Raw genomic sequence first — 125,552 nt, 5'->3', positions numbered from 1 at the left:
CGCTTCAATATAAGACTTATGTAGATAAAGCTACCTTTTCTGTCTCCACATTTGTCTTCTCTCTCTCCTCCCTCTTCCTCTCCTTCTCCCTGACCTTCTCCCTCCCTCTCCACTAGTTAGGAAACTACCTAGAGTTGAAACATTTAAACCAGAAGGTCCTTCTTGTTTCACACATAGGTTTATTAACACCCCAAATGAAAATGGCTTTCCCCATCTCCCTTCACACCTCTGGGATAACCCGGAGAATATCCATGGCCAGCAGGGGGACTTTACTGTCCAAAACTGTAGTCCCTGCAGAGAGCTCCCAAGAAACACCAAAATTGTTTAATTGGCTTGCAAGACTTGAGGGAAAACATGAGATGTCCCAGAAAGTTTTGAAAAATCTTAACTGGGGCATACTGAAGTGACTTAACAAAGCACTAGCCTGCAGCCATTTAACCATCATCAGTCAACAATGCCAGGCAGACAAAAATTCATTAACTTCAGGTTTTTAAGACTTGGCGATATAACAAAAGTTCTGAAGGAAATTGGTCTGCATGCTTCAAAGCGGTGGAGGTAAGAATGCTCAAATGTTCCCGAGTATACAACGGGCTAGCCTTGCCCCCGAGGATGGCATTCACCTGCCCCAGCATCACGTGCTTCCAACTCTGTCCTTTTCCACGGGAACAACAAATCTGAAAAGCAGCCAACCTCTGAAACAGGCCCGGCGGGTTCAACACATACTACTCACCACCGGCAGGGGGACCCCAAGAGGGCAGAATGATCACAGTTGGTAAAGTCATCTGATCCTTACAATTCCATGATATGCAGATATTTGCAACAGGCCAAAGCATGTGATTTCCAAAGCACAACTCATATTCAGTGAGTAATTCAAGTTCTGAGTTGTATTTTCCATGGACACATGGGACAGGAAGTCCAGGCCAGCTCTACCGCTGCCAACTATTACACACCCAGTGGTTACGTGCTTACTCTGAGAACAATTATGCCCAGATGTAAAAGAAAGGCAACATCACCATCGCAGATAGGAAAGACAATAAGGTGCCTGACATTGAATAACTTAAATCCAGGAGACATTAAACTTACCAAAATAAGTGTAAATATCCAATAGCTATAAAAAAAAATTAGTAACCGCAACTTTTCTGAGGTGTTTATAAATACTACCCCAAATCAATAAATAATTCTGCAACTTGTACCTTTTAGTCCCCACCCATAACATCGATCAAGTGATCTGTCTCTGTTTCTCTCTCTCTCTCTCTCATTATTCAACAATTTTTCAACTAATGACTTATTTTCAGACATTTAGCCCTTTAATTCATGCCAAAGAAATAAAGCAACTTAAACCAAGGTCAAGAAAATACTCAAATAATTCTCAAAATAATCTGCCTGATGCCTGATATAAAGAATAAACCTCGACCAAACCAGCATTTTTATTTCCAGAATTTAACCCTAAGTTGTAGCTTACCTTGCCTTATTCGCTGCCCGTGGGGAAATTTAATGTTGTGGCTTAAGTATACCACTACGGAAACTGCAGCGGTGGGTTCGTGGCAGCCCCTGAGTACTAAGCTGACCAGGAGCACCTACTGATCCCAAGCACAAAGATACCCAGGACATAGTGAAGAAAGAGAGGCCCTGCTCTTGTCTGGCATGTATTCTCACGGGGAAATCAGCAAGTGAAAACTCAGGTGCGGGTAGGTGACCTTTTCTCAGCTTAAAATCCACATACTTGGGTGTATCACAATATGGCTATGTAGACAAAATCCTGATGTGTACCATTTAGGAATAAGTTTAACTTTGGCCAAAGTATATCATTCCTGACCAGGTATCAGGTTTTTTTCCTGTGGCATGCTTTCCGTATCTACTTCAGACCATGGCTCATGACCTCTAAACTCCTTCCCATATAGTGTGGGGGCTTGAACCATCCCTAGTGATTCTATGACATCCGCCTATATACCACCTAGTCCGTGTTTCCTTGTTGAATAGACTCCAAGAGAACGGTGGATATTTTCTATTTTTTTTTCATCAAAAATATTTCCAATACTGAACACAGCATCTGATCCACTGAGAAAGCTTCAGAATTCTTACCTATCAAACCAGCATTTCACGTCTAAGAATTTATCCTTGTCCTGAAGAAATAACAATATACCAAAATACTTAGCCCTAACAGATAAAAACGTGGGAGCCTGAGATCACAGCAACTTGGCAAGCTGAAGCAGCACCGTGCTCAGCTCAGAGCGAGCTGGCAGCTTAAGCTACCTATGGCCTGTGTGACTAAGGTCCTGGCTCCTGAAGCTCCATCTCTTGGAGCTCGACCTCTGAGAGCAAAAAGATTGCTATGAAGTAATCACCAGTGAGCTGCTTAAGCAAGCACAGTGCCATCCTTAAAGTGATGATATTCAGAGGCGGGCAGATCTCTGATTTCAAGGCCGGGCTGGTCTGTACAACAAGTTCCAGGCCTGCCAAGGCTAGCGTAAGACCATGTCTCAAAAACAAGAAGACCTGGCTGTTCAGCAACTGCACACAGACAATTGTTTAATGTAGAGAAAACCTATACATTTAAGAGACACATTAGCCAACTGCAGTGTGTGTACATTTGTGGACTGACTTGGGAAAACCGTATTTGAAACAAGTGAAAAAAAATCTGATAATTTTCAGCAGTTTAAGGTGCTGAATCATTACACGCGATCCTTTCAAAGATTCACACTAAATGATCTGGAATTTGGTCCCAAGGGCCTTGGCTTGGTGGGTATGGGGTCCAAGGAAAGAAAAATGTTGCCATGAGCCTGTGACTATGAAAATTACTTTGGTACATCTGAAAATTCTCACGTTTTACAACTATTCCCCCCATCTAAGGAAAAGAAGGTCACAGAGCAACAGTCTGCTATTTTCAGTGCATCCAGACCCAAGGCTCTAGAAGGCCTTCCATACCAAGGCAAGGCAAGCTTCCTACCGGGCATTGGTCAAAAAGAACTTAATCTGTAATCCACCCTCCCTAGAACAAGTCACTAAGTACATGTGGCTACTGAGCTCTCACAGTGTGGATTATGCCTAAAACCTGAACTCACCACTGCCTAGTGTTGATTTTGGACTTGTGCAGACTGGGCAAAAAGCTCAGACTGCCACAAGGCATAAAGAGGATCCACAGGTGGCATCAGAACCCAAGTCAACGTCTGGCACTTTGGCACATACTTATAAACCTGGAATGGCCACTAGGGAGGCAGAGGTAGGATCCTTCGGGCTCACTGGTCATCTGGCCGAACTGACAAGTGCCAAGCCATGGAGAGACCTTTCCTCAAATCAACAGTATAAACTGCCTGAGGAGCGATGCGGAAGGAAGCACACGCACATGTTCACCTGCATGTGAGCATACATGCACCCACAAACACATAAGCATGCACACACGTGCACGTGAAATAAACAAGCAACTCTGTAGCTAGTGGGTTTGATTTTAGACGGCACAGGTAAGTGACAGAATTACAGATGACTTTCTTGATACTCGAGTCTTGTTTTCTGGGTGAGGTTTCTGAGTGCTTGTTTGTTTGTTTGCAGCAGGCTCACGTTATCTAAAACTGCCCTGCCTCTAACTCCTGGAACGCTGAGAGTACAAGCACACACCATCATACGTAGCCCTTTTCTGTGACCCAGACTTTCTTTTGGCAGTGATGATGTACTGTGTTTGCAAAACAAAACAAAAAGAATAAGAAAGAAAAGCAGGCTGTTTGCCTCCATTTGAAACACTTGCTGCAGGTTCTCCTTAGAGACTACTCTGAAATGAAATGCAGGGCTTAAGACTGGTCACTCAGGGTATGGGCCGACTTTGTAGCCTCCGCTGTGGGTCTGCTTTTCAGCCCTCCAATCCTTCCATCCCATTCACACAGAAGCGGGGTCTGTTTACTAAAAGGACGGAGTGTGGCTGGGCTGCAAGATTCAAACTCCAAGAGATGTATCAGCTATTATGGGAGAAACAGAAGAAGAGTCCAAAGTCTCTTTAAAAACCAAAGTCTGTGTTCTTTAGTGCATGAAGTAGGGGCTGCAACGTCTCTGAAATCAGGAAGAACATATTTTAAGTATCAATGTGGATTTCTGAACTGAAGTGATCGAATGCAACATTGTTCGAAAGAAGTTGGAGCATTTACAGTAACTGTGCCAGAAGTGAGATATTTTTATTGACTTAATATTGTAAATTTTCAGCATACAAAGTAGTCAATATATTTACAATTCTTACATAATGTACATTTTAGAATAACTATAAAGATAATGTACTTTGCTTCATTTACAATGACAAACTACAGTAAAACTACATTCATGAATTAGATACAAATCCCCTACATACTAATAAAAAGTAATGGAGTGTTGGTTATACATTCTTAAAATCCTTTCTCAGGTAGCATGAAATAGTACAGATGATCAGCCTTGGCGACCGGAATGATCCAGAAACTTCACAGAGCACAAGTAAACATCTATTTTAAAAGGCGCCCATCATTTCTAAAAGCTAACCTTTAGCCTTCGTGTAAAATGGTGCTAAAACCTTGGAACACAGCAAGCTTTCCCTGTAAGAATTAATTAATACCCAAAATGAGGCTGATGAATGAGACAGAACTAGAAAATAATAGTGGGAAGACCAACTCGAAGAAAAATTGTATTCAATTGAATCTTTCTCTGTGCACATGAGGGCCCCCCCCCCCCCCCCCCGCCACAGCAATCACTCGGAGGTGGCAGGACTCTGCCAGGCAGAACCTAGCCCCTTTTATACTTAGGTCTCATTAGAAAACATTACAAAAGTAATGAGTGGTGAGTTTAACTTTCTAAGACTTCCCTTTGTTAATGCTTTCCATTGTAAAAAATGTAGACTTTTCTACAATTGATGCTTTCAAATTCCAATCTGTTCCTCTAAACTTCACAAGGAGGTTCTCCACAGTATTGCAAGTTCCTGTCAGACACAGGGAAAGCTCCTGTTTTACAGTGATACTGGATCCATTCACACACACATGCTTTTGAAGCACATGTCAGACCTTGTCACGGGTCGGCTTAGCCTCCAACTAGCAAAGCAAGTGACCATCTCTGCAAAACAAGAGCAGCTGCCTAGGAATGGAGACATGGACAAGGCTGACAGCGACCATGGTCTCAGAAGTCCTCCAAGTGCTCCCGTGACACCAGGAGAGAAAGGGTGATGTGAAAGCCCAGCTGAGTCATAAAGCGTACAAAGGGAGGTTTACGGCTCCCTTTGCTTCATCAATCACTTTGTGTGTCAGAAGCCCTGGGTCCAAGGAAATGAACTCGGTTCTTATGGGTATAGGACATCATTGTAAAAACCACACAGCCCTGGCTAATGGTCAAATCGCAACCACACAAAGAGTTCATTTAAATGGGCAACCTAGGAATGTCTAATTACTCAAAGTGGGTAGCAGTTTAGTTTTAAACACAGCTTGGCTTATAATCATATCTAATATAAAAATAATTTTATTTTTAAATACTCCTAACATGATCACAAATTAAAATTCTGTAAAGTGTGAGTGTATATTTTTTCCCCAAAAATGCACCTTTGCTGTACTAACGTACAAGTCGCAAGCTGTGTTACTTTGGGGGAAGGAAGTACCAGAGTTCAGTAAACTACGGTGGACACCAGCATCAATCAACTAAGCACACTGCAGGGCTGGAATTGACTTTTGAGGGCTGGAAATCTCAGGAATCTTCAGCATGGGTTGCAATGGAGCCTGGTGAACTCATCAGCTCCATCACCGATGTCTACATCCACACTGAAGTTGTGCCTAGGAACCCTTCAGAGCGCCTCTACTGTTCTGGCAGTAACCCAGTTTTCACATCAATGAGAGCATGAAAAAGAACTAAGAATGATGAAGAATGACACCATTACCAGCATGCCTGTCCTGGAGAGACAGCAGGGCATCAGGAGGAGCAGGCTGGGTGTCTGGCCGGCACCGTGTGCGCTCATCTAATGCTCGGAATGCTCCACACACCACAGAAAGCTGTTAGCGAGCACAGCACGACTCCTCTAAGGGGCAGCCGGCCTCCTTATAACTCTCCATTAAAAGCCTCGCTACACTCCAGCCCTTTCTCTCAGCCAGTTTGTCAGTACATTGAGACAATGAAGTAAGCCACAGCAATACAGTCTTGTGGCCAGCCTTTCCACAGTACTAAATGATGGAGCTGAATCTGAACTCTAAAGATATTCAGAACCATGATAATCTTTAAGGCATTACACTTGAATCTTTAAGGCTTTTTTTTTTCTTTTCAAAAAACACGCTAGTCATTAAAGGGCAGCAGATACTACTGAGGGCCACAGCCAGGAAGGCAGCGGGTCCAGAGGAACTGCCCCAAGCAGCAGAACCAAAGGGAGCCCCACCTGCACCTTCACAAACAAGGCAGGAGCTCCAGGAGCGGCCAAGGGGCGCTGTGGAGGAGAGGCAGCCGGCTTTCTTCCCTATCCTTAGCCTATTTCTCTTCCTTGAACATGTTTTAGGACAATAAATTTCAAAATACATACCAATTAAAATATCACACACCAGTCCTTTTACTTTATCAAAATGCCTACAAGACCAGATGACCTGAAAGCCTGAGGTGAGACAGCAAGGACAAAATCCTTTCACCCTGTGGGAGTTTACATTTCCCCAGAAACAAATCACAACAGATTCTTAGCCTTGGTGTGATGGCTTACTAAGTACTGCATGTTTGCAAGTTGGCCGAACCAGGGGACCTTATCTGGGTGGCAAATTTATTTCAATAGAATCTCTCCTTAGATTTGATTTTATATTTAATTAAAATAAAGCTCTATATACTGTGGGGAAAATGTTAAAGTGTTTACTTAATTAACTATAATTTTACATACATTTCAAAATGTTCCTGTGACACTGAGTATTGATGCTACTTACAAATACCTTGTAAAGGGTTAAGCGCAGTCAACAGTGCTGGCAATGAGCTACAAGGCGGTTACTCCATCCCGTCCTTCGACAAGACACATCGAGCAGAGCTGGGACCGGACAAACTCACATGTGCATAATTTTGGAACTCTAAAGGACTTATTTTACTTAATTCTAAAGCTATATACAAGATACGATTTAAAAGAATGTATACTGTTGTATAGTACACAAGATAAATGTAGAAAAAAATAAAAGGACTTTATTGCTGGTAAGTTTTAGTATAAACAGGAAAAAAATTAGCTTTCTCTTCCATTACATGGAGATTTTTCTTTCACCAAGAGTAACACTAAAAAATATGTATCTTAAAATGGATTAATTCCAAATATAAAAATGCCCTAAAATATTATCTTTGACATCACCGTGTTTGGATGAAAGCCCGATTTTGCAATAGTCAATTTCTGAAATCCGGTTTTGTTGCACTGATGATCTGTCAAGGTTTCAGGAAGTCAACCTGACAACAGAAGCTGAGCTAGGATTCTTTGGGTGATGGAAGAAAGAAAACAGTAAAAGCTTCTCTTCACTATGAGACAAAATAAATCTAAAGAGTGAAGTGTGGTCTACTCACGCGGCAACCGTGTTGCTGGGGCCTGGAGGACAATGACACCTCTGAACAAACACGGTGCGAACCCACTGGTCATGGCAACTGCACTGCACACTGTGGGTGCCACGGCTAAGCTACCAGAAAGCACGCAGACCTACTTCTGAACCACCAACGATTATGAGGACAGCACATCCTCCAAGCAGGTGAGATAACTGGTTCCACCTGACGCAGACACAATGACTGAATGTTCCCAGGGGAACCAGAGTACCACCATGCATGGCAAAGGATGGAGGGGTCTCCAGTGTAGCACCTCAGAACTTAGAGATGCTTAGATCTGGATACAACTTTATATAAAAGCGCAACCCAGTTTAAAAAAAAAAAAAAGGCTTTTCTCTTCTCAAATCAAAGAGGAACTACAGTGGATTTCTCCCTTTCCCAGTTATGAGAGATCGTGTTTTCATTTACAAAAATCCAAAATGAATGGGTACCATTTTTTTCCAAACGATTCAATGCCTACCAAAACTAAGTGGAATTAAAGTAGTAAAAAATGTGTGAGTTTCTGGTTGCACACATTAAGAATTCACCAAATTTCATAGTTTCCCCCTTTTAAAAGGATCAGAACTTCTGTGAATCTTGCTGGAAACGATTGAGTTTCTCTGGATTATTGGATGCCATTTGAGAAAAATCACGGAAGATATCCTGGTAAGTTTCATCACCTGTGTAAAAGGAAAATAAAGAGACTTTTAAATTCTATACAGTTTAGATATTAATAAAACAACATTCACTTCTACTCATACTACTTTAAGATTCATTACACTTCCAGTATCGTTTTTTTTTTTTTCTTTTTTTTGGAGGAAAAAGGCCAGCTAACAATAACACCAGAAAAGTGTGTAGGAAAGGGGAGGCTATACCTGAGAGAAGGGTCTCAGACGCACCGCAGAGGGAAGCTCAGAGTTAGAGAGGAGCGAGACGCAAGCGGTTGAAAGCAAGGTGAAGAAACACAGTCGTTAGCACTCGAAAGAAGGGAGGATACTTGAAATGAAGTAAACAGCACATTTTTATAAGCAAATACTTTCTTGGATAAAAGTTAAAAGAAATGAGTAAAGCCAGATACTGGTGACGGTTCTGATGGCACCCATTACGACGGGCTGCTGACAGGCTGGCTAGACATCAGGTGGGAAAGCTTCGTACACTATCACCAACTAGAAGCACCCGCGCTGAAACAGTTTGTAAAAGGTAGCTCACACACATTTTGAGGTTTAGAACTAATGTATCTCATCTCCTGTTCACTGAACTCAGTAAACAGAAGGCCATAAAGTTGCTATGAAATCAGAGCTCCACAGCGTCTCCTGACTTCTGAGCAAGAATACTATGCAGAACGGAAAAGGAAACAAGAATTTGCTCACACTGTGTGTGCTCAATACTCTTGTGGAGGTGGAGCATATAGACAAAGACAGTATAGCGAGCTGGACGCGGTCCTTTTGCTGAGGAACTATGTACACAAGTGCAGATTAACCCCTTGAAGGAGAAATCTTATTCTGGGACGCTGCACTCATGATAACTTCCTGCTCAGCACTACCTTGGTACAGACTCCTGGCACACTTCTGGTCACTTGAGCATGAGGTACAGTTTGGTGTGATTCTTGTCACCATGCTGTTTTAGTGTTCCCCTATGACACCATGCGTCCTATTTTATGACAATCTTGTTATTAAGTTATTGTTAACAGTAAACTCTGCAAGTCTTTGAAAGCAAGATTGTGGGAGACACAGGCGTCATACTGAAAGCTAGAGAATTAGAAAATGACTGAGGAGCAGATAGAAGTCTAGTAAAAAAGTCTAAAAACATAACAAAGATTTTAATAAAAAGATGTTAGTGCTCTTAACATTTAGTGCTTTTTAACATTTAGTCTCTGTATGAAGCAATTTATTAAAATCCTGGAAATTTAATCATTACATGAAACAATCGCCTGAACCCAATCAATCTACTTTACAAGGGAAGTACAGTGGGAAGAGTCTCGAGGGCTGGCTGGAGGTGGTCATGGCTCACACCATCAGGACTCAGGCACACACACTAAAGGGTACTCCACTGCCCAGTTATACACAGGACAAACTAACCACCCATTTCTGTGCTTGGCCATCCTACTGGACACAAAATAACTGAGAGCAGCGCAACATTAAATAACAATTAACAAACCATACAAAATACTTTAATTTTTTTCTCTTTTTAGATGTTGAATTAAAATATGTAAAATATTTATTGTAAACATTATAAATATTTTAAAATACTATTCAGATAGTCTAGAATTTTACTTTCCAAGAAAGTGTAAAGTGCAGATTATAATACAAAAATACCACATCGATTTTACCAGTCAACACCAGAAATAACATAAAAGGCACACATTACATATTCGGGAAGAAACAGGAGAAGGATCTAGCAGACGCTAACGCCAAGTCGTTCACAGATAGCACCAGATGAGCATTCTCAAGTATTACAACAGTACAATGGCAATATATGGCTTCTACATTCAGTGATGCATATTCTGTATAACGAGCTGTTTTTCTTTATGATTTTCTAGTGTTTGATTTTAAATCACCTAGTATATATTATACAAGTACGTTTTTAGTAAAACCATTGTACCATGCAAAACTAATTCTAAGACCTTTCATTCACTGGAGTAAACACGTCCTTGGAGGAGAGTGTGGTGCTGTAATCATTGGTTTCACAGACTGCAAACATTTAAGAGTTTCATACAATACAAAAGGAAGTTTCTAGTTCCACACACAAAACTCGGTAAATTCAGTTTTTAAAGTTACTAATGCTCTATTAGTATGCTAACTTCCTTAGACCTCAAACTGTGTTGTCAAAAGCAACAACTGTGACTCACTTAAAATATCCAACACAAGGTGAACTTCATTAGCTAAACTTTAAGGGGAATTTTAATCATTTGAAAATTTTCCCGAGGCAAATCTGATTTGTCTGAACTAGAATACATAAACAAGATTCTGGGATACATTATCCTAGACTCTTCCTATTAATACACTGAACAGTTCACTACAAAAATCAGCTAAGCATATTATCTAAGTTACTTAACCACATTTTTTCCTATTCAGAACGTTCGAGTGTTGTATGTGCCTGAACAATTCTGAAGTTTCAATGTATACACTCCTATGTCCCACTGACAAGTGTCAGCTCACTTCTGTTTCCCGTATCCAGAATATTCATCTCAGCAGCAGTTAGCATGACTGAAAGGGTTCAGTGACCTCATTCCTGAGGTGATGTGACACCCACCCTCTGTGACCGCAGCCATCATCCTACTCCACCAGTTGGGAGTATTTTCCTTCTACAAATGATTGGGCAGGTTCCAGAAGCTCCAAGTTCACATGACCAGAAATGGCTCCCTAATACAGTGATGCCCCACTGGTTGAGAACCTGCTGACCCTGACCCTCGGGAAGGCCCAGAACTGGAACTAGGAAGCACCTAACTGATTCCCACCACTGAGACCAATGTGCGCTATCCCTCACCTGGCCAGGCCTCCTAAGAGTTCTAAGGCTGCTGAAAGAGAAGCCACCTTCCTTTCAGAAGCCGTGTGCTCTTACTACTGCCTTCCATGAAAATGGGAGTCCATGGGGCTGTAAATACTAAAGTTGAGATGGAATTTCTTAGAGGTAAGTCCATGAGTGCCAAGCATCGTAACTGGGTCCTTTAAACAGTAGGCCCGGCACTGTCAAAGGACGGACAATTCCTGTGCCTCCGAACTGCACAGAGTTCTGATGTTTCCTTCCCATGGCTCCGAAGCCGCCAGGCAAAGAGCTGTGGTGGAGCCAAGCACACCTGACACACCAGGAAGGACAGAGAAGGGAAAGCACCAGGAGCGCAGGCGCTCGCCACATCACACCAAGTGTTCGCCTTCAAACACTGGGCCCTAAAACTGGGCTTAAAAATCTAATTATTTTCAAGATACTTCTCAAATAGTTTCTTTTAATCTTATTTTTTACCTGGCATCGTTGGCAGAGTTAATACTTTTCAACTTCTAAATTAAAATTTAAAGATGGTTCAAAAATGTTTTAAAGTGAGGCCTGTTTTCAGGTTTTCATTAAATTGAAAGAACAATCTTTTCCTACCGATTCCTGGAAGTTCCTACACTTACACACAACTGCACATGGACAATAGTGAAAGGGACATCTGAGCACTTCAGGGTGACACAGAAGAAATTCAAGCAGAACCAGAAGTGAAGCCAACAGGGAGGTCCTGTCCTGGCAAGTCCCCAACTGCAGAGCGAGGGCGCACTGACTGCTGGCCTCTGCCATCTGACTCGCCAGCTGGGCAGGCATAGTTAAGCAACTTAAGGAAGGTGCAGCTGGCTTAACGGTTACCTTTACAATCTCAGGAAAATACAAACGTAACAACTTACAACCTGCAGTTCACTGCTACCTCACAAATGTCAGCTCATCTCTTTGATCAACTTTTATTCAAAGTGCTTAAACTTACAAAGGCCTCAGAAGTGACCTTGTAATACTATCATTTAAAGATATGTTACAAAATTAGAACTTATTTAAGAGCTAACATTCAACTCTGAAACAAATGGGTGAAATCCAGAGTTAATGCTGAGTCTGACCCGTATTAGCGCACTCACCACATATCGGAGTATCCTGACCTGGTGGTACACTGAGCCATAGGACTAAAGTGAAACACCCTAGATAAGCAGTATCTATCTGATCCAGGCCCCTTCTTGTTCCTTATTATATCAGGCCAAAAATAAATAGTAAATACAGTCTCTGAATAGAAAAACCTGGCCTCACACTGACAGATTCCTATATCGGTACTGACACAGTTAGAGATTACTGTAGTTAAACTAAGTGGCTGAAGATAACAGAAAATACAGAAATTTCAGAATATGCTTCAGCAGCGATAAGAGATGCTATCAGCAGGCCACTTCAAAAATAATAATATAAATATTCATTTTCATAAAACAAATATATTTTTATAAAACAAATAGACTCATTGCAAAGTGAATGTCTTTCTGTGGGTACTTCAATCATGAGTTCCTGACATGGTTAGTACTCTGTGTCTGACTGTAAAGCAAATTAGAAACTCATACACTCAAATCCATGAACTGGAATGCGTGTCACTTCCTGTGCAGATGGCTAGCCAGCATGTGTCCATCAGACGGAAGAGTTGTATTAACTCCTCTCCCTTTCCTTATGCCAGGACCCACAGGTGATAAGCACTGAGGTGACCATAAATTGACATTTTTCTAGTAAGTCTACCTCGCCATCAGGTTTACAAAACACTGCTCTAAATATATCTACTGACCCCAAAAAATAGGACACGATTGCCTGGGGCAAAGCTACCATAAACTTTTGCCTTTGAAACTAATTCTATACCCACTGTGGGCGTTTAACTTACTCATAAGTTTTTACTTTAAATCTTCAACTCATTCTCAGACTGGAATGCAAAACGCATCAATAAACCTTTCTTGGCATTTTCTATACTAACTTTTTATGTACAAAACACATGGTGATTTGTTCTTGTTCCCTGAACACAATGTATAGAAATTCCCTGAATAACAAAAAGAAAAGCATTTTGTTATCTTCACTGGACAGCTAACGAGAATCCTTCGGGAAGCTGCTCTCTGCACATTAGAGCCTGTTGGTCAGCGCACTCCCTGTGGAAGGCTCGTGGAAGACATCTATCTGTACAGCAGCCAGGGGCTCTGCAGCCAGAGCTGACTGAATACAGTACAAGTGTACTGAAATAGAAACAGGAGTCTGTGGGAAGGCCCGGGATTAGCCACCCAGGCATTCGGTAAGTACAGTACAGAAGCTAACAGCTCACAATTTACAAGTACATTTTAAAAGCTCTAGAACACCACACCAGTTAGCTAAGGAACTATGAGTCTTCCAATTGTAAACTGATAAATTCCTGAATGCACTTTTTATACTGCATTTCAGTATGATTGTTAGTAGAATATTGACCTGGCTGTCCATAAAGTCCTTCGGATTCCCGCATTTCCTCATTCATTCTTGCTAAGCGTAACCTGGAAGGGAAGAAGAGAGCTCTTAGAGGCAGTCACACAAGTACTCGTGGACAAATGAGCAGATACACAAGCATTAGTACATGTGGGCAGGCACTGGCTCAACTATTCCTGTACTGGCGTCTTTACTGACAGAGAACTCAGGGTGCTGGACCAGCATCTGCAGAACAAAAACAACTGCATCTCGCCTGCCCTCCTATGACCCTCATGAGGGAATAGTGAGTGACCCGTACTTCAGCCGTGTGCCTACAAGACCTTAGGTTGCCTCCTCTGGGCTTCAGGATTCCTGGCTGCTACAGCAACCTGATGAGCATATTGCTTCTACGGTGGGGAGCACAAGCCTGCACGGTTCACTGGCTTACCCTGAGTGAGAGAGTCTCCGGCACATGGGAAACCTGCTCCTTCTAAATATTGGGAATATATTTTGATATACAAGTACTGTAGTGAATAGCTAAGGATTACTAAAATTTTCCTAAGGTTACCATACTGGTCATACACTCTTTGGAGGTTACTAACCCATTGCTCCACCCGTCCCAAGCCCAGCTCTGTACTCTAAAGAGAGCAGTGGGGGCAATCCTGGCTTCTGTTTCTGCTGCTCTGCAGTGCAGCAGAAGTGGCTGAGAGTCCAGCATTAGAGCAAACACTCCGGTGCAAAGTTGTAGCTTTAACAGTTATTAATTCCTCGAACTGTCGGAGCTGAGCCTCCTTGTCTTGAGAGTGAGGGTGCTAAGAAAACCGCCTGTCAGAGTTACTGTGAGGAACAAAGGAGCCTGTGTGTTTTAGAGGGCGTACACACCCAGTGTACCCAGCAGAGCAGCACAGACAGAACAGGGAGCTGAAAGCTCCCAGAGCTTGGTGTAATGGTGCACGCCTTTAATCTCAAGCACTTGGGAGGCAGAGGCAGGAGGATCTCTGTATTTCAAGGCCAGTATTTCAAGCTTTAGCCAACATACTGAGCTCTAGGACAACCCTGGCATGTACATGAACAAGCAACAGGTAGCACAGGAAGTACGTATGAAGGGGACACTTACAGCGTTACTATGTCAGCATTGGCTGCTTCCACAGCTATACTCAGAGGGTCCTTCCCCTCTTCATCAGTGGCATGTTGATTGGCACCTCGCTTTAGGAATAAACATACCTGCCTGTTTAAAGAAACAGCATTTCTCAGACAGTATGAAGATGAAAAAGATCCTTTTCACCTCCGAACCTAAAACGTTCTACCTAACTTAAACAATGCTGTTAGAAAATTCTTCAAGCGTCCTACAACAGTCAATGAAAGACTTCAATAAAAAATGAGTGAGGTCTTTACAAACCCAAGATAAACTGCTTAGTTCATCTCGTACACTAGCCATACTGGTTAGTTATAAGTATATACTAGCTATTATGGTTAGCTTATAACTGTACACTAGCTATACTGGTTAGTTACATCTGTACACTAGCTAACTGGTTAGATTATAACTACACTAGCTATACTGGCTAGTTATAACTATATACTAGCTCTACTAGTTAGTTGTATCTGTACACTAGCTATACTGGTTAGTTATATCTGTATACTAGCTATACTAGTTAGTTACATGTATACACTAGCTATACTGGTTAGTTTATAACTATGCATTAACTATACTGGCTAGTTGTATCTGTACATTAACTACAGTTGTTAGTTATTATTGTCAACTTGACATAAACTAGAGTCCTGGAATGTGGGAACCTTGGTTGAAACATCACCTCTCTCAGACTGGCCCTGGTTGTTGACTGACATGGAGGAGGCCCGCCCCCTGTGGATGACATTACCATAGGCAGGTAGGCCTGGGCCACAGGAGAAGAAAGCAGCTGAGGGCTTGCTTTAAGAACGCACAATGCTCGTACATCCAGCCCCAGGGGACCTGACACTGTCAGCCTCCTCAGACACTGCACTGGTGCACACACACCCACACACAGACACACAGTAATTAAAAATAAACTAGCTGATTAAGCCGGTAAGCAGCAGTCCTCAGTGGTCTCTGCTTCAGTTCCTACGTCCACATTCCTCCTCAAGTTCCTTCCCTGATTTCCCTCCATAATGAACTGAATGGAAGAATGAGCCAAACGAACCCTTTCCTTGCCCACAGCACTTATGGTCATGCTGTTTATCACCACAGCAAGCGAGAATGCAGATCGTAGTCTCCCTTTTGAATGAGAACCTGTAACTTTCAGATTTCACCATGACATAAGAATGCACTCTTTTTACAAATTCCATATAATAACCTTAACCTGAGAAAAAATAAAAACATATTTTGATGTAGTTCCTAAAGATGAGAGCTTCCTGCCTATCTAAGCGCTACTGCCTACCCTGTGTGTCCTAAGACGGTGGCGTGGTGCAGCGGTCCCCGCCCTTGGACATCTCTTTGGTTCACATTAGCACCATTCTGCAACAGGAACTCACATGTCACCAAAGAGCCCTTGAAGGGAAGAAGATGACAGTGTATAAATACAAACAGGAAAGAGTACATCTGTACGTAAGAAACAGAGAAAGAAGTTAGACTTGTTTCTTCCAATAACTAAGTAATACAAAATTGTTTACAGTTTCAAGTCCAGCAAAACACACTACTCCCCGGCATCATCAGAATTCTCTTCCAACTTCCCCTCCCAGGTCAGAAACAACCACATGATGCTTGGGATTCGCTAGTGAGAGAATTCTTTATTTCTAACCCCTTTAGAACAGTAACATTAATGAAGCTTGGTTTAGAATTTATGCTATTTTCTACTTTGCCAGATCAATGAAAACTTCAATGCATTAATTCATACCCCTCATGCAAACTAAATACATTAATTCACACCCCTGATATAGATTGAATGCATTAATTCATACCCCTAATATAGCCTTAATGTATTGATTCACACCCCTAATACAGCCTGAATGCATTAATTCACACCCCTGATACAGCCTGAATGCATTAACTCACACCCCTAATACAGCCTGAATGCATTAATCCATACCCCTAATACAGCCTGGATGTATTGATTCACACCCCTGATACAGCCTGAATGTATTGATTCACACCCCTGATACAGCCTGAATGCATTGATTCACACCCCTGATACAGCCTGAATGCATTGATTCACACCCCTGATACAGCCTGAATGCATTGATTCACACCCCTGATACAGCCTGAATGCATTGATTCACACCCCTGATACAGCCTGAATGCATTAATCCATACCCCTAATACAGCCTGAATGAGTGGTGTTGCTTGGTTTTCATCTGAATTAGCCCAGTTCACATCTGCACCATGAGCCAAAGCCTCGGCCATTTTGGGAAGGTTTTTTTCATACGAAGCCCTATAAAGCTGAAGTCCTGGATTAAGATGTTTAGAGTCGAGAAACACAGAAGATTCTTGCCTTTCTCCTTCTGGAAAGCAAAGCACAAATACAGTAATAAGAATGTGCTCACACCACAGGATGCTAATAGTGTAAGAAGCATAGAAAGAGCTTGCGAGAAGGAAGGGTTCTGCGGAGTGAACGACAGTGACTGGAAAAGCAAAGTGAAGATGAACTTAGAGATAACTTCGGGACAGTAAGTGACTACTAGGATTCCGTATAGTGTGTGCGTGTGTGTGTGCATGCCTGTGTGCGTGTGTGCCTGTGTGTGCCTGTGCGTGCGTGTGTGTGCCTGTGTGCCTGTGTGTGCCTGTGTGTGCGTGTGTGTACACGTGTGTGTGTGCGCGTGTATGCGTGTGTGTGTGTGTGCGTGTGATGCTCAATTTTGAAAGAGAACTCTTCAGCTCATGATGTCAACATTGTGACATAAGAAATGATGAATGGTTATTCATCTGTACCAATGAGCATATGAGAGATTCATTATTTCTTACAGACTAATCATTATAGTGTTATCTACACTCTGAAGTCACAATTAATTAGACTTGAAACTGGACATGTAGGAGAAATTTTATTACATTTAGCATCCTTGTTTCAGGGTGGGTAGATGTGAGTGTGGAGGTCATCAGACAACCATTGGGACTTGGTTCTCCCCTTCCACCAAGTGGGTCTCTGGCTTGAACTCAGGTCACAAGGACTGGCAGCAGGGACCTTTGCCTGCCGGGCCATCTCACCAGTACATTTTTAAGTATTTGAGAAATTCTTAATGCCTGCTGTGTTCTATTAGGGACTGCTGTGAAATATAATTCCAGACACAGTTCCTCTTATAATTGCAATGCTGCAGGAAATGTTGTGACATTTCTACACATGTAATTCCTTCCCCTGTGTTTCACTCTTATGTTGCCCGGCGCCATTAATATCTCAGAAATTTTCCTTTAGTAGGTCTAAATCTTATAGTAAAAGTTTGGGAAAGGACAATAAAAACACTGGAGAAGTTGATGTAGGAAAATATAATAGCAGAGTTGTTCTTCAAATGAATACAAGAGAAGACAAACCCAGTCCTCTCAACTAAACAAATGCTGCCTTTTGTCATCTGACGGGAGGCAGAGTGGTGGTCAGGGACTGAGATTCTGATGGTCAGGAGAGGCCAGTTACAGAGGTAAGGAGACTGGGTGATGGGAACACCAACACTCCCATGGGCCACAACTCATGCATCAGCCATGTTCTAATATATCAACTACGCTTCCTCCCCTCCCCAACAGGAAGGTGGACAGCACAGAGGAACGACCCCGGATATCGACCTCTGGCCCTCGTGTGAGCACACAGAGGCAAACACACCCGCAGAAGAACTGACATTTGCCACATGCATCTGATGACAAACTCCACCAATCAACACAGGCTTTCATCAGGACTCACCGGGCTCGTATAAGCTATTGGCTGACACGGTGGAAGGTAAAGACTCCCGTCCATCATCAGAGCATTGCTGGATCCCACTGTCATTACTTTTGACTGTGTTTAAAAAAGAAAAAAAAGGCTAGAGATTAAAGTTCCCATCACTTAGAAAAACGTCTCCCACAAGCAGCAAGTTACAAAATGAGCTGGTAAATGGAAACATGGACTTATCGCCACCAGCAACGAACTTACTACAAGCCTAATCCTTTGGTAACTTAGCTAATTGGAACATAAAGAAGTCACAAGGCCTGAAAAGAAACTAACTTTCAGAGTTCTAACACATCTCATTACCCCACAAATGCTGGGAGTAGCGAGGCGCTTAATTTACTGTATGACTGTGGTGATGTCCTGAGACAATGGCAACATTAGAGAAATGGCCACACCGCACAATGACCACTGGCACAGACTGGGAATGCTCCACGACAGTACTTACTACTACGCAGTTTTGAAGAAGTATCAAAGTAGGAGAAGAGTGAATCTAGCTCATCAGGACAGAACAGAGACTCCCGCCTGGCCTCGTCGCTATTTACAGCAGCCACTGGGGACATGCAAGTTAGCAAAGCACAAAGCAGGCCGTAAGAAGGGGAGGCAGGAAAAAACGTTACTGGGGAAGTGTAGGGAGAACATAGGAGGGAAAACAGTAGTTAACCAGATACCCAGGCTTTAGGCGTAATCACCCAAAATCCCATCTCCCCTGGCTACGAAGCAGCCGTACTCTGCAGAGCACAGACTGTACCTAGAAATTCAAACCACGGGACTATCTCAGGTGACAGTCTTAAAGACAAAGAAATCCAGTTTTCCCTTAGAAAGCACAGAAGGAAACAGGCCGCTAGTATTTGTAAAACAAAACAAAAACAAAAACAAAAACCCTACAATGGCCATAACCATGAGATTTAAAAAGTGGTTTCAGCTCAGGGTAATATCACAGGTAAAATACCTGGGGTGTGGACAGACACTCTGGTGTGGCTCAGTCTCTGGTCCTCACAGCTCTTGGAGATGATCCTTTTCTCCTGCTCGGAAGGTGACAGCAATGTAGAGTATTTATCCACGAATTTCCTCTCCACATATTTTGCTCTGATATATGCCTCCTTCTCCTGTCTGGGAAACAGAAGAGAGACAAAATGTTCTATTTAGCCCCTTAGCAGACTTCTACATGTAGGACTAAAAGTCTCATTTCACAGTCAGTCTGCCTTTCTCGTCTTCGGAAGCTGCACAGAGTGTGTGATTAACACTTGCTGAACTAAGTCAAATCATGCAAAACAATTCACAGTAGATGGTAGAAACTTTATCTTTGAGAAATTAATGAACAGACTACTTCTGTGTGGGGGTGTGTGCACGCTCGTGTGTGCACATGTGTGTAAGCTGGCGCGCACACAGGCACATAAGAGCCCAGAGTTCAACACCAGGCACCGTCTTCAATCACTAGCTTTTTTTTTTTTTTTTTTTTTGATATGGCCTTTCATTGAACCTGGAACTGTCTAAGCCATTGAGATTAGCTGGCAGGCAAGCCCAGCAGCTGGGCTCTGCCTCCCCAGCACTGGGGCTACAGGCAAGCTCTGACACACGCCATGCCTTTAACATAAGTGCTAAGTAAGGAACCAAACCAAAGCCTGGGCCTGAGGAGTGCTGTCTCTTAAATGCCTACCACTGACAGGACTCGGAACCACCTGAATGGCAAAGAGCTTTGAGGTTCCTGTGTAGAGTGATTTTATGATTCGTTGTCACCTGAAGACTACAAATGATTGACTGCCCGTAAGGCACATGGATCGAATGAGCACACTGCAGACAGACAGTCACGTGGAAACAGAAGTGACGACTTCTAAACACTCCGCCACAAGGTTTGAAGTCACACTGGATTTCTGACTATTGAGGAAACAGCACATTAAGATAATCATACCTTTGTCCTGGCTGTGGTTTCTTTACTCCCATTTTTTCCAGTTTAGCTTCATAAACACGATTTATAACATCGTTCCCCAGTTCACACATAAGCTATTTGGCAGGAAAACAAAAGCACAAGCTAAATATTCAAACTCCTACAAATAAGTTAAACTTTTAAATTCCTTTAAGAGGGAACGACTAATTCCTCTTTACAGACTGCAACTGTGCATTCCACAGAGGAAGGTTAAAGTTAAAATGAGCCAAAGGCCAAAGTTGGTTAAATAGTTCTTCATCAGAATACTGTAACTCCTATAACAGATAGCATCCAGCCATCCAGCCATCCAGCCATCCAGCCATCCAGCCATTCATCCATCCATCCATCCAGACATCCAGACATCCATCCAGCCATTCATCCATCCATCCATCCAGCCATCCATCCAGACATCCAGCCATCCAGCCATCCAGCCACCAGCCATCCAGCCATCTATCCATCCATCCAGCCAGCCAGCCAGCCAGCCAGCCATTCATCCATTCATCCATCCATCCATCCAGACATCCATCCATCCATCCAGCCAGCCAGCCAGCCATCCATCCATCCAGACATCCAGCCATCCAGCCAGACATCCAGCCATCCATCCAGACATCCAGCCATCCAGCCACCAGCCATCCAGCCATCTATCCAGCCATACAGCCATCTATCCAGCCATACAGCCACCAGCCATACAGCCATCTATCCAGCCATACAGCCACCAGCCAGCCAGCCATCTATCCAGCCAGCCAGCCAGCCAGCCAGCCAGCCAGCCAGCCAGCCAGCCAGCCATCTAGCCAGCCAGCCAGCCAGCCAGCCAGCCAGCCAGCCAGCCAGTCAGCCAGCCAGCCAGCCAGCCAGCGAGCAAGAGAGCCCACACCTCTGGAGGCACCTGCACTTAGTGTGCACATCCACACAGAGACTCAAACACATACACATAATTAAAAACAGTAACAGTAAACCTCTCAATAAAGCCACATTTATCACATGTCTATCTATATGTCACTGTATATCACAGACTACTGACTGTGCTATGCCCATGCTCGGGCAGGATGTCGGACAGCAGAGCATCACACGCAGTTAGGTGAAGGTTAGCTACTGCCAACTCAAGGACGGTGAATTAAAATGAGACGGGTTTTAAGACGTCCCTCACTCCTACTTTATAGGAATATTAAGATTTACCTGACGGAGTTCGCTGACCTTGCTTACAGACTCACTGGGTATTTGAGTCCCACCACCCAGCAACCACTCACTCCTTGTGCACTGCTACAGAGCTCTTCAGACTCTTCCCCCTGGGCCATCTCCTTCTCTACTTCAGTCTTGACTTCCCCACGGTTAGCTCATCTCAGGGACATGAGATCTACCATCACCCGTGAAATGTTTTCATGCAAATATTTATCTCACCTTTAAGAGCTCAGGCTCCCAAGTGTCTAAAGTTAAAGATCTCACTTTCGAAAAATGAACCCCGAGACTCCTACATAGGAAACAAGATAGCATTATTCTTTTTTTTATTTAAAGATTTATTTATTATATATAAGTACACTGTCTTCAGACACACCAGAAGAGGGCGTCAGATCTCATTACAGATGGTTGTGAGCCACCATGTGGTTGCTGGGATTTGAACTCAGGACCTCTGGAAGACCAGTCAGTGCTCTTAACCGCTGAGCCATCTCTCCAGCCCAAGACAGCATTATTCTTAATATGAAATGATTAAGCCACTCTTTGTGCATTTACCCCCACACACAGATGGCACTCACATATAAATACGGATGGACCCTCTGGTCATTAATGAATGAACCAAAGTCATCAAAACATGTTACAAACTAAAATTACCCACTGTATAAAATGTGCAACTATAAACTAATAAACTAGGGAACTGGGAAAAAGGCCCACTAACAAAAACAGCAACAACAAAAGTACCCACAATAATTTGCAGCAAGTATTTAAGCCAAAGGAACGGTCCACTTTGAGCGATCATACCCACCGATGAATCCCAGAGCACTCAATACACAAGGTAATGCCCAGGTTGATGCTGGCCCAGCGGGGGTCTGCGAGACCACAGTCGCAGCAGCTGGTGTTGCCAGGGATACACTGCACACGCTGCAGAGCACTTTCTCCTTTCAGTAATTTCTCTTTAGACTCACTTCCAGAATCTAGGCTTCCTGTCGATGGAGACGATTTCTTATCCAGTTTCTAAAAGAATCAACAGTTATTTGATCTTTTATTGCTTTTTGTAAAGGACCATAAGAACTTGCTGCATGTTTAATACTACAAACAAAAGCTTCTAGCCCATAAATTAAGCATCTATTTCCACAGGCATTATTCTAGGCACTAGAGACACAGGTTTTATGAACAGACTTCCTCAATGAGGGGGAAATACACACATTTACAGTTGGGTGATGACTGACAGTGAACACATGAACAAGACATGAGGGCAGAGAGAGGGAAAGGCAGGGTGGGAGACGTGCTATTATTAAAACCCAATAATAAGATATAATCCCGGCACTTGCAGACTGAGGCAGGACGATCATAAGCTAAGCCGTAGCTGCCCAGGGCAGCCCTCTCAAAAGAATGAAGCAAGCAAAAGGAAGAGAGTACTCTATGCCTCAGTCCCCCAAAGTGTTAACTACAAGCAAGTTACTCTAATTACCACAGTTAATAAATAGAAAAATTATGCTATGACACAGTAAAATGCTATAAAATGTATCATTTTCATAGTGAACCAAAAACAAAACACGATATGCAGAAAACTAATTTTTGTAAGTACACATCAATAATAAAGACTCTTTAATAAGCAATGGGCTTCACGCAATAATCACCAGCCAGATGTCAAGATGTAGCTCTTGATTTTGAGCACCTAAAGATACAGTCTGAAGACTTCATGCTTAGAACCGCCCCACCGTGTACAAGCCAGTGTGCTAGCCAGAATCACTGGAGACAGAATTTGATTGTCTTTTCTGAAAACAACACAGCATTAGGGAGGCTGAGCAAACATGTAATATGGGGATGTGGAATTCCCGAGGCATGAGAGGAGAGAAAGGAGAGCACCCACTTCAAGAACACAGCCTTGTGCAGGCCGCTGGACCCTACACAGGGTCCACACACTTGCTTGCCTGCGTGGGACACACGTGAGTCGATTTCAGACACAAAAACAATGGCAATAAAGGATTATGACATGCTGAATAAAAGAAAAGAACACAGGAACACAGCTAAAAATTTGTCACAAATTCAAATTCAACTGGGCAAGGAACCGAATATTTACAATTTCAAAGTACTTCCCCCACAAAATACCTATTCCCCACAGGTCAGAAGAGCCTCACAATGGAAAGATGGGACAGATAAAACTATGTGCCACTTCAAAGGGTGGCCTGAGAACACAGTGTTTACATACAATGTTCTTCCCAAATATGTAAAACCCAGCTAAATAATGAGTCTGTGATTTTTCAAAACTTTTGAGGTCAAAGGTCAGACTAACCCTGAAGCCCTAACTACACCCAACTGAGGGAGTCGTGAGGACTACCACACAGTTTTGCTGTAAAGAGCATTACTGAGGCAATCCTTAAACACGATGCTTTTGGGGACTGAACAGTGGAGACGTATCAAGGACAACGTCTCCACTGTGATGTCTGTACCACAACTGTGCAAGAGATCTCATCCTAGGCTCGTGCAAAGTGCTAGCAACTTACTCTCGAGCAGTGAAGGGGAAGGAGTTATCTGTACTGTATGCGGAAATTCTACACATTTGAGGTTTCAAAAATTTTTAAAATACATCTGGTTATCAGAAGATGTTTGAAATGTAAAATTAACAAACAGAATTATCATCTATGGAAAAGGTACCAGTATTTAAAGCATATTGGTTCATTCCCAATTTCTTTGCTAATGTTTCTGTTCCCAATAAGAGAGGCTGAGAGCTAAAAAAGGCATGCTTGCTCTGGAAGCAGAGACGTCCCAGGGTTCTCTCTCTAACCCCAGGCCAGTAAGGGACTAACTCTCACATAACTAAGAACGAATGGAAGCTCTTTCTCTAAAGGAGAAATCAGCTGGGAGGTCAAAGGCAGGAGACAAATGCACACACATTCAGTGCTAAGAGCCCAGCATCCACTTCTCCCAGCCCATTCCTTGTGCCTGTGGAAGAGATCAGGGAATTTTCCTTTGGGAAAGGCACTTTTGCTCAACACATAGTCCAAATTTAAAAAAAAAAAAAAAAAAAAACAAAAACCTTATATTCAACAAAATCTTAGCTATGTGTTCAGTGTACACTCTCAACTTACAACAATTAGCACATTACAAGAAAGCCAAGAAAAACCTCTTATAAAACAATTCTTAATCTAGTTGTTTACAGGATTACCTAAGAAAAAGGTTTTTTGTTTGTTCGTTTGTTTGTTTTTTAATTCATGACTCAGGATACCTCCCTACGAGTCAGGGTGGCCTGGAGGCCCAAATCCCACAGGCTGTGGCCACTGCTCTTGTTTACCCACGGTAACTAGAGGGTTGCTGAAGACATCACTCGCTTTGGATGCAGAACAGAGAGATTAGCCTCAAACTGACCAGGAACCTCTCTCCTTGCGGGCCGCCTTACAGAAATCCAGAAGCTGCTGAGGAGAGAGAAGACTTCACTAGCCTCATCCAGCCCTGGACCCTACATGCTAACAACACCGACCTGCTAGAAAGATGAACCCTCAGGTACAGTAGTGCTGTCATGGTTTGGTGTTCACCAACTGCTTTCTGTAGGAATCTCAGGGCTGTTCCACAGAAGGGATTTTGTGCTTGGTCAGGAGCCTATAACATGGGAGATCATAGGCCGTAGGGGGAGACCATCCTTACTGTACTGCTAAATGGCCGACCGTCAAACTACTCTAAAGGTTTATGCTTGGACTCATGTTTTGTGCTACTCTCAACTTGGTTCGCTAAGTTTCTTTTTGCACAGAGCAGGGGTTAATGCAGAGACTCACAACTGATCAGGTGCAGAATATAAACAACTTTGAGCACTCAACTGTGGATGGCTCATCTGATTCAACCTCCCACCATCCAAGGTTCAGGGGAGAAGAGAGGGCTGAGATAATATCAGAGCTGGCAGACGGGGAGGAGAGCTGCGAAACCCTCAGATTTGGACGGCACATGGTCATTGAAAGCATCACAAGGTCAAGCCAATCAAAGTCCTCCCATGGATGACAGGTGAGACCACGAGGTCCCACCCCTTCCAGAGGACCTACTGGCAGGTGACGGTTGCTAAGGGAACTTCCCTCCTGTGAGGATGTGGCTCATGGTATGTTGTTGCTCATGCCTCAGGAGTCAGCCGCACACCCACATACTCACGGACAGTACTAAATGAACTCAGAATGATGAACAACAAAAACGTGAAAAGATGAGAGAGGTGGGAGCAGGGACACTATGGAGGGCTTGAGGAAGTCCCGGCAGGTGAATGTGATCAATGTACATTATAAAAATGTACAGGATTTCTAAAGAACATGAAAACGATCACTTTCAAAGACAAAGTAAATAATTTTAGGCATGGATGGCACTTAGCAAATGAGAAGTGAAGGTTCAGTACTACCACCATGAGAAAATAACAGAGTCAAGAAACAATGATCAAAAAGGAATTCTTGAAAATTAAATAGGTTCCAGCAGAATGGCAACATGCAAGGAAAAACAATGACACCAGTTCAGAAGTTCCAGAGAGAGAGTTGGAGGAAAGAAATAGGAAAGATGGGTAATAAGAAAAGTGGCCCTGAAAACTAAAAACCAAAAGAGCAGAAGAAACAACGTAACGCTGTCTCCCTCGGCTCCACCCCTGGTAACCACAGGGTTTCTCTATGTAGAGCAGGCTGTTCTGGAACCCTCTCTCTCTCTGTGTAGACCAGGCTAGCCTTGTCTTCCGAGAGTTGGGACTAAAGGAGCACCACCATAAAGCTGTTTCTTAAGAACTGTTTCCAACCTAAGAATTTTATACCTAGCCAAACTACCAAACAAATGTAAAGATGAAAACTCTCTGCTCTGGAGAATGTGAAATCACAAATGCCTCACTTTCTGGAAACTACTGAAGGAAGTCCTCAAGCTTTTAATTCAATAAGGAGAAACATGTGGGTCAACAGAAAGAAAGGAACATTAAAAAAATGACTGTGTAAGAAAGCTGCAGGGTAATAGCTATACTACGCTGAAAGTTTGGGGGTACCTGGCCCAGAGATGATTCAGGTAATAGAAAACACTGAGGGCCTCTTCACTAACGTGTCTTTTTGTCTCATCATCTGTCCAGGTAAGCTGTAGACTGAAGAAATCTCTTCTCTGAGAATGATCAGAACAGTGGTTTTCAACCTGTGGGTCACAACCTCTTTGGGAGTTGAATGACCCTTTCACAGGTCACCTGAGACTATCAAAAAACATGGATATTTACATTATGATCCATAACAGTAGCAAAATTACAGTTAAATAAAGTAGCAGCAAAGACAATTTTATGGTTAGGGGTCACAACTACACAAGGAACTGTATTAAAGGGTCACAGCATTAGGAAAGTTGAGAACCACTAGCTTAGAACAAATTGTTCCATCAATGCCTGCTTAGGAAGTTTCTAGTTTGATCTACTGGGAGCCCCAGGTTTGCCCACAATAACCTTTAAACACTCCTGTTAGCTATCTGTCACTAAGCATATGCCTCAGCCCAAACCTAATGACCCAAGAATGGGTCCATTCCTCAAGGCTTTTCTTCATGGACAACAGGGGCTTTCCTTTTTTTTTTTTTTTTAACTTTTTATTTAGTATTGATTTAAAACTAAAAAACTAAACTCACAAAGTACTCACTATTGACCAAAAAAAAAAAAAAAATCAAAATATTCAGGAGAAAAACCGCTAGCATGGGAACACTTTATTTCAATCTGGAATACACACTCAAATATTAAAATAAAGATATATCTAGATACCAAAAGAGAACAGTAGGTAAGGGCTGGAGATGCAGTTCAGGTAGAAGAGTGCTTGTCTATCATGCATCAAGCCCACAGCTTGATCTCAAACAGCCTGAAATCCAGTGTGGAAGTGAACGCCTGTAATCCCAGCCTTCAGGAAGCACAAACAGGAGGATCACAAATTCAATGTCACCTTCACTACACAGTGAGTCCCACGTCAGCCTGTGCTACATGAACCATCAAGAAAGGAAGAATTAAAGAGAGGATGTAAGAAATGGGAAAAGTGAGTAGGGAAAGGAGGGGCACACAGAAAGATAAACAAACAGAACTGAAATCTAAAAACATCTCCATTTATAAAATCATGTTCTCTTAAAAGGGATGCCATAGCCATACATTACAAGTGAGATCTAAAACACTCACGATGCCTCTACTAACCTCTGATTCATCGCCTTTCTCTCTGTAAGCAGTTGCAATACTGGTCTGAACAGCCTTAATCCAGGCCTGGCGAAGCTTTTCGGAATCTGCTTGGAGCATGCAACTTCTAAAAGGAAACAGCATCATTTTGTCAGACAATAAATAACAAGGGGAAATCCGCACACTTCTCCTCACTGTTCAGCACATTTTAAAGGCAGAATGTCTGTGTACTGGTGTCTTCCTGAATGTAAGTCTGTGTACCACTGTGTATGTGACATCCCTGAAGGCCAGAAGACGGTGTAGACCCCAGGCCTGTAGTTACGGACAGGTGTGCCACCACCGTGTGTTCTGGACGTGAACCCTGGTCCTTGGGAAGAGCGGCTCGTGCTCTTAACCCATGAGCCAGCTCTCGAGCTGCCCCGTAATAATTTTTAGCAAAAAGTCACTTTAGTTGAAAGAAGGGTTTCAACGTTCATCTATCTTTTAGGCAAGTATGATTGTGACAAAATCAAGATATAAATAAAAACATTACCTCTTAAAAACAAATTACCTATCCCAAAACTTAAAACATTATAAATAATCCAAATGCAGTGGCACACCTGGACCTCCGCGTCTCAGGGCTGGAAGTGCTGAGTTCCAGGCCTGCCTGGGCTATGACAGAGCAGACTGGACTGTATAAGGAAACGCTCACAAAGGGTGTGTGTGCATACACATGTGCTACGCGTGTGAATGTGTATGTGTATGTGTAAGTGTGTGTGTTCTCTCACATTTTCTCCCCGTCTCTCCCCACAACGTAAGCAGAACATTCCTTTTAAAAAATGGGTATAAATCCCATTTGTCATATGCTCTCAATTCAACATAATATCACAAAAGTTTCCCATGGACCAGGCTTGGTGCTACAGACTTGTAATCTCAGCTACTCAAGAGGCTGACGCAGGAGAATGACAAGTTCAGGTCTTGCTATCATCAAGATATAAACAGTAAAACTTACCAGTTTAAAAGGGCATATAAATGATGCTTACAGAGGGGCAGAGCTCAGTACTCGGTGCTTGCCTAACAGCTCACAGCCCACTGAGTAAATAAGTAAACCCTGCAGGTTTCAAAGAAGACGACTCATGAAGAAAAGCCGGATAAACACGGATAGAACATCTGTATTTGCTACTGGAAGTCATGTTCAAAACATTAATTCTATTGCACTGAAACTGTAAATCAGATTTCTCACAGAAACATAAAAACAGTTCTCAAATTCTTGCCAACATCGTACTTTGTGGGAGAGACGACCTCAAAGCAGAACCGTCGCTCGATGTCTTCACAGTGCTTCACTGTGCAGAGCCTGAGGTCTTCCACCACCACAGTGGGGCTGTCCTGCAGCAAAGAGACAGACCCAGGGTCACCGGCTCAGCCTTCTGCACCACCAGCAGCAACCACAAACTTCAAGCACAGTCCCGGAGACGGTCTCTAATGGATCTCCATTTTATCCTACAGTTGCTGTGCAGAGGTTATTATGCAGCTAAGGGAGGCGACTCCACATCATTCAGTTAATCTGTCTTATCAAAATCTACATGTAAGTTGCGTGCAATCATTCACAGAAGGGACTGGCCTGCAGCGGGCACGTGTAAGTACTCAGGCCTCTCCTTGTAGGTCCTCTGCCCACCCATGCCCACTACACCGCAAGCTACTTTCTCCCCCAGGGAGAAACCTTTCATGAATCCTGTGTTTAACGGCCTGGAGAGAAACAAGATATTGATACATTCTTCTTAAAATCCTTACAAGAAAGAGAAAAGATTTTATCGTTTTCTAATTAAAATACTAGTACAAAAATCAGAAGAAAGCACCCAGGGCAACTTGAGCCTGTGCTTACTGCAGCCGTCTCACAAGTGCTGGGTCCCTGCCGTCTCACAAGTGGTGGGTCCCTGCCGTCTCACAAGTGCTGGGTGCCTGCCGTCTCACAAGTGCTGGGTGCCTGCCGTCTCACAAGTGCTGGGTGCCTGCCGTCTCACAAGTGCTGGGTGCCTGCCGTCTCACAAGTGCTGGGTGCCTGCCGTCTCACAAGTGCTGGGTCCCTGCCGTCTCACAAGTGCTGGGTCCCTGCCGTCTCACAAGTGCTGGCTCAGACCACCGCTCCAAGGCTAACTGTGCAAAGCAAGCTAGCAATAGCAAATGTGCCATTACTCACAGTGTCCAGCATTCTCACAAGCCGTCCCAGTACAGCTCTCCAGTACATAAAATCCCTTCCTCGGAGTAAGGCTCCAGCAAACACACACACAAGCACAGCAGTAACAGAGTGCAGGGTTCCCGTTTACCTTATTAACATATGTATTTTGATTTATGTCACTTTAAGGTGTTCTATACTGTCACCACCTGACCTTAGATAATGTGTATGAAAGACTTACTGTCTGCAGCCTCAGAATAGTACCATAGGACATCAGGTTACCCCTGCTGCCATCTCTGGCTCAGACCACAGCTCCAAGGCTAACTGTGTAATGGAATTAGTAAAATAAAGGGAATTATCGAGCTACACAAAACATCTCAAGTCTAGGAATTAAAATTTCACAGTTGGAGCGGGAAAGATGGCTCAGTGGTTAAGGGTGCGCACAGCCCTTGCAGCAGACACAGGTTTGGTTCAGGCAGCTCACAGCTACCTATTCGATTCCAGCAGACCTGATGCCTGCCCTCTTCTCACCTCCACAGGAACTGCACTCGAGTGTACAAATCTACACTCAAGACACACAAATACATGTCATAATTCAGAATAAAAATAAAATCCTAATGAAAAGGGGTGGAGAGATATCGCAGCAGTTAGGGGCACGAGCTGCTCCTTCAGAGGACCCAGGTTTGATTCCCAGCATCTGTAAATCTAGTTTTGGGGGATCAGAGGGCCACTTCTGGCCTTTGTGGACACTGTATACATGATACAAAGACATACATGAAGGCAAAATACTCCTACACATTCAAAGAAGTAAAAAGAAAAAAATGTTTGAAAAGAATTCATGATTGGAGAACTAAAAAGATGGCTCAACCTGGAAGGGCACTTAGTGCACTGAGGACCAGAGCCGGCTCACGGCACTCACATCAGGCGCCCTACAACCATCTGTGACGCCCAGTCAGGTCTCTGTGAGCACCTGCACGCACATGCTGAGATACATACGTACACATAATTAAAACATGACAATGACACACACAGGGCTCAGTGACGAAGGCCTTAATCCTGCATTCTGGAGGCAGAGGCTGCCAGATCTCTGAGTGAGGCCGGGCCAGCGTAATCAGTGAGTTCCAGGCCTGCCAGGGGTGCAGAGGCAGACTGTGCCTTAAAATAATAATCTGGGGGTTGGGGATTTGGCTCAGTGGTAGAGCGCTTGCCTAGGAAGCGCAAGGTCCTGGGTTTAATCCCCAGCCCTGAAAAAAAGAAAAGGAAAAAAAAAATAATCTGGTGCCTCTGGGGGAAACTGCAGCCGCACGTACAAACCTGCAGTCAGACATACATGTACACACAGATGAAAATGAATCTATTTTCAAAAAGAATTTAGAATTCAAATCACTATGAAAGTTCGAGGGTTACCAGCTCCCACTCCACTTGTAATATAAACCCAAACATAAAACCAAAAAGCAGTCACTTCAAGAGTTTTGCATGTGGATATTTATGGACTTCAGTGTTCACAGAAACAAAGAGCTAAAACCAGAACTCACCGGCTTTCTGCTTTACTGCTTAACAAAGCACCTACCTTAAACTTTTTCTGGTAAACCAGCTGATTGTTCTGTATGGAGAACCAGCGTCTAGACAGAGAGGAGACAGTGACGATCACACAATCACACACGTGCGGTTGGTTACTCTGAGCTGGGGACGTTTGGAGAACCACTTTGCTGTCACGACTGAGGTGTCTAACTACCGAAAGCTCGGAATACACATCTTAACCTCACGGGTTAGGGAGGCGGACTCGCTGTTTGGGTTCATTTTATGTCATAACTTTATATCATCACAAAAGCTTCTATTTTTCCCTGCTAAGACCATAAAACTGTCTTTAAGGTTCAAACATGATAGTTTTATTTTTGAGGTGTTCAAAATAATTACAATCTTTTTCCTCAAGTATCAACACTGATGATATAGAAAACAGCACTGTGAATAAAATGACCAATTATAAAAGTAAAACATTAAGATAAATGGTAATTTACTTTCAAACCTTCAGAAGTTCAGCAAATGTTTGACTTGATCAGCAAAACAAGAGACTAATACTTTGAACTTTATCAAAGAGGAGATGATCACAAACTTCATTTCAAAATACTTCTCAGGAAAATAATGTCACCACATACAATCCTCCCAACTGCCTAAATGCCTCTCCTCATTGCTATAAAGTTATTTGGAAAACAATTTGCTCACTATGTTCTTTAGAAAAAAAGCTAGGCAACGTAAGCCACAGCCACTAACTCAGTAAAGTAATAAAGGGAACTAAAGACATACCAGATAAAACCAGTCAAAAGCCATTCACAAAGGAAGCGAACTTCTCACCAAGCACGAAGAGTGAACAATATCTGAGCAGTTATTTTTAAATTAGTTTCATATGAGATGATTTTTAATTAGTTATTAATCTATTAGCAGACAGAGATTCTACCTTTTCATTGATACTAATACAAATTACTAGAAATTGTATTTTGGTGTTTTGATTTTCTATTTTAAAACTTTTGGTCATTTCTCCAAAGCTGAGAGACCAGAAGACGCCTCGGCGGTTTTTCGGCCTTGTACGGGGCGGGGGTAGGTTTTCTTGCCACTTGAAGACACAACAAACCTTTTTCATCGAATGAGAGTTTTGTTAAATAAGCATCTAAATAAAACAAGGTAGGGTGCTGCTGAACGCAAATCAACAGACCAGAAAAGGGAGAACTTCCAGGGTCTTGCTCAGGGGTAGGCAGGGGTTAGAGACGTTAGAGAAAACTCCTACATACAGAGCGGATGGCGCAGCCTGGCACATGGATAACGTGCAATGGAAACAATCTCTCCATCGGATCCAGTCTTGTTCTTAGAGCCCACTGAGGAAGGTGACCTACATCAATAACATCTGTACATCACAGGAGTCCTCTTACACAGTTTGGGGAAAACTATTTTTATTGAACAATGGGATGATGTCACATCATCATTGTAAACTTTTCATGCTTCTGAGGGCCACAAAATTATTTTTTCTTTTAACCTTGTCCATATTAGGGCAGTATTTCCTAGAAATAGGAATAATAATAATAATAATAATAATAATAATAATAATAATAATAATCTAGATTAAACTGTCTCTGTTCCATCAGGAACTATCCCTTCAATTATTAACCTTGTGGAACATGTGTATTTCTGAAGTTCAGTTTCCCTGACATTTATGTGCTTCTGGGTAACATTCTTATAGCATCGGGTTTTGTAACATACTTAGAAAAGGAAGGGGTTGGGGATTTAGCTCAGTGGTAGAGCGCTTGACTAGGAAGCGCAAGGCCCTGGGTTCGGTCCCCAGCTCCGAAAAAAAGAACCAAAAAAAAAAAAAAAAAGAAAGAAAAGGCAATACAAAGTTCTCTTCATTTGTGACCTCCTTAAAGAAAACATACTATACCCTAGGTAGGGAAGAATGGAATTACAAAGCTGTATCTGTCTGACACAATCCTCCTTCGACCACCACTAAAAACACACATCTGACATCAACCAGAACTCTAGTTAGGTACATAAAGGGCATTCAGTTTATGTGACATGCATGTAATATAGGTATCTGGGCAGTGTAGGCATGTGCTCTGGTGTGCATGCACATGTATGCACATGCACATGGAGTCCAGAGGACAACCCTGGGAGACTGCCTAACTTCTTTGAGACAGTGTCTCTCATGTTCACAAACTGGGCTACACCTGCTGGCCATCAAGCCCGGGGATCTATACATCTCTCCCTTTCAGTGCTGGGATTATGAGCACAGGCCAAACGTGGCAGCCGCACGTGAGTTATAGGAGATCAAATTCAGGTGTCACATTTACAAAGCAAGTATTTTACTGACTGAGCTTCTCTCTAACCCCTGGAATAGAGGTTTTAATTGTTCTATAAAATAATCCTAGTGACTCTGATATTGCTAAGAAAGAAAAAGTGTGGTAAAAAGCTCATAGCCTATGAATTATACACACACGAACACTTAGCACCCAAAGCACTTAGTATAGAAAATCTTACTACAAAACGTGCGACCAGCGCTCAGAGACCAGTTATGGGAATCACCTTGCTATCATAGTGCACCGTCCTCAAGACCAAAACGGGAAGCATAAAGTGTAAGACAGTCTCTGACTTCCTCTGTAAGAAAGACAGACACATTGTGGATCTATATCAAACTGAACTAATTTTGTATAATTTAGACCAACATGTTACATTTATTTTTAAAAAATTAAATACTATCACCTACCAAGGAAAACCTCTAGGTGACAAAATCTGCATCAAAGGGAAAAATATATTTGTAAAAGTCAAATATATTTTACCATGTTTGATCTCAATATCAAAAATATCAGTAAAAGTCACAGTTTGAAAGCAGCTTTATAAATGACCTGACATGAATCCCGGGTTCATGTATATACTCAGGTGCCTGACAGAAAACATGTAATCAGTGCACAGGCCAATGCACTGCTTCATCTTCAACTCAATTTGCTGCTTTCACAGGAAGAACGTGATAGAACAAAGAAGACCCAGGCCGTGACAACAAACTCTTTCAACACAATCAGTGGCTACCTCAGGACTCCTCACAGTTTGCTACTCTGTGTTCCTCATAAAAAACAGAAGCCAGCCATAGTGTGTTCCGACCACTGAGGCTGCATCTATGGGGGTAAATGTAAGCATATCAACTGTCTGTTCCCAGTTCAATCAACTAAGGACATGGGCCATTAAAAGGTGCAATTCTCTTCCTCAAATAAATACTCATACTTCCTTTCCAATTTAGAGTATGAAGAGATGGTTTTATCCATTGCAAGTAATCCAACTGAACGCAGGTTAATTAGGCACTTTCTCGTGCTTACAGAAGAGACTGGGTAAGAAGAGGAAGGGCAGGAAGCCATTTGGTACCTGATGTGATCGGGCTTTTTCCTGTCATGTGAAAAAATGGGGCAGGGTTAAAACAAAAGGGAAAGGCGTAAAAGAAAGAAAACGCAAATGTGCAAATAAGCAAAGGACCAGCATGGTACAAAAATAAGACAAAACTTAAAGAAACCAGCTCAGCTAATACTCAGAATGCGGTCACAAGGACCCACGCGTTCGATTTACTAACATAAAAATATGCAGTTTGTAGTGCTTTGATTCTTAAGAAATGGAAATACTTTGAAAATATCTGAATTATTATATTACTATTACCTTATACATCTATTTGGTTCTCTACCTCTACGGTCCTGACTAGAAAACACAGATGGCATATGCCACACCTGAGCAAGCTGTGCTTGGGGTAAGAGGAAGATCTCTACACGCTTATCACAGAAGCCCTAGGCGAAGACAGACATTTTGGAAGGAAAGCAGGGTTATTAATTAAGAATTTCAATGCCCACCCATCTTCATCAAATGATAACAGAGACTCTAAGGCCACAGATAAATATGATTCTCTGATAGCTTTTAGGGGAGGGTGGGGAGCAGGAAGATGGAGGCAGGCCTGGGCTACACAGTCCAGGCTAACCTTGCCCCCCACAATTCTCCTACCTCCCCACCCCAGGAGCTGGGGCCACTCACCTTTGGTGCATGCACACTCTTCACACTCTTACCCACGCCGGCACTATCCAGAACATTCTGCTTTAAACTCTATGTGATGCATTTTTTGCACTGAACTATATTTTCTGGGCCAGCAAAGGAGTCTGCTTCTTTATTAGCCTTTCTACCTTAGTGCTCAACTATTTTTAAATTATTTTCCTTGTTATTCTTTTCCAAATTCATTATGAAAAGCAAAAAGAGAAACATAGATTCCACTGTTTAAAACCTGAATCGGCACTACCAGAAAAAATTACTTAATAAAAAGCTCAGTGTGCCAGACACTGTGGTTCCTGACTTTAATCCCAGTATTCAGAAGGCAGAGGCAGGAGGATTTCTGAATTTAAGGCCATCCTGGTCTCCCGGTCTAGAGTGAGTTCCAGGCCAGCAAAGACTACACAGAGAAATCCTATCTCGAAATTCTTCATGGTGGCAGACCTTAATGCACCCAAAGAAAACTTAAGCCAGCCCTTCGTGTTAGTGTAGCACTTGGTTCTTGGACCCAATCACACATATTCAGATCTGTAGGTGCTCAAGTTCTCTAAGATAAAATGCAGCGTTTGCACAGAATCATAATGTGTGAGTGTGTGAGTGTGCTAGGAAGACACAGACGAAAGGAAGAAAGGGAAAGGGAAAGGGGGGAGGGGGAAGGAGGAGAGAGGGGAAAGGCAGAAGAGGAGAGACTGTGTGTGTGTGTGTGTGTGTGTGTGTGTGTGTGTGTGTGTATACGCACATGTGCGGGTGCATATGTGCATGTAACAGAAAGACTCTTCCCGTGCTACCCTCCTCTGGGCTCAGGCGGTTTCCCCCCCTAGGCCTCTTGAATTAACTGAGACAATAAGCCTACATCCAGCTCCATCACCTTACAATTGCTATTATAATGTAAGTGCTAAGTAAATAGTATCATTGCATTGTTTAATCATTACAATAAAAAAAAATCTCTATGTGTTACCTACAGAGTTGCTTTACCCCAATTCTGATTCTCAGTCGGGTGCGTCCGAGGTATAGGACAGAGGCCGGCACTAGAGCGCACGTGTGTGTACAGATGCCTCAGAGGGGACAGGGTGACTGAGCAGGACGGAAAGGGACGTGAACTTCCCACCCTCTTGCCACCTGCTCTCACACAGAAAACAAAAGCTTCATGCTACACTGCGCAATACCAGGCACTGCTTCTAAAGCCGGACTGTGAGTTACGAAGCACAAGGGAGGATTTTTTACTATTTAGGAATTCCTAGTCACTCATCCCTCAGGATGGCGACCCTTAATAGCTGATGGTGAAAATATGACACAACCTCATGAAATTACAGGTAAGATCAAATGCACAGTGCTGTGATTGTGCCTTAGGGTAGCTACAAAAAAGGGAACTTTTCTTGAAAACAATCAAACACTATTTTTGAAAAATCCTTAAGTTGTGAGCAGAAAAGCTTAGCGTCTGCAGAGGCAGCTTCTGAGACGCTTGATTGATTGATTGATTGATTGATTGATTGATTGATTTAATGCATGTGCATACATGGTCACTGTCTTCAGACACCAGAAGAGGGCATCAGATCTCATTACAGATGGTTGTGAGCCACCATGTGGTTGCTGGGAATTGAACTCAGGACCTCTGGAGGAGCAGTCAGTGCTCTTAACCTCTGAGCCATCTCTCTAGTCCCATATTTGCAATTTTTAACATTAACACCACCACAGGAAAGCTCTCACTAATAAAGAACTACTGTTCTTTCTTCTCCCATTTACACGATTCCCTTCTGCTATATTTTGTATATGATCTGTCCCCCAAAGGCTTCACGCTAGATCCGGCTCAGTGTGGGCGTGGTGGCACTCAGGGTGGTGGGACCCTTAGGAGGCAGCCCTTATGCTGGGTGACAACATCATTGAGGCCATGGCCTGTGCAAGGTGCCAGTGTCCTGCAGTAAGTCTATCCCATGAACTGGTCATTTAAAAAGGAGAAGAGACCCTCTCCTGATCTTTGGCTTCCTGTCTCAAGGCCTCAGCCACATACCTCTCCTACTGAAACACTGTCCCTCAACCCAAGCTCCCTCAATGGAGTCTCCCAGTCTGTAATCTCCAGACTATAAATGATGAGAAAAGTAAACCTCTTTCTTTCAGTCGTCTTGGTAAGCCTCTCCCTCCCTGCTGAAGAGGAAGCGTGACCTACGGTAGGTGATTGTACTGGTCCAGGCGGCTCCTCTGAACAGCAGCCTCCTTTCTGAGGGGATGCCTTTCACGCTGCAGACCCTGGCACACCTACCACAGGATCTGCAGCTGGATTTACAGCTCCTCCCTTCTTGATTTTCCCTTTGTTGTAGCATCCATGCCAGTTAATACGGCTCCAAAGACAAATAATAAAAATCCGAAGTTCCTCATCTGATCAGCTACTGATTTTACTCCAGTGCTCTGAGGAGCAATGGAATTCTCCACTAAGACTCGCGTGCTTCAGTACATCTCACACTCCTAGGGATTCACTGCATTTTCATTTTCTTAGACTTTCAGGAGGTAGTTTGTAAGTCTGAAGGTTAAGTCTCAATTCTAACATTATACTATAAACCTATGTTGGCTAAATAACCTTATAAAATCCACTGCATACTAGCCATTTCCACTTTCCTATGCTAACGACAGAGTTTGTAAGGACGGACGTAAAGGGGCGATTAGTTTACATTTTAGCTCATAAACACAATTTTGAGTTTTCATTTTCACAGTATGATAACTGGAAGCATTATTGATAACCTGATCGCTATAGCTGGTCTTCTAGTAGTTATGTCTTAGTCAAAAGTTCTACATAACTCAGAGCGTAATGATAAACATCATTATTGCTTCCAGTGTATACTGACTCTCAGAGAAAGATAAAATATTTCAAATAAAACTACAATATCAAATACTAGAGAAATGCTCAACAAACCGCTGACATTCAGAAATGTCAGGGGATTTTTTTGAACTTCAACACCAAGAGACCTAAGCAGGAAGGACCAGGCCCACTTCCCACGACGCTAAGGTCCCACTTAAGTGAACGAAGTGGGCACCAGATGGACTTAAGAGAAGACCCTCTTCAAGTTGGTAACATCCATCTTAAAGAACAGCCCCTTCCATTATTACAAAATTATCCTTTTTTTACTAAAAAAGGGGAAAAAAGAAAAGGCTTCCTTGAACAGATCAATCACTAAGGTGCAGAAGGAACCCTGCGCCAAGCAGCCCTTCAATGCCATTTGCTATGAAGTTGCTTTGCCTCTCATATTTATATGGTAAAATGTTTTAGATATTCTTTTTTACTATGCAACCCAGGGTGGCTATGAACTCAAATTTCTCCTGCTTCACCTCTGAAAGGATCACAGGTGTCTCCATGACACCTGGCTATAATTCCAGTCTTCTAAGACATCCAATGGCTTTATAGTTTATAAAAATTAATTCAGCAAAAATTCAAAACTTTTCTAGCCCTCGCATTTACAAAAATGAAATAATGGTGGCTGTGACTTACCACGTTCTACGTTAAGTGTGCTATACAGTCAGAGTAGTCAGTGGGTTTAAGACTCACACGTAAAGTCTGTTCTTCCTTCCCTCCTTCCTTCCTTTATTTCTTTCTTTGTTTTTCTTTGTTTTCTGTGTAGCCCTGGCTGTCCTGGAGCTCACAGAGACCCACCCGCCTCTGCCTCCCCAGTGCTGGGAGGTGGCATTGCTGCCACCACACCGACCTGGCCACAAGGAAATTCTTAATAAAAGATGGGACAGACTTCAGTCGTTATAGCCCAAGCATTATAAGGGCTGGCTTTCTCCTTTAAGCCTTAAGTTTCAAATCTAAAAATTTGTGTTTTCATTTTTCACCTGGCCATTTTGTAGAGTTTAGATAGTTCTGAAGGAGAAAACCATGGGTAATTACAGGGAGAGGCCAAAAGTGGCCAACATGTTAGCATCAAGACTAGTGTTGGAAATCCATTACCTGTTCCACGTTTTGAAGGCGTTGCTGGCTCGTTTGAACAGATACCCTTCCATGACAATGCCGTTTGCAGCGTCTACGTTATACTCTAACTTGGAATCATCACTGGAGAAATCCTAGACAAAAATAGCACAGGAGTTCAGATGACTGTGTTCCCAGAAAGAGAAATTTATCTAAGGAAAAGAACTTTTAAAAAAGTTTGGACTAAGCCTTCCGTAAGAAAGGGAAGGAGGTGTGATAATGGAGACATGCCTCGGCACCTTAACGGTTCAGCCACTGCGGTAGAGCGGCTAAGACGATGACAGAGACACACTTACATAAAACATGGCGCAGGAGAGAGACTGTAAGAAAAGACCCCCCCCACACACACACAGACACACACAGACACATAGACACACACAGACACACAGACACACACACACACAGAGCAGCTGGTAATACTGGGTACAGCACTGTTGCTAGAATCTATGTGAGCATCTTCATGACCTGTCTGTCAATTAGGAAGGACACTCAAAGGACACTGGAGAAGAAGAAAACTGGAACTGAAAGGTGGACAGAGCCAGGGCATGTGGTGCTCAGGAAAACCTGTGCTTTACTGCCGACCCCAGACCACTCAGCTAAGCTTGGTGAGTGGCAGGAGCTAAGGAAAGGCCTCCCCACTGAAACTGCAAGTGAGACCAGAACCGTTATCACTACCACCATTCAAGACTGCTCTAAAGGTCCCCGTGGACGAGATAATCTAAAAAGGTGAGGGGCTGGAGGAAAAAGCACACTGCCATGCTGTTAATCGTGGAGAGGACTCTGTACACAGAATGTTCTGAAGAACTCAGAAAGAAATCACTATCAAGAGCACTAACAAGACTGTTAGGATAAAATCAACCCTAATGTACCAGAGACAGGCAATGACTTTCTAAAGGGAGCATTTACAGAAGCATTTGCCATATAAGTGTCTAGGAATAAACCCAAACACGGATATGTAAGAAAATCACAAAATCTTATGCAGATCATTAAAGGAAATACAAACAGCAGGTAGGATGAGAGTGCGATGTTGTACACAGTATTATAAACCAAGCACCTGCTTTCTCACAGGTCCAACATAACCTCGAAATTAAAAAAAAAAATTACTACTGTGTGTATCTGAGGGGAAGATTAGCAAACCCCATGGTACTCATTGAGGTCCAAGGATAGGCTTGTTTCGGTGACTGAACCAGGCTCCAGGTTTATGTACTGAGCACTTTACCTACTGGGCCATCTTCCCAGTGCCTCAAAAGCTCGTTACAAACAAACTTGCTCCTGACGTTTGTACGTCTACAAAGCTCAGTCTGCGAAAGGAGAAAACAGAGATGGAAGCCTCGCTTCCCAGGCACGTGGAGCTGGAAAGCTGGGGACAATTAGACAACAATGTGTGACATAATTAAGCCAAGAGGACAGTGGGGTAGAAAAGACAGCCCAGAGGCTGGGACAGAAGGTGTCATACGACATCAGAGGAAGAGGCCTATATTAACTTAAAGATAACACGATACTGACACAAGGAAAGTAACTCTCTACCTAGTACCTCACAGGAACCCAGCTACACATGAATTAAAGGGCTAAGGCCTGCCTGTCAGACAGGATGCCTGAGCTCAGTCTCCAGCAAAGACAAGCGTGAGAAGCAAACGTACGTGGGAGAGGTAGTTGTGATCTTGTACTGGGGGAAAAAAGCACCAGACACAGGGCTGAAAACCATGAAAATCTAAACCACACATATCTACGATATATGAAGAACTTGGTTACCAATTAGAAGGCCTGGCAGTAGGAACATGAAAAGCAAATAAACATTAAACAAGTCATGTATAGACACGATTCACTAGTCACTAGTGGTGCATAATTTAAACCAGTGAGATGTCCATGTCCACAGTGTAACAGTGAGGACAACAAGAACCCTTACTGCTGCCCACCAGCATGCTCGCCTCGCAGGGCACGCGCGCACACACACACACACACACACACACACACACACACACACACACACACACACACACACACTCTGGTACCGAAGCTCGACCCCATTAGCGTGTACATATATCTAAAGACAAGATATGTGAAGGCACAGGCAGGACATAGAGGGGTGCTCACAGCAGCACTGTTCCTCACATTGATCAATGTAATTGTTAGAACACCTTAAAACATATAACAGAAAAGCTTTCCCTTAAACTTTAGTTGACTAGATTTTTTTTTTTTTTTTTTTTTTTTTTACCTGTAATGCAGCCTGGGTCAGCATTTAGGGGCAGAGAAAGTATTTACAATAAGCAAAAACAGCATTATTTTCTTAAAGAAAAACAGTTGTATATTATTTAAAGTCAAATAATCTCAGATTTAATAATTTAGCAGTCTGAGGCTAAATATATATTGAATTTAACCAACAACATATTTCTTTAAGTATAATTTGTCATTTTACCAAAAAATGATTGAATCTACTTTTATCATTCGATAGTAATGCCATTAAAACAAGCTCGTCATCAAAATACTGTGCTGTAGACCCTAAACAGAAAGGGCTAGCTGACACAAAGCAAGACTCTTGGGGAGAGAGAGGGACAGCAGGAGAAAAGAAGCAGGTCATGAAGACCTGAAGCTGGGAAGGTGGCCCACAGGGGTAATCCTAGGCACACAGAGGCAGGGGTGGAAGGGCCATGGGCTGGAAGCTAGGCTGGGCAGTACAAAGAGCATGTCTTTGTTTTAGACAGGGTCTCTCTGTGTAGCCCTGGATGTCTTAGAACTCCTCTGAAGATCAGGCTGGCCTCGAACTCATAGACCTGTCTGCCTCTGCCTCCTGAGTGCTGGGACTAAATGCCTGTGCCACCACTGCGGGCTTGAAAGAACGCATGGCAGTGGCTTCATCCTATAATAACTAAAAGTAACTGATTTAAAGATGGCTGAAGAGCAACTCTTTCCTTTTCTAAATGTTATTTCTCTTTGAGAATGAATAATCCATTAATTATGGTTTTATATACTTGCAACTGATTTTGCTTTCATTTTTTTCCCCATCTTCTATGTCAGATCCAATCTGAGTAATCTGTAATCAAAGATGCCTGGATTCCTTATCATCAGGGGGGCAGATTCTCGCAGCACGCACAAGTTTTATATGAGTATATTCCGTTCCTAATGCGCCTTTCATGCTCGATTACAGCACGGATACACCTCAGACTATCTAAGATAAAATACTATTATCAGGCTATGCTCTGGACATACAAGCTCAACTCCTGCATGAAGAAATGAATACAAATTCACTATTGAATTCTCATTTTAAAAACATTTGTCAAAAAATAGTCTAGCTAGGCTTAGGCAATTCAACAAGCAATGAGGGTTCAAAAGTAAGTGCTGAGCAGCCCTGGAGTGGCTGCAGCAGGGGGTCAGTGAGAGAGAGAGAGACAGACAGACAGAGACAGACAGAAAGAGAGACAGAGGGAGGGAGAAAGAAGAGGAAGGAGAAGGATATGCACGCATTCTCTACATCTCTCTGTCTCTCCCTCTTACTCACACACACGCATACATGTGCAAACACTTTGGCAGGAGGCTGTCAGTATCCTAAGTGAAACCAGGAATAATATTTAAAATGTTAATGGCGCAACCTTTAGTTAAGCTCCTGACAGGTTAAGAATACTTATAAACTGGTTCAGGACCGCAGCCTGCTAATGTTTTGGTCTGAAGACATAATGGAGTGCACACATTAACATCTGAACCACTTCACGGGAGGGAGGGTGCTGGGTAACAAGGCTGGCTGGCCCACACTGCTGTCCCTGCGAGTGGAAATCAATCTATTGCTCTCACGTACCTTCTGCTGGATCGTAGAATGTTTTTGCTCCATTTCTCTTTTCTCCTTTGCTGCATCCACAACCAGTCGATCCAACTAAGGGAAGAAAAAAATTATAGGCTTAAAATTTAAAAAAAAAAAAACAAGGGATTTTTTTTTAAACCATATTCCAAGGCATTTTAGAGATAAGCATAAATCACTTGATTAAAGCTAACCTAAAACAGCATTTTAACTAAACCTTCTAGTAGAAGTTCACAGTTTTCTATACTAACTCTTTTTTGAGAAAGCCCGTATCTTAGGGAGAAAAGGCTTCCAAGCAAAAGGCTCGCCTTGAGCATTCCAAGGGTGCGTGTGCCATCCTTGAAGGACTTGAGCCTACAGAGACTATGATCTACTCACAAGATGCTGGCTGCTGCGGACAAGGCAAAAACAAAACAGAAGAACACACACATAAAAACAGGACTTCCCCCTTCTCAACAATACCAAAAGGCAGTGCGGCTGGCTACACTAAACAAGGCGAGGGTCACAAGTGCACATCAACAGCGGCACCCACCAGTAGCCACACATCATGTTTCCAACTTGCCTTCCCTGTGTTATAATCTAATCTAAGAGGTAGACTGAGAAACTGGCCAAATAAGTAAAACACAGCGGGAGCGAGGGAGGTAGCAAGCTTGTTTGAGCCCAGGAATTAAGACCAGACAGGTCAACACAGTGAGGCCCTGCTTATAAAGGTTAAATTAAGAAAAATAATAAAAGAATATCAATCCCACGGTTCTGGAGTGTTTACCTACTAACTCAGCTACTAAGATCATCCTACTTGGCCACAGACTCGTAAGAGAGTAAAGAGGGTCTGACCCTCCCATCAGGCCTGGGTCGCAGGTCTTGGCTGCATGTTTCCACACCATCCTGCCCTCCTGGGGTACAAAAACTTGGCTCCTCCCATTATCTATTTCCTCCTCTTCCCTGACACCTAGTTCTACCAGATCACTTTCTGACACCCAGCCTTGCCATGAGTGAGCAGCTCAGACGGACACGGGATGTGCCTGCCATTCCTAGGGACTGTCGTGCAGTGGACAAGCTGTGTCCTTCTCCTCCCTCTCTTCCTTCTGCTGGCTGGGGTCTGAGATGATGGAAAGTCACCTGGGAGGACACAGCGGGCCCAGGCACGAGGTGCAAATGGCCTAAGACCACGCTTCCGACCTTACGTATGTGTCCTCAGTGTGAGTTGCACACAGATCCAACCTCAACTGACATACACACAGAGCCATCTGGCACAGAGATGAACAGCGGCCCAGTGCAAGGGACAGGAAATCACTGTGCGTGTCATCCCTAGAGCATGCTGCACAGAACCCCACCTTCCATCCCTCTCCTGCCCTCCCCAGACACTTTGATCACTGGATGGTATTCCCAATCCACTCTTACCCTTTCCATCCCCTAAAGTCTGTTTTTTCTTTATCCCTCACCTCAAAACAATTACTGGCCAAGAAAAACTTCCAGATTAATCCTATTGTTTCTAAAGTGAGGTGGTTCATCACTCAGTAAAAAGCAGTCTGGAGGAACCCAGACCACGTTATGGTAAGGCACATGGCACAGCATGTACAGGTCTCTGGGTCTGAGACACAGTTCCACAAAGAGAGGGGGGCGGGGAAGACGCCTTTGTGAAATAATGATACCAAATGGTCTTGGGGGCTCCAGGATCCTAAGACACTAGACTTTCATCACCCTAGGAGTCAATAAAAAAAAATTTTTTTTTTTGGTTCTTTTTTCCGGAGCTGGGGACCGAACCCAAGGCCTTGCACTTCCTAGGTAAGCGCTCTACCACTGAGCTAAATCCCCAGCCCCATAAATTTTTTGAAAATAAAAAAGAGCAAAGTCCTAAATAAAAGGAGGACAGTGACTCCATTACTCAAGTTTAAAAAGTAAAGGACTAAGTCCTGCTACTTGGACTATAAAAAGCAGATGCGTGTATCTCAGTGTGCCTCAGTGCCCTCCCCGACCCCAGTGCCAGGATCTCAGGTGCGCACCGCTCCTGACAGGAGAGCTGTTTTAAGCCTCTTTCTCAGCTCCCTCACGCTCACTGCGAGCAGCATTTTTACCTTTAAGTTCATTTTTGGTTGAACATTCAATCCACATGTAAATGTCCTGCAGTGTCGAGGTCCTTATGAAGTAAGTGAGAAGCTGGATTCCCGATATGTTAAACATCCTCCAAGACACAAATGTCAGCAAACAGTACAGAACTGAGAGACCCAGGTCGAGAGATTACCTGTGCGCCAAGATCTTTCATGTAGGGCCCAAGCTCACTGAACAGGTCATACCCTTGATGGAAGAAGGCCAGATGTGCATACATGAAGGACAGCATCTAGGGGAGAGAGGGGCTTCAGATCCACTGCAAGAAGCTTCAGAAAGCTTGCATCCACGCCTTTAAAGGCCACTCCACAAGAACCCAAAGCATCAAACCTACTTAAAACTGAGTTTCTTGAGGCCTTCACTAATATTTGCAAAGACAAAGAGAAAACAGTGTCTGTAAGAGAAATGCCCAGTGGTCTCACATTTACACCTAACTTAAGATTACACAGGGAATTTAAGTAATATTCTCAGGGGTATCACTGTCTTACGAGAAATCCTTAAGTCCCTTAGGAAATGTCAGTGTGGTCTTCCCTAAGCATAAAAAGAGGTGAAAAGAGAAAATGTGGAGTCCCCAACAGTAGCAAACACAGCCTGCTGGGGTCCCCAGGCCCCAGTGAGCTGCGGGAACTCTCAGTTGTTCATTTTCCTAAGAAATATAAACCAGTGTGGTCAACATAGACTTTCCTCTTGTTAAAAACATATTTATTTGCTGGTTTATGTGCTGTGTGTGCACATATTTGCAGACGCCTGGGGGCAGGTGGAGGTGGGAGGGCGGCCTGCGGGAAGGATCCGTTCTCTGAGACTGGACTCAGGACACCAGGCTCAGCCAGGGTCTTCATCCGCCGAGACACCTCGCCGGCCCTGGAAATTCTTCACATCTATTCCACAATCCAAAGCTGACATAAGGACTGGGGTGGGTCCCCAACTATATTTTATTAATTCCCAAAAGAAAAGGCACCCTTGCCTTTTTTATTAGTTACATTTTACATGAGAAGGAATTATATAATTAAGTGCGTGCAAAGACTCTCCTAAGACCTGTTTTATTTTTAGCAAGAACAGACATCTGTTTAATATTCTGAAAACTAAAGTAGGCCATAAGACTGTTAACACCAAAGAATCCTCTAAAAAAATTGTTATCAAAATAGAAACCAGTTAAATAAAATTCAAAGATTAATGATTAAAAACTCACTCAGATAAAAATTACTACAGCATTAGAAAACGGTAGTAGTTATACAACTGTGGCAAAGATTTTAAACCACTGAATTATAAGAAGGAAGAAATAGTGATTATATAAAAATGTAAAACATATGGACACATCAAATGCACATCTGGCTTATCAAGGACCAAGTGATAAACAGTAAAGGGTCAGTGATCTGAACCTGTAAACGATACCACAAACCAGTATAAAAATGAAGGCTCCCGAAGTGGCCCGGAAAATTCATGGGGAAATGATCAAACTCCTCACTAACAAAATGCAAATTCAACGAAGAAATCCCATTTTTGCCTATCAGACCACTGGGCAAGTGAGGAGACCGGACAGTAGGGCTCACATCTGTAGAGAACGGCTATTCTCACACACTGTCGATGAGAACGGTCGATAGGCCTTGAAACGTGGTATTGTTTTTAAAAAGCCTTTTCCACATTTGAGAACTTTGATGGGGATGGCAAGACAGCTCAGTAAAGATGGCCACTAGTCCTGACATGCTGAGTTCAAGCCTCTTCTCCCACAGTGGAAAGGAGAACCTACTTCCACAAGTTGTCCTCTGACCCCTACATGTCCACCATAGGGGACACACACACACACACAAAAAAGTAAATAATACCTCTTTAACTAAGTAGTATCTTGTCTATAAACGCAAATAAAGCAATAATCAGGTCATTAGGACAATCATCACTACAAGGAGATGTTTTTAATGTGAAAAACATGAAGAACTGCTTAAATATCCATTAAGGATGATAAACTATAGTATATTCAAGGCCAGCCAGCTTGGACCTGCAAATTTTACACCTCTTTATAGATGGCTCATGAGCCAAGAATCGCTTTCAACTTTTTAAAGAATTGTTTTTAATCTTTTAGATGATGGAATAAAAATTTTAAAACAAAAAAGTAAAAATTATATGAAATTCAAACTTCTGTGCTCGCACATCAAGCCCAGTCATTTGCTTACAGGCAGGCGGGCAGGTTCAGTACAAAGACACGGTGAGTATGACAGGCCACAGGGCTGCAGACCCCCCGCATTCACCAGCAGCGCCCTTTCTTTCTTGTCTATGCAAACGGCAGAGTTCTGGCTGCCCACAGAGGCCATGGTAAGCCATACCAGAAGTCTCCATTACTGGCTGTCTGGAAAACATGGCTGGGGAGAGGTGCCCTCTGCTATAAAACGGGTGCATGATACCACAGAGTAGAATGCAGTGTTAGGACAGGGCAAGGTGGAGACAAGGCCTGGGCAGCTTGAACAGCAACTGAGAACAAAACTGCTCCAGCCAAATGAAGAGAAATCCCCCTGAAGCTTCTCACTGAGAAAGGGCACAAAGTACAGCCTACCCTCCTCAGAGAGCAAGCAAAATCTCACTGTCACCGTAGATCAAAAGGTCCGAGGAAGGGCTGGAAAGATGGCTGCACAGTTTAGAGCAGAGGACTTGGCTTAGCTCTCAGCACCCACCTGTTACTCACAAGTGTCCAACAGCACCTTCAGTTCCAGAGGATCTGACGCCCTCGTCTGACCTCCGTGGGCACCAGGCATACACATTATACATATGCATGTGTGTAAAAGGTTCATGTATATAATAAATAAATCTTAAAAAAATATTTTTATAAAAGAAACTTGGGGCCAGACAGATGGCTCAGTGGTTAAAAGCATCACTGCTCTTCTGAAGGTCCTGAGTTCAAATCCCAGCACCTACATGGCAGCTCACAACCGTTTGATGCCATCTTCTGGTGTACAGATGTATATGCAAGCAAAGTACCCATATACATTAAATAAGTAAATAAATCTTTAAAGAAGAAACTTTCAAAAAGCAAATACAATTAAAGAGAAAATTCAAACTGGTAATCATATTTCCTAAGTTTCAAAATAATCCTGAAATATTCTTACTGGTTCCAGCCACCACTTCCACCTACTTTCAAAAAGCAGTAGGTATCTAGAGGTATCTAGTAGGTATCCAGTAGGTATCGATGAAATATTACATTGGAATAACAGAGAGTGGGGAGCACACAGTGGGCATATCTTTGGGAAGCAGGCCATAGGTTAGCAGAACAGACACAGAAAGGGCTGTACCTTGAAGCAGATGGCACAGGAAAGAGAAATGCTAAGAACAAGAGCCCCTGGACAGGGTGTTATACTATGGGGGCTACACGCGCACACAGACAGTCACAGGTAGCAGCATTCATTAACTTCTTACTGATTTCAGGATTTCCGATCTCCTTTTTGATTGAAGCACGTTAATCTGAGGGAAAATACACTTGGTTAGTCATTCACGGATTACACTAATGCAGAATACGAGATTCTAAACACGCTTGTCCTAGCGATCCCAATACAAAGGAAATCAGAGCTGGTGTTTGTCTTCTGGCTTAAAGGAGCTAGGACAAGCAAAGCAGTGAGCACTCAGCCACACTCACGCTCAGTGAATAAACACTGAGCGCTCAGATTACAGCATCCTCACGGAGCGGCTCTGACACCTGAGTGTGCGACACGGCCTCTTCCTCCACCCTCCTCAGCTACTTGAAGATCAAGGTCAACCACAGCGTTGGTGCGAATCCTCACCATTTGCCACTTTCCATCTTCTCTGGACTGCCTCTGCTTCCCTTCCTGGCTTCCTACAGTCCCTTCTCCACACAGGTACCAGAGTGATTTATGGCTAGGGTTAAATTCTGCAACCTCCTACCATTTCCAACACAGGCCCACTGTGCCGCCCTCCGGCAGAAGTCTAGTCTTCTGCTGCTCTGCCCTGAACGTTTTCCCAACAGCACCCATCACTACCCCGCAGATGTCTCTGTATGGCTGGTCCACCTCCATGCGAGGGCTCTGCCCTCACGGCTTAAGACTACCCTTCAGTACTTAGGTCTTCCACTGACGAACACCTTCTTTTACCTGACTCACTATCCAGTGTATCAGTCCTACCTACTGATAGTATTTATAACTACTTCTCTTGGTTTGTTTATTCGTTTAGACAGGGTTTCACCATGTAGCCTGGGTGTCCTGGAACTCACTTTGTAGACCAGGCTCCCTGGAACTCACCAGATCCCCCTGCCTCTGCCTCCCAGCACTTACTTTGTGTTTTCTTCCTCTGCCTTTCCCCCAGCTGAAGCGTAGGCCCTGTGAGACTGGGAGCTTATTCTCAGTCCCCGCCCCAAAGCAGAACACAGACAGCAAACCATAAGTGTATGTAAAGTAAAGCATTTAAGTAGTTTAATTATGATTGACTTATCAAAACAGCAGCGCATTCTGAGATTTCCCAGGAGTAGGGTTGAAGCTCAGTGAGCAGTGTTTGTCTGCAAGCTCAGAGCCCTGCATTCGGTTCCTCCCATTGCCCAAACCAGGGGTCAACAGAGGCAGGAGGATGGGGTGTAAAGTTATCCTTGGCCACGCAGTGAGTTGGAGGTAGGAGGGCAGGCCCTTAACTGTATCTTTTGCAACTGTAGAAATTCCTGACAAGTATTTTCATCGGTTCTTAAAAACAGCTTATTTGCATAAAATGGTGATGCAAAAGAGTCTCTTCATGACTCGTTAAGATTGCCAAAAGATTACAGAACATTTTCCAAATGTCTTCCTCACTGAACTCTTGGTCTACTGTAAGGGAATTTTAAAACGCAGTCTTAAAATCAAGAACAGACCCAGAAAAATCTAAATCCAACTCTCTGGTTTCTTCTGCTGTCCGCTCAGCTCTGAAGAGCACTGGGAACCCCACCCTTGTCCCTCCCTCTTCCCCTCCCCCACTCACGCTCAGACTTAGGCTCATGCTGCCTTCTGTATTTGGAAATTTAAAGAAAATAAAAGTTCACATTCAAGGAGAAGGGTAAATCCAAATACACACAGGAGCCGAAATGCCTTATGCTTTTGGGTAGCTGTTACCTATTATTCTCTAACACAGCCACGTTTGCAAAAAAAAATAAATAAAATGATCCAAGAATTCCCATGAGACATACAAACTCATAGTTAGAAGGGAGTGAGCACAGAAGCCATCTTAGTACTGTCAGATGACCTCTCAGGAAATACATAATTACTATGTTTAAGTTTGAAAATAATGGATATTTTAGCTAAACACCATTACACATAAAATCCATAGCATTACATCATTCACTCTTCAAAAAAACAAAAATCGTGTACCACCTATTGTCCAACCACCGGATAAAAGCTAGAGACATATTCTGTTGTAGAAATAGAGGACTCAGATTACGAGCGTGTGGCGTGCAAGCATGAGGACTTGAGTTCAATCCCCAGAACCCTGGTGGAAAAAGCTAGTATGTTGGCACGTGATTAAAATCTCTGCCCTGGAGGAGGAAAGAGAGCAAGGTCCCTGGGCTTGCCAGTTAGCAGACCTACCCTAGCTCCAGGCACGTGTCAAAGAAAAAAGAAAAGATAGATAGATACGGACATCTCCATGGCAACCAAGTTTGACCTCTTTCTGCCTTCATATGTGCACCTGTGCTGTCCTTCTAGGCACAAGCAGCAGAGCTCAATCCGAGATCTTACACCAGAAATGCATGGTAAGGAGTGTTTGCAATCCCAAAGACAGACAGAAATAAGATCACAGGACCCTGCTGGACAGCCAGGCTGGACCAGCTGGTGAGCTGCAGGACAATGGGGACCCTGTCAGAAGCAGGTGAAGAGCATCCCTGAGGATGACATCTGAGGTCCCCAGCCAGCCTCACACACATGCACACCAACAGCTAAGTAACACATTTACAGGAAATGAGTGTGGTGTTCAGAAGTAAGCGATGGCAGCACAGACATGGGAGAGGAGATGATGATCCGTCCGTCTGTCTGTCTGGAGACAGAAAATGACCTGGTATTGGGGTCAAGAACAGACAGTGTTGAACACCTTGGATAGAGGTAAGGACGGGAGAGGCGGTGTAGGGAGGACAGACTTCAGACACAGGTCAAGAGGGATTCCCCAGATGTCCTGTTGGCTAAACACAACCACTTAAAACGAGGAGACTATCTCAACAGAACTCACATTTTAAGCTGCCACAGACGTGAAGAGATGAGGTCACACAGACAAGGGGCAAAAAGACAGAAACCATTTTGGAGAATGATGTGTGCCTATGTGTGACACGCGACAGTGAGGAATTTCTGTGGAAAACAGGTTCTGTCAAAGGACATGAAGGGAACCGAGCCGAGCACAGCCTGTGAGGGAGTCAGAGAGGAGCAAAGGTGGAGGGACAAGACAACCAAGGGGGAGCCATGGCGGCGGGCATCCCAGGGGGACGGGAAAGGCGTGGGACGGGAAAGGCGTGCAGGCTAACACCTAAACCACAGAGCTGTGTGTGAGCCACTCCAGTGCGGCTCACAGAGGGCTGTGGGCTCACTGCAGTAGGAGGGGGCAGGAACGGGAACAGCAGGGTGCAGGAAACAGAGGACACCATCATGGAAGCCTGAAGAGGGGCAGAGGGAGCATTACTTCTATAGAAAAGGAAAAAAGAAAGAAAGAAAGAAACTTTTTACTTACAACATGAATGTACTTAAAACCAAGACTTCAAATTAACTTCCTGTTCTGCTCGGATCATTTTTAATCACTAATATACGCATTCCATATGCATTATCATGAAGTCAATAATCCTTGAGGACACTACTGTGATTTTATAAAGAACAGATGGTGCTCTGTACCTTAAAACGTCTAACCTTTGACCTGCACGACACTAAAAGCATACTGAGCATGCGCTCACGTTCTGCATATGTCCGAGGCCCTCGGAAGCCTAAGCTGTAGAGTAAGCTTTAATGGCTGTCGGAATCCACTCAGTGAAGAATCAGAAGTGTGGCAAAGATACCTTACAGGGCCTGCACGACGCTCAGTGGGACAAGGCACCTGCCTCCCTGGGGATGACATGGTAAAAGAACAAGTTCCCGAAAGCTGTCCTTGGACATCCACACACCCACACACACCCGCACACACACACACACGCACACGCACTCTTACACAAAGAGCAGATAAGTAATACTATTATTATTTGCATCTCTTAAAAGTCCCACTCTCACTTTTTCTGTAGGTCTACCACATGTGTCTAAGCCATGAGACCCCTGTCCCACAGCACTCATGGGAGGCTCTGGTCGTTGGTTGACAGCTGAAATGCTGGCAATGGACTCTGAAGAAAGACGGAATGAATGTTAGGCTTAGGGATCTTCATGACAAATTTCTGTGCAGTTTTAGCTGTGGCTTCTGACTCAATAGCTAGGTCCTTCTAACAAGGACCAGGGCCCTCAGAGGACAATCCAGCACTGGGAGCAGTGGTGTCAGTGGAACCAGCACAGCCTTGTCACTGTGCTTTTGTCTCCAGCCTCCAAAGGCAGTCACCCCTCCAAGGGACTCTGAATTTCACCTTCAAAAGCAGCCGACAAACTCCAGAAACTCACTAACTTGGACAGTTAGTGAGGCAGATACCACTAAAGACAAGTGGAGCACACACGTTCACATTGCCAGGAAAAACTAGCACCATGTAAACCTGATGCTCAGATAGCAACTAAAGAGAAACAGGAACAACGCTTCAGAGTAAGATATGGGAAGATAAGACATCTAAATATACACAGTGTGTGTGCGTGTGTGTGTGTGTGTGTGTGTGTGTGTGTGCGCACGCGCGCGCATGTGTACTGCATATGTGCGCTCGCATGGCACCCACAAAAACAGACAGGTGAAAGTGTTCCATAAAATGTCATGTTTCCCACTGGAGGTAAAAACATATACCCAGCACTCTGAAGATTGAGGCAGGAAGATGGTATCAAGTTGAGAGTAGGACAGGCTACACAGTGAGTCTGAAGCTACCCTGGGTCACACAGTGAGTCTGAGGCTCCCTGGGCTACACAGTGAGTCTGAGGCTACCCTGGGCTACACAGTGAGTCTGAGGCTACCCTGGGCTACACAGTGAGTCTGAGGCTACCCTGGGCTACACAGTGAGTCTGAGGCTACCCTGGGCTACACAGTGAGTCTGAGGCTACCCTGGGCTACACAGTGAGTCTGAGGCTAACCTGGGCTACATACATACTGAAGACCAGCAAAGACTACCCAATGAGTTTAAAGGCCAGCCTAAGCTACCTCAAAAAAACATTAAATCAAAGAAAAAGCATACTTTACTCGTTCTAGTACGACCACCCAAAGGAGCCTGCCAGAAAGCAGCCGCTGGAAGCTGTGAGGAGACGGGGTACCTGCAGGACATAGTCGAGCGCTATGTGCCGGAAGCACTTCCGCGTGGCCGTGAGAATGTTTGCAGCCTCTTCAACCTCGTGCTGCTTGTTTCTTTGAACTTGGGCGTTTTTTACTAGAGCGTTTTCCTTTTCTTCACTGACTTTTTCAAATTGTTTCTTGGCATCTTTGAATTTTCTAAGATCTCTAAAATATAAAAATTTAGTGAAATTTTTTTCAAAATAATCTTAGAATTTAACCACGGCCGCTTCCCCTTCCGTGCTCCATCAGACACTGGCAGTCACCGCTAACCCATCCTTCCGAAAGTCCTAGGTGTCACTTACCTGAAAAGTCTGGGCAAAGGAAGTTCAGAGCTAGGATTGTGACTTGGGAATATTTATATAGACTTTGAGTTTCCACCTTAATCCAAAACTCAAAGATAAAAGCTCAAAAGCTTTCAGATTTGGACTATTTTAGACCCTTTTTTTTTTTTTTTTTTTTTTTTTGAGACAGGGTCTCCCTGTTTAGCCTAGGCTGTCCTGGAACTTACTCTGTGGACCAGGTTGGCCTTGAACTCACAGAGATCCATCCTCCTGCTTCTGCCTCTCAGGCACTAGGATTAGAGGTGTACACCACTAGAGCCAGGATGTTTTAGATTTCTAATTTTTGGCTTATAGGACTGATCATTCTGTGTATATAAATCCTTATAAAGTGAGTTAATGTTTCATTATGTAAATCTGTATGACTCAAAATGGAAATAATGATAAAATTAATCTAACAGAAAGATAATTTTCTAAAGATAGATTCAAAACATGCACATGGTTTAACCATGATACTGTTTTTTTTTTAACACCAGTGGGTATGTGTGTGTGTGACTTCCTACAGAGAAATACAGATTTGAATGGCCTTTCCCGAAGATTAAAATTCATTTACCTTCCAAATAAATCCTACGGCCCTGAGAGGTATTTTAAAACATACTTTTGATTTTAAAAACTCAGCCCACCTCAGGGGCAGCACACCTACACCATAACTCTAGGAGGGAGGGCTGTTAGCGCCAGGCCAGCTGGGCTATAGAGCAGGATTCTGTCTCAAAACACAGATAGAAAGAAAGAAAGAAAGAAAGAAAGAAAGAAAGAAAGAAAGAAAGAGAGAGAGAGAGAGAGAGAGAGAAAGAAATGGGAAGAGAAGAGAGGAGAGGAGAGGAGATAAAAGAAGGAAGGAGAAATGATCTCTTGTTAAAAGGAATTTGTCAAAACACAAAGAATAAAAATGAAGTCTTTGAGCCCAGTGGAGGCAGAGACAGGCCTTGTCTGAGAAGATGGAGCCCTGGCTCTCGCATCCCCGATCATGTGACACCTCTCTGCCACTCCTTCTACAGGAAGCTCACGAAATAAGCTCAAGACAGAAGGTTTTAATTATAACAGATACATCTTTAAAAACTATAATTTCTAAAACATTCCAAAGTTTTTAATGTGTGTATCTAAGAGTTGAAGCATTGTGAAGTACCTTGTAAAAGCTGCTGGGACACATCTTGTGGGGCAGTCTAACATATGGGCAGGACTGCGGATCCGAAGCAGAGCCCTTGCTTAACACGGAAGGATGGGAGGGGCGGGGAGGGGGATCCACCCACAGTGCTGTCTGAAAAACCCCAAACCCAAAAAACTACCCACAGCAACAGATAATGTGTGACCCTGCTCCTGGTAGTCTAATGCCCTCATTTATCTTTAATATTGTGTCTGAAGTAACCTGATACTTGCATAAACTCTCAGCTGCAACCTGTAGGAGAAAGGCTAGATTACTAACGTGGAAAAGAAGTTTTCCTTAACTTGTCAGGTTTGAACTTAATTTTTTTTTTCAATTTTATTTCATATGTAAACAGGAGGCATCTCTTCCAAAGCATCGCAGGTAGGAACACACTCTCTTATCTATTATACTATCTTCCTTCAAAGAAAACACCACATCGAGACTAGACAACCAAGCTTCAAATACACTAAGTATTTCAACCACCCTTGGGGCTTTCTTTTTTTTTTTTTTTTTGGTTCTTTTTTTTTCGGAGCTGGGGACCGAACCCAGGGCCTTGCGCTTCCTAGGTAAGCGCTCTGCCACTGAGCTAAATCCCCAGCCCTGGGGCTTTCAAATTACATTTTTATCTGCACTGAGAAAACTTTCTGGACTCCCATATGCTCAAGGTGGATCCGATTCCCTTACAGACGCAGAAATGAAACACGTTTTACGAAGCAAACATGCCAGTATTTCAGAAATTTGAGACCCATAATTTTCTTTTAGCATCTTTAGCCATAGCCGGGCCACGCCCCCACCCTGCCCCATCCCCGCCCCATCCACGCCCCCCATCCACGCCCCCCACAGCAGCCGGCTCGTTATTCCCCACCCACCAACCACAGCACCTCTTAATGACAGCTGACTTACTCTTTGACAAAGTTCTGAAGCTGGGCCTTAATTGATCTCTGAGTTTGGTCAAACAGAATCTATAAAGTAAAACACAACAGTGAATGTTAGAGAGGAAATGGAAGGTAAAAACCACATCGCCAAGCCAACACCCCTATTCCGATGACACCTTGTTTCTTATTGACAACCAGGAAACAAAGTGACAACGAACTTGAAGCCAGTTTTAAGCCAATTCTACAAGCCTCAAAAATAACTTGCTTTTCCTCACTACAGAAAAAAAACCAATTTCAATTCTTCAGACTTTGGGAGACAGCCCAACGGCGATGCAAACTCCTCTCTCTCCACGCCAGCTGAGGACAGCAGCACTGCCAGAGCCCAGCCAAGAGTTTCCACTGGGAAGACTTGGGAACATAAACAATGGATGTATTGAGTTCCAGTCAGCACTACTCAGTCCTGCCGGTCAAAGCACAGCTTTGAGTAGAGAGAAGAAAAAAATCTCATTCCTCAGAACCGCTTCGCCCAGGTGTTACGGTACCCAGCACTGATGCTTCACCACAGAAATTCTTTCAGAGCTCCAAGTGCTTTCAGAATTTTCAGAATGACTTCAAATTCTGGGTTTGAAAATGAGGTTGGGGAAACAATACACAAAACAGACACACACACACACACACACACACACACACACACACACACACACACAACCTTATGAATAATTCTAATTTAAAACACTACCACACCTGCCTAATTTGCTTCCAGAAGATGTTTTTTTTCCTTGCATCCTATTAAACATAAGCAAAAGAAAAAGACTATAGAAATCAAAATGGAGCTAAATAGACAATTGCTAAAGAAAAAGAAACCAATAAAATGGAAACACGGTTCTTTGAGATTATAAAATGGGAGTGCAGAGCGAAGGCTGGGACCAGAAGATAGAAAGGGAGCGGCCCGTCTGGCGGTTTCCAGACTGCTCAGTAAAGTGTCCCTAAAGCGAGGCAGGTGCAACTGCAGGAGGAGGCCGGGCGCAGTGACTGGATGCAGTCAGTTATCTGACCAGTAGCTGCTGCCCTGAGAGCCCAGGTTCTGCTGGCAACCAAATGCCACCCATGCGGCTTTACAGGGAAGGGATGCTATGATGGAACCTGCAGGTGGCCATTGTCTCAGACCCAGTTCTCTTCAGTGACACGTATGACGCTGTGGCAGGCTCAGAACTCTCTCGTTTCCCTCCGTCTGTAGGAAGAGGGCTGTACAAACAGCTACCCAGCCAACGTGATGAAGGGAAACAAAAAGTCACAGTGCTGGCCACTTAGGAGGCAGGGGATGGCCTTACCATAGGTAGATATTAAAAGGATAGCGTGTGTGATGAGGAACTAATTATACGCCTAAACTCAACAGAAAAAGGAGCACTCTTGCTTTTGAAACATAAAATCCACCAAAGCTCACTAAAAAGAAACCGATAACTAGCAGACTTAGGACATAAAATCTATGATTTAAAATCTTCATTTCTCATAAGGTCCAGCTGGGCTTGGATGGTGTCCAGCAATCCAAACCAATAACAACCGCTTCCTATTTACCTGGACAGGACCTGGGCTTACAGAAACACCCAGAGGTGAGTTCCTACAGCAGCTGTGCTCACCACTGCTGAAAATGCAAACAACCTGAACGCCCCTCACCATGAAATGGAAAAACATTAAGACAGCAATAAAAGGGAACATCTCGTAATGCACACAAACAAAGAGGAATCTCGGCAACCTTGGCTAGGTAAATAAATCCTACTCACGACACCTCACAGGCTACGGTTTATACGGTGTTTAGGGAAAAGCAAAACTATAGGTATAGAAAAGAGGTCAGCCATTTCCAGTGGAGATGAGAGAGGGCAGCTGACAGGAGCTGGGGAGGGGCTGACAGGGGCTGCAATTATCCTCACCTTAGTGGCAAAACACAAACACACACAGTCAAGACCTCTAAAGCTCTATGCCACAAGAGATCAGCTTTCATACATGTAAATTAAAAATAACAAAACATGGACAGTGTGCCTTCTTAACAACTCAGTGCAATTTCTATAGGTACAAAAGATGCATCTTAACAAAAAAACAAAAAAAAATTAAAGAAAAGCAACTTAAAACTACTGCATTCATACCCGATCTTAGCCCAAAGGCCCAGAAGTGCTGCCTCCAGCAATCTTAAAGAACACACAGACCAAGTGTGTAACATAACTCCAGCTCACGCATACTGGTGGAGACAGGTATGATCAACTTTGGAAAACTGTCTCCAAGTTTTGAAGGTTTTGCTCTCTAATGATAGCCAATTTTTAAAGAATGTCATATTTAAAGGAAATTTTAATATTTAAAATGAACATTTATATTTGCTCAAATTCTTTTTCTATATTTTTCTCTTAGCGCACAACTCCTTTACTATGTAAGTACAAATTCACACACCATCCTGAAATGAGCCTCAAACATTTCTATACACACGACGTTTATCTACAGATATGTGTGTTATATATGTATCATGTGTGTATTTAGCCAGCAACTCTATCAATAATAGCCAAACCTTAAAAAAAAATACCATGGCCCATTGTGATGAACAAAATAGGTCCACAATTTTTTCAAAGATTTTTTTTTTCCTTTTGAGACAGGGTTTCACTGTGTTGCTCCAATGTCCTGGAACTCACTACGTAGATCAGGTTTGCTTCCAAATCAGAGATATGCCAGCCTCTGCCCCCCAAGTGCTGGGATTAGAGTACCACCACACCGTGCACTTTCTTTTTTCTTTCCTGAGATCTGCTGCCCAGGCCTCCAACTGCATGATAACACTCCAACCCTCTGGTTCACCCAAGCAGCTATGACTCAAAGGCCACACTACTTAACCTAGACCATCCACAATCTCTGGCAATCCTTGCTTCAAAAGCAGACCTCCATTCTTTTTTCGGGTGGGAGCTGTCGCCTGCGTCTTTAAACAGTAACAGAGACTTGACAGAGGGACTTCTGGGACTGGGTCACAGCAGGCACCAGCGTCCCCTTTGCCGTTGTCTTGGGTCACATTTGGAGAGTAACAGAGTGTGCCATCAGGACACTCATGTAGCCCTGCAAAGACGGTCCCTGGAAGACGGCAGTGGTGGCACACGACTTTGATCCCAGCACTCAGGAGGCAGAAGCAGGCGGATCTCTGAGTTTGAGGCCAGCCTGGTCTACAGAGTGAGTTCCAGGGCAGCCAGGGCTACACAGAGGAACTGTCTTGAAAAACCAAAAAGAGAGGTGTGGGAGGGTGTGGAGAGGGGTCCTAGGTAAGGAACTTGGGCCCATGTGAGGACTTGAAATGACTACGGTCCCAGCCCCAGTACTTAGGCAGTGTCCAGTGAAAGCCATCAAGCCAGAGCCACCCAAGTGAGTCTCTCCCCAACTCCTAACTCAGAAAACTCTAAGATGCTTGTTATCCTCAGCCTCTAAGTTCAGGCTGAAATACAGGGATAGATGATACAGTCATCGACAAGTGAGCGCTACAGGAAGGGTGGCGTAGTCATACGATGCAATGTCACCGAGTAATTGTACACACTATTTCAATAACTGAGTGAAACTTACTAGGACACCCAAAATCAATCAGACTGCAGATCAGGAACTGACTACGAATGTGGGCTGAGGACAGAGAAGGAATTACAAAGAGTAAAAGAAAACTATGGGTGCACAAAATATGCCAAAGCTTACCACAATGTGTAATTATGCAATATGTATACTGGCCACTGTAAAAAGTGAGTGTATACCAAAGGAAAATGTATTTTGAAACTGTAACATATCATCCACGCCCTCTAAAACACTGCACTTCCAAAATAAAAGTGTATACGCATTTGAACAGCAAGAGAAGTATTTTAAGAAAGTCATTAGTCTTACTGTGTCTTTCTGAAACATGACGCCACCATGTAGTCCAGGCTGGCTGGACACTGGTTATGTTGCCCAGGCTGCCTTCAAGCGTGCGGTCTGCTGCCTCAGCCTCCCAGGCACGCACCACTGCACGTGGCCAGCCTAGGTATCTGTGAGCACGAGGCTACTGACGCATGGGCAACGGAACACAAGCTGTCCCCAGGCCGACGTCAGGTCATACAATTACCCAACGACAAACTTGCCCAGTTCTCAGCTGCTGCACAGAACTGTTTCAACTCGTTCTAGAGGTTCATCTCATTTCCTGGTCTCGGATGTATACCTGCTAAGGTATGCACTTCTTTCCATATGCTGAAAGTAAACAGCTACGACAGCCATCGAGGGAAAGCTAAGGCTCACTTCCATTTCTAGAGATGTAACACAATTGCTGTGAGTAACCACATACGACAAATAACCAACAAAGGTTTCCTGCTAATGAAACCTTGAGCTCAGTCTCACTAAACTGCAGAACAGAGCTCAGGACTGGAGAGCCAGTGCTCACCTCAAGCCATTTCCCCTTCGGGCGTGGGCCTCATCAAAGCAACATTCTCTCTGAGATGCCGAGATGCACATCATAGATGGCAGGCAAACCACTTCAGAAAGTCATCAGGGGAAAGCCAGACAGACAGACAAGACAAACCGGCTACCGATCTACTGTAACACCGGCCCTGCTTCCCATCCCTGCCATTATTTAGGGTTCAATGACTGAGACAATGTGTTGTAAAATCTTGACTGTAGAGAACACATAATCATGCTTTCCAGAACTGAGTAGGGACAACGCGACATTCTGAGTCTGCGGGGGTCACTGGGTCTTTTGAACAATCTCATTAGGTTCGTAATAGAGCTAAAATAACCAGCAGGCGTCTCCGTGACCCTCAGTAGTGACAGTCCTAGTAGTCACTGTCGTTCTTGTGATAAAGAAACTGACAAAGCCAGCTTAAGCAGAGTTTACTTGACTCCAGCACGGCGGGAAAGGCATGGTAGTGGGGGAGGACGTGGCTGTGACAGCAGGAGCTCGAGACAGTTGGTCACACTGCATCTGCAGTCAAGAAGCAGAAAACATAAGCCCCAGTGCTCGCTCCATCCCCCTCTGCCTTTTGTATTATTCTGGACCCCAGCCCATGGGTGGTGCTGTCCACACTCAAGGTGGATCTTCACTCCTTAGTTAAACCAGCCCACAGACATGCCTGCAAGACTGCCTCCTATGTGACTGCATCCTGTGAACGGCACCAAACACAACACTTCTAAGTATAACATTCCACCCTCGCTTCCTAATTCATCTAACTTCCAAAGTCCCCTCAGACTTACCAGATCCAACACTGTTGGAAAGCCCCATGTCACTCATAAGACTCGGAGCATTTCTTAATTTTGAGGCATAAAAATTAATAAACAAGTTAACTATTTCTAATATGTAATGAGACAAAGTAAGTGTTCTCACTCCAAAATGGAGAACTGGGGACCTGGCAAGGATCAGACCAAAACCCCCTTGGAGAAACATAAAATTCTGTGCTGCATGTCTAGGGCTCTGGGCACCGCTGAGGCTCGAATGGCCTTGGGTAGCCCTGCTTCTCCAACTCTCGGTCAGGTTGGCTCCACTTGTCCCTGTGACTTTCTTCTACTGATATACCAGAGTCCTGGCATCTCCAACCTCTGAGGGTCTCAACTGTAACTTAGGGTTCATCTTCAAAGAACCTCCTTGAATGGACTCCAACCTTGCTTCAGCAGTTTTCTAGAATCTTGTAAGATACCACAACCCCAAAACTGATACCACATGAACAGTGCTGGCAGGTTCTGATGTGGTGCCCTCTACCACATCTGGACCTCTATGTACCTTGGCGGCTGAAGCTGGAGAAACAAACACTCCCCTAGAAGATTGTTTCCACACAAGGAAATCCTTCCCAGGCATTCTCAGTTCTTTCTCCTTTTCACATGCTGTATGGTGCCTTTCATGGTGGGGTCTCACCCTTACAGCGCTTCAGCTCTTGTCCCAGGATGAAATGTCAGGACACCCTTAACTGTGCTTATCTCTGTAACAATCATGGGGCTTTCTCTACACTCTGCTCGTCCAGGACTTTAAACTTGCCACTCTGCTCATGTTTTTCCTACTCTTCATTCTATATGTGCCCCTCTAGGTGTACACTTGGCTGAGAGCAATGAGCAGTAGCCATGGTACCGCCTGAACGCTCTGCTGCCTTGAAATGTCTCCAGTCCAGTTAGTTCCCTGCTCCGGCTGTCTCAGGACACAGGCAGAGAATGAATAGACCGTTTCCCGGAATGTAACACGACTGGCTTCTAGCTCAACTCCTAAGACTCCTGAAGAGGGAGTGGGGGGAGCCTACAGACAGATTAGAATGGGCAGAGGATGTAGAAAAAGTGGAACAGGCAAATGTCTGTTTGCCTGTAGAAACTTGTAATTCTCTGAACTCGTATGAGCAGTCTTCAGCGTCCACATTCCCCGCAGTACTCTGAATGCCTATTAAGTTCTCCTTGCAGGGCTTCTGCAGCCTGAAGTTCTAGTTCTAAAACCTACCAACCACATGAACAGGTTTACCACAGCAACAGTCCTGCTTCTTAGAACCAGATTTCTGTCTTTGTAACTTTTCTTATCACTGTGACTGAGGTGACTGAGGAAGGAAAGGTTTATACTTGTCCACAGCGGGAGGCAAGCCACAGCAAGGAGAGTGGCTCTCACAGGTGGCAGGGTTGTGGCTCTCACAGGTGGCAGGGCTGTGGCTCTCACAGGTGGCTGGGCTGTGGGGCACAGGTGGCAGGGCTGTGGGGCACAGGTGGCAGGGCTGGGGCACAGGTGGCAGGGCTGTGGGGCACAGGTGGCTGGGCTGTGGGAAAGTGGAGGACAGATGCTGGTGCATCTGCCTCTTTATTCTGTCCGTGAGAGAGCTGCACCTATACCCGGGGTGCGCCCTCCTTCCTTGGTTAAATCTAGAAATGCCTTTACAGACTCTCCAACAGATTTTACTCAAAATCCAATCGACTGACAATGAAGAGTCGCTACTACAAGTTTCAACAGGCAAACAAATGTCTATTCGCTGTACATCCTCCGCCATGCCAACCTGTCTACAGACCTCTTCTGTCCCTCTGCAGTCAATGGTTCTCTGCTGGACTAGGCATTAATATCAAATTGCTATCAGAAATCAAATTGCGCACACCTGAAATTCCAGCATCTGAAAGGCTGAGACAGAAGGGCCATGAGTTCTAGGCCAGCCTGATCTGCCCGAGAGCTCACCAAACACCTCAGACTAGGAATGCAGAGTCACTGTCCAGCAGGCAGCAGCACACCTGTGGGCAGACAGTGACCAGGAAGCAGAAGTAGGAAGATCACAAACACAGGACAGCCAGGGAATGCAGTGAGCTCTGAGCCAGCCTGGACCATGTGAGACCCTGTCAGGAACAGAGGGAAGGGAAAATGAGATTAGAGGGGAAAGGAAGGAAGAAAAGGGAAAGGCAAGGGAGGGGAGAAGTGAGGAGAGAAGCAGGGAGGGAGGGAAAGAGGAGTGGGAGAGGATCAAAATCCATGTTTACACAAGTCTTCAGGCAGCTTGTTTCTACAGTTACATTAAACTGCAGGTAAGGATGACCTGAGGTGATTTACAGAAAAAGAGGAAAGACAGACAGACAGACAGACAGACAGACCCACCGACCGACCAGCCACGCATTTCTGGATTCCTCATCCTTGTTACCAAAGATTCTGACCTTAATTAGGTCAGTTTACAAAATTGGCTCATACACGTCTGACCACATTGAGAAGAATCTGCCTGCAGCAGCTAAATCACTGACTCACGTCCACTAACTCAGAAAGTAGCCCGTAGTGGCTCTCACAGTCCCCAAAAGAGGCAAACAATTAAGAGGAGCAGAAGTCAGCACACTTCTAGGCGGTAAGGAGAGCCTTACTCCCGAGATATGCACTGACCACCACAATCACGCACCCTTGTCATGAGTACAACACTCAAATGAGTAAAGCTATGTTCCAATAAAATTTGAAATGGAAATAAATGAAAAATAAAAGCAAGGGACTAAATCTGGCCTGTGAGCCATAATGGGCTCTAAGGGTGACTTTCAGACTGGCCGCTGGCCTCTCTGATGATCCTGGGGCTGAGACCCTGCAGGGCCGACAGGTTTACAGCTGATCTGGCGGTGCTGATGTTCCTGGGTCAGGAACCACCATTTAAGCAGCAGACTCTGATGTACACATAAACTCAGAGACTCTTGGCAGCACACCCAGGTCCAAGCCAGATGGGGTCCCAGCACTAAATAAGAGGGGGAAGTGAACCCAAGCTCCCCGTGCTAACCAAGAAGCTAGCTCCAACTGCCCACCACCTGCGGAGGAAAGCTTAGTTCCTCCAGTGGATTCTCCCTGGGCATGCAAACCTTACTTGTGGGCAGGCCCCATGCCCAGCAGTTGAGGGGCGACACAGAACCAACTCAGTGTTATTTCTGTACATTTCTCATCTTAGTGGTCTTTTTCTTGTATATTGTATGGTTTCTAACTGTGTACGTGTGCATGCATGTGTGAGTGTGTACGCGTGTGTGTGCGCGTGCGCCCACATGCACACACACACGCAGGCATCTTTATATACTGTGTTGCTTGTTTGTCTTTGCATTTTTGTTTTCTAAAGAGAGAAAGAGAAGGTGAGGGGTTGGAAGGGTAGGGAGGTGGAGAGGTGGGGAGGGTCTGGAAGGAGATGAGGGAGAGGAACCATGATCAGAATATGCTGCAAGGGAAAAATATTTCCAATTCAAACAAACAAACAAACAAACAAATAAATAAATAAATAAATAAAATCAGAATCTCAAACTTCACTAGTGATTCTCAAAACTGCCCTACGTCAGAATCACCTAGGGTACTTTACAGCGGCCTAAGGTCAGAGTTCTGACATGGGCATCATAAACGCCGGACAGTTTAGTACAGGAAGTTTCCCAGCATACATACAACTAAGCACTATATATTAGTGTTTAAAACTGTGATCAGCGTGAACTGACAGCCACCACAATTCTCCCAAGTCTGCAGAAGCATGTCATTGTACGACCAAGAGTTAAGAGTTAATTCTCTTATCTTCAATTTGACATGACTGTGACTCTTGCTTTGATCAAAAGATTGTAGCCCAGGGGGAAGCAATGTATCTTCTGGACCTTGGTCTTTAGGAATAAGAGGTGCTAGACACCCAGCCGACTCCAGCCGGCCTTAGCACCAGACACGCTGACAAGCCACCCAGGCAGAACCAAGAGCAAAGGCAGGCTAGCCTCCTCACATCCTCCCAATAAACAGGAGTGGATGTCAAACACTGTAAGACACTGACGGTTATGGTTTGCAAACATTTTAAAGGTGTAAACCAGTCGATACGACTGTGGTTTCGGCTGCTGGGCCCTACTTAGATGCTATGAGATGACTTCCTCTGCTAACTTTCAGTTACAGACGGAATTATTCTTTTGGCAAAGCTATAAACCTCATCCCTTTTTGTCTCCATTTTGAATTACCCAAAACTATCAAGGATTTTAGTCCCACCTTAGGACCACTGCTTGTATTATTCCTAGAACCATCTCTAAGAATGAAAGTGTGCACAGCCAGTGTGACCTTCAGCACAATCATACTGCAGGAGACTGACCTCTGTACCAGTTGTTGCTTCTTGGCAGTTTTACCTGGCTTGTGGTGATGGTTAATCAAAGCCTTTCCCAACAAAATGTTATTCTTCCTTATTTTTAGCTATTTTTTGTTTTATGGGTTTTTTTTTTAAGATTTATTTATTATATATGAGTACACTGAAACTGTCTTCAGACACACCAGAAGAGGGCATGAGATCTCATTACAGATGGTTGAGCCACCATGTGGTTGCTGGGATTTGAACTCAGGACCTCTGGAAGAGCAGTCAGTGCTCTTAACCACTGAGCCACCTCTCCAGCCCCTATTTTTTGTTATTGAAAAGTTATGTATGCAAATGGAACGAAATGCACAGATCTAATTTTTTAGAAAGAGTACAGGTCTACAGAGACTCAAAGTCTCTTTTGAAAAATCCACTTTCTAATCATAAACCTAAGTAACACTAAACTAAAGTGAGCTAGTACTTTGCTTTATTTACTAATTAATTTTAATATATCGATATAATTTAAAATATCATACACAGTATGCACATCCACACAAAAACTATCCCCAACCTCTAAGACTTACAGCATGTACTCATGTGTTTCATTGCTAAGCAGATCTACCTCACCACTGATTTCTGCACATTGAACAATTTTTCATTAATTATACCCAAAAGACAAATATAGTAGTTCAAAATTATCTCCCTCAACCTAAATCTTTTTATCTCAAAAATTATAAATTAATGGTAATAATGACTCACAACACTTAAATCCAAGTGATCATTTCCTACCCAAAAACCACGCGCTCTAAGTCTCGGCAGCATAACAACAACCTCCTTCCACAGGACTGCACGCATCAGAGCAGGTGACCGCTATGTGGTTGCTAACTGCAAGCTAAGGCCAAAATAACCCTTAGGACTGCAGAAATCACACATGAAATCACACTATGTTATGATAATGTTTCCAGGGCCTAGAGAAACGGCTTGGCGGTTAAGAGCACTGGCTGCCTCTCCAGAGGACCCAGGTTTGATTCCCAGCACTCACACAGTGATTTACAACCATTGTAACCCAGTCCTAGGCGGATCTGATGCTTTCTTCTGGCCTTGGTAGGTACCAGGCACATACATGGAGGCAAAACACTAGTACACATAAAATACATATAAAAATAAACACATCTTTTTCAAGGCAGAAGATTATACATGCCAGTTTTTGAAAAAGCTAACTAGAACTAAAAATAAATACTGATATGTAGCTTCAGTTACAATATAACCAGCCCAACCCTCACCTCATCCCCCAAAAATGACACAGAGTCAAAGTGGGAAAATAACTTTAATGGGTATTAATTTATAATACTAAGTTTATTACGGAAAATAGAGTATCATTTTATTTAGTGGAGTAACCATGGGCAAACTATCCATAAAATAAATAAACTGTCCAGGAAATAACCCTTTGACCCACGGCTCAAACACATAAGGTCTATTCTACTAGAACTGGAAATAAAGCCAATCTCTTTCCTTGTTCCCTGCCATCCACACCTATGGAGTATTTTATATCCACCCCAACATAAAACCGATCAGGTCACCAAATGAGTCGTGTCCTAAGACTGATGCTTGAGTTGCCACCAGTCCCAGCATCCCCCACTCACACATACTTACTGTGTGGAAATTGATCATTTCCTGAAGACTGTCAGAAAACTTGGTCAAACTCGTCTGTAGGAAAGAAACCAAAGAAAAAGTAAATCATTTAACAGTTATTAAAGTAAGTCACAAAAATATTACATTAGCATTTCTGACAGAAAATTCAAATTATCCTGTAAGCAGTAACATTTACTTGCAAGGACAATCTCAATGGCTCACTGGACATGCTCTGCAGGGATCATGCCTACTATAAGTCTACATGTGACAACATGTGTCTACATGTGACAACATGTGTCTACATGTGACAACATGTGTCTACATGTGACAACATGCAGAGGCCTAGAAAAATCAAAGAATTCATTAGTACTGACTTATCCAACAGTGTGTATAGCCCTAAAGGTTTGATAGCATTCATAGTGTGCTCTGTGAGCAACAGTGGTCAGATAATTGTCAAAACACACCTGCTACTTCACTATTCAGTTTTCAAGATGGAAAAAACAATCAGTAACACTACAGAACACAGGAAGGGACCCAAGCTAGTCCAGCACAACAGGCCAACCACACGTACATACCAAGCATGCAGTTGGGTCCTGCTCTTAGCATGCTGTTCTGTTCGCCACACTGTCAACTACTGCTGCCCGGTTTGTTCTTGACCACTGGCAGCTACATCAGTTCACCCACCCGAATGTCAACGTGAGTACTGGAAAGCAGGTGAGGGCAGTGGTGCTAACTATGCACCCAACACATCAAACTTCAATGTACAGCTACCTTAAAAAACAGAACTGCAGGCTGGGCCATGGTGGCACCACACCTTTAAAGCTCAACTCTCAGGAGGCACAGGCAGGCAGATCTCTGTGAGTTCAAGGCCAGGCCAATCTACAGATTAAGTTCCAGGACAGCCAAGGCTACACAGAGACGCCCTGTCTCAAAACAAACAAACAAACAAATAATCAAAACCAAACAACAAGAACTGTAGAATATGGCTCCAGGAAATGGCAGCCCTTCTGCTTGCTGTAAGCATCAGTAAGATTAATCAGTGCACAGTCACATGCTGTTCTGTTGCGCCATCTCTATACCTGTAATTTTAGCGATACCAACCTCAACCACAGCGTCATTGCTAGAATACTGGGCCAGGTCTCGGATCCCATTCATGAACTGTTTATTTGCGGCACAAAAGGCTTTGCCGGTATCAATCATCGCGATACAAAGTTTTACCAGCTGAAAAAGGAAAAAGAAGAGATAAGAAAGGATTGATCTTGTAGTGCCTTCACTGAAGAAGAGTTAGCCTTTGCTGTGGGAGAGAGCCTACTCAATACAAATTACATTTCACAAAAAACTAGAAATTACTGTAAGAAAATTTCCTTTGCTTTACATAATAAATTCACAGGAAGAGTTATACCAAAGGTCAACCTTTTAGGACCCAGGGGCTGTCTGACTGCACACCACCTTTTTATCAAATCCATAATGTAGGCTCGTACGTGTTTACTAAATCTAGAGGAGGAGTCGGGATGGAGTCACAGTAGAGCACTTGCCCTCGTGAAAAGCCCTGAGTTCAGTTCCCGGCTCGCACACCCACAACTACGTCTAGAGGAAAGGAGGGGTGAATGGGCAGCAGTGGTGACAACGTAACTAGATGTTTAACTGTGGGACGCTGGGGTAAAGGGACATGGACCAGGTCATAGTCACTCTGCTCAGTGGCTCACCGGCAGACAGATGTCTTGAGACAACTACACAATACTGGAAACCACTAGCAAAAACGTATTTCTTCCCCAGTGCCTGCTTTGGGCACTGAATAAAGCCTCAGAACTGAGCGTGCACCAGCCTCTCTGGCTTCTCCCTCGTTTATACCTCCACTGTGACTCATCCACGTGAAAGCCGTGTGACATATACAAGCAATATAATCCGATACACAGAGCTGGGGGTGCGGCTGTGCTGCAGAGGCTGCCAAGGTCGCCTCAGGCGCAAATCTACTCCCTCACGCCACAAACAAAGACAGCTCTACCACAGGTAAATAACAGCATTCAACGCACAGGGGAAAATCAGATTTTTAAAAGTACTAAAACTTACTGAGATGAAAATCCTTCTGTGTGCTTAGAAAATGTCTGCAAGAAGGCATAGAAAACTAGGACAGAGTGCTTCTCTAGCACAGGAATCAGATTTGAAAAACTTTCACTGGGTCCACCTCTTTTGCCTTTGAATTTTGTCCCATGTAGGTAGTGTTACTCAAGAAATTAAATATCAAAACTAATTAAATTAAAAGGAGAGGCTAATACATAGTATAGCATGATTTAAACAGGATTTTCAGGTCAATCTACTCAGATTCAAATCCTAACTGCCACCTAAGAGGGCCTGGTGACCTTGACAAACCTGCATTTCTTCACCTGTGGATGATAACAAGGGTAATGGTATGAACATACAAGAAGCTTCTATCCAGAGACCAGATGAAAAATCCCTCAGCAAAGCAACTACAGGTGCACGGCCACTGCTTAGCAAAGTGCCGGCCTCCCGGCTTTCTCACCGACGCTCACTCGTTTCTGCTTTGCTTCATAGGAAACAGAGGTGGAGGACAAGGGAAAGGAAGCGGCAGTGGAGGATTTACACAGAAAAGGATACTTTGATTGCTGCAAAAGGACAGGTTGCTTCTGGATCAGGACGGAGAAATAAAAACATTCCCACCAGGCAGCACTGTGCGGTGAGGAGCACTGTGCCAGTCTCACAGAGCGGTTACCCACACAGCCACAGTGCGGGCGAGAGCCTACGATCCCCAGGGAAATGCATCTAGTGTTTGGGCTCTGCAGCCTTACCAAGCACACTGTACCCTTCGTGGTGTAGAGCACATCACGTAAGGAGAATCCTACTGGGCAAGGTGGTGTCTGCACCACAGCTCTAAGAGGCTGAGGCAGGAGAATCACTAGCACGGGGGTTGAAAACCAGCCTAGACAACGAAATGAGACCCTTGCCTTGATAATTAAAAGTGTGAGCATGCTTACTTTTTACTTTTACTTATCTTAAGTGGAAGCAGCTGACTGATATGTTAAGTGGCTAACTGATACACGATCCCAGTTACAACACATCCTCAGAAGACAATCCACAGAGACAGAAACGAGCTTAGGACATGCAGGACAGAGGGAACTGGGAAGCAGCAGCAGGTTCCTCTTTGGAGAAGAGGAAAATAATCTGGGAATGAGACCAGGGTAATGACATCCAACAGGTACAGTGTAGGAGACCACTGTCAGGAGAGGTGTGCTGAGCATACGCCTGTGTCTAAAGCAGGAGATGTCACCGAACAGAGTTAGAAAGCAAAGTCTGAGCGGATGGGCGGAAGCCATGTATTTCCCATTCTGAGGCTTCTGTCTGGCACACAGCAGGCAATGCCTCAGGGACACACATCCAAAAACCACCATCAGTAACAACAGAGAGGATAGGGACCAATGGACGTTTACCCTTACATAAACTCAACTGCAGGACTATAAAGTACTTTAAGTTCTTCTGGAATTAGATTAAAAATGGAATGAGGGGTTGGGGATTTAGCTCAGTGGTAGAGCGCTTGCCTAGCAAGCGCAAGGCCTTGGGTTCGGTCCCCAGCTCCGAAAAAAAGAAAAAAAAAAAAAATGGAATGAGCACTTTAAATTTTACTTGCATTTGAACCTGGCCACACGGAAACTTACACAAGGATCATCCAGGTTATGTATAAAATCCAGTAAGTAACAGAAAAGAAACTGAGATCGTCCGGATGGTGAAGACGTGAACAAACTCCTAACAACGTGAAGGCAGCTCTGAGAGGCTCTGAAAGGAGGCGTGCACTCCAGTTTTGACGATCCATCTTGAACAGGCAGGTACTCAATGTCTCCAGCCTTCCTTTCCTCACGCAGCAAGCTGGGGCAAGAGCAACTCTCCTCACAGAGATCCCAAGTAAATAAACCACCTACTGTGGCAGACGCTAACTGCTTATTGTAGAAAACAGGAGTTACTGATCTCAGCTTAAATGTACACTTACCTTGTCCAGTTTCAGTTCCAGCTCAGCCACATCTCCTTCTACTTCTTCCAAAGCAGCCCTAGAATTGGATAAAAAGCAAGTTAGTTGTCTCTTTAAAGGTACACTTTACTCTTAAAAAACTGTGAGAGCACAGACACGAATGGTTAAAAGTTATCCTTTATGTAAACATGACAGTAACACAGAACCACAGATTGTAAAATTGTCATGCTAGCTTTAACATTCATGTGTAAACATGTATGTAGGTGGGGATGTACACATTACACGAGTGCCCATAGAGGTGGCTCCAGAGGTGTCAGACCTCCTGGAGCAGGAGTTGAGACGTCTGATACAATGTGGGGGACTGAATCTGGATCCTCGAGAGGGGGAAATTGGTCTTAAAACCAAGCCATCCTGCCACCCCAAGGCTAACTTACTTTTAATCACTAACACAGTTCAAATTAGTAACAGTATTCTGAATTGTCGTGGTTTGTTTTTTTTTTTTTTTATTGAATTAAGAATATGTGAGCAGGAGCATAAAGTACAGAAAGGACACCAATCAAATAAAATCAACCAAAAGCCTAATTTCATAAAAAGAAAGAAAGGAAGAAAGAAAGGAAGGAAGGAAGGAAGGAAGGAAGGAAGGAAGGAAGGAAGGAAGGAAGGAAGAGAGTAAAAATATTTTAATAGTTGAGCCTTAACCAACTCTGATTTGTAGATGACGAAGTCTATACAACCAAAGAGCCAGGCACTGGCAATCAAAGGGGCTTTCACTATGAGAAATAAAAATAAGGGCACTTTGTTTCTTGTCAATATAATTTTAATACAGAAAACTCTACAAAGGTTAAAGGATACAGAAAGAAGTAAGCAGTAAGCAGAGGCTCTTAATGGCAGTGAGAAAGCAACCAATGCTACAGCAGGCTGCATTCCAACACTGGAAACCTCTGGGGAAAACAACTCCAACAGTAACAGTGTGTGTAGCAGAGGGTACGCTACACCTTGAGTATACTCCTGTGTATACTGTGCCTACATCTTGAGTATACTCCTGTGTGTACTGTGCCTACACCTTGAGTATACTCCCTGTGTGTACTGTGCCTACATCTTGAGTATACTCCCTGTGTGTACTGAGCCTACATCTTGAATATACTCCCTGTGTGTACTGTGCCTACATCTTGAGTATATTCCCTGTGTGTACTGAGCCTACATCTTGAGTATACTCCCTGTATGTGCTGTGTCTACATCTTGAGTATACTCCCTGTGTGTACTGAGCCTACATCTTGAGTATACTCCCTGTGTGTGCTGTGCCTACATCTTGAGTATACTCCCTGTGTGTACTGTGCCTACATCTTGAGTATACTCCCTGTGTGTACTGAGCCTACATCTTGAGTATACTCCCTGTGTGTGCTGTGCCTACATCTTGAGTATACTCCCTGTGTGTGGTATGCCTACATCTTGAGTATACTCCCTGTGTGTGCTGTGCCTACATCTTGAGTATACTCCCTGTGTGTGCTGTGCCTACATCTTGAGTATACTCCCTGTGTGTACTGTGCCTACATCTTGAGTATACTTCCTGTGTGTGCTGTGCCTACATCTTGAGTATACTCCTGTGTGTGCTGTGGCTACACCTTGAGTATACTCCCTGTGTGTGCTGTGCCTACATCTTGAGTATACTCCCTGTGTGTACTGAGCCTACATCTTGAGTATACTCCCTGTGTATACTGTGCCTACATCTTGAGTATACTCCCTGTGTGTGCTGTGCCTACACCTTGAATATACTCCCTGTGTGTGCTGTGCCTACATCTTGAGTATACTCCCTGTGTGTACTGTGCCTACATCTTGAGTATACTCCCTGTGTGTGCTGTGCCTACATCTTGAGTATACTCCCTGTGTGTACTGAGCCTACACCTTGAGTATACTCCCTGTGTGTGCTGTGCCTACATCTTGAATATACTTCCTGTGTGTGCTGTGCCTACATCTTGAGTATACTCCCTGTGTGTACTGAGCCTACATCTTGAGTATACTCCCTGTGTGTGCTGTGCCTACATCTTGAGTATACTCCCTGTGTGTACTGAGCCTACACCTTGAGTATACTCCCTGTGTGTGCTGTGCCTACATCTTGAATATACTTCCTGTGTGTGCTGTGCCTACATCTTGAGTATACTCCCTGTGTGTACTGAGCCTACATCTTGAGTATACTCCCTGTGTGTTCTGTGCCTACATCTTGAGTATACTCCCGGTGTGTACTGTGTCTACATCTTGAGTATACTCCCTGTGTGTGCTGTGCCTACATCTTGAGTATACTCCCTGTGTGTGCTGTGCCTACATCTTGAGTATACTCCCTGTGTGTACTGTGCCTACATCTTGAATATACTCCCTGTGTGTGCTGTGCCTACATCTTGAGTATACTCCCTGTGTGTGATATGCCTACATCTTGAGTATACTCCCTGTGTGTACTGAGCCTACATCTTGAGTATACTCCCTGTGTGTACTGTGTCTACATCTTGAGTATACTCCCTGTGTGTACTGTGCCTACATCTTGAATATACTCCCTGTGTGTGCTGTGCCTACATCTTGAGTATACTCCCTGTGTGTACTGTGCCTACATCTTGAGTATACTCCCTGTGTGTGCTGTGCCTACATCTTGAATATACTCCCTGTGTGTGCTGTGCCTACATCTTGAATATACTCCCTGTGTGTACTGTGCCTACATCTTGAGTGTACTCCCTGTGTGTGCTGAGCCTACACCTTGAGTATACTCCCTGTGTGTACTGTGCCTACATCTTGAGTATACTCCCTGTGTGTACTGAGCCTACATCTTGAGTATACTCCCTGTGTGTGCTGAGCCTACACCTTGAGTATACTCCCTGTGTGTACTGTGCCTACATCTTGAGTATACTCCCTGTGTGTACTGAGCCTACATCTTGAGTATACTCCCTGTGTGTGCTGAGCCTACACCTTGAGTATACTCCCTGTGTGTACTGTGCCTACATCTTGAGTATACTCCCTGTGTGTGCTGTGCCTACATCTTGAGTATACTCCCTGTGTGTGCTGTGGCTACACCTTGAGTATACTCCCTGTGTGTGCTGTGCCTACATCTTGAGTATACTCCCTGTGTGTACTGTGCCTACATCTTGAATATACTCCCTGTGTGTGCTGTGCCTACATCTTGAGTATACTCCCTGTGTGTGCTGTGGCTACACCTTGAGTATACTCCCTGTGTGTGCTGTGCCTACATCTTGAGTATACTCCCTGTGTGTACTGTGCCTACATCTTGAATATACTCCCTGTGTGTGCTGTGCCTACATCTTGAATATACTCCCCGTGTGTGCTGTGGCTACACCTTGAGTATACTCCCTGTGTGTGCTGTGCCTACATCTTGAGTATACTCCCTGTGTGTACTGTGCCTACATCTTGAGTATACTCCCTGTGTGTGCTGTGCCTACATCTTGAGTATACTCCCTGTGTGTGCTGTGCCTACATCTTGAGTATACTCCCTGTGTGTGCTGTGCCTACATCTTGAGTATACTCCCTGTGTGTGCTGTGCCTACATCTTGAGTATACTCCCTGTGTGTGCTGTGCCTACATCTTGAATATACTTCCTGTGTGTACTGTGCCTACATCTTGAGTATACTCCCTGTGTGTGCTGAGCCTACACCTTGAGTATACTCCCTGTGTGTACTGTGCCTACATCTTGAGTATACTCCCTGTGTGTACTGAGCCTACATCTTGAGTATACTCCCTGTGTGTGCTGAGCCTACACCTTGAGTATACTCCCTGTGTGTACTGTGCCTACATCTTGAGTATACTCCCTGTGTGTACTGAGCCTACATCTTGAGTATACTCCCTGTGTGTGCTGAGCCTACACCTTGAGTATACTCCCTGTGTGTACTGTGCCTACATCTTGAGTATACTCCCTGTGTGTGCTGTGCCTACATCTTGAGTATACTCCCTGTGTGTGCTGTGGCTACACCTTGAGTATACTCCCTGTGTGTGCTGTGCCTACATCTTGAGTATACTCCCTGTGTGTACTGTGCCTACATCTTGAATATACTCCCTGTGTGTGCTGTGCCTACATCTTGAGTATACTCCCTGTGTGTGCTGTGGCTACACCTTGAGTATACTCCCTGTGTGTGCTGTGCCTACATCTTGAGTATACTCCCTGTGTGTACTGTGCCTACATCTTGAATATACTCCCTGTGAGTGCTGTGCCTACATCTTGAGTATACTCCCTGTGTGTACTGTGCCTACATCTTGAGTATACTCCCTGTGTGTACTGAGCCTACATCTTGAGTATACTCCCTGTGTGTGCTGTGCCTACATCTTGAGTATACTCCCTGTGTGTGGTATGCCTACATCTTGAGTATACTCCCTGTGTGTGCTGTGCCTACATCTTGAGTATACTCCCTGTGTGTGCTGTGCCTACATCTTGAGTATACTCCCTGTGTGTACTGTGCCTACATCTTGAGTATACTTCCTGTGTGTGCTGTGCCTACATCTTGAGTATACTCCTGTGTGTGCTGTGGCTACACCTTGAGTATACTCCCTGTGTGTGCTGTGCCTACATCTTGAGTATACTCCCTGTGTGTACTGAGCCTACATCTTGAGTATACTCCCTGTGTATACTGTGCCTACATCTTGAGTATACTCCCTGTGTGTGCTGTGCCTACACCTTGAGTATACTCCCTGTGTGTACTGTGCCTACATCTTGAGTATACTCCCTGTGTGTGCTGTGCCTACATCTTGAGTATACTCCCTGTGTGTGCTGTGCCTACATCTTGAGTATACTCCCTGTGTGTACTGTGCCTACATCTTGAGTATACTCCCTGTGTGTGCTGTGCCTACATCTTGAGTATACTCCCTGTGTGTGCTGTGCCTACATCTTGAGTATACTCCCTGTGTGTACTGTGTCTACATCTTGAGTATACTCCCTGTGTGTGCTGTGCCTACATCTTGAGTATACTCCCTGTGTGTACTGTGCCTACATCTTGAGTATACTCCCTGTGTGTACTGTGCCTACATCTTGAATATACTCCCTGTGTGTGCTGTGCCTACATCTTGAGTATACTCCCTGTGTGTACTGTGCCTACATCTTGAGTATACTCCCTGTGTGTGCTGTGCCTACATCTTGAGTATACTCCCTGTGTGTACTGAGCCTACACCTTGAGTATACTCCCTGTGTGTGCTGTGCCTACATCTTGAATATACTTCCTGTGTGTGCTGTGCCTACATCTTGAGTATACTCCCTGTGTGTACTGAGCCTACATCTTGAGTATACTCCCTGTGTGTGCTGTGCCTACATCTTGAGTATACTCCCTGTGTGTACTGAGCCTACACCTTGAGTATACTCCCTGTGTGTGCTGTGCCTACATCTTGAATATACTTCCTGTGTGTGCTGTGCCTACATCTTGAGTATACTCCCTGTGTGTACTGAGCCTACATCTTGAGTATACTCCCTGTGTGTTCTGTGCCTACATCTTGAGTATACTCCCTGTGTGTACTGTGTCTACATCTTGAGTATACTCCCTGTGTGTGCTGTGCCTACATCTTGAGTATACTCCCTGTGTGTGCTGTGCCTACATCTTGAGTATACTCCCTGTGTGTACTGTGCCTACATCTTGAATATACTCCCTGTGTGTGCTGTGCCTACATCTTGAGTATACTCCCTGTGTGTGATATGCCTACATCTTGAGTATACTCCCTGTGTGTACTGAGCCTACATCTTGAGTATACTCCCTGTGTGTACTGTGTCTACATCTTGAGTATACTCCCTGTGTGTACTGTGCCTACATCTTGAATATACTCCCTGTGTGTGCTGTGCCTACATCTTGAGTATACTCCCTGTGTGTACTGTGCCTACATCTTGAGTATACTCCCTGTGTGTGCTGTGCCTACATCTTGAATATACTCCCTGTGTGTGCTGTGCCTACATCTTGAATATACTCCCTGTGTGTACTGTGCCTACATCTTGAGTATACTCCCTGTGTGTGCTGAGCCTACACCTTGAGTATACTCCCTGTGTGTACTGTGCCTACATCTTGAGTATACTCCCTGTGTGTACTGAGCCTACATCTTGAGTATACTCCCTGTGTGTGCTGAGCCTACACCTTGAGTATACTCCCTGTGTGTACTGTGCCTACATCTTGAGTATACTCCCTGTGTGTACTGAGCCTACATCTTGAGTATACTCCCTGTGTGTGCTGAGCCTACACCTTGAGTATACTCCCTGTGTGTACTGTGCCTACATCTTGAGTATACTCCCTGTGTGTGCTGTGCCTACATCTTGAGTATACTCCCTGTGTGTGCTGTGGCTACACCTTGAGTATACTCCCTGTGTGTGCTGTGCCTACATCTTGAGTATACTCCCTGTGTGTACTGTGCCTACATCTTGAATATACTCCCTGTGTGTGCTGTGCCTACATCTTGAGTATACTCCCTGTGTGTGCTGTGGCTACACCTTGAGTATACTCCCTGTGTGTGCTGTGCCTACATCTTGAGTATACTCCCTGTGTGTACTGTGCCTACATCTTGAATATACTCCCTGTGTGTGCTGTGCCTACATCTTGAATATACTCCCCGTGTGTGCTGTGGCTACACCTTGAGTATACTCCCTGTGTGTGCTGTGCCTACATCTTGAGTATACTCCCTGTGTGTACTGTGCCTACATCTTGAGTATACTCCCTGTGTGTGCTGTGCCTACATCTTGAGTATACTCCCTGTGTGTGCTGTGCCTACATCTTGAGTATACTCCCTGTGTGTGCTGTGCCTACATCTTGAGTATACTCCCTGTGTGTACTGTGCCTACATCTTGAGTATACTCCCTGTGTGTGCTGTGCCTACATCTTGAGTATACTCCCTGTGTGTGCTGTGCCTACATCTTGAATATACTTCCTGTGTGTACTGTGCCTACATCTTGAGTATACTCCCTGTGTGTACTGAGCCTACATCTTGAGTATACTCCCTGTGTGTGCTGTGCCTACATCTTGAGTATACTCCTGTGTGTGCTGTGGCTACACCTTGAGTATACTCCCTGTGTGTACTGAGCCTACATCTTGAGTATACTCCCTGTGTGTGCTGTGCCTACATCTTGAGTATACTCCCTGTGTGTACTGAGCCTACATCTTGAGTATACTCCCTGTGTGTGCTGTGCCTACATCTTGAGTATACTCCCTGTGTGTGCTGTGGCTACACCTTGAGTATACTCCCTGTGTGTACTGAGCCTACATCTTGAGTATACTCCCTGTGTGTGCTGTGGCTACATCTTTAGTATACTCCCTGTGTGTGCTGTGCCTACATCTTGAGTATACTCCCTGTGTGTGCTGTGCCTACATCTTGAATATACTTCCTGTGTGTGCTGTGCCTACATCTTGAGTATACTCCCTGTGTGTACTGAGCCTACATCTTGAGTATACTCCCTGTGTGTACTGTGCCTACATCTTGAGTATACTCCCTGTGTGTGCTGTGCCTACATCTTGAGTATACTCCCTGTGTGTGCTGTGGCTACACCTTGAGTATACTCCCTGTGTGTACTGAGCCTACATCTTGAGTATACTCCCTGTGTGTGCTGTGCCTACATCTTGAGTATACTCCCTGTGTGTACTGAGCCTACATCTTGAGTAAACTCCCTGTGTGTGCTGTGCCTACATCTTGAGTATACTCCCTGTGTGTGCTGTGGCTACACCTTGAGTATACTCCCTGTGTGTACTGAGCCTACATCTTGAGTATACTCCCTGTGTGTGCTGTGCCTACATCTTGAGTATACTCCCTGTGTGTACTGAGCCTACATCTTGAGTATACTCCCTGTGTGTGCTGTGCCTACATCTTGAGTATACTCCCTGTGTGTGCTGTGGCTACACCTTGAGTATACTCCCTGTGTGTACTGAGCCTACATCTTGAGTATACTCCATGTGTGTGCTGTGGCTACATCTTTAGTATACTTCCTGTGTGTGCTGTGCCTACATCTTGAGTATACTCCCTGTGTGTACTGAGCCTACATCTTGAGTATACTCCCTGTGTGTACTGAGCCTACATCTTGAGTATACTCCCTGTGTGTGCTGTGCCTACATCTTGAGTATACTCCCTGTGTGTGCTGTGGCTACACCTTGAGTATACTCCCTGTGTGTACTGAGCCTACATCTTGAGTATACTCCCTGTGTGTGCTGTGCCTACATCTTGAGTATACTCCCTGTGTGTACTGAGCCTACATCTTGAGTATACTCCCTGTGTGTGCTGTGCCTACATCTTGAGTATACTCCCTGTGTGTGCTGTGGCTACACCTTGAGTATACTCCCTGTGTGTACTGAGCCTACATCTTGAGTATACTCCCTGTGTGTGCTGTGGCTACATCTTTAGTATACTTCCTGTGTGTGCTGTGCCTACATCTTGAGTATACTCCCTGTGTGTGCTGTGCCTACATCTTGAATATACTTCCTGTGTGTACTGTGCCTACATCTTGAGTATACTCCCTGTGTGTACTGAGCCTACATCTTGAGTATACTCCCTGTGTGTACTGAGCCTACATCTTAAGTATACTCCGTGTGTGTACTGAGCCTACATCTTGAGTATACTCCCTGTGTGTGCTATGGCTACACCTTGAGTATACTCCCTGTGTGTACTGAGCCTACATCTTGAGTATACTCCTGTGTGTACTGTGCCTACATCTTGAGTATACTCCCTGTGTGTGCTGTGCCTACATCTTGAGTATACTCCCTGTGTGTGCTGTGGCTACACCTTGAGTATACTCCCTGTGTGTACTGAGCCTACATCTTGAGTATACTCCTGTGTGTGCTGTGCCTACATCTTGAGTATACTCCCTGTGTGTACTGTGCCTACATCTTGAGTATACTCCCTGTGTGTGCTGTGCCTACATCTTGAGTATACTCCCTGTGTGTGCTGTGGCTACACCTTGAGTATACTCCCTGTGTGTACTGAGCCTACATCTTGAGTATACTCCTGTGTGTGCTGTGCCTACATCTTGAGTATACTCCCTGTGTGTGCTGTGGCTACATCTTGAGTATACTCCCTGTGTGTGCTGTGCCTACATCTTGAGTATACTCCCTGTGTGTACTGTGCCTACATCTTGAATATACTCCCTGTGTGTGCTGTGGCTACATCTTGAGTATACTCCCTGTGTGTGGTATGCCTACATCTTGAGTATACTCCCTGTGTGTGCTGTGCCTACATCTTGAGTATACTCCCTGTGTGTGCTGTGCCTACATCTTGAGTATACTCCCTGTGTGTACTGTGCCTACATCTTGAATATACTTCCTGTGTGTACTGTGCATACTACAACAGGATCCAAACCCTCAGGTGTACCAAGTAGGCACTGTGCCACTGCGTACCGACCACAACCAAACACCATTTTCTAACCCCTACTTGATGTCCGAGCAATTTTCTAACAATTATTTTAAGAACTAAACAAAACTTGTTTTGATTGGACAGTAATGGAAGACTACCTTCCCATTCTGAAGCAACACACTAAACAAAAGAAAGGTAGACATTGCTGGTGGGAGAAAGAGGAACACTCCTCCATTGTTGGTGGGAGTGCAAGCTGGTACAACCATTCTGGAAATCAGTCTGGAGGCTCCTCAGAAACCTGGACATTGTACTACCTGAGGACACAGCTATACTCTCCTGGGCATATACCCAAAAGATGCTCCAACATACAACAAAGACACGTGCTCCACTATGTTCATAGCAGCCTTATTTACAATAGCCAGAAGCTGGAAAGAACCCAGATGCCCTTCAACAGAGGAATGGATACAGAAAATGTGGTACATCTACACAATGGAATATTACTCAGCTATCAAAAACAATGACTTCATGAAAGCCATGGATGGAATTGGAAAATATCATCCTGAGTGAGGTAACCCAATCACAAAAGAATACACATGGTATGCACTCATTGATAAGTGTATATTAGCCCAAAAGCTCAGATTACCCAAGATACAATCCCCAGACCACATGAAGCTCAAGAAGGACAACCAATGTCTGGAAGCTTCAGTCCTCCTTAGAAGGGGGAACAAAAATATTCATAGGAGGAAATATGAAGACAAAGTTGGGAGCAGAGACTGAAGGAAAGGCCATCCAGAGACTGTCCCACCTGGAGATCCAGCCCATATACATACAGACATCAAACCCAGACAATATTGCTGATGCCAAGAAGTGCATGCTGACAGGAGCCTGATATAGCTGTCTGCTGAGAGGCTCTGCCAGAGCCGGACAAATACAGAGGCAGACGCTCACAGCCAACCACTGAACTGAGAACGGGGTCCCCACTGGAGGAGTTAGAGAAAGGATTGAAAGAGCTGAAGGGGCTTGCAACCCCATAAGAACAATAATATCAACCAACCAGAGCTCCCAGGGACTAAACCACCACCCAAAGAGTACACATGGGGGTTGGGGATTTAGCTCAGTGGTAGAGTGCTTGCCTAGCAAGCGGAAGGCCCTGGGTTCGGTCCCCAGCTCCGAAAAAAAGAACCCAAAAAAAAAAAAAAAAGTCCACATGGACAGACCCATGGCTCCAGTCGCATATGGAGCAGAGGATGGCTTTGTTGGGCACCAATGGGAGGAGAAGCCCTTGGTCCTGCCAAGACTGACCCTCCCCTCCCCCACCCCCCACCCCCCGTGTAGGGGAATGTCAGGGCAGGGAGGCGAGAGGGGGTGGGTGGATGGGTAGGAGAGCACCCTCATAGAAGAAGGGGGAGGAGGAATGGGATAGGGGGGTTATGGATAGGAAACCGAAAAAGGGGATAACATTTGAAATGTAAATAAATATCTCTAAAAATAAAAAAATTACAAAGAAAGGCAGGGTACAAACCCCATTTCCTACTTCTGCTACCTGGATGACCTCTGAATACTCTGTCAGCTCCGTCTGAGGACACACATTTTTAAAGCTTTTAACCCAAGTTTTTCCGTATGCACGCGCCATTATCAATGAGATCTTCTCACACATGTTTCAGGAGCCCTGGGGGCGGCACACACATAGCACAGAGGCAGAGCACTTCTTCCTGACTGACAGCTGCCCGCCCACTGTCTTCGAGTGCCCTTCACACGACACACGCAGCCTTGGAACCATAATCCTCACCCTCGCCCTACACCATTTAAACCCACTTCACACCTGAGAGCAGGATGTGTGTGAGGATACTGTAACTGAGAATGAAGATGTACAATACTCAAGACAGTATAGAGATGATGCTGTCTTTACTGTAACTGAGAATGAAGATGTACAATACTCAACACAGTATAGAGATGATGCTGTCTTTACTGTAACTGAGAATGAAGATGTACAATACTCAAGACAGTATAGAGATGATGCTGTCTTTACTGTAACTGAGAATGAAGATGTACAATACTCAAGACAGTATAGAGATGATGGTGTCTTTACTGTAACTGAGAATGAAGATGTACAATACTCAAGACAGTATAGAGATGATGGTGTCTTTACTGTAACTGAGAATGAAGATGTACAATACTCAACACAGTATAGAGATGATGCTGTCTTTACTGTAACTGAGAATGAAGATGTACAATACTCAAGACAGTATAGAGATGATGCTGTCTTTACTGTAACTGAGAATGAAGATGTACAATACTCAAGACAGTATAGAGATGATGCTGTCTTTACTGTAACTGAGAATGAAGATGTACAATACTCAACACAGTATAGAGATGATGCTGTCTTTACTGTAACTGAGAATGAAGATGTACAATACTCAAGACAGTATAGAGATGATGCTGTCTTTACTGTAACTGAGAATGAAGATGTACAATACTCAACACAGTATAGAGATGATGCTGTCTTTACTGTAACTGAGAATGAAGATGTACAATACTCAACACAGTATAGAGATGATGCTGTCTTTACTGTAACTGAGAATGAAGATGTACAATACTCAAGACAGTATAGAGATGATGCTGTCTTTACTGTAACTGAGAATGAAGATGTACAATACTCAAGACAGTATAGAGATGATGCTGTCTTTACTGTAACTGAGAATGAAGATGTACAATACTCAACACAGTATAGAGATGATGCTGTCTTTACTGTAACTGAGAATGAAGATGTACAATACTCAACACAGTATAGAGATGATGCTGTCTTTACTGTAACTGAGAATGAAGATGTACAATACTCAAGACAGTATAGAGATGATGCTGTCTTTACTGTAACTGAGAATGAAGATGTACAATACTCAACACAGTATAGAGATGATGCTGTCTTTTCCTTAGGTAAAAGAGCAAGTGTCTGAATGAGGTCACAAGGCATGCAACCTGGCACTCGGGGCACAGAGGAGAGCAGCCTTGAGCCTGGGAGTTCTAAGACAACCTGGGCAACACCCTCATCTCAAAATAAACACACAAATGAAGTTCATCTTACTCACAGGAGAATATGTGCATGAGATTAAATTATTACACTGAGAGAGAAGAAAATTATACAATAGGATAACATAAGCCAAAACTCGTGGGAAAAAGGCCAAAATTACAGGTTCCATTTCTTCCACAGTTTAAAATTTAACATTCCAAAAAAAAAAGAAAATCAGGGGGCTCAGTTGGTAACACAGTTGCTCTGTAAGCATAGGCACCCAAGTCTGATCCCAGAGTCCACATGAAAATGCCAGGGGTGATGGTGTGCACTTGTAGTCCCAGCACTGGGTAAGTGAAGACACAGGTGCTGGGACTCTCTGGCCAGCCAGAGAAAGTCTATCTCCAAGGAGGAGGATACCTCTCCTCCAGCCTACACACACACACACACACACACACACACACACACACACACACACAAAACAAGCATGCACAGACACACACACATGAATAAAACACATGCATGCACATGCTTACACATACACATAAATACATGTACATGCCAGCACACACATACATACACACATATATACATGCAAGCACACATGTACGCATATGTTCCTACATAAGACCAAACACACATGCTCACACACACGCATGTATATATATCACACACACGAACAAACATGAACATACACACATGCTCTTATACATGCGTTTGTTTGGGTTTTGTATACTTATTTTGCTTGTCTGAGATGGGGCTTCTCTGTATATCCCTGCTGTCCTGGAACTCACTTTTTAGACCAGACTGGCCTCAAACTCTGAGATCTGTCTGTCTCTGCCTCCCAAGTGCTGGGATTAAAAGCGTGCACCACCACTGGCCACTCACACATACACTTTTTAAAAAAAAAAATCAAACTCGGTCTGTAGCTCAGGGTAGAATGTTGTTTGGTAGGAAGTGCAGGTAAAAACCCTGGGCTCAGCACAGGTAGGAAGTGCAGGTAAAAACTCCCAAGCACAGACTTTAAAATGTAAGTGCGTTTTTTCAAAAGGCCACTCAGCCTAAAGATGAAAGAAAATAAGACTAAGCATAAAAATAAGCAAGGTTAGTGATAAGGACTACTGATGGTTCATTCGTTCTCTCTCTCTCTCTCTCTCTCTCTCTCTCTCTCTCTCTCTCTCTCCCCCTCCCTCCCTCCCTCTCCTCCCCCCCCCCCATCTCATTTAATGTTGCAAGGTCTGGGGAGGATCTCAAGTTCAACATCAGCCTGGCTACTTTTTTCAAGACAAACACCACGACCCTTCACTTCACTCTTGGCAATGTCCTTACAATGGATTAGCCAAACTAGGTCATACAATTGTGCAATAAAAATGCAGGAACGAGATTCAGGATCACTAATAAGCACACAAATGTCCTCCAGCAAAAAAGCAGGCTGAAGACTGAGTCTTGACTGCCTGCTAAGGAGTTATAGAATAACAATAACTATTCAAAGCGTCACAGAGGGCCGGCTGGGATGCAGCTCACTAAAGTACTTCACGGTTGTGAGCAAGGTCCTGGATGTGAGCCCAACGTCACACAACAAGTCGCACGTGCATATGTGCACGAGTGCATATGATGCATAGATCTGAAACTAACATTTGTAGCTCTTGTTTGGTGAAATGGCACTATTCCAAGAAATTATATACACACAGAATAAGCATTTATACTCAAACTGCTGTGTGTGTCATGGTTAAATACAATCGCTAGCCAACTTCCTCTTCCAGCTCACAGCCTTTTCCAACTTGAGCAATACTGGACTATTCTTTACAAAGAAAGAACAAGGGCCAGACCCAGGACAGCTCACTGATCCAAAGACAGCCAACCCTGTGACTGATGGCCAAAAAGCAATGACAAAAAGTCCCTACAGCAAGCCACGGCCCGCCATGATAGTGAGCATAAACCCTGGAAAGCCGTTTCCTAAAAGAAATCTCTCACTGAATCATTTCTATCACGAATGGCTACTTACTTACCTGGTGAAGTCCGGATCCGTTCTGTCCATCTCTGTGTGGCCTTTATATGGAGGGGCAGGGAAATGCAATTATTATGACCCTGACTTTATACCTCAGTAACCAGATGGACAAATTATTACGCTTCCATTTCATCTACAAAATACAGATAACGGGTCTCCTGGAAGAAGTGGGACTGATTTTGAAGACTTGGAAAACTGTAGCGACGCGCCAGGCCCTTGGCACCAGACGCTGCTGCTGCCGCCGCCCTCCTGTGCTGAGTACACAGCCAAGGTCCCCTAAGCCTGACTCCAGCCCAGGCCATAGGACTAGGAATGACAGCAGGGTGCTGAAACACACTCTTGGTTCCCAGAGTTGTCCTCTCAGAGCCCGTGTAAACACAGGAAAACCCACTGAGATCAGAACAAAAGCAAGCCAAGCCTTAACACACAGGAGTTCATCCCCAGGCACCACAAAATAATAAAAGTTGTTTGTGTTTTTTTAAGTCTCACTGAATGGAATTAAAAGTTCGGCCTTCCTCAATTATCTTAGAAATATTATAGTTACTCCTATTTCCTCAAATTGCAACCAACCAAACTTATAGGCTCCAAGGAGAAACTCTTAAAATGAATAAAAGCAAAAGACAATGGAAAAGGAGTAAATGTGAGAGGCAAATCTTCACTCTTCCGGTCGACTAATATGAATCCCTGGAAATATGGGAAGTTTCTCAGGCCTGCCTCATCACCCACACAAGAGAAGGATCCGACTCGGTGCGCCTACAGTACTGCTTTAAAGGAAATGGTCTATTATAACAGCATTCTAAACAAGCCTGACACCTAAATTTGATTCTCTTTTTCCCAAGCAAGATTTTCTTTAGGCTCTTGCTTTCGAATTAGTTAAAAGCAAACAAACAAGCAACCAAAGAGTGAGCGAACAAACACAAATGATAAATGATGGAGTCTTTTCGGTACCAACACCCTCCTTCTCCCTCAGAGTCTCCTCTGTGGACAGCATGTAACATAGGAATATGAAAATGGACGTATTTTTCAAAGCTATTTGAATGACAACATTTAGGAGGAAAAGTTATATATTTCATACAGAGTACAACATACTCTGCCACTCTCCCCAAATAAAAGTAATTTTTCAAAAGAAAGGGTTATAACTTAAGAAACATAGTTCTTTATCTTTCAAGTCCTCCCCTGTCAGTATCATCCACAGTAAAATGACAGGGGGCGGGAAGGAACGCAACCAAACATGCAACAGGCCAAAGCACAGGGCTGGAGTGCAGGGAGGATGGTCGGGTGACAGCACATCCAAGTCATCACACAAACATCACTCACTCTGTAAATCTCAACTCACAGACACCGTGCCTTGAAAAATGAGACAGAGAGACAGAGAGACAGAGACAGAGAGAGAGACAGAGAGAGAGAGAGAGAGAGAGAGAGGGAGGGAGGCTTGTTTGTTCTGCACACTGAAGCTGGGGCAGGCAGAACTGCACACAAATGAGCGTCTGGCCTAGCACTCACTCCCTCACTCCACTTGTCTCCAGAGAGGTGTGTGACTTCGACAGCCACACCTGGCGTTCCTTCTGCATGGCAGACAGCAGCTATGTCCTGTAAGGTTTATTATGTGCAATGGCAAATATTCTCTATTGATAGGACACCAGCCTAAAGAAATTCCAGAAACATTAATCAGGTGTGAAATCATCTTATTTTCCCCCTCATAAAACTCAATACTACTTCAGAAAGCTATTTGAATATATTCCTCCGCCCCTAACAGCCTGTATTTCCTGTTTAGGGAGTTAGTGAATTCAAGCAGGGGAGATGCCAGGATAATTACCGTGGGAGTTAACGCCATGCCACAGAAGGCCCACTTGTTCCACTGAGATCAATAATCAGCAGTGACAACTGCTAACCCATCCTTCACACCTTCAGGGTTAGGAATGAATGACAGGAGAGGAAAGGGAGAGGTGAAGGCAACACACACGCATAGGCTTCATAAAGCTGCCTTCGACTGAGCCCAGAAGACAAGAGTGGAAAGATTCTTCTGTGTTAAAACCACACGTGTGCACATGCAAGCGCACACACACACTCACACATTCACACACACACACACACACACACACACACACACACACACACACACTCACTCAGGCAGGCAAATTTCCTTCAGAAGAAACTTTTAAGGTTAACATTCTACAAGGTCACTCTACTCCCAAAAACTACTTATCAGTGCTGTGGGGTTTGATAGAAAAATTACTAAGTTTGGGGCACCGTATAGAGATAAAATCAAACTTACCCAGGCCAAACTCCAGTGCTTGCATTGCTCCTGGGGGCGTTCATCAAGAGCTTAGAGGTAAGAGCACTGTAAACATCGTGGTTTGTAAACTGTGCGGGAAGGACACTATGGCTGATGAGACTATGAGGCTGACTGAGCACCTGACAGTAGCGGAGCACAGACTCCAAGAAGAAGGGAGCAAGACGGGGGCTTCTAGAGTTGGGGCTGGTGCTCCGTCTTTCACAGTGTACCCCAAATATCCTTTTTGGGTTAACGGCCAATAAGAACACAGGACCCGCTGGAAACCACAGCAGGTTAGAGAAGCACAAACTCAGCCTTTCAGGGTTCTCTCCTTGACATGGTGGAGGCCACTCTACAACCACCGTTACAACCTTTCCAGGTTCCTCCTTGAACTAAGCATACCCATCGTCAGACCTAAATCAATTAAAACTAAACCAAGAACTGGAATAAATCTTAGGAGACTGCTGGACGACAGCAGCACACCAGGCAAAGCATATCCAGTGCTGTGTCCTAAGAAAAGCCTGCGGTCTTACGTAACTATAGCATGGACACAGGATGACACACGCTCAAGAGTCTGACAGGTGAGCTTTACGGGCAATTTCATACCGTGAGCAACCTAAGAGAGTAAAATTCCTGAAGCCATGACTCAGGTTAGAGCTACACACTGCTCAGTCCCATGTCCACTCACCCAGAGGCTCGCCCCCATGTCCACTCACCCAGAGGCTCGCCCCCATGTCCACTCACCCAGAGGCTCGCCTCCATGTCCACTCACCCAGAGGCTCGCAGCCAGCTGTAACCCCAGCCTCCATGTCCACTCACTCAGAGGCTCGCAGCCAACTGTAACCCCAGCCTCCATGTCCACTCAGAGGCTCACAGCCAGCTGTAACCCCAGCCTCCATGTCCACTCAGAGGCTCGCAGCCAGCTGTAACCCCAGCCCCCATGTCCACTCACTCAGAGGCTCGCAGCCAGCTGTAACTCCAGTTTCAAGGGGTCCAACATCCTCTTCAGACACCTTGGGAACCTGCGCTCACACGTCCCCTTTCCCAGACACAGATTTACACAACTTTAAAAATGAATAAAGTCATACCTGTGCTCACTTCAGATATTGAGCCTGCTAGTCAATAGTTAGGTTTCAAACCAGGGACAAATAGCTGAGGTCCCTATTTAACATCAAAGAGAACCTGGCCACCCGGTTCTCCTAGCATCCCCCAGTCCCCACCAGTTACAGGCCCCTCCTGGCTGGCACACCCTGAACTCTGCAGGCCAGGGGGCGCTGAGCTGCCCTTCTGTGTACAATCTGACCATTTGATTGCCTGGTCTTTTTGTCACTCTCTTTGGGGCCTCCTGGCTGCCACAAAGGTTTCCCTCTCTTCCCTCTCCCCTCCTCCTTCCCCCTCTTCACATGGCCCAATTCTGACTCATGTTCACTCTGGACTCCCCCAATGTCGCCACCACTGGTTCTCTTCTCCCTTTTATCTACAATCAACAACTTTCTCATCCACCATATCTAGGAGCAATCATGTTCCTTTGGTTCTTATTTCTTTTTGTTCATCCAAATATAACCAACTGTAACTGTGATTGCTCAATGTCTAGACTATGAAGTCTAAAGATGGGGACTGTAGCTCTCTTAGCAATCCATCCTAGTTCAGAATGAATGAATGAATGAGGGAAGGAAGGATGGAGAGAGGGGAAAGAAAAAGAAAGGGGTTTAGGTCTGGCCAGTTCCTAAGTATTGCAAAGTTCTGTAAGCTAAATTCTGTATCTGAAGGTCTAGGCCTCCAAGGAAATTCTCCTTGTTGGGCAAACTTTGTTCCTTGATTTAAAACTATTGGTTAAATAAAATTGGCTACAGCCAATTACTGGAGAGATTAGAGGTAGGTGGGTTTGGAATGACCTGGCTTGGGTGGGGAAGATAGGAGAGAAGAGACCAGAAATAGAGGCTGGGAGAATGAGAGAAGAGGAGAAAACCGCAATGAGGGGAGACGAACCAGATGAGCATGTGGCCAGGAGAAACAGCAATATTTGGGGTACACTGCTGGGGAGGTAGCCAGAGCAGCAGAAAAGTAGATTAGGGGTGACCCACCCCCCAGTAATTGTCAAAACCAAGTAAAATGACCAGAGTTTGAGTCTTATTTATTTGTAAGCTAGTCAGGGATAACTTTCAGTTAGCTGTACTACAAAAGGAAAGGAAAGACAAGACATGAAAACTGGGCTATGGATGAAAACAGGAAAGTCAGTCTCCTTCCACACACTGGGATGAGCGTGTACACCTGTACCTGATCATTACCTGATATTTCTAAGACTCGGAGATGAAGGCGGAGTCTCTGTGAGGTTGAGGCCAGCCTGGTCTACAGAGCAAGTTCCAGGATAGCCAGACAAACAAATGAGATGGTGCATGAAGCACTAGGGCATGGGATAGCTCTGGACTTGAAAGCTGACCTTAGTGACTCATTCTGCTCTTACCAAAGACACAGGCTTGGTTCCCAGCACTCACATGGATGTCCCCATGTGCCTGCAACTCCGCCTCCAAGGGACCTGATGCCCTCCTCTGGCCTCAAGAGGCACTGGACTAGTACACTGATTCACACACACACACACACAGAATCATGAAAAGGATAAATCTCTTTTGGGTTGGAGGGACAGTTCAATGTTTAACCACACTTTCTAGTCTAACAGAAGAACCGGGTTCACAACCCACATGTGGTTCACAACCATCTATGATTCCAACTCTGGGGATCTAACACTCTCTCCTGGCCTCTCTAGGCACTGCACTCACACGTTGTAAATGCATACATGCAAGTAAACACTCATAATCCATAAATAAAAATATGTATTTTTTTAGCAAGAAAATAAAAAGCAAACTTTTTTTGGAATGTTTTGAAAGGTCCTGATGGAAGCCTGACAGGGGAAGAGTGTGCAGTCACCCAACTCCTCCTCCAACACCATCATCACCACCACAGAATTGCTTCCATGATCCTCTCAAAGTATTCAACTTAAAATCAAACATTTTAAGCCTTTGAACATTCAAGGGAACTTTAAACATTCAAAACAATAAGGGAGGGGGCAGGGATTTTTTAATGCAGCTGAGGGCTGGGAGGTACCTCAGTCAGTAAAGGGTCTGAGTTTGTTCTCTTGTGCCATAAAAAGCGGAACACAGTCAGGAGGCAGAGGCAGGTAGATGTTAGGGATTGATTTTAAATATTTATTTATTATGTATACATCATACAGCTTTTTGCCTGCATGTATGCCTGCAGGCCAGAAGAGGGCACTAGATCTGATTACAGATGGTTGTGAGCCACCATGTTGCTTCGGGGAATTGAACTCAGGACCTCTGAAAGAGCAGACAATGCTCTTAACCACTGAGTCATCTCTCCAGCCCAAGGATTGATTCTTATGCTGTCATTCAATTCCACTCCCAAAAGGCCAGGTTCCCAGATGTAGAGGGTCTCCGCGCCCAGCTGGATTTGATTGACAATAAAAACTGCCGTACAGCCAATGGCTTGGCAGAGGAAGATGGGCCGGGACCTTTAGGTTTGTGCCGGCCAGGAACTGGGAAAAAAAAAAGAGACAGAGAATCTCCATGACTTAAAGAGAGATGGATCACATTTAGAGCTGCAGAAGGAAAATTGTCTGAAATGTAGGTGACAGGGAATGCAGCCCCCAAAAGACCTGCCCAGAGCGTCTTGGGCAGCAAAGACTAGGGAGCTAGGGCATCAAAGATAAAACATAGAATTACAGGTCATTAAGCCAGGATTACAGGAGGGAAATGTGTGCTAGCCATGGGGAGGAGGGGAAGATTAGCACTGTCCAGCCTTTGAGCTAGCAAAGGCATTTTAAAGTGTGTGTGTGTGTGTGTGTGTGTGTGTGTGTGTGTGTGTGTGTGTTCGTTCCACTGGCAAATCCAGATAGCTCCTAGGAGGATGAATGCCTTAGACCAGCAGAGAGCCAAAGCATTAAGAGACAGGTAGATCTGAGTAAGATGTGAGTTAGAGGCCAAGGCTACGCACAGTAACAATAACAGCTGGGTACATTTGTAATCAGGTAGAGACAGGTAGATCCCTGGACTTGCTAGTCAGCCAACCTAGCCTTGGTGATGACCTCTAGGCCCATGAGAGATGGTATTTCAAAAACAAGGTGGATGGCCTCTACATGCATGCACATACATGAAGCTCCATGTAAAGGAACATGTGAGCACACGCACACTCACACTCTACAACTGGGATGGAGATGTATAATCAGTGCTGACATGAGTAAGACCCGGGTTCAATCCTTATTGCGTCAAATAATTACAAGGTTTTAACAAAAAGATCAGGCATGATGGGACACAAGTGTTACCCCAGCACATGGGAGCTGAGGAGATGAGGGAGCGGGGGAGGAGAAGCTCAGGGCGACATGAACTACAGGATGAGGCTCTGTCTCTAAGAGAGATGAGTGGCTGGCTGGCTGGCTGGCTGGCTGGTAGGTAAGTAGGTAGGTAAGTAGGTAGGTAAGTAGGCAGGCAAAGAGGCACTAGATCAGTAGAACCACTAGAATAATAGTAGAAAGTTGGAGTCCTCCCTTTTCTCTAACAATGAACAGCAGCAGGCATGTGGGCTTTGGGTCTGAAAACGATGACCCCTGCCATCCTACAGCCATCCTCAGGGAGCTTAGGCAGCAAACAACGAACAGAATAAGCAGCCAACGAGATACAGGAAGGGGCTGGGGTAGAGCAAACGGAGTAAAAGAAACTGGCCTGGGTTACGACTTTAAACAGGATAACCTAGATAGTACTTACCAAGAAAGTAGCATTCGACCAAAGGCCTGGGGTAAGGCAGTCTAAGTCATCAAGAAGGGCTGTTAGAAAACCGACCAATGCCCTGGCGTACTGAAGAAGGCATCAGAGCCAGGACAGACGGAAGCAAAGGAAAGAAAGGGCCGAGGAGAGCCAAGGAGACACTATCACACTGAGAGCCATGCAGGCCACAGGAAGGATTCCCGTGACCACTGAGCACTGACCATCTGAGACACAGACACAGTAGGATGGTTTTGCCAGGCTCAATCTGGCTACTTCAGAGTGTAAAGAAACCAAAGAGGAAGCAAAGAGCCCAGCTGGAGGCCACAGCGCCGCCCACTGAAGAGAGGAAGGAAGATGGTGAAAACTTCCCAGGTCCTGGGCACCAATGCAAGAGTTCAGCCCAAAGTCCTTCCTGATGCACGGGGTGTAACATACAAGCACATGCATGTGTACACAGTGCACAGATAATCAAGGGCAATGCCATCCAGAGCACAGAGTGTGGATTTATCTGACAATACTCAGTAGGCATCTAAGTGGTGAGAGCAAACAGGTGGATAAAATAACAGCCCGGAGCCTAAGCCAGAAGTGGAAGATGGAGATGTGAGAGCAGAGCTCCAGGCACAGAGACAGTACCAGCAGACTCCAGAACACACGGCAAGGCTAGCCTTGGCGCACCTCGATGTTAAAAGCCAGAAGTTTAGGGTGGGCCTGGTGGACAGCTGCAACCGGTCCTGAAGGCGCTCACTGGGGCAGAGAGATTACAACCTAGGCATCCTGAGCTACACAGCAAACTCCACTGCGAGTAAAAAGTAAAGACGTTAAAGCTAAGGAAAGGAAGGGTTAAGAGGGGAGGTGGAGATAACTGACAAGGACAGCAGAGAAGCCATGGGTGTGTGGTACAGAAACAGGAAAAGCTGAGCGAGGGGCCACCGAGCTCACACACAAAGCCGTTCACAGTCACCAGGAGGAGCACAAAGACAGGGGTTCCCTGTGTAGTCCTAGTTGTCCTGGAACCATGTAGACCAGGCTGGCCTCAAACAATCTGCCTGCCGAGATTAAAGGCACAAACCACTCTCGGCCCAGATAGGTTTTAAGAGGATTTTAAAAACAGCTTTGCCAGGAATGGTGGAAAATGCCTTTAACCCCAGCACTGGGGAGGCAGAAGCAGGCAACTCTCCAAGTTCATGGTCAGCCTGGTCTACAAACTCAGCTCCAGGACAGCCTGGTCTACAGACTCAGCTCCAGGACAGCCAGGGCTACACGCAGAAACCCTACCTCAAAAAGACAAAAGGAAAAAACAAAACAAGGAAGAAAAAAAAGCAGCATTCAATATCAAAAACACTTAGTGCCTGTTATTTTGGTAAATCAAAAATGTACTTCTGAGGTGAAGTTATGTGGTTTTAAATAAAGTTTCCAAGAAAACATAGTGATTAAATTATAGGCGGCCCAAGAAACTAAAATGAGAATAAGCCAGGTGTGGCAGAGGATGAGGAAGGCTGGAGAACTACAATGTGTGAGAGTGTGCGTGTGTGTGTGTGTGTGTGTGTGTGTGTGTGTGTGTGTGTGTAGCCAGCCTAGACTACACACTGATTTTATATATATACATATGTGTGTGTGTTTTATTTTCTCAGTATCATACAATCACTTTAACTGTATTGCTGTATTGCTAGAATCAAGAATATTTGTGACTCATAAGATAAAATATTTTGTTTTTAACATAATTCTCAGAGAAAAATGTAAACCACTACACATGCTTTTAAAGACTATTGTCTGGGTTAAATCTTACTGAATAAACTAAGTCCTGAAAAAGATGGAGAGAGAGGGCTGTGTGGCCAGGCGAGTGGGCGAATGACTTTGCTGGAGTCAAGGTCTGACCTGCAACACGGGCTAACTTCTAAGTAGCAACCGTTGCTTCTGCGTACCAAATACCAGATTTACAGGCAGGAGCGAACTACCATGTGCAGCCACAGTCTGATTTCTTAACTAAAAAACCTTCACCAGCTTATTAGAAACTATGGTCACAAATAAATACACCTGTCTTCATTTAAAAGTAAATATTTCGGGGTTGGGGATTTAGCTCAGTGGTAGAGCGCTTGCCTAGCAAGCGCAAGGCCCTGGGTTCGGTCCCCAGCTCCAGGGGAAAAAAAAAGAAAAAAAAAAAGTAAATATTTCTCAAAAGAACAGGAAGACAAACCATAGTCAGAGAAAAAATATTTACTAAGCATTTATTTGGTAAAGGACTGTTTGCTCTAGGGACACAGCTCAGTGGTAGAGCAACTGCCTAGCATGCTCAAGGCTGTGTGCATGCCCTAGTACAACAGAAGGAGAAAAAAATGCAAACGAATACGAAAGAAATGCTAACCAAAATATAAAAGGAGGTTAAAACTCAGGAATGGGTGAGCAGAAGGTCCGAGACTTTCCCTAAAGACGCTACCAGACAGCAAGTAGGGGGGGGGGGGGGGGCACGCAGCAGCCTCCTATCAGCAAAACCCAACAACACTGAGTTCCTACGCACTGGGAAGGATCAAGACCAGAACACTGCGGCATCAGACTCGGGCCAGACACAGAGCCACACCAAGCTCATTCACAGCAAGGCAGAGACGAAAGGCTGCACACTCGGAAATCCAGTTAGCAGTTTCTAACGAAATCAAGCAAGATCATACAACCCTGCAACAAGTTCCACGGAGTTAAAAACTCATCCACACAATCAAAGGCTGCACATGGCTGCTCTAGCAGCTTTGTTCAAAGTGACAGACGGCAAAGCAGCCATGCTGTCTTTCAGTAGGTGAATGGAAAGGTGTGGAGCCCACCCAGGCAGTGGGCTATGGTTCACAGTAAGAAGAAATGAGCTACCAAACAACAAACACGGGAGCCAGGCCTGGTGGCACAGTCCTATAATCTTTACTACTTGGGTGGCAAAGGCAACAAGAGCATGAATTCAAATACTGTTTGGGCTACAGAGCAAGTTCAAGACCACAATGAGTAAGTCAGTGAGACCCTATATCAAAAGACAAAGCCAAAAGAGGGCTAAGGACACAGCTGAGAGGACCTGCCTAGCACATGCAGGGTCATAGGTCCAAACCCAAGAGACATGGAGAAACCTTTGGTATAAGTGGAAGAAGTCAGGATGCACGCTTTCAGATTCTAAATGTTTCCCTTAAAAAGTAAAATTATGGACACAGTAAAAGGACCAGCGGCTACCAAAGGGTGGGGGAGAAGATCAAGAAGAGGCAGAAAGAGGATTTTTTTTCCCACTTAGTAAAATTAGCAAAACTGTTCTGTATGGTTCTACAACAGTAGACGCACGCCACTTTCACATTACCCAAACCCTGAGTGAACCTGACCGGAAGTACAGACTTTGGGGAGGGACACTGATGTGTTCATGGCTTTAACAGGCACCTCTCTCTGGTGCAGGATATGTTTGTTGGGGCACTGGGTCTATAGTAATTTTTTTCCTTTGTACTGTTTGCTTGATTTTGCCGAGCACCCAAAAGAAATTGCCAGATACCCGAGTCCATTATTTAAGCAGTAAGTCTGCCTTCAGCAGACAAAGGTAAGTATGCTGACAGGGTAAGGAGCATTCAGAAAACACATCTGCCGATGTCAGCAACATGATGGTTAAACATTTTCAAATTTAGAGCTTTAATACTACTCACTTGACAGCTTTTAATACATAAAAGAAAAATTTGCTTAGAAACATAAGACATGCAAAAACTATTTTCTATGCAGCAGTAGAATTTAAATTTTTTCAAGACATGAAAGATGAAATCTTTTAGTTTTAAAAAAAATCTATAAAAATGAACACAAAGGGGCTGGAGAGATGGCTCAGTGGTTAAGAGCACTGGCTGCTCTTCCAGAGGTCCTGAGTTCAAATCCCAGCAACCACATGGTGGCTCACAACCATCTGTAATGGGATCTGATGCCCTCTTCTGGTGTGTCTGAAGACAGCTGCAGTGTACTCGCATAAAAAAAATGAACACAAAATGTAGATTAGGAGAGGTTTTTGACAGAACATTATAACACTTGAAGAGTACAAATCACAGAGAAAAGAACAAGCAGGCCAAGAGAGGCACGCGTGACAATACCAACTAAGCCAACGAAGAGGGAACTTGAAGGAAGCACGACATGACAGATACCCACTCTTACTATCAGTTAAGAGGACTGGTGACCACCGCTCTACCGCCTTTGTCACGCTAGCACATGTCACATCCCATCACACTCTGACAGGACGCCACTCGTCCTGAGAAAGGGACAAACAGTGTAAAAGGCAGCAGGAGAACGGATTGGACAGGCAGGACAGACTCCCAGAGTTGAGTGTGATCGCACAGGATTGCCACCCGGGCTCCGGAGGCTGAGGCAGGAGGACTGTGAGTTCAACAGTGAATGGGCTTTATTAAGGCCAACCCCAGAGGAAAAGAAAGGAATGGAAAGATGTCTAACCAGTACAGAAACAGGTCAGCTGAAAACTTACCAATTTTGTCACCCATCACTATTTTAACGTAGAGGCAAAAACGTCCAACAAAGCAGTTCTCCCAGGAAAGATTTAGCACGTGCCCCTCTTAAAACACGAAAGGAGATTACACTCATCTGCAAGGAAGGCAGCACTAACATCCCTCTCCCACAGCATCAGGACCTAAAGCTGGCCCATCTTCTGCAGATGCTCAAGACACAAAGACGGACCACCCTCAACTCTCTGCCGTGCCAGCCAATGCCCATGACTGCACAGCAGAGCAGCTTCTCTTCTTCCCACACACTCCAGTGCTGCCCCGCTTCGGATGCTAACCAGCATTTCCTCCAGCCGACCCGCAGCAGCCAGTCTGAGCTCTCCTGTCCGCCGCAGCCTAACCTCCCAGCACACCACAGTCAGGCATCACGATTCCGGGTTTTTGTAATTTTCTTTTACATTATTTCTGTGTAAGCGGACACCATGGTGCACACATAGAAGCCAGAGGGAGGTGAAGGTGGCTTTCTTCTCCCACCGTGTGGACCCTTCAGGCCTATCTGCTGAGCTTCCTTGCCAACCCCAACCAACATGTTCTCTAACGAGCACAAATAAGAGTACACCCACAACCCCAGCACTTCGGGGGCTGAGGAGGGAAGATCAAGAACTCAAAACTAGTCTAGGCTACACAGTGAAACTGTCTTAAAAAGAGAGAAATTAAAAAAAGAAAGCATTGCTGGCCTAGATTTAACATTCCTCAGTGGTTTCCACTCTCCTCAGGTGACAGACTGAACACGACTCAAAAGGCCCGTGAGCTTCTCATTGTTGCCCCTCCATCTACACCCTTTCCCTATATCTGGCCGCTTTGAATTCACTGTCCTCCCAAGCAGAAGCCTACCCCTTGGTAATTCACAATCATCCTGCTAAATACACCTTACAGTAAGAGTGCCCACTATCCACACAGCACAGGAGTCTCTCCATCTGCTCCAACATTACTCAGATTTCTATGTCAATTTTATTCATTTAATGCCATTTTAAATTCCATTTCCATAACTCTTATTAGATGAAAAATTGCATAAGAGCAGGATCAGAGCCTGGCTCAACACTGGAGGGCTAAACCCCAGCTTCATGGGCTAACCGACTGAATTTTCTTCAAAAAGCAAGAATTACAATTTTTAGCAATTTTCTTTTCCTTTTCTTTCAAAAAATCCATTTAACATATTGTCCTCAGAGAACATACCAGACATTGAACTGATGCACAGAGCCACCACACTTGTTTTATTTGACAACTGTAGTTGACCTGTGTGTGGTTGTTGCCCAGCTTGCCTGAAGAAACATCTTCAGGGTAGCTTTAAACAACTTCTTAACCAAGGGACAACGCTGAGGCACTGCTACTGCTCAAACAGCACTTTCCCATTACTGGTAAGGTTCTAGATTTGATCCTCAGAACCATCAAAATTGTAGTAATAATGATAAAATAAATAAATTTCTATGAAGTGGTTTATAATGAGAATCAGTCCTTAACTGATGTGCAGGGCAGGCCTACAGTATTGAGAAGACAAATAGTAACTCGGAGAAACATGTAGCAGACCTAAGTGAAAGCAGCCTTGAGGGTGTTCTTACTGCTCAAACAGATGCTTTGTGAATGCAGATACTGAGGTTTGTTACACAGTAACAGTGTCCTTCCTCCCTTCCTGCCTCTCTAAGCGCAATGAATCAACTCACACTTGCGTCACCTACATAAGAACAGACACACCTCCTTACACTAAGGTCTTAGACTTTTGATATTCAAGATTTTTTTTTTAATTCAGTGCTGGGGAGAGAACCCAGAGCCACACATGCTAGGCAAGCGTTTTAGAGACCAACAAACCTACAAACACAGTCCTACTCTTCTGAAACAGTCTCCATGCTGCCCAACTAGCCTAAAACTTTCCACCTCCACCTCCTGCCTAGCCAGAAACATGGGCTGGGATTACAAACCATCACACACCCACCAGTTTCTCAATGTCTGTCAAATGCAAGAGTTTAAACAATGGCACCTCGATGTCAGCTTACTTTGCATTTATTTACTTAATACAAGAAGTGAACATTTTTAAGTTTACTAGTCATTCACCTTTGTCTCTTTTTCAACTATTTATTAGTCCATTGTTTACTGTATCAATCCATCCTGAGAATTTTTTCCAGTAAAAAAAAAAAACAGATGTTTTATTGAGACATAATTCAAATAACACACCCAGTAACTGAGTGTATTCACCTACCATCACCTAACTTCAGGGTATTCTCATAACCTTAAAAAGATCCCCCAGCTCCATCAGTGATTCCTTCCCTTCCCTCTTCTGCCCCAAGACCAAAGCACCCTTAAGCTTGCTGTCTTGATAGATTGGCCTTTTCTAGATATTTAACTGGAAGTACAAGCCTTTTTTTTTTTTTTTAATAGCTCTTGGCTGTTCTAGAACTCTGTTCTGTAGACAAGGCTGACCTCTAACTCAGAGATCCACCTGCCTCTGCCTCCCCACACGTGCCACTACTCCTGGCTTACAAGACTTTTAAAAATACCTTTAAAATATAGAATTTTAAAACTTTCACTTTCCGGGCTGGAGAGATGGCTCAGCGGTTAAGAGCACCCGACTGCTCTTCCATAGGTCATGAGTTCAATTCCCAGCAACCACATGGTGGCTCACAACCATCTGTAAAGAGATCCGATGCCCTCTTCTGGTGTATCTGAAGACAGCTACAGTGTACTTATATATAATAAATAAATAAATAAATCTTTAAAAAAAAAAAAAAAAAAAAACTTTCACTTTCCAAATTCCCATAGGAAAGGGTTAATACTTTGATATGGCCAAATCCATTTCAAGGCCATCTCTGGTGTCATGCTTCGCAAAGCTGACACAAGCACCCTCCTCGCATGTATTTTCCAGGAGCACACAGTTTAGATTTTAACACAAAACTCATTGCAACATCTCAACCCCATTCGCCCGGTCAGTTGTCTCTCGCATACTTACCAATCCTTTTCTTTTTGACTTATTTTCACCACTCTCTACACTTATCTACATTTTTTTGTCTACTCTGGATCTTTAAAGAATTCTTTCATCTGTTCCATGACGAAGTCCTGTCCTTTACAGCAAGCTTTAAAGTCTGGTTAAGGACTCTGCTAACTGCTATGGTTTTAATGTTTGGGACGCTGTGTTCATTGGTATTGACTTTTAGGGCTTTTCACTCACATATTTATTTAGTCTTTATTACACTTATTATAAATTAATCTAGGAAGAATGTATACTTGCACAGGGGAGTCGACATTCCTAGTTACATTTCTCTCTGGTAACACAAGCTTACTTTTAGGGCTGCTTTGGAAGTGTCATTTGTTGTATGCTAATTAGCTGCTATTTACTTGCTGCCGTTTGTTATTAAGTGGGGTTCCACCTTACATCTTTCGTTTACTGACAAAGAACAAAGTCACTACCTTTATCTCATACACACATATTCAAAGGTCTTTTTATTACTCTATTTATTAGATCTGCCTTATATTTAATTAACACAAGCTGTCAGAATGTACATCCACCTCTGTCTGATTACACTCCACAAGCTAAGTATCCCAGAAACACAGTAGCCATTTCCACACCACAGCAGACAGATTTCCAGAGCCACCAACACAGGAGAGGAGAGCGGCAGGCCAGTGTGAAAGGGAAACAAATCCACTCCTCACAGCCACTCTCTGACAGGATACTGTTGACCAAACTCCAAACACTAAATTTGTCTTACAAGTCAACATGCCCACTTTCCCGAAAACTGTATTTCAAAAGAGGCATATCAAACTAACTCTAGAATAAATTATAATATGCGAATGTGTTGTGATGAACTCTCTGAAAAGATTTTTGCTACAATGTTAAAAGGAGACAGCTGTCCTGCCTCTCTTTTCTAAGGCATTCGATACTCTTTCCAGGACTCAACATGGAAATAACAGTGAAACTGTTACTGCAGTCGGCTCTGATACTCAGGCCTCCCTCCTGAGCCGCAGAGAGCTGTTTGCTCTCTCCTTTCCTGTTTAAGTACTCCAGAGGACCTGCTTTCTCCAGTTAGGTGGAAGAGTTACAAGACTTATTTTTAGGAGGCCTATAGAGTTTGTTTGTTTGTTTGTTTGTTTGTTTGTTTGTTTGTTTGTTAAGTGTGCTCACACTCACTGGGTGTGGTGGTACATGCCTTTAATTCCATCACTCTGGAGACAAAGGCTGGTGGAGTTTGAAGACAGCCTGGTCTGTATAATTAATCCCAGGCCAGTCAGGACTACAGAGAGAGATACTGTCTCAAAAAAAAAATTAACCCTATTAGCCTGGGGTTCCTATAAATTTACTAACAATATGGTATGTCGTTATTTCTGATGAATGTATTACTGAGGGCTCTTATTACAAGATATAAAGCCAAGAATATAAATATAACTATCTAATACATGGTTAATGAATGTATGCTCACTCCTGCATTTCCTGCCCCAGTGAGAATACGTCAGTGGTATTCCTCAGGAGAACAGCGAAGCTTAAGCGTCTAGTGCCCAGACCACAGAATGGATTGGGACAGCCTGAGTTCTGACTCTGCCATGGATCAGTCACATGGGACCACTCATTTACATTTGACTGACTTATCGGTAACTACAAATGTTAGTTAGCCAATTTCTCTCAAGGGTGCTTCGAAAATCCCAAACTCTCTGAGCTGTAAGGCGTCCTAAAAAATAAGCCTTGGCACTCTTCCATCTAACTGGAGAAAGCAGGTCCTCTAAAAACTGTTTTTAAAAAAGAAAAAGGAAAGAAAAAAAGAAAGCTTTACAGATAAAGAACAACTGCTACTAAGAAATAAGTTCTATGGAAATTTAGGGAGAAAGAAGCATAAAGTGAGCCAGGCTGCACAGACTTTAAAAGAGGGAGCAAGAACCAAGAGTAATAAAGACCGAAGTGAGAGCACAGCAGAAGCCGCCTCCCAGGAACCGAGGAGCTGGCTACGGTCCTGCCCTGCAAGAAGGGAACAATGACCTGTACCACAGTTAAGTAAAAAAACCAACAGGGGCTCTCACAACTGTAGGGATTCCAAACATAGCACAAATCTTTAAATTAAATCAGAGTCAGGAAGGTTCCATCAACACCAACATTATATGCTACTGGCTAGAAAGATGACTCAGCAGGTAAGAGCACTGGCTGCTTGTCCAGAGGACCCAGGTTCAATTCCCAGCACCCGTATGGCAGCTCACAACTGTCTATAACTTCAGATCCAGGGGGTCCAACATACACACAGGCAAAACACCGATGCACATAAAATAAAAATATTTTTTAAAAAAATGTTTACTGAAAGCCTCTCTGTTTTACTTATTAGCCAAGGTTCCAAAGACATCTCTACCTACTATGGCCATAAAACCAAATGAGATGCTAAACTATGAAGACAAGGTCCTCAACTGATAAGATTATGAGAAGGAAGCAAAGTTTCTTGTTATCTTAGGGCTCCCAAGGCTGGGATGAAACACCAAGACAAAAAACAAATTAGTTTACAGCCTGCAGACCATCATCCAGAGACGTCAGGCAGGATTCTGGAGCCAGAGGCTGATGCAGAGGCCATGGAGGGTGCAGCTTACTGGCTTGCCCGGCCTGCTTTCTTACACCACCCAGGACCACCTGCCCAGGGGTGACACCACCTGCCCAGGGGTGACACCACCCACAATGAGCTGGGCCCTCCCCCATCATCATCAAGAAAATGCACCACGGGTTTACCCACAGGCCAATCTGACAGGGGCATTTTCTCAGCTAAGGCTCCCTCATCTAAAAGGACCCCAGCCTGTATCAAGTTGGCATAAAACTAGTTGCACACCAGAACTTAACAAACTTCCCATCTTTAACTGTTTTTACCAAGGATGAAAACAGGAAAAGTTTGAAAAGTTCAAAGATGAGTTAGAAGTTTGGATGAAGCCATTTCTTTTTCCTTTTTTTTTTTTTTTAAGGACTATTTATTTTATGTCTGTGAGTACACTGCCTCTGTCTTCAGACACACCAGACAGGAACACTGGATCCCCATTACAGATGGTTGTGAGCCACCATGTGGTTGTTGGGAATTGAACTCAGGACCTCTGGAAGAGCAGTCAGTGTTCTTAACTGCTGAGCCACCTCTCCAGCCTGTGAAGCCATTTCTTAACGTAGAACTTTCAGGACCACTCCCAAATTGGACAGCAGACAAGGTTCCTTCCTCCTTTCACCTTCAGGCTTTCATCTTGTGGATGTCACAGGCTGATGGCTGCTCCCAGAGATTACTCTGTGGGTTGACTGTGAAAATCCAGACTTCCACCTGACTGGAGTCGTCCACAGGAGCAGCAAAGATGGCTCCAAACACAAGTGTGCGTTGTCACAACTGCAGAGCCAGCCTAGCGCTGCCTCAGGCTGATTTGTACGGTGGACGGCAGATACTTCTACAGAGATTCTGGAAACGTCTTACCCCCGGAAGCTGAGGAATTGGCAGGAATACTGCAGACAACCAACCAAAGAGCATTTACCCCAACAAGCAAAGGTCAGCAACTCCACACTGAAGGCCACAGCAGCCACAGTCTGACACTCTTTAAGGGGTTTTTATTTTTCCTTTAATAGCTTTGCTGGGGTATAACTGACATAAACTGAACATATTTAAAGTATACAATTTGGTAATCTTTTAAATATATATATACATCCACAATCCACAGAATTCAGTAAAATAAACCTACTAGAACACTCCAGAGTCCTCATGCCCTTCTGCAATCTTCGCTTTCCACCTCTGCCTGGGATACGTAAACTTAAGTTGCGGACAAGCTCAGGAAGGAAATTAACATACACTCTTGGTGGCTGGAGTTCTCCCACCCTGCACACTTACTGGACTCGTGGACTCTGTAGACAGTACAATTCCATTTTGGAGACACACATTTCCTTTATACGTTCATCACACACACCAGAGCGGGTTCTTTCCAGTTAGCTATTATAAATAATCTGCTAAGGAACATTCACACAGAAACCTTTGCATGGATATATGACTTCTGGGGGAGGTGTACTTGTTTATGGATGTACACATGTACATATAAGGTGTGTGCACGCACGCATGCCTGCACAGGCTTGTGTGCATGCGTTGAGGGGCAGGGGTGGGTATGGGTGCAAGCTGTGAAGGCCAATGTCAGGTGTCTTCCTCTATCACGCCAACCTTATCTCTTCAGCCAGGGTCTCTTCACTGAGCCTGGAGCTCACCAGTTCTAATAGGCCAGCTGGCCGGTGAGCTGCAGAGACCTGCCAGGCTCTGCTTCCCTGAGATTACAGGAGAGCACTACTGTACCTAGCCACTCCACCAGAGCCAAATGCTCAGACCCGGCTCTAACTTTTCAGGAACGTGTCAACTGTTTTTCTGACGTGTGTACACACTCTCAAACACTACACCACCTGTGTCTCCCAGGTGTCCCTCCTGTCCACTCTCTAACACTACGCCACCTGTGTCTCCCAGGTGTCCCTCCTGTCCACTCTCTAACACTACACCACCTGTGTCTCCCAGGTGTCCCTCCTGTCCACTCTCTAAAACTACACCACCTGTGTCTCCCAGGTGTCCCTCCTGTCCACTAACACTACACCACCTGTGTCTCCCAGGTGTCCCTCCTGTCCACTCTCTAACACTACACCACCTGTGTCTCCCAGGTGTCCCTCCTGTCCACTCTCTAACACTACACCACCTGTGTCTCCCAGGTGTCCCTCCTGTCCACTCTCTAAAACTACACCACCTGTGTCTCCCAGGTGTCCCTCCTGTCCACTAACACTACACCACCTGTGTCTCCCAGGTGTCCCTCCTGTCCACTCTCTAACACTACACCACCTGTGTCTCCCAGGTGTCCCTCCTGCCTGCCAACACCTGGCACAGGAGGCTGAGTTCATTTTTTGTCATTCCTCTTGGGGTTGTTTCAATTGTACATCACTAATAACTAATAAAATTGATGGATATTTTTCACCATCATATAAAGGTGCTACCTGAATAGGAAATTTCCACCAAAAGGTCATGCAGTAAAAGCTGATCTGCCATTGACAGTCTCAGGGATGTGACTTCATCATGAATGGACTGTTGCCCTGGCCAATTCACTGCCGGACAGCATTACTGAGGTGTGGCCCCAGGGGCACTAGATGTAGGGGGAAGCAGGTCAGTGAGCATGTGACTGTGAAGGACACACATTATCCCAGTCACCATGAGGTGAGCAGCTCTGCTCTTCCTCGGGCCCCTGACACAATGCTCTGCATCATCATGCAACCCACCAACGGCCACAGACTGGAACCTCTGAAACCATAAACCAAATTCAATGTTTCCCCTTGTTTTTCAGGTATTTTGTATAGTGACGAAAAGCTAAGTAACATAAAAGACTTTTACATTTCAATTTCTAATTATTTGATACCAGTACACATAAATTATTACAAACTCTTGGGAGTTTGTTGTCAGTTTAGTCAATTCTATCAAACGTATTACATCTAAGACCATGTTGTCTGCTAGCAAAACTACTTCCTCCCTCCCTCCCCTTCCTCCCAGCCCCCACTGACTTGGCTAGAATCTGTAACGTGTTGAATTCAGGGGAGAAGCACACACACACCTTATCCCACATTTAGGACTACAGCATCTAGCTGCTGCCCAGGTGTATGTGAGCTGTGGCACTGTCACAGATGCCCTTAACAAGTTAGCATTTCCTTTTCATTCTTCGTTTGCTAGAAACTTCTGCCTGAGCTATGGAATAGTCGGTTTGTCAAAGGTATTTTCCTGAGCATATGAGATGACTGTCTGGGTCTGGTTCTGCTAATGTAGCCAATTACATCAGTTGCCTTTGAACTTTACACCCAACTCTCACTCCTGAAATAAACTGCACTTGACATGCCATTTCTTTTCATATTGCTGGATGTAATTTCCAAGGCTGTGAGGGCAGGGTTCCTGCCTGAACTGGACCGGGGGAATGCTGCAGTTCTCAAGGACAGGGCGGGGAGAGGCTCCCAGCTTATCTGCTTTCTGAAGGAATTTGTGTGCAACTGACATCACTGCACCATTAAATGTTTGATTAGAATTAGCCCATAAAGAAACATCTGGACCAGGTATTACTTTCTTGCTTGCTAATTTTTAAACTACAAAGGCTATTTTTAAAAGGATATAGAACTATCAATAAATCTATTTCCTTATGACTGAGCTCTCTCAAGTTACAACTTGCAGGAACATTTTAATTTCATCCAAGGTACCAAATTTTAAGGCATTAAATCCTTTATATTATGAACATAAATATAAGAATATAGTATATCAAATATATGGATACAAAATAATATCACATTATATTGTTAATATCTGTAGAATCTGAAGTGACAGCCAATATTAATAATTCACAACCCTAAAAGATCAAAGCTTTCCCATGCCAATGAACTGAATCCCAAGGCAAACTTCAAAGACACAGAAGACTCCTCTATCTAGGACCCAAGGTGAGGGGTGGGGAGTGCACAGCTACAGCAGAGCCACCGGATCCCAACACTTAGCGGGGGTTGGGGGAGCTGGGGTGACAATGGATTATTACAACTGTAAGGCTGGCCTGGGCTACCACGTATGGCCCTGGGCTTCTGTATGTACACGAGGCAGTGGAGAGACATTTGCCAAACACAGTGTCTTCCCAGCACTTGACTGCTAGAAGCATTCTGATTTACAATTTGAAAACATTTGTTCTGCAGTGACCTAATAAGGAAGAGAGTTACAGACAGGCAGCAGGTAGAGAAGTATGCTGTGCTGGTAAATATCAGGCTAAACAGAAAGAGATATGTGCCTTGGGATTTACGTCGGAATCGACCCACAAATACTTTTCAGGGTATCTATGCCCAAGACTCTTGCCCACCCCCCATATTCTAATTCAGTAGGCCTAAACTGCTCTGGAAAAAGCTTCCCATGTGATTCTGACCACACTTCTGATTCAGAACTGCCTATGTAGTCACATGGATGACTTCTCAAGTGACCCATTAAACATTAAAATCAGAGAAAAGTATGATGACACATGCCTTCAATCCTAGGACACAAGAAGCAGGGCCAGGAGGAGCTCATGTCCTGGGCCATCATGAAGTACAGAGTAAAAGCCTTTCTCAAAAATGATAGATAGACAGGCCAACACCAAAACATTCTTAATATTGGAGTGAGGTTCCTAGGCAGATACCAGATCATGTGTTAATGTCTCTTAGGATCTAATCTACCTCCCCACACGTCACACATGACTTCAGTAACTATTTCTAGCCCTGTGGTCAGAGTACAGCTGCTGGATCCCAATCAAAAGAGAGGCCATTGTTTGCATCTGCTAGAATCATAGCAAGGCAGCGGCAGCCATGCATCTGGGCTGTAATCATAGAAAAGATTACATACTGCTCACACAAGAGCTGACTGACAAGCAAGATCCACTCCCATACTGTTCTGCGATTCTGAGTGGAATTTTGATTTACACGGGTTTGTAACTCAAACAGAACATTTCTTTTGCAATAACTAGATTTCCACCATACTTAAAAGGGTGTGGATTGGGGGTGGGTTTTTTTTTAAATAAATACTATAAGAATATAACTATTTTTTGTTAGTTTTTTTTTTTCTTTCAGAGCTGGGGACTGAACCCAGGGCCTAGCAAGCGCTCTACCACTGAGCTAAATCCCCAACCCCGAATATAACTATTTTTAAACTTCCGATGTTGGGCTTCTTTTCACTTCTGAAACATAGTTTTTGCTAAAAATTCTTTGTATAACAAATATTTAGAAAGAATGTCTTTAGTATAAAAATCTTGACAATCTTATATAAAGAATTCCTTGAAAAGTAAGAAACATTTGGGAAAATCTTCACATACAACTCAACATTCCGGTTGGTGTGTGTGTGTATGTAACATGAACTATCAGAGTTATGCCTTTTATAAACTTACAAAGTGAGTCAAGGACACCAAAGGAGAGAACAATGTGTTCCTCTGTGTCCCATGAATTCACAATTATCAGAAGGTGGTACACTTGCTTCCTATGGTCCCATACTGTTGCTATACTTTAAAGGGAATCTCACACACTGTATTACTTTTTGGATTTAACAAATGAATTGTAACAATCCCTTCATTATTATCAAATACCTTAGTTTTGCTTCTTTGTTGCTATGACCAAAAGCTACTTAGAAAGGAAAGGCTTTATTTGGTTCACAGGTTACATATAGTCCATCATTAAGGGAAGCCACCCAACTGAAGCGAAGACCATAGAGGTATGGTACTCAGTGGCTTGTTCCCCATGGCTTGCTCAGCCCTGCTTTCTTGTACAACTCAAGACTACCTACCAGCCCATGGGTGGCACCACCTACAGAGGGCTGTGGCCTCCCATATCAATCATCAATCAAGGAAATGCCCAGACAGGCCCACAGACCAATCTGATGGTGACTATTTGTCAACTGAAGCTCCTTCTTCCCGATGAAGCTATAGTTTGTGTCAAGCTGATAAAAACCAACCAGCAAACCGTATACATAAGAAACTTAATGTCTCATACCCATCTCAGGATTAACTTTCCCAGACTGTTTCAGAATGTTTGTACAACTCATTTTATCCAAGGTTGTATCTTTTTGTTCCATAGTGTAATACGCTAAAATAACTTGTCTGAAATCTTCAGCATGTGGCTGGGGAAATGGTTTAGTGAGTTAAGTAAGTGCTTGCCCCACAAGCATTGAGAATCTGAATCCAGAACCCCAGCACCCACAGAAAGGAAAGGACACCTTTCCCAAGTAAGTTTTTTTTACTGGTTTTTACTGATTGTGCTGATTCCTGTAAAGAATACTGGAAAATTGGGGTGGGTAAGGTGGCTGCAGGCATGTGTAAGCCCAGGGTTCAATCCCACCAAGAAAAGAACGACTAAGGACAGGACGGAAAGCACAACACAGCCAGAAACGAAATGTCAGCAGTCTTTCCTTTTTAGGACAGTGTCCTACCAAGATCAAACCTAGGGCACCAGAAGCTCCTGTGTGCCGGCCGGTCGCCTACCACAAAGCTACAGGCGAGCCTTGCAAAGGTGTTTTCACTGACACACAAAAAACAACTGTCGCTGTTTCTCGGCTGCTGGAGGAGAGACGCCATCACCAACCACACACTGATCACCAGACCAGGAAGCCATGAACAACCCAGCTGCATCAGAGGAACAAGCAGTCACCAACGTCCTCCACTGGAAAAAAGCACTAAGACAGACTTTCGGGGAAACTAGCCAAACTGTGCAAGACTCCACCAGGTGTCACCTGTATACACAATGGGAGCAGATCTCATCTGGTGGCAGCAGGACAACCTGTGTGATTTAGGGTTCCTAGGACCACGCAAAGAAAAATGAGCCCAAACACACTGGAAACACATAGCCCGTGGGAGAGAAGACCTCAAGGAAACAGTGGGGAAAAATCAAAATGGAAGCGGGGTGCAAAGGACATCGCTGGAGCTGGACAGAGACAAGAATGGCAATCTGCAGTCACTTCATCTGACAGGACCACGCCAGGTTCAAGAGAGAGGGCTGATAAACTAAAAACTATGAACGCCACTGTGCAAAACAGGGTTCCAAGTTCTCCTTTACATTTAAACAGTTTAATGTTCAAATCAAGTCCAACATACCCAACTCAAACATCTGCCATTTTTCTATCCTGAAAACATTCAAATATTTCCTAACTTTGTTAACATAAAGTACATAAACACAAAACTGTACACAGCCACTCCACTGTGCAAAGGCACAGTCACTTTAGTCACTGTGAGGCACGCAGTGGGCCCTGATCAGCATCTCTCCATCGCTCCCTCCCTCAGGTCTGTGTAACATGTGTGTGTGAAGCCGCGTCATATCATGCATCCTATTATTTCATCTACGTGCTGATCTTGTCATCTACATACATCCTCCATATAAACCGAGCTCATGTCCTCAGGCTTCCGGGAAAGGCACAATAATGTATGGCTTAGAGCGCGGCCAGTAAGAACGATGCCAAGGACCAAAAGCAAACAAAGTCTCCTCCTCATGTACGCAGATTCCAAATTCTGCAGATGCTCCAGACAGACGGACAGACAGACACTGATATAAAATGATGGCCTATTTATATATAGCATACACTCTTAGGTGTATGTAAATAGTTGTCATATTATTTGACAAGAAAAGTACTCATACATATTCACTTCACACACAGTCTTTCTCTTCTAATTATCTTCCCTGTGTTGGCTGAGCTGCAGATACAGAACCCACAGACACCGAGAACTAACTGTACTCAACACTACAGTTACAGGGCCGAGGGCACAGAGAGGAAAAGAGACGGCAGGGAGGGGGCTACCTGTACGCAACTTTACGGACGCTGAAATCTAAATAATGTTCCTAGATCATAGGATCTCTTTTTTAACTTTTAAAATGTAAAAGCTGAGCTCACAGGCAGAAATTAAGGGTAACATAATTTTTTTTAAAAAAATACGAAAAGAAAACAGAAACAGGTGTGACCTCTTATTTAAGATTATTCAAAATTGGACAGAAGAGTATTAAGCTGAGCACAGGCTCTTCTGCAAATGAGTCCCATGTGACTTCTGCACTTCTGTCAGGCACAGAGGCCACAGCTGGCCAGGTCCTGACTTAAGATCACTCAGAAGCAGGGGCAAACTGAAATCAAAATTGCTTCCTACCACTTAATACCCCTGTGTCACATCTGTTCCTTTGTTTCATGTCTCTAAACTGGGCTGACAAACAGACACCTCGTCTGCTTGTTGTGAGGAATAAACATGGATTTAGGAAGGGCTTAGTATATGTGAAAAGATTCAAGCGTGTTAGCCATCTTTTTTGGCCTTTGCCTTTGCAGTGCTGGAATCAAATCAGGGGCCTTGCACATACCTGGCAAGCATCCTACTCCTGAGTCATCCCAGGCCCTGACAATTCTATCTTAATTGCTAAATAGCATTCTACTTGGCCAACGTTCTAGGTTATTTTGCAGAATTCCTCCTCTACCTTAATAAACAATGCTCCCATAAATATTCTTGTTTGCATTAACTCCACTGCCACACTCGCCCTATTATTGCTTAGGAAGCAGAAGCAAATGTAAAACTATCAATCAAAATTTCTCTTTTTGTTTTTAAAATCTGTATGTTCATGAGGTTGGAGGATGGATGTGGAGGTCAAGAGGACAACCTGTACAGAGGTGGCTTCTCATTCCACCATGTGGTTCCCAGGGATCAAACACGTGTTTGTCAGGCTTGGTGGCACGCACCTCTTCCCACTGAGCCATCTTTCCAGGACCCAACATAGATGGTTTTTAAATTGTGAGGTATGAGTCAGCAAAATTCAAGACCAGTCTGGGCAAATTAGACTCTATTTCAGGATAAAAAGTAAAAACTGTTCTCTAAAGTACTTGCCAGACATACACGAGACAGGAAGTTCAAACCCCAACCACACACACACACACACACACACACACACACACACACACACAGTGACTTTTCTCTATCCTTTGAGCTGGGTATTAAGAGAATATGATAGTTAGCATTGCTAGTCCAGGCATAACTCTCATCTGCTTAACTTTCGTGTACTTTGAACACACGGCTGTGCTAACCATGACAAGCTATAAGACACCCAGGGTACACAGAAAGAGACAAATGAGATACGAGGTGGAAAGGACAGAGAGATCCAACAATTCCAGGGCCTCGGATGCACGAAATGGAGGAGCCGTGCTAGAAGGGGGTCTTCCAACCTCAGCCTTCTGGGGGGGTGCGGTGTGGGGATGAGTCAGAGATGAACCATCCAGCCAGGCTCTTTTCCAAACTTGTGACTCCTGAATCATAAGCAAAATAAAAGGGCTGTTTTAACTCACTTTAAGTTGATTTGTTACACACAGCATCTGATAACCAGGTGACAATTTAACGTGCATACTAATCTTTAAGATTATAAATCTCCAACTCACTGTGTGCCTCACAAGGATCCCTTACAACAGCACTACCCCTGTGACACAGGGACTGCTAAAAGCAGCACCTCCCTCAGACACAGTCAGGAACTTGCTATGAAGCTCAGGATAGACTTTAATCCTGCTCTTCTTGCCTCCACCTCTCTAGTGCTATGATTGCAAATGTGTGATACCGAAGCCAGCAAGTCTTAAGAGATCACTGATGAGCACAATGTTCACTGGGTGATTGTTCATAAGGTTCGTAGGGGTGTTTGGGGCACGGCTGAGTTAGGTCTTTTGAGACAAAACTTAGAGGAAGGGCTTTTCAGCTGTTAAAGCTTCTTATGGAACAGAACACTAATTAAAGTAACTCCGAACACCTGTAAGTTAAAAGCCATCTTAAAAAGAAGGAGGAAATGTCAACAGGAAAAGTTTTATTTATTTATGTACACCTATTTCTGGTTAACACTACAAAAATCAAAATGGTTAGTCCTGTCAAATTTAGCTTCCTATGAGTAAACACACACACACACACACACACACACACACACACACACACGCTCGTGCGTGCGCACACACACCATAATTTGTAAAATACATGATTAAATTCCACTATTATTCCTCTTAGTGTTCTAGCAGTAAAAGCACTTGCTGATCTTGCAGAGGACCCACATGGCAGCTCCCTACCACCTGTGCCAGGTGACCGATGTCCTCTCCTGCCTCCTCGGGTACCAGGCACACACATGGTGCACATACACACATGCAGGCAAACACTCATGCACATAAAATAAAAATAAACAAATCTTCACAATCAAGGGATATGAATGTGTCTCTCACAATACCTACTGCAGCCACGAGTGTCTCGTGATGTGAGGTCATCCAACGCCCATGTGCCAAGGTGGGTGAGATGAACAGCACTGGCACTGTGACGTGGCATCAGGCACAGTGACCTTCAGGCTGTCCTGGATTGCGAGCCCAGTGGTGTTGGTAATGAATATGAGGAACAAATGTCTAGAATGTAGAATCCCCGACACTTGTGTCTACTAAGTTCTTCCTGATCAGTCTAGACTTGCTTTAGACAGGATCGGAATCTTGCTTCTTCAATATGACTGAAAATGTGTCAGTCAGCAGTTTCTTCATCAGTAGAAGCAACCGCTGGGAATGTTACAGTTTCAGCCTCAACGCACACCTATATCTGCATGACTGTCCCTTACTTGCAATCGAATGGCTGAAGTCTTCGTGCATGCTGAACACTGCCTGCCCCGGCACACTGCAACCCATTAGAAAGCATACTCTGTTCAAGTTCCACCACAAGGCTTCTCCCATCCTGACTAGGTCTTGCTACATGTTATGTCCGTAGCTGTAACATTTGTTACATCTACTTGTTTGTGCACAGTACTCATATGGAGGGGCACAGGACAGCTCAGTAGAGCCAGTTCTCAGGAATCAAACAGGTTGTCAGGCCTGGTGACAAGTGCCTATACTTACTTACTGAGCCATCTCACCAGCCCAGTGTCTGTAACTTCTGCTGGACAGCAAAACTCACAAAAGCTTATTTTGTAACCAGATGTGGTAGCTCACATCTATAATCCTAGCAAAAGAGGCTGAGGCAGGATTGCTATGGTTCTATGTAGCATAAACTACAGAGTGAGACCGCCAAAACCCAAAGCAGGTGCCAGCAAGACTTCTCATCGGGGAGATCAGCTGCCGCCACACCTGACTGCCTGACAACCTCGGTGCGAACCAGAACCCACGGGACAGAGAGAAATGACTCGTAGGTTGTGTTCTGACCCATGCTCGTGCGCACACGCGCGCACACGCGCGCACACACACACACACACACACACACACACACACACACACACACGGTTTTTACACTCATTCATTTCAGAGTAAAGCTATTTTAAATATTTTTAAAAGCATTCTGGAAACTTGACACAGTTCTGTGCCTATCGTCCAGACAGTTTCAAGGAAGCCTCACTGCCTCTTCTACGTGACATCAAGTAAGTTAGAGGTAGGGGACTCAGTCACACCGCTCGCTTACCGCTGCTATGACCTAAGCAGAACCCACTTAAAGAGGGAGGAACTTATTTAAGCTCTGCCTACCACAGCAGGAAGCTACAAACAGCTCAGGGTGGCAGAGGCAAAGCGAGAGGAGGAACTGGGGACTCCAAAGCCTGGAAGTTACAGCACTGATCCCTACTCCTCCAGCCAGGCTCCACGCCGCAAAGTGTCTACACTCTCCCAAAACACTGCCACCAGTGAGGGACCGAACATTCAACACAAGCTTATAGAGGCCATATCATGTTAAAAGCATTAACACTTTATACCTTCCATGCTGCAAAATAAACTTAGCTACCTCTGAGAGTCATAATGGTTCCTACATTGCACAGAAGAGCAAATGCAAAATGCTATGTCCAACATCCTGGAGCCCACAGGGCAGTGTCACCCTCAGACTGCCATACAGTCTGCCTCCGTGGACCTGCCGCATACCTCCCACCTCTTCCTCTGAAACCCTTCCAGAAGTCTCCATGATCCTGCAACCAGGATCACACGGATGATGACCCTGTCGGTACCCCCTTGGACCATCACATGGTTGCACTGGCTTCTGAGTTCCTGGGCAGCAGGGTACAGTGAAATGAATCCTGGGAAATCACTTTCCTGGGCTGCAGTTTGCAAACCATGTACCAGGGCAATGCTACCATCTCAAGTGAAAGTTTCTTAATGAGCTTACTTATCTATACCCTTGAGCCTGCTGTGGTTGAAGCCCTATTCAATTCTGGGAAAGCACTTAGGGTTAAAAGTAGTCAGTGATACTAAGCCACAGTTGAATGCTAGAGTACCCTAAAAATACTCCCTCTACCACAACTAACCCACAACAACCTTATTAATCACCTCTTGCCAAGTCTCAGGCCATGAACAGAATGTATAAAGGATCTTCAACAGCTGATTCCCCACGGAATCCTTCAACCTGAAGCCTGGTGAGCCTGGCTTCAGCGTCTGCGGTGTTCTCAGCTTTCTGGTCTGAGCTCGCACCAAGGTCATCCGCTAACCTGTTTATAGCACTAGAGCCCCCCGTAGCACACTTCACCAAACTTTTCCACAGCCCTTCCACAAACCAGTTCCCACAGGCTTCTGAACCACATCCCAAGGTAGTCATGGCAATGGACCTACTTCTCTAGTACCAATACTCTGTCACATCACTGGGACTAAAATCTCTGATATAAACAACGTAGGAGTGGAGGGATTTATTTGTGCTTGTGGTTTCATAGGATTCACCCATGGTTGCTCTGCCTCAGGTCTGTGGGCAGAGCATCTCAGTGACAGAAAGACACAGAGGATGCTATTTGCCCTGAGGTAGGTAGACATGAAGAAGAGCTAAAAGGGGAAACCAGGGCCAGGCCTTTCATAAGGGTAACATGAGGATTCTACTTGCAACCAGCCCCAATCTCCAAAGTTTCCTAACTCCCCTTAACAGCACTGCTGCTGGCGTCCAGACATCCAACATGATGAGCTCCCGAGAGCGGCTCACACTCACACAGAATGCTGGCACATCTCCGCAATCTCAGCTTAAGATCACCGCGTTTTCTCCCCTCGTGGACGAAGCACTCTATGGTTTCTTTTGGGCATTTGTAGATTACCAGCACCACTATTCCTACACTTTCAGACACTTTGGGCCACTAATAAGTACAATGAAAGTTGCTTGAACCCAGAACTACAATACCACCCAGTCCACACACGTGATAATTAAGACAGCCAAGTAGCAGACACTGTAAACATACACTGGGAAAGGAGGAAGTTACATCCCGGCTGGATAGCGCAGGATAATGGATTTCTTTCACCGTGCTACTTGGGAGGGCAAAATTTTAAAACAGAGTTTCAGGGCTGGGGACATGGCTCAGATCGGCATTAACTCCCAGCTGCAGACTCATGAGGACCTGAGTTCAGATCTCTAATACTAAAGTAAAAGGTGGGCACCCAGACAAGCCACCTATAACCAGGGCTGGGAGCATAAAGACGGGCAAAGCCCTGGGGCTCGTTAGCTCCAGGTTCAGCGAGACTCACCTCCGAACAAGGCAGACCAGACCCCAGTCACAAAACAGAGACCAAGCTCTACGTCCTGGAAGTCTCCTTGTTGGCCAGCGCTCTCCTCCAACCAGGACATTCTATGCAGGCTGCTGAGGAAGAACTGCCATCAACAGTGCCACTCAGCTGTGAACCAGTCTCCAAACCCACCAGCCAGCCAGGCAAGCTGTGTCCACCGGTGCCTAACGGCAAGTCTGCTGCGGAGCCATTTTCTGACTGGACATGGGCGCTCACAGCTGCAGGGAGGGAAGCTACTGCTGCTGCTCTGCTAAGTGGACGTGATGTATCCATCAGATTATCATCTAAACAACTGTTGATGCCTGCAGATAGCACTGCTGTCAGCCCTGGTTAGGGAAGCAGCTCCCTTTTTTTGCAGGTCTGTGGTAACTGCAGAGGTATATAACTGGTCGGAGTGATGAAAACAGGCAGCTGTTGCAGAAGCCAGGCACCTGTACCTTCCCCGTGAAGGCTCAAGGGAGCGGCAGCAGAGAGAATGTCAGAGTCAGAGGAAAGAGAGAGACAGCAGTGTGGAACGCTGACTTCCAGACATGCATGGCGTCGCACTTAGACGAGGAGCAGCTGCGATCACCTGCACACGGTGTGCACAAGAGTGGGACTGTCAACACCCGGTCACAGAGAACAGAGGGGCTCAAGGGGCCCCACCACTCCCTGAGGGTGTATGCACAGTTAATGGCTGAGGGGGAAGGAGAGACACTTTCTTCACTGGCGTGACCACTGGAAAGGGCCTGTGCTCCTGCAGGCATCCCGAAGGATCACCAAGCATGAAGGTAGAGAAGAGCAGAAGTGAAAAGAGAGGAGGTGAGTGGCGGGGGATACTGAAGGGTAACAGTGGATGAGTAGGGCCATATGCTGCGTACATGGACGACAGTAGTGAAAACCATTAACCCATTATTAGATATAACGGATAGGTACTAAGAAAACACAGTAAGGGAGAGAGCAATCCAGGAAAACGCCAACCTCATGGCCTCCAATGTACACACATGCACACGCCTCTGTGAATGTATGTACACAACACTCATACACACACAAAGAAAAAAATCAAAAAAGCAGCATGAGCGCTCTGGTTTATATTTTCCAGATCTTTCCATCTACTGTTTTCTATCTTATTATTTCTATTGTGTTTACACAATGGGGAGTTATTGTGTGCCGTGGCACAGATGTGGAGGTCAGGACACAACTCTGCAATTGCCTTCTCTCCTTCCCATGGGCTCCAAGAATCCAAGTCAAGCCATCAGACTCGTGCACCTCTAACTGCTGGGCCATCAAGCTGGCCCCATTCGGTATTCCCCAGACCAGGATTCATCGATGACTGAATCCTTGAGACAACTTTTTAAATTATTTTTATCAGCATACAGAGCTATCATTTTAAGTCTATACTATTAAGAAAATCAAAATATTCAGTTAGCTTTTAATATTTAATGTATTTTAACATTAATATCTAGTGTTAATATGTTTACATTTTTCTTTCTTTTTTTTATTAAAGATTTATTTATTATATAAAAGTACACTGTAGCTGCCTTCAGGCATATCAGAAGAGGGCATCAGATCGCATTACAGATGGTTGTGAGCCACCATGTGGTTGCTGGGAATTGAACTCAGAACCTCTGGAAGAACAGTCAGCCGCTCTTAACCACTGAGCCATCTCTCCAGCCCTACATTTTTCTAGTAGAGATGATTCCTAGCTTAGCCAGGTTCCTGTAATCTCAACACATGAAAGGCAGGAGCGGCAGAATGTCAGTCTGAGCTATACAGTGAGACCCTGCCTGAAAAAACATAATGATAGTAATATTTCTATTTCACAAAATGTTAACTATGAGAAGATCCAGAATGAGGTCTGGCGCACCAGAAAAGTTTGCACACATTTCTGTCAACTTAAATTGATTAAATTGAATGAAAAATTAGAAACTTCAGTAAGAAACATCAGGACTCATGACTTTGGTACATGTTAAGTTCATTCTATCACTTCTACGATAAAAGCACATTTCCTGTTATCCTTCTGCCCGCTCTTTTTTTTAGCATAGAGAGTACCAGTTGTCAAGGAGTTTGTCTGTTAAAAAGAAGGGATATAAAATGGCAAACCGGCCAGGCCTGAGGCCAGCTTCACGGCAGAACACAACTAAGGCGTGCATAGCCATGTTTTGTTGCAATGTGTTTCACCGCTAAAACTTCTCATCCAAAACATCTGTTAAAAGATGATTTATTCTATGGCAGGTGGTGTGGTGAACGTCTTTAATTCTCGAACTGGGGAAGCAGAGGCAGGTGGCTCTCTGAGTTCCGGGCAAGCATTGTCCACTGAGTTCCAGGACAGCCAAAGCTACACAGAGAAACAACTCTGTCTCAAAAACAAACAAAACAAACGAACAAAACAAAGTATCACTACATCACCCCCCTAGGTGGCCTCAAACTCACAAGCTTTTTACCCCTGGCAAGGGCGACTGTAGTGATGACCCAACACTCCCAGCTTAGAAATGATTTGGATTACAAGTCCTGAAAATTCAAACAAAGGACTACTTATAGCTCCAGCACAAATCCAAACTTCAGTAAATACTAATTAAAATGTCTCTGTCTCCCAAACATTCCCTCTGGAAAACAGTGCACTTAGATACATGTGCATTCCTCCAGACTTTTATAACAAGACTTTGACCTTTAAGTTTTTAAACTGGTATTTTTAAAAACTAAAGATAGAGCCCAAAGTTACACAATGAAATGTGTCCCCCCCAATCTACTAGCAAAATCCAGAATGCCCAGCCCTGGAATGCAAGAGAAAGCACTGAGTTTATTCAAATGACCAAAAGTCGCTGTTTCAACTGCAACATCCTTTTCTCCCCATTTCAGCCGGGGCCCTCCCACTCCCTCATCAGTTTAACAGGAGAATGAATGCTTTAACCTAGACTCTCCCCGGTGAACCTTACCCTCAGCATAATCTGAGTTTGGTAGTAAGTCTATAGCACCCAATGTAGTTACATGAAAATGCTATATTTAAATGGCTTAAGATTCACCTCGTGAAGAAAAATTTTTATTTGATAAGGTTCATTATTTAAAAGCATGGAAATAAATAAAATATCAATTAATTGGCCTAAAGTCTACATAACTCAATGAATGTCTATACAGTTCAAATTCACATTAATGGTAGATAAGTGCACACAGTCAATACGGATAGTATAAAAGCCCCACTGCTTCTGTTCTGGTTTTTCTTAATTTTTCTTATTTTTATGTGTACGCATGTATGTCTGCATGTATGCTTGTGCACCACATGTATGCCTTGTGCCCAGAAGAGGTCATTGGATCCCTGGAACTGAAGTTACAGACAGTTCTGAGTGGACATGTAGGTGGCAGGAATCCAGCCCAGGTCCACTGGAGGGGCAGCCAGTGCTCTTAACAGCTGAGCTATCTCTCCAGTCCCAAAGTGAATAAGGGCGTTGGGGCAAAGGCAGTAAAGTCAGAGACCAGTTCTTAGGATTTCTTCTGTTTTCTTATTTTTCTTGGCAACAGCAAATAACAAAGTTTGGCTTTGTCTGCGTGTGTCTATGTGCATGGTATGCATGTATGTGTGTGTATTTATATGGGGGGTGTTCATGCGCACATGTGTATGTACATATAGAGGCCAGTGGTAGATGCTCCTCCGTCATTCTCCACTTGATCCCAGAGCTCTCTGATTCAGTGTCTAGCAATCCGGCTTGTTAATCTAGCTGGCCAGCTTGCTCCAGCGGACCCACCTCTGCCTCTCAAGGGCTGATACTGCCAGCCCAGCATTTACAAGTGGGCTGAGGATCCACGCTCCAATCCTCAATGTCTACAGTCAAGGCTCTACCCACTGAGCAATCTCGGCCCATGTGACAGGGCTCTTGTGAGCTAGCCAGACTAGCCTCCAACTCACAATCCTCCTGCCTCGCCCTCTGAAGTAGATGGCTTATAGGTCTCACTCATTCCCACAGCTCACAGATTCTCTATTTGGATAGTTTCAATATAGCATCCAAAATCCACCTAGTCACTTAAATTACCTTCATCTAATATATACATGATGTGAACGAATAGTGGTAAAATATCCTATTCGGATACAAGTCAAATCCATATAGTGGCAGTCACAGGAAAATTACAATTACTGAGAATGTGAACAATGGGGTGTCGATTTCTTGGCACTGTTCTCTACTGTAAATCTAATCTAGGCCCCAAAATGAATACAAGATGCGGGAGCTCTTGGAGCTATAATGTCCGTTCCCAGTTTGCAGCTGACAATAATTGGAATGCCAGAAGTTTAAATCTTTACCTTCTTAAAATAGAGCAAATATTACAGTCAAGTTGAACAAAAAAGTTCACCATATCACACCATCACTGGTATCTCTAATTTTTTTAAAGATTTATTTATTTATTATATATAAATACACTGTAACTGTCTTCAGTGTAAATACACACAGAAGAGGGCATCGGATCCCATTACAGGTGGTTGTGAGCCACCATGTGGTTGCTGGGATTCGAACTCAGGACCTCTGGAAGAGCAGTCAGTGCTCTTAACCATTGAGCCATCTCCCCAGCCCAGTATCTCTAATTCTGTGTCCAATGGTTTACTTTAAAAGTTAAAGTGTCGGGGTTGGGGGTTTAGCTCAGTGGTAGAGCGCTTGCCTAGCAAACGCAAGGCCCTGGGTTCGGTCCCCAGCTCCGAAAAAAAAAAGAAAAGTTAAAGTGTCACAACAGGAAAGGCTAGACGCCTATTCAAGGCTCTTCCCTTAGCTTGACTTTTTTCTTTCTCTCTCTCTATTTTTTTTTCTCTCTATTTTCAAATCAAATTTATCCAAACCAGGAGAACACAAAGCAAACTACTGTGGTTACTTGGCGTGAAGACACACAGCTGACGGATGGGAAGATGTCTCAGTTGTTACTGCTTGCCACACAAACCTAAGGAACTGGGTTTGATTCCCCCGAAACATATGTTTAAAAAAAAAAGAAAAAACAAACCGGGTACATCAGCATACCTATAATCCCAGAGCCTGGAGACAAAGATGGGAGGGTCCCTGAGTACACACACACACACACACACACACACAGAGAGAGAGAGAGAGAGAGAGAGAGAGAGAGAGAGAGAGAGAGAGAAACAGCTGAAATCACATAAGCAAAGTTTTCACAATAAGCAGAACTTTCTATGGTATTGTTTTAAAATTACTTCATTTGCAGCCCCGAGAGTAAAGCAAGCCTCCAAGGCTGCCCTAAACAGTCTGTGTCACTGGGGGCCCTTCAATTCACCAGGGCATAAAACTGTCAAAATCTAATGGCAACAACAGTAACGAAATAAAGTACAGAGCTGTGTTTTGTTTACAAAGTTCTAACTTCAAATAAAACTTGCACCTAGAAAGAAACAAAAGGCAAAGACAATTTGTCCTTAAGTTTCCTCCAAGTTCCTCCCTCTGCACTTCTCCTCCTTCCTCTTCTTGGAGAGGAGAATGGGATGCCAAATTAACAGTCAGAAGGCTGAGTACAGTTAGTTCCTGGAGGGTGCAAGAATTTGCAATGCGTGCCTGGCAGGGAGCTCGGTGGGCGCACTGGAGGTTGGGCGCACGCAGGCGCGCCAGACAGACAGACAGACAGACAGACACACACACACACACACACACACACACACACACACACACTGCTCAAAGGAAGCTTTCAAGAAATGTCACTATGTAACAAGTTTTAAGGTCTTATTTAGGCCTCAGGCCAGCCCTATCCAGAACACTGTAAAACACAACCTAGAAAAGCTCCATTCTCCAAACCAAGAGTTTGCTGTAACACTCAAAAGGGAAAGAACACAGATTCTGGACCCCCTCAGCACTGCCGCCTCTCACGTGGAAGGCTGGCCAACCCATGTGAATCCAAATGCCACCACATCAGTTTTGTGACAGATCCACTGGGAGCATCCGACTGTGATCCAGGGCTCTCCAGGCCGCGGGAAGAGGAACACAAATGCAATCTTCGGGGCCCTCCTACTTCCGTTCTCAAAACAGAAATGCCGTCTCGCCCACTCAGCCCTGCACCTCTTCCAAAAGCTTCGACAGAAAGCAGAGTAGACCATGGCGGCGGTCAAGGGTGGCTAGAATAGGTGGTTCAAAGCCCCCCACCCCCACCCCCAGTCCGGACTCCATCGACTCTGCCTCCAGCGCTGCCCCCTCCTCCCGAGCCCGAGGCCGCGGAGTAGCGGGAAGAGGAACTAAGTGACCCGCAAGGATGCCCAGAAAGCTTGCGCGCGGAGGGGGTGGGGAGGTGGGCTCCAACGCGCAGCGGAAGGAAAGGGAGAGGAAGAGCGCTAGAGAGGGACGCGACTTTTGGGATTCGGCGGTGCCCTGGCTCGGGGAGAAGCGGCGGCGAGCCAGGGCTGAGGAGGCGACGTCCCCCCTCGGCCACGCCTCGGACTGCGGGCAAAAGGCTGCGGCCCGCCCCGTCGGAAGGCGCGGACTGCGGGTCCCCGGTACTGCCGGGATGGCTGGTGCTCCCGGGGTGGGCGGTGCACACAGATCTGCCGGTGTACCCTGGAGCCGACGGTGCACCCGAGGTCGGTGGGTGCTGCCAGCGGCTGGAGGGTGTTCCCTGATCATACGATGCTCCCGCAGCCGGCGGGCGCTACCGGGGCTAGCGACTGCTCCCCGGGTCGACCAGTGATCCTGGGGTCAGCGGCCGCTCCCCAAGACCGGCTCTCACGCCCCGCCGCGGGCATAGGCGGCTCCGGGAGGCACTAGCAGACACAGTGGTTACCTGAAACGGGGCGAGTCCTTCAGACACTCCTCGAAATCCACCGTCATCTTCATCTTGCCTCCGTCTGGCCTCGCAGGCAGCGCCGGAGAATCCACGGGAGCTGCGGGACCGGGGTAGCGGTGGCACCGGTGATCCGGGCGGCGTCGGCGGGCGCTCGGCTGCCTCTAGGGCTGCGCGGAGCTGCGGAGGGCGCTGCGCTCCCTGAGCATAGCAGCCGCGAAGACTGCAACGGCTCGGCAGGCCCTGGCCGCCTCTTCCTCCGCCCCAGCTGAGCACCGGCCCGGGGAAAACGCCCGGGAGTGACAGCCGCGGTCAGCCAGCCACCGAGCCGCGGCCCCGGGAGGGGCTTCCGGCAGCACCGCCCGCGGGTGGTGCACGACCACTGCGACAGCCAACTGCAATGCGCGGGCGTCGTTAGGCGGGATGCACGGGTTGCTAGGAGGCCGACCACGCAGGCGCCCTTGGAAGGAAGGAAGTCACGTGGCCCGCCTCGCTCTCTCCACCCCTCGCCCCGCCCTCGGGTCTAAAGGGAAGAAGTTCTCTTTAAAGCAGTTTTGGCAGCAGTGTACAGAAGTCTGGAAGCAGGAATTATGACAAGGAAAAGACTAGACTAAGCCTTTCAGTTTAGAGAAACTGAGAGCAGGAGATAACCTTTTGCTTATTGGTTCCACCGCTTAGTAATTTGGAAATTGTTCCTACATACATCTTTTCATGTAATCAGAGGCCATTTCCTGAAAGTGCAATGGCTAAATCATATTAAAATCACCTTTAAAAGGTTGGGAGTATCCGTGAAAATGCATAGGTGGGATGTTTTAACCCAGAGGCTGTGAAAACCTGCAGGCAAACTTCTAGGGTTATCGTCTAGCTTTCCCACTTTAAAATAACAGCCCTGATCTGATAGGAAGGGTTTAGTTGACAGAAGTACTACATAGTAATCATCCTGTAAGTGTCGGTGCATTTCTTTACAGGTTAGTCAAAGGTCAGGCCTCAGCCAGCTCACGTTTGCTATCTAAAGTCTATATAACCTTTGACCATTTGCCTGTATTAGAGTCATCACCACTTGCTATCTTTTCCTAACCTCCAGCTATACCTTGATCTCTTCTGCTCATTTAGAAGGTACCAGGGTAATGCTGAAACTTGTCAAAGAAAACACAGACATTATACATGTCTCTTCTTTCTTTAGAAACTTGATTTCATTTTTCAATTTAATTTTACATGTCTATGATAGACGTAGGTCCTCTCCATAGCTACTAACTACATACTGTTAAATGCTCAGTGTTCTCCAGTGTACCAGCTGGTCAGGCTGATCTTTTCAAGGACTGTAACTTTACCAAGAGAATTAGCCATTTATACTACATCGAATTGCATTGATGATTTGCCATAACTAATCAGCATACACAATAGTTTATTGTGTCTTTTAAGGCAAGAGCCTTAAAAGTGGTACTGGGAGTGGGGGCAGTCAAATAAAAATTCAACTGTGGGAGTATATCTTAAATATGAGGCCAATGTAGGCTACATAGTGACATCCCATCTCAAAACCATAAACAGTAACAAAAACCCCGGGCTACTGGCACAAAACCAAGCGGGGAGAGCATTGGGATAGCACTGAGAATCAGAATGAAAACCACACACTTACACCACCAAATCTTTGACAGAGATGTCCAAAACCCGGGAAGACACCCAACATCCACCTCTATACAACAATCACTTGAACCACCTATGAGCACAGACATGTGCATATACCGCAAATCTACACCCCAAAAAAGCTTCGACATAGGATTTTTTATTTTAAAAAAAAATTGTTTTAATCTATGTAAAGAGACAGACTATAGACTGGAAGGACGGCGTCTATAATCTGTAACAAAAAAGGGGGGTCTGTGGGAGCATCCAGGGTAAGTATACTGGCAAAGGCTCTCAAACCTGAGCTTAGTCCTGAATTCCAGGTGATCGAGGTCGTGCTCTGACCTCCATTCATGCAGTGGCCCATTCATGTCCACACTCGCACACTAATTCTTATTTATTTTTCTTTATTTTTTTTTCCAGAGCTGGGAACCAAACCTCGGGCCTTGTGCTTGCTAGTCAAGCGCTCTACCACTGAGCTAAATCCCCAACCCCTTATTTATTTTTCTACATATGTGTGTTTGTCTGTGTAAATATATACCACCTGTGTCCCGGTACCCACAATGACCAGATGGGAGCGTCCAACCCCCTGAAGCTGGAGTTATGATCAGTTGAGATCTACCTGACGCAGGTGCTGGGAACTGAACTCAAGTCCTCTGACAGAACAAGTTTTCTTAAGCATTGAGCCATCTCTTCAGCCCCAACACACACACACACACACACACACACACACACACACACACACAAACACATTATAAAAAGAAGAAATGCTAATTTTGACTAATGGGGAAAAACCTCCAAAAGTTAAATACTAAAACGAAAAAAATCTAGTAATAAATGGAATAATGGGTTGAATAGACAGTTCTCAAAAAATAAAATAAAATAAAGTAAGCGCTCAGCACCCTTAGTCATCAAGGAAATGCAAATTAAAACAATGCTGAGATTATATTTCAGAATGACTATCAGGAAAACCAAACGTGAGAAATGCTACCGAGGGTCTGGAAAGAGCAGAAGACTCCTATACCACTGGTAAGAATGGAAACTTGAAGTCAGCATAGAAATCAGTACAGAGTTACCTCAAATACTGCATTAGAGCTATCATCTGGTCACCTATATATAAGAAGCCCTCTAAGTCAGCGTACCACAGACGGAGTTGCACTTCGGTGTCTATAGAGGCACTGTTTAACATAACCAAGAAAATGAAACTACCCTTGAGGTCTAACAGCAGATGAATAGATATTGTGATATTTGCAGGTAAATGGATTGAACTTGAGGTCATTAGATTAAAAGTGAAGTTAGACCTGTACCCATCACTTTACACAATAACCAGTTGCAAATGGACCAAAGACCTCCATGTGAGACCTGCAACAGCGCATGCCCTACATGACATGGGTGAAGAAGGATGCTCTGGATAGGACTCCATTTGCCCGGGAATTGGTGCC

General features: G+C 44.5%; 1 protein-coding gene and 1 long non-coding RNA gene across 6 annotated transcripts; both read right to left on the bottom strand.

Moving 5' to 3' along the window:
• Positions 1 to 4,139: 4,139 nt before the first annotated feature.
• Positions 4,140 to 122,828, bottom strand: Acap2 (ArfGAP with coiled-coil, ankyrin repeat and PH domains 2). Of its 5 annotated transcripts, XM_087576848.1 has the most exons (25): positions 122,491 to 122,745; positions 70,972 to 71,029; positions 68,073 to 68,192; positions 66,993 to 67,046; positions 55,856 to 55,914; positions 53,452 to 53,635; positions 48,497 to 48,541; positions 45,231 to 45,326; positions 42,989 to 43,063; positions 39,181 to 39,293; positions 34,584 to 34,604; positions 31,252 to 31,303; positions 28,794 to 28,894; positions 27,551 to 27,656; positions 22,205 to 22,413; positions 21,625 to 21,694; positions 20,212 to 20,303; positions 19,252 to 19,412; positions 18,748 to 18,852; positions 18,279 to 18,371; positions 16,709 to 16,896; positions 15,837 to 15,946; positions 14,540 to 14,650; positions 13,450 to 13,511; positions 4,140 to 8,189 (listed from the first exon to the last, which is right to left on the bottom strand). In XM_087576848.1, exons 1-25 carry the CDS (start codon positions 122,541 to 122,543, stop codon positions 8,089 to 8,091), a joined length of 2,439 nt encoding a protein of 812 aa, XP_087432974.1. In that variant the 5' UTR covers positions 122,544 to 122,745; the 3' UTR covers positions 4,140 to 8,088.
• LOC148002646 (uncharacterized) lies at positions 97,219 to 103,602 on the bottom strand. Its single transcript, XR_015633547.1, has 3 exons — positions 101,523 to 103,602; positions 99,549 to 100,810; positions 97,219 to 99,332 (listed from the first exon to the last, which is right to left on the bottom strand). It is a non-coding gene; the product is annotated as an uncharacterized LOC148002646 (long non-coding RNA).
• Positions 122,829 to 125,552: the final 2,724 nt, after the last annotated feature.

The sequence above is a fragment of the Rattus norvegicus genome, chromosome 11 (assembly GCF_021556685.1).
Source record: "Rattus norvegicus strain SHRSP/BbbUtx chromosome 11, alternate assembly SHRSP_T2T, whole genome shotgun sequence".
Taxonomy (NCBI): domain Eukaryota; kingdom Metazoa; phylum Chordata; class Mammalia; order Rodentia; family Muridae; genus Rattus; species Rattus norvegicus.
Note: the sequence above shows the minus strand (reverse complement) of the source record. Positions and strands in the feature narration are given on the sequence as shown.

What these genes read in the sequence shown, in the direction of transcription:
- Acap2 (XM_087576848.1), bottom strand. Translation starts at nt 122,543, where the DNA reads ATGAAGATGACGGTGGATTTCGAGGAGTGTCTGAAGGACTCGCCCCGT. An exon ending in CTTCAGAACTTTGTCAAAGA is followed by an intron (nt 53,636 to 55,855) that starts GTAAGTCAGCTG and finishes TTTATATTTTAG; the next exon opens with AGATCTTAGAAAATTCAAAG. An exon ending in TTTACCAGAAAAAGTTTAAG is followed by an intron (nt 28,895 to 31,251) that starts GTAGGTGCTTTG and finishes TCTTTGCTGCAG; the next exon opens with GACAGCCCCACTGTGGTGGT.